General features: G+C 34.0%; 6 protein-coding genes and 2 long non-coding RNA genes across 11 annotated transcripts; 4 read left to right on the top strand and 4 right to left on the bottom strand.

Annotated features, from left to right (window-relative positions):
* Positions 1–74,401: 74,401 nt before the first annotated feature.
* Positions 74,402–75,571, top strand: LOC142225050 (uncharacterized). Its single transcript, XM_075294826.1, has one exon. It carries the CDS (start codon positions 74,402–74,404, stop codon positions 75,569–75,571), a length of 1,170 nt encoding a protein of 389 aa, XP_075150941.1.
* A 14,174-nt stretch (positions 75,572–89,745) lies between these two features.
* Positions 89,746–105,420, top strand: LOC142225049 (uncharacterized). The gene is made up of 3 exons (XM_075294825.1): positions 89,746–89,780; positions 100,153–101,053; positions 105,397–105,420. The coding sequence occupies exons 1-3, from the start codon at positions 89,746–89,748 to the stop codon at positions 105,418–105,420; spliced, it is 960 nt and encodes a 319-aa protein (XP_075150940.1).
* Positions 105,421–106,251: 831 nt separating this feature from the next.
* On the bottom strand, positions 106,252–110,080 carry LOC142226213 (putative nuclease HARBI1). The gene is made up of 3 exons (XM_075296106.1): positions 109,627–110,080; positions 106,530–107,205; positions 106,252–106,469 (listed from the first exon to the last, which is right to left on the bottom strand). The coding sequence occupies exons 1-3, from the start codon at positions 109,999–110,001 to the stop codon at positions 106,351–106,353; spliced, it is 1,170 nt and encodes a 389-aa protein (XP_075152221.1). The 5' UTR covers positions 110,002–110,080; the 3' UTR covers positions 106,252–106,350.
* Positions 110,081–111,741: 1,661 nt separating this feature from the next.
* Positions 111,742–121,885, top strand: LOC142226212 (protein piwi-like). Of its 3 annotated transcripts, none has more exons than XM_075296103.1 (9): positions 111,742–111,804; positions 111,963–112,180; positions 117,273–117,962; positions 118,018–118,338; positions 118,392–118,546; positions 118,617–118,820; positions 118,890–119,081; positions 120,303–120,413; positions 120,477–121,885. In XM_075296103.1, the coding sequence occupies exons 2-9, from the start codon at positions 112,070–112,072 to the stop codon at positions 121,363–121,365; spliced, it is 2,673 nt and encodes an 890-aa protein (XP_075152218.1). In that variant the 5' UTR covers positions 111,742–111,804; positions 111,963–112,069; the 3' UTR covers positions 121,366–121,885. The 3 variants fall into 3 exon arrangements, with proteins under 3 accessions (XP_075152218.1, XP_075152220.1, XP_075152219.1); XM_075296105.1 differs by having other exon boundaries at positions 111,765–111,804; positions 111,981–112,180; XM_075296104.1 differs by having other exon boundaries at positions 111,801–111,824.
* A 2,886-nt stretch (positions 121,886–124,771) lies between these two features.
* LOC142226211 (uncharacterized) lies at positions 124,772–125,352 on the top strand. The gene is made up of 2 exons (XR_012719630.1): positions 124,772–124,852; positions 124,913–125,352. It is a non-coding gene; the product is annotated as an uncharacterized LOC142226211 (long non-coding RNA).
* A 95-nt stretch (positions 125,353–125,447) lies between these two features.
* On the bottom strand, positions 125,448–128,723 carry Vta1 (vesicle trafficking 1). Its single transcript, XM_075296101.1, has 4 exons — positions 128,516–128,723; positions 128,390–128,451; positions 126,295–126,445; positions 125,448–126,226 (listed from the first exon to the last, which is right to left on the bottom strand). Exons 1-4 carry the CDS (start codon positions 128,623–128,625, stop codon positions 125,608–125,610), a joined length of 942 nt encoding a protein of 313 aa, XP_075152216.1. The 5' UTR covers positions 128,626–128,723; the 3' UTR covers positions 125,448–125,607.
* Positions 128,724–129,440: 717 nt separating this feature from the next.
* LOC142223962 (uncharacterized) lies at positions 129,441–130,328 on the bottom strand. Its single transcript, XR_012718982.1, has 4 exons — positions 130,282–130,328; positions 129,997–130,067; positions 129,822–129,932; positions 129,441–129,756 (listed from the first exon to the last, which is right to left on the bottom strand). It is a non-coding gene; the product is annotated as an uncharacterized LOC142223962 (long non-coding RNA).
* A 5,018-nt stretch (positions 130,329–135,346) lies between these two features.
* ATPsynG (ATP synthase, subunit G) lies at positions 135,347–136,141 on the bottom strand. 2 transcript variants are annotated; one of them, XM_075296100.1, is made up of 3 exons: positions 136,059–136,141; positions 135,919–135,988; positions 135,347–135,793 (listed from the first exon to the last, which is right to left on the bottom strand). In XM_075296100.1, the coding sequence occupies exons 2-3, from the start codon at positions 135,956–135,958 to the stop codon at positions 135,534–135,536; spliced, it is 300 nt and encodes a 99-aa protein (XP_075152215.1). In that variant the 5' UTR covers positions 135,959–135,988; positions 136,059–136,141; the 3' UTR covers positions 135,347–135,533. The 2 variants fall into 2 exon arrangements, with proteins under 2 accessions (XP_075152215.1, XP_075152214.1); XM_075296099.1 differs by having other exon boundaries at positions 135,919–136,060.
* Between the last annotated feature and the right edge of the window lie 8,038 nt (positions 136,142–144,179).

Genomic DNA, 144,179 nt, shown 5'->3' with positions numbered 1-144,179 from the left:
ACTATAACACCATATAGTATTATAGGTCTAACCACTGCCTTTTATAGCCAATGCACAATTTTCGGTTTTAGTCCCTACTTTCTTCCTATTGCCTTTTTACAAAGCTATCGCGGCTTTTCTCGCCCTTTCTTCAATACTAATCTTAAAGTTCAACTTCCTGTCTTAAATAACGGCCACTCACCAAAGGGATTTTCAATACCCCTAAGGATATGGGCTTATCCGTGGGAATTTTACGACCTTTGCAGTACATGACTAGTTCTGTCTTATAGGATTTACCCCAAGAACATTCACTTCCGCCCATTTCCCAGTCATCCGGATAGCACTTTGTTTAATATGTCTGATTGTGGATGGGAATTTTCCCCTGATTGCTAGAGCCACGTCATCTGCGAATGCCACCACTTGTATCTTTTATTTTTCTAGGGAAACCAGAAGGTTGTGTATAGCAACATTTCAAAGAAGAGATGGTAGAACTACTCCTTGTGGAGTGTCCATGTTCACATACCTTTGTAAGTGTTGCTGAACATTCAGAGTTGTCAATCCATTTAATATCGAGATCGGATGGACGTTGTGGAATGCCCCTTCGATGTCTACACAGAACAAAATTTCACAAAATTTTTTCCAATTAAAATCTTAATTGAGTTTTAAAAAATATTCAATTAAAAATTTAATTGTTTCAACAAATTTTTTAATTGAAATACAATCACACAAATTAATAGTATCAATTAAATATTTAATTGGATCAATTAATTTTTTAATTGACTGTCAATTAATTTTTTAATTGATACTATTATTTCTGTGATTGAAGACATTTCAATTAAAAAATTAATTGGATCAATTAATTTCGTGATTGAATCAGAAAAAAATTTTTTTGTGTGTAGAAAAGCCACAATTGTGCATTCATTGGCAGATAGTGAGATTTCAATAAAACTGACTAGTTCATGCAATGCGGGCTCAGTAGACCTGTCCTTCGAGTAAGCATGTTGTCGTTTCGAGAGCAATCTTCAATCGATGCTAGTTCTACGATAAATATCTGTCATCCTCCCAAGAGTCTTAAGACGGAATGAGGATAAGCTGATTGGTCGGAAATCCCCCCCCCCCCACTCGCGGGAGAATTTTTTCCCGCTTTGGGTATGAAAACTATTACGTATAGCCCCCATATAAACGGACCCCCAAATTTGGCTTGCGAGGCCTCTAAGAGAAGCAAATTTCATCCGATCCGGCTGAAATTTGGTGCATGGTGTTAGTATATGGTCTCTAACAACCATGCAAAAATTGGTCCACATAGGTCCATAATTATATATAGCCCCTATAAACCGATCCCCAGATTTGTCCTCCGGAGCCTCTTGGAGGAGCAAAATTCGTTCGATCCGGTTGAAATTTGGTACATGATGTTGGTATATGGTCTCGAATGACCATGCAAAAATTGGTCGATATCGGTCAATAATTATATATAGCCCCCATATAAACCGATCCCCAGATTTGACCTCCGGAGCCTCTTGGAAGACCAAACTTCATCTGATTCAGTTGAAATTTGGTACGTGATGTTAATATATGGCCTCAAACACTCATGCAAAAATTGGTCGATATCGGTCCATAATTATATATAGGCCCCATATAAACCGATCCCCAGATTTGACCTCCGGAGCACCTTCGAAGAGCAAAATTCTTCCCATTCGGTTAAAATTTGGTACGTGATGTTAGTATATGGTATCCAACAACCATGCAGGAATTGGTTCCTATCAGTCCATAATTATATATAGCTCCCATATAAACCGATCACCAGATTTGACCTCCGGTGCCTTTTGGAGAAGCAAAATTCATTCGATCTGGTTGAAATTTGGTACGTGGTGGTAGTATATTATATTTAACAACCATGCCAAAAGTGGTCCATATCAGTCCATAATCATTTATAGCCCCCATATAAACCGATCCCGAGATTTGGTTTTGGAGCCTCTTGGAGGAGCAAATTTCATCCGAGTTAGTTGAAATTTGTGGATGACAATCTTTCGTAGAAGTTTCTACGCAATCCATGGTGGAGGGTACATAAGATTCGACCTGTCCTAACTTACGGCCGTATATACTTGATTTCCCTCCATTTTCCTGGAATATGTGCAAAGTTGATACATCCTTTATATATCGCCGACAACCAAGTGATAATTCTGTCAGTCACTGCTTGTAACCCCGCCGGAGTAATTCCATCACGTCCGGGGGATTTGAATCGTCCAAAACTATTTAACGCCCTTTTTATTCTAGATTCCAATACAATTACCTCGATAAGAAATGACCGCAGAGCCTATGTTGCACCACCAAAACATGGTTCAACCGTCTGATTTCCAGGAAAATGTGTGTCCAAAAGTCCCTCCAACGTCTCCCCACTGGACGTTGACCAATTGCTCTCTGATGATATAAATGAAACCTGGAGCGGAGTTAGTGGATGCTATAGCCCCCATATAAACCGATCTCCATATTAGACCTACAGAGCCTCTTAGAGGAGCAAAGTTCATCCGATTATGCTAGCGACCCCATTTTTTCAATTCTTCCCTATATATACCGGTTAAGAACTGAATTATATACGTATTCAATCTGCTTTTTTTTTTCAATATATACCACGTATAGACTAACTTACAATTTAGAAGACTATGTTAAGAAGTTTTAAGATACCTTGCCATCGGCAAATGTTACCACAACCCAAGTAATTCGATTGTAGAAGTTTCTTCGCAATCCATGGTGGAAGGTACATAGATTCGCCCTGGCCGAACTTACGGCCGTATTTACTTGTTTATTTTTAAGAAATGCAGCTTAAATCGTCATCTTATTAGCATCCACAATTTCAACAATTTTCACATTTGTTTTCTCTCTAACCTCACAGAGAGTCTCTGGTGGTGTAAAACGGCTGACCAAGGTTAAATGAGATATTAAATAAGGAAAGCAAAAAACGATTTTGGCCCTAAATCTAGGACCAATAAAATTAAAATTGGGATATAAATCTCATTTATCGAATATTCATTCTTTTTTCGCGGCTATTCACGTACAAACAAAAGCCAGTTTAAAAATCCAAATTATAACGAATTCTAAAAAGTAAAAAATATTTTCTTAATTCCAAAAAACTTAAACCAAAATGCTAAATCCTCAAAATAAGTCTTATGGCGATTTCGATTGGGAAAAATGGTGCAACATTCTCGAAGTCGATTGCAAAATATGGAGGACACTGTTCTAGATTTTGGATCCTGTATCGCTCATAATGTTATAAATTAACAATAACTGTGGAATGGTACTATCACTTTGGTTAAAATACAGTGAGGGAAAAAGTAGTGCAACACCAAGGCAACATATTTTTTGCGAATCGAAATCGACCTTAGCTTATATTGGAAGCATTTTTATCTTAAATCTAAAGATTCAATATTTCAGTTAATTTAAGGACGATTTTTTAAATCATAAATGTGTTTTTTTTTTACTTTACGGAAAATTTGCCATATGGTTTTTACGAATTTAATAATTTTTATTTTATTTGAATTAAAATTTCATTAAATGTAAATTGCGCATCCTAAAATGTAGTTTGCTTAGTCTTTAATATCACGTAAATATTTTTTTCAGCGTAGGAACGAAAAGGGCGGAACTTGAACCGGTCATTTCTTTTGGTGAATCGTTCTGCAGACCCTTCCGACTTTAGCACATTCACACTTGTTCTAATACATCTTCGATAAAAGCAATTACAAGATACCATCCTGAAATATTTTTTTGTTAAAAACACCGACGATTTGCAACGGACTCAATGCAATGTCCGCTCATCTGCAAGTACTCACTTCTTGTATTTGCTATCGACTTAACACACAAGCTCTTAGGTAAATATTGTCTTGTCCTTTCGCTTTGGCAGTTTGAAGTTTTGTCTATTTAACGTAACCCAACTTTTCTAGCTTTTTTTAGTCTTTTAGTCAAATTCCTTAACACTTTCGAAAAGCAAAACTTGTACCACTTTCAAAAATTAAATTCGACTTTAAGTTTGAAACTATTGTCACACTCACACCATCTTCAAAGATTCTCAAGAAATAAAAAAAACGATGTAATGGAGGATGGAGGGCGAAGGTGGAATTCTTTCCACAGTTTTGCTCGTTTTGTGGCCCTGTTTTATGTTAAATGGCAAAATTACAAAGAGGTTTTTAAGCGTTTTTCACATCTTTTATTTCTTCCCACACATAGACACTTACGTGTTAATGTGTTTTGTAGCAGAGTTTATGGAGGTGCATGTGTTTGTGAACAAAATTTGTGTAAATATGCGTGAATTTGTTTTAATGGTGTATCTGTGAGGGGGAAACCCAGCATCCTTGTACAACACACAGGGAAGGGGGCTCTTTCCCACCCGATCCCCTTTGGCTCGATTATATTTTGGTTGTCATTGTATTTATGCCGCTTGCTTTTTTCTCTCAATTTTGCGCTTTGGCTGGTAAATGAAGCATCTGTTGAAATGTTACTTCCGTTTCCGTTGTTGCTACTGTTTTTTATCATTTACAGGCAAAAAAATGTTCTTGACGGTAGATGAAACATTAATGACTCTTCGAGAGGTGTTTGTGGGTTTGGTAAACGTTCAATTTTGCCGCAGGCATAAACTTAAACCATTAAACACGGGAACACACGAAGCACACTTACGGAAAATTATCTCGATTCAGATAAATCTCAAAGAGAAATTCTCGATCTCATTTCGCAAACTAGCACACGACCGAATGTCTAACAGATTTCGATTAAGGGAAAACTTAATGTGATATAAAATTATATGGTCGTGTGTGTATGTGTGTGTAAGACGTGATAGCCCTCTAGTTCGGGAAATTAGAAGTACTTACACTGAACAAAAATATAATATAAATATTTATACCCTTCACCACTACTGTGGTACGGGGTACAACTAAGTTTGTGCATTTGTATGTAACGCCAAGAAAGAAAAGGCTGAGACCCATCGATTAGTATACCAATCGTCTTAGAATTAAATTCTGAGTCGATTTAACAATGTCCGTCTGTCTGTCCGTCGTCTGTCTGTTCATGTATTTTTGTGCGCAAAGTACAGGTCGCAGTTTAAGTCCGATCGTCCTCAAATTGGAAAAAATCGGTTCAGATTTAGATATAGCTGCCATATATATTTATCCCCGATCGGGTCATAATTGGCGTGTTTATCAACCGATTTTCTTCAAATTCAGTACATCCAAATATTTTATGAGTCTCGAAAAACTTGAAAAATATCAGCCAAATCGGTCCAGATTTAGATATACCTCCCATATATACCTTTCGTCCGATTTAGACTCATATTACCACAGAGGCCAAAGTTTACTACCGATGTTCTTGAAATTTTGCACAGAGAGAAGAATTGACATTGTACCAATGCTTGATAAATTTCATTGAAATCGGTTCAGATTTAGATATAGCTCCCATATATATCTTTGGCCCGATTTGCACTTATATGGCCTCAACAGCCAGAGTTTTGCCGTGATTTGGTTCAAAATTTGTGTACCAAATTTGGTTGAAATCGGTTCAGATTTAGATATAGCTCCCATATATATCTTTCGCCCGATTTGCACTTAAAGGGTGATACGGTCAAAATTTGGTCAATATAAACTTGACGTATTTCTTTCAATTTTGCATTTAAAACACCTGAACACCCCTCATTTTGAAGGTGTGTGTGTGTGTAGAATGTTGCTCCTATTTTGATTTTGGAATTCACTCTTCAGTTGTCAAAATGCCGTCCAAGCAAGAAGAGCTGCGTATCAAAATTTTGCTCGCGCATCGCGAAAATCCGAGCTACTCGCACGCAAAGCTGGCAAAATCGCTAAAAGTTGCCAAATCAACCGTTATAAATGTAATTAAAGTGTTTGGGGAACGTTTGTCGACAGCCAGGAAGTCTGGATCGGGGGGAAATCGAAAACCGGAAGCCTCTGAGACGACAAAGAGAGTTGCCGGTAGTTTCAAGCGAAACCCTAACCTCTCTCTCCGAGATGCCGCAAATAAGCTGGGTGTATCGTCTACAACCGTGCATCGAGCCAAAAAACGAGCCGGACTATCGACTTACAAGAAGGTAGTGACTCCAAATCGCGATGATAAACAAAATACGACGGCCAAAGCGCGATCCCCGATGATGCTGACGAAGTTTGACTGCGTGGTAATGGACGACGAAACCTACGTCAAAGCCGACTACAAGCAGCTTCCGGGACAGGAGTTTTAAACGGCAAAAGGAAGGGGAAAGGTAGCAGATATTTTCAAGCACATAAAACTGTCAAAGTTCGCAAAGAAATATATGGTTTGGCAAGCCATCTGTACCTGTGGCTTGAAAAGCAGCATTTTCATAGCTTCCGGGACTGTCAACCAAGAAATTTACGTGAAAGAATGTTTGAATAAACGTCTGCTGCCTTTCCTGAAGAAACACGGCTGTTCCGTACTGTTTTGGCCGACATCTTGCCATTACGGTAAAAAGGCCATGGAGTGGTACGCCGTCAACAACGTGCAGGTGGTTCCCAAGGACAAGAACCCTCCCAACACGCCAGAGCTCCGCCCAATTGAGAAATACTGGGCTATTGTCAAGCGGAACCTAAAGAAGACCAAAAAAACTGCTAAGGACGAGCAGCAGTTCAAGGCAAACTGGCTTTCTGCGGCGAAGAAGGTGGACAAGGTGGCTGTACAAAATCTGATGGCAGGTGTCAAGCGTGAGGCCCGGCAATTCGGATTTGGAAAAGCGAAAGCCTAACTGAATATTTTTCCTGAATTTTATACTAATTGAACTTGAAAAATAAATTTAATTTGATTTTTTAAATAAACGATTTCACCGATTTACACGCGTTTTCCCTTGACCAAATTTTGACCGTATCACCCTTTATATGGCTTCAAAAGCCATGACTTGCATCAAGTTTTGCACAAGGAATACGTGTGCCAAATTTGGCAGAAATCGGTTCAGATTTAGATATAGCTCCCATATATATCATTCGCTTGATTTGCACTCAAATGACCACGGGGACCAGAGTTATACTCCAATTTACGTGAAATTTTGCAGAGACAGCAGAATTATTATTCTAACTATGCATGTCAGATTATATATAGCTCTCATATATATATATGTACACCGGAATTGGGAAAATAGGGTAGACTTTTTCATATTTTAGACCCATTTTTAATGGGTATTTCCTCCAATTGACTGGATAGTTTCCACAGAGAATATATTTAATATGATATTTAAGTGTGTCAAGTTTGATCTAATTTGGTTCAGATTTAGATAAAGCCTCCATATATTCGTTTTTCCGGTTTATACAAATATGGCCAAAATTCCCACACTTTACACAAAATTCTGTGAAGATTTCCCCATATCTTGGTCATATCCTACACACTGTAATGCCGAAATTTCCACAGAACGGTTGAGTTTTAAATAGGGCTCCAAGTCGCCCGACTTGACCAAATAATATATCACAACCCGCACTTGACCACATATATTGGCGAGAACTAACCAATATCCTTGTAAAATCGCCACTGATGAGTAGCAAAAATTGTAAATATTACTATAATTGTCTTATATCTCGAATACATTTGTATCGGGAGAATGGGCGTGACGTGTACTTTATGGCTAAAAGGTCCTGGGCAGGATTGTACAGTGGGACATTTTTTCTTATTCATCCAAGTTAGTATTTTTCCATAAAATTTTATAAAACACAGTTTTCTGGATTGGTTTCGAATAAAGCGACAATATAGACAGAAAGTATACGTTACGCTCTTTCTCCTGATACCAAAATATCCTGGGCAGTATTATACAGTGGCCCGATCTTATGAATATTAAGGATCCATTAGTGCGGTTTTATTTCTACAATATCTCAATCGTTGTTGTGTTTTTGATCAATGTGACCTTAATTTCTGAAATTGCGCCCCTGGATCTTTGTTATGGTATCAAATTTGTCGCTTAGTTAATTTTTTATTGGTCAAAAGTAGTCAAAATATATAACCATTTTTTGGTCGCCTTAGCATAACTCAATTAACCCATTCGGTGCGCCGCTAAATCTGGCTGGTTTGTATCTTAGCTATTTACAATTTATCTTCACGCACATTCATCTACAATCGAATTATAAGACAATTAGGTTTTTGGTCGGTTGATATAAAGGAATCTATAAATAATTATGAAACTATATGAACCAATTTTCGCACGGTAATTAAGAGACCAAATTTCAACCAGATGAAATTTGCACCTGCAGAAAGCGATGTGGACCTATATTTGCATGATTGTTGAAGGCCAGTGGTTGTTTTTACAATCGCACCGTCCGTGGTTGTTTTTAAAACCGCACCGTTGTTGTGGGTTACAACCTCATCGTTACCGTACTGATTGTATGTTACAACGTCGTCGTCACCTGAAGCAGTGTCCCTAGCGCCACAACGTCTCTATGATCTCGTCGAACCCATCATATCTGGATGTATTTATATATGTGTGTAAATGTGTATTAATATAGTGTTAAAATAGTGTTAAATTTATGAACGTACCAATAAAATTATAACGTTTGTTGGAAAAATTAGCCAAGCCTAGTCAGTGATCTTCTCTTTCAGTGTAAATAAAAATATTTTGGAACGACCCTGGACACCCTCAGTTTACCGCAGCTTCAAAGTGAAAACACGTCGTTACAACCGTAATGTAGAACGCCGCTCGGACTCGGCTATAAAAAGGAGATCCCTTGTCATTGCACACTCAAAAAAATCGCTTCTGTAACATAAACCCCAAACACATTTTGCTTCAAGCATATATATATATATATATATATATATATATATATATTCACCATTCACCACTATCACATATCACAATGGATTGAATAGTCTAAGTGAGACTGAAATAGCGGGCTGCCATTATACCTAACCTAACACCACGTAGCAAATTTCAACCGGATCAGATAAAGTTTGCAACCTCCAGAAAACGCAGGAAATCAAAACTGGAGATCGATTTATGTGGTGGCTATTATAATTATAGACAGAATTGGACTAATTTTTGCATGGTTTGCTGGGGGGTAATATATTAACACCACGTACCCAATTACAACCGAATCGGATGTAATTTGGTCCCCTTAGAAGATCCGCAAACCCAACCTGGGGATCGGTTTATATGGGGGTTATATATAATTACTACACTGAAAAAACAGTGAACCCACCAGGAAAGAAAATTTTAGTTAATTTTAGAAAAAAATTATTAATTTTGGAAAATTTTAACTAAACTGTATTATAAACGCAGATGGCACCCCGATTTCATAAAAATAAGTAAATAATTTTCGACAAATTCAAGAAAATTTATTAGACAAAATTATTATTTTTCACTTATTAAATAAAATTTCGTAGTTTGAAGGAAAAAATTGGAGTTCAAAATTACAAAAATGTCTTTAGTGTCATTTGTGTATAATTTTTTCCTCTGTTTTAGTTAAGTTAACTTACATACGCAAAATATTATTAAAGTCATGGAAACTCTCTTAAAACCTAATAATTCCATGAACTAAAATAGAATTAAATCGGCTTTAGTGAAATATAGGGTTGACTTTTTTTTAGTGTAGCCAAACTCGGCCCGCTTTGCTGTGCCTTCCTTTATTTTTAAAACTTAGAAACTATTTGACAAAAAATATCTCATTTTTAAAGAACAACCATATCCTCTGGCCATTTCGAAGGATAAGATAATAAAAAATTTAAAGGATTTGAAGTTATTTTCAAATTCACATGAATAGGGATTTGAGTTTATAAGTTGAATTGTTCACGACCTTTTTTATGTTAAGGAAGAAGTGAGCCACCGTGGTGCAATGGTTAGCATGCACGCCTTGCATACACAAGGGCGTGGGTTCGATTCCTGCTTCGACCGAACACCAAAAAGTTTTTCAGCGGTGGATTATCCCACCTCAGTAATGCTGGTGACATTTCTGAGGGTTTCAAAGCTTCTCTAAGTGGTTTCACTGCAATGTGGAACGCACATATCATGGAAATCGGTTCAGATTTAGCTATAGCTCCCATATATATGTACCGCCAGATTTTTCTAAATTTGGCCATAAGACCCTTATTTATCAACTGATCCTACTCAAATTTGGCTAAATGTAGACTTCTATAGCACTTACTATATGTGCAAAAAATCATCGAAATCGGTTCAGATTTAGCTATAGCTCCCATATATATGTATACCCCGATTTTCCCAAATTTGGCCATAGAACCCTTATTTATTAACCGATATTACTCAAAGTTGGCTAGATTCAGTCCTCTATAGTACTAACTATATGTGCAAAATTTCATCGAAATCGGTTCAGATTTAGATATAGCTCCCATATGTGCATCGCCCGATTTTGAAAAATTATAACCTTATGTTTGACCATACAGGCCTCATTTCTTAACTGATCTTACTCAAATCTTGCACAAGGTAACGTTTTGTGGTATTACTCAAACCCGCAAAATATTATGCAAATTGGTTCAGATTTAGATATGGCTTCCATATATATGCATTGCTCGAATTTCCCAAATTTGGCCATAGTACTCTTATTTATTAACCAATGTTACTCAAATTTTGATGTACTGGCCGATCGTATTTATACGTACTTGTAGCTCTTACATAACAATATTGCTCGATTTTTACAAATTTGGATTTATTACCCCCACTAATTGAACGATTTTCTCTTTTTTAATAATGGACTCAATATTTGTGGCATACTAACTCCGTAGGTGCAATATCAACTACAACCAGTGTTGCTAGAAGTAGGGGAAATTCCCTATGTATATTTTCACTTAACACAATTTGTAATAATTTTTACATTTTGGTGGCTCTAAAGGAGGAAATTAGAAGCCGGCAAGGCTTGATCTTTAACAACACTTACCACTCGTGCCAAAAAAAATCTAACAAAATTTGAAGATTACCACAAATCTACAAAATAAAAATTTCTATTGAAATCATGAAAATTCCATAGAAATAAAATTTTGAGAAAATTTTTTATAGAAATAATATTTTGAAAAAAAATGCTATAGAATTACAATTTTGACAAAATTTTCTATAGAAATAAAATTTTGACAAAATTTTCTATAGAAATAAAATTTTGGTAGATTATTTTTGGCTCTAGTGGCAACCATGATTATGAACCGATATGGACCAATTTTTGTGTGATTGGACCAATTTTGGTATGGTTGTTAGCGACCATATACTAACACCACGTTCCTAATTTGAACCGTATCGGATGAATTTTGCTCCTCCAAGAGGCTCCGGAGGTCAAATCTGGAGAACGTTTTATATGGGGCCTATATATAATTATGGACCGTTATGGACCAATTCTGGCACGGTTGTTAAAGATCATATACTAACACCATGTTCCAAATTACAACCGGATTGGATGAAATTTGCTTCTCTTGGAGACTTCGCAAGCCAAATCTGGGGATCGGTTTATATGGGGGCTATATATAATTATGAACCGATGTGGACCAATTTTTGCATGGTTGTTAGAGACCATATACCAATATCATGTACCAAATTTCAGCCGGATCGGATGCAATTTGCTTCTCTTTGAGGCTCCGCAAGCCAAATCTGGAGATCGGTTTATATGGGGTCTATATATAATTATGGACCGATGTGGACCAATTTTTGCATGGTTGTTAGAGACCATATACCAACATCATGTACCAAATTTCAGGCGGATCGGATGAAATTTTCTTCCCTTTGAAGCTCCGCAAGCCAAATCTGGGGATCGGTTTATATGGGGGCTATATATAATTATGTACCGATGTGGACCAATTTTTGCATGGTTATTAGAGATCATATACCAACACCATGTACAAAATTTCAGCCGGATCGGATGAAATTTGCTTCTCTTTTAGGCTCCGCAAGCCAAATCTGGGGATCGGTTTATATGGGGGATATATATGTGGACCAATTTTTGTATGGTTGTTGATGGAGGGTATAAAAATACTATTTTGGGTAGATTTCTACCAACTGTGGCAACAGTGGTGGTAATACAAATTTATATTCTAAGTTATATACGTTGCATATTCATGTTTTAAGATAATAAAGTACTTACAACCATTTTTGGTTTGTAAAATTTGTTTAAATTTAACGAAAACAAGTAAGGAAAGTCTAAAGTCGGGCGGGGCCGACTATATTATACCCTCCGTCAAATGTGTTGGGGGCTATATATAAAGGTTTGTCCCAAATACATACATTTAAATATCACTCGATCTGGAAGAATTTGATAGACTTCTACAAAATCTATAGACTCAAAATTTAAGTCGGCTAATGCACTAGGGTGGAACACAATGTTAATAAAAAATATGGGAAACATTGAAATCTGAAGCAATTTTAAGGAAACTTCGCAAAAGTTTATTTATGATTTATTGCTCGATATATATGTATTAGAAGTTTAGGAAAATTAGAGTCATTTTTACAACTTTTCGACTAAGCAGTGGCGATTTTATAAGGAAAATGTTGGTATTTTGAAAATTTTTGTCCAAATGAGAAAAAGATATATATGTGAGCTATATCTAAATCTGAACCGATTTCAACCTAATTTGACATGCATAGCAACAATGCTAATTCTACTCCATGTGCAAAATTTCAACTAAATCGGAGCAAAAAATTGGCCTCTGTGGTCATATGAGTGTAAATCGGACGAAAGCTTTATATGGGAGATATATCCAAATCTGAACCGATTTCAAGCAAATTTGGCACGCATAGTTACAACGCTAATTCTACTCCCTATGCAAAATTTCAACTAAATCGGAGCAAAAAATTGGCCTCTGTGGGCAAATGAGTGTAAATCGGGCGAAAGCTATATATGGGAGCTATATCGAAATCTGAACCGATTTTGCTGATATTTTGCAAGTTTTTCGAGACTCATAAAATATTCGGATGTACGGAATTTGAGGAAGATAGGTTGATATACACGCCAATTATGACCAGATCGGTGAAAAATATATATGGCAGCTATATCTAAATCTGAACCGATTTTTTCCAAAATCAATAGGGACCCTATACCAAATTTTAGGACAATCGGACTAAAACTGCGAGCTGTACTTTGCACACAAAAATACATCAACAGACAGACAGACAGACGGACAGACAGACAGACGGACATCGCTAAATCCACTCAGAATTTAATTCTAAGCCGATCCGTATACTAAAAGGTTGGTCTATGATTACTCCTTCTTGGCGTTACATACAAATGCACAAACTTATTATACCCTGTACCACAGTAGTGGTGAAGGGTATAAATATTGTAGGAAAAATTGTTTGGGAATGTATGGGAAAGTTGGGAACTTTTTTGTCGTTGTAGGGTAAACCGAACATTTTCAATGTATTTTGTTACCCCACAAATGCTGATGTTTACTAATTCAGCAAGTGTGGTTTAGGGTGTGATATAGTCGGCCCCGCCCGACTTTCTACTTTACTTACATTTTTTTTTTGTAATTGTTGGTTTCTTCTTATTTGTTCTAAATTAAATTCTGAGTCGTTCTAGCGATGTCCGTCCGTATGTTGAAATCAAGCTATCTGCGAAACAAAACAAGCTAACGACTTGAAATCTACTCCCAGATTTGGCTTCTGGAGTTTCTTCAAAAAGCAAATTTCATCCGATCCGGATGAAAATTGATGCGCTCTGAAAGTATATGCCTTCTTCCAATCATGCAAAAATTGGTCTATATCGCTCCATAATTATATACAGCTCAGTGACACTTCAATTAAAAAATTCAACCGTCAGTTCGACGGTTGTATGACTTTGTCTGCTCAATATAAATTATGGTTCATACCGACTTACCAATATTCATGCATTTACTCTTGACCAAGATGTTATGTCCTTCTTTCCGTCTAACACCAAAGAAGCTTCTTCCTAAACCTCAGCTATGAGCATTAAAGCATGCTCATTATCTTTATAGCTCACCTCCAGATTAGTATACAGGACCAATTCTATAAGCTGCGCTCCTCTCGTATTCATGACACTATTTCGCCAATATATAATGATGAGTATTAACATCACATTGTCATGGGCGTATTTGTTGTCCAAATCGATATTTCCATTTTTAGCTAAAATCCAATAAATTGCAATTGAGTCGTAAACTTTTGCTAATAAACAACAACAAAAACTGTAAACATTATTGTCCTCATTTTTCTGAGTGTTGTTGGGTGCTCAAAAGGCAAAAGGTATGCATGCAGTAAGAATGTGGGGCAATGTTAAATTGCGTTCCTACTCGAGATTTTTTGTTTTCCTACCAAAAATATGTTTTTCAATACCATGTCACACGGCATATGAACACGTTAACAAACAAACTCGCGCCTCCTTCAGCTGTCGCCCACACTACACAACACACATACGAAAAATTCCTTAGCCCTGCCCCCATGATTTTGGCTTAGCTTGGAGTTTATTTATGGGTTTGTGATGATTCGGCAGGGATTTTGTTTTGTAAATGAAAACATTGGTATATCCCAAATTCTGGTGTGTGTGTGTGTGTGTCCTTGCAATCGTGAAGGAGCCCTGGTTGTAAGCAGTACAGTAGCGGGCAAAATTATTCGCACTTCGGATTGAGCTTGCTGTAAGGAGAGAGAAATTCAAGGTGGTTGATAAAGTACATATGTACACGAATAGAAAAAATTACGTTCCAAAATCGTGAACGGACGGTAACAAAAGGGAAACGTTCACGAAAAATCAAATCGGAATGTTCACGGCTTTGTCCACGGGCGTTCACGATTTCATGAACGGCTTTCGCTTTTCTTTGGCAACGTAACTAGGGTTGCCAGATGATGTTAGCCGAAATCCGGGGCATTGCGGTCTACATTCCAGGATTTGCCGGGACAAGCACAAACTGTTACATTTTTCGAAAATAGTTGCCCATATTTTATCACTTGCTAAATTTGCATAAACGTTATTGTCTGCAGACTATGAAATTCCTAAATATCTGAAACTCTTTCCCAAGATGGCTGCGATGATTTTATAGCAAACGTAAACAGTTTGGGATTTTTTTTTACGGAAACCTAATCTCATATTTACTGACATATTACTTTCGGTTTTGACAAACAAACTTAAGATCTGAGATGACAATTGCTGCTTCTTTTGTAGTGCGTTTCGATACTGGGAATTTGAATATCGCCATGAACATGGATTTAGGTACATTCGCATGGTAGTTGGCGATTGTTATAGTGTCACAAGGGAGGAGTGATCTTACTTTGAAATTAATCTCATTCCAAAGGTGACGCAAGAATATATGAGAACGGCCAATCCTCACATACACGTCGATAGTCTGGTGGGCATCAATGGAAAGGAAGTGCAACATAGACATTTTATAATGGATCCTCTGCATAACTAGGGTAATGAAGACCACGTCAAGCAGAGCCTTGGAGACTACACTGGGCTTAAGACCTATTAAGGTTCAGATCAAACGCGTAGCTGCCTTGGCTACGATGAGATAGAGGATATTGGTAGAACGGACGGAAACACGAAACATGAGGAACCATGAAAGGATAATAGAGTAGATGGTGGGTGAAATGGCGGATGCCGCAACAATCCCTGCTCGTAAACTGAGGTGGCCATAGCTGCCAAATGTGACATTCAGGCGCAGATGATCATTAGAGAATGGGATTCCAGAACAGATACCAGAGGGAAATAATTGACACACCGATGGATCGAAGATGGGTGAGGGGACTGGACGTATACGAGTATGTGGAGAACCCAAACACTGAGATCCTATACCAGTTACCGGACCACAGCACAATCCTGCAGACAAAGGTGCGAACCATAACGGAAATGGTTAAATGGTTGGAAATAACCAGAAGCCACAAAACGTGAACATTTTCATTGATTGCGGGAGGGAAATAATAATAGCAGACTTTACGGTTCGATCGCGAACTTTATTGGAATGCAAAGCTGTGATAAACGAATACTCGGAATACGGCAGGATCCACAACGCTTTGGTGTCGGGACATGCCGGAATGAAAGGAAACATAAAAGCGAATGAACTGGCGATACGAGTTGGGACACAGAGGGAAGTAAACTTGGAGCACCCAAAGCCAATAGATCAACGCGAGTTGGATGAATGGGCACGGGAGACACATAAAGCGAAATGGATGAATGCAATAGTCGGAAGGGCGACGAAAATACTACAGAATGACCCAGATAAGAAAAAGACTGCAGAACTAATCAGTGGGAGTAGAAGGTCCGGACACCTAGAATTGAGAGCACATCTATGCCGAGTAGGAGCAGCAGAGGATGGTTCATGTAGGCGTGTTTTGAGGATGACGAGGCCTTGGAATACTACCTTTGTCACTGCCTTGCGTTTACTAGTCAAAAAGTTAACCATATCGGAGAAGAGGTGATACGGGACCTGGGACAGCTTGGAAGCAGGGACTAGAAACAAATTAGAGACACAGATCATCCGAATACTGGCTTAGGTGTACATCACCCGACATGAGGCAAGGCAACCTGAATCGTCTTTTCAACTTAACCTAATCTAATTTCAGGTTGCTATAATTTCTAAACTGCTCGTCTGATAGCTTAGAGTTTTATTTCAGTGACAGTTTATTTTATTGTTTATAAGGTTGCCAAAGCATTTTGACCTATTGCATTTATAACTAAAGTTATTCGTGATAGAATTCAAGGATGATAGGGTGATTTATACTAGCAGTGATGCATCGTGTCCAAAAAGTGGATGAATATATGGTAACACTTTTTGGTATTTCCTCCAAACTGTGATTGAACCTTGACCCTTTGTGAAGAGTGTGCTACCCTTACACTAATAGAAAAAGTTTCGTTATATTAACGAAATGTGTCGTTAAAAGTCAGCCAACGAAACAAATTCGTTAATACAACGAAATTTTTCGTTACTATAACGAATTTTCACAATGTTTTTATTCCTTAAAATAGATTATTAAAGAAAAGTAATCGTGAAAAAATGGAGATTTTAGCTGCTAAACTAGAACTTAATAGCCACCTTAAAGCTTAAGCGAATTTTAGGAGCATACATACCCTTAAAAAATCGCTTCTGTAACATATACCCCAAAACACATTTTGCTACAAGCATATATATTTTCAAGATTGGTCCAAACAAAATATTGTTTGTATTGTCCAAACATATTATGTTTCACCTTAGGCATACACTGGTAGAAAAAAATTAATAAAATTTTCTTTCGTTATTGTTGTTTTTTTTTTGTTATCTCAGCTTAAAGCCATGCATTGACTAAACTACAAGTGTAGCTTAACCAACAGAGGAAAAGTATGCTTGTCAAATTTATTTGGGCAAAGCCCTATAGACTGCAAGATGGTTGGATGTACAGCTGTTTCGGAATTACCACATTCCTCATCAGCATCCTCTACTTGCAGCAAAACTATCAACCAATTATCAGAATAAATTCGGGTAATTCACTCAACCCAAAGTGAACTACACTTGAACCTCCCGAAAAAGGGTTTGATAGTCGGCTACTGCCTAAACAAATTTGCCAGCATATCTCTTTTCCTTTGCCAAACTCAAATCATCGATTTGAATGTATTTGGAATTTTCTTTGTGTATATATGTTTTTAAGGCGCCAATTGGTTACTTCAATTCTTTTACTAGCAGCTTATTCTCTAGGTCTCTATGCCTAACCACATATATGTTTATAGGTTATTTCTAAATTAATATGTTTGCATACAAAGATATTATATTTACAAATATGTTATGTCCCAAACATAATATGTTCTATCATATTAACATATATGTCGCAAACAAGTTATGCTAGTTTATAAACATTATATGCTTAAAAATAATGTGTTCAAAAAAGAGTTCCAAACATATAATTTTTACACTCAAACACATGAAAAACAGACTTTTTCTACTCTGATTATCACCTACACCCTCACAATAAATCACCTGCTGCTTCAGTTATAAAGGGTGATACGGTCAAAATTTGGTCAATATAAACTTGACGTATTTCTTTCAATTTTGCATTTTAAAAACCTGAACACCCCTCATTTTGAAGGTGTGTGTGTGTGTGTAGAATGTTGCTCCTATTTTGATTTTGGAATTCACACTTCAGTTGTCAAAATGCCGTCCAAGCAAGAAGAGCAGCGTATCAAAATTTTGCTCGCGCATCGCGAAAATCCGAGCTACTCGCACGCAAAGCTGGCAAAATCGCTAAAAGTTGCCAAATCAACCGTTATAAATGTAATTAAAGTGTTTGGGGAACGTTTGTCGACAGCCAGGAAGTCTGGATCGGGGGGAAATCGAAAACCGGAAGCCGCTGAGACGACAAAGAGAGTTGCCGGTAGTTTCAAGCGAAACCCTAACCTCTCTCTCGGAGATGCCGCAAATAAGTTGGGTGTATCGTCTACAACCGTGCATCGAGCCAAAAAACGAGCCGGACTATCGACTTACAAGAAGGTAGTGACTCCAAATCGCGATGATAAACAAAATACGACGGCCAAAGCGCGATCCCGGAGGCTGTACACGACGATGCTGACGAAGTTTGACTGCGTGGTAATGGACGACGAAACCTACGTCAAAGCCGACTACAAGCAGCTTCCGGGACAGGAGTTTTATACGGCAAAAGGAAGGGGAAAGGTAGCAGATATTTTCAAGCACATAAAACTGTCAAAGTTCGCAAAGAAATATCTGGTTTGGCAAGCCATCTGTACCTGTGGCTTGAAAAGCAGCATTTTCACAGCTTCCGGGACTGTCAACCAAGAAATTTACGTGAAAGAGTGTTTGAATAAACGTCTGCTGCCCTTCCTGAAGAAACGCGCTTGTTCCGTACTGTTTTGGTCGGATTTGGCATCTTTCCATTACGGTAAAAAGGCCATGGAGTGGTACGCCGCCAACGACGTGCAGGTGGTTCCCAAGGACAAGAACCCTCCCAACACGCCAGAGCTCCGCCCAATTGAGAAATACTGCGCTATTGTCAAGCGGAACCTAAAGAAGACCAAAAAACTGCTAAGGACGAGCAGCTGTTCAAGGCAAACCGGCTTTCTGCGGCGAAGAAGGTGGACAAGGTGGCTGTACAAAATCTGATGGCAGGTGTCAAGCGTGAGGCCCGGCAATTCGGATTTGGAAAAGCGAAAGCCTAACTGAATATTTTTCCTGAATTTTATACTAATTGAACTTGAAAAAGAAATTTAATTTGATTTTTTAAATAAACGATTTCACCAATTTACACGCGTTTTCCCTTGACCAAATTTTGACCGTATCACCCTTTATACAGTGAAACCTCTCAAACTGACACTCTGAAAACCGGGTACCTACCAAAAATTGAAAAGTTATCTGAGGATGTGTGCTCAACCACTCATTACTGGACGCTTCCTAAATGTGGACAAAATTTAGGCGACCGTGGGAGTAGTGGACTCAGGGGATTCACTGTATATTCAGAATTTGTTCAATCAACAAATTATTTGTACTGTACAAACATGTTATGTTTCACATATATCATTGTGTAAGGTCGCAAATAGTTAATTCCAGTTTCTAAACATTTGTTTGCTTGCATCCGAAGATATAAAACGTCGCCTAAACAAGGGCCGAGTAGCTTTCACGTCCCTAAAGAAGACCAGTATAAAATCAGTAATACTGTATGGCAGTGAGACATGGAAATTCGCAAATAAAGAACTTCAGGCTATTCAAGTATTTATTAATCGACACCTAAGGAAAATAGTCCGAATATTTTGGCCAAACACTATCACTAACGAAGACCTGTGGCTTACCACCAAGCAGCAACCTGTATTATTGGAAATCCGAAGAAGAAAATGGATGTGGATCGGGATATACCATCAGGGAGCCGCACGATTACATAACAAGAACAGCACTCGACTGGAATCACAGGGAAGTCGCAGAAGAGGGAGACCAGCGAACACACGGAGAAGATTAGTAGATGCCGAAGAACACGATGCGGGATACACATGGCGAGAAATGGAATGATTTTGTTACGGCCCTATGTTCCTCCTTGAAGAAGTTTGAAAAAGGTACCAAATGTCTCACTTTGATTTAATCAAAATATACCAAAAGTACATTACCACAGAACAATTTTGTTTTTACCACATATGAAAGCAGGAACATCTGCAGTTACTGCAAAAATGGAACTAGAGCAAAATCCTTCAGCAAATTATTCTTCTATTTCAACAGACACTGTACGTTTGTGCATATCGTACCATCTCCATATTCACAATTCCATTTATTGGCATTCATGTTGACTGTGATTTATGTGGTCGTACATAAATTTCCCCCGACTTGAAGTCAATTGTATCGCTCTGGAAGTTGGCGTCGTTGTAGTTAAAGTCGACATTGTATTTGTGTGAATGTGTGTACCTATGAGTGTGGGGTTCAATTCCTTATGTTCCTGTTATAGACTTCTTGTAATACTTGACTTGTATTGACTTTACTCCATGCTGCTCCATTGATGCAGCACCGGATATTAGCTACAAAGACATGTGTTTTCATAACACCCTCAAGGATTTGTTATTTGTTGGAGAAAGAAAAAAAAAAACAAGAAAGAGAGATCAGACGGAAGTTAAACCGGCTGAATGTATGTTGGTAGTTGCCACTAGACTCACGTAAGTAGCATTGATTATTGAAATTTTTAAATTATTGCTCAAGTGTTTACACAAAGTCATAACTTCAGACGATTCGACACTTAACACATGTACCTTTTGGTACATGTGTTAGGTGTCTGTTTTGTTAAAATCTCATCTGTGTTGTTTAAATGGCCTTGGTTTAAATCAGTAAATCTAATCAGGGAAACTACATCAGAATTCTGAAAAAAATTAATAATTACTGCTGAAATCTAACCAGTAACTGACAGAATTATCCTAACATATGGTTGTCCGTTTTATATTTACATGAGCTCAAATTGTTAGATATTTCAGAAGAATGGCGGAAGTCCACTCACTCTCAAATAATTATTATTATTACAAAGCACGTAACATACGATCCCAAAATAAAGTCAGTCGTACCATCAATGTCTGCACAATGTATGTCTAACTTAGTGCACACCAGAAATCAGAACTTAAGGAATGAAGCACCCAAAAATTGAAAATTAAGATTATTCAGCATCGATTAGCCCAATAATAAAATAGGATAATAAGACGAATCATCGAAATATTGGTCTCAGGCCCCATCTGGGTCGTCGTCAAAATTCTGAGTCAATCTAGCGATGTCCGTCCGTCTGTTGAAATATCATATCAGACCATCATATCGTTTGGATATAGGCCCCCTCTTGGAGGAGCAAATTTAATCTGATAGGTTAAAATTTGGTATATGTCCTCTAATAACCATGCAAAATTTGGCCCATACCAGTCCATAAATAATATAGCCCCCATATAAACCAATACCCAGATTTGGCTTGCGGACCCTCGATCCAAATTTCATCCCATCAGGCACCAAAAAAAGTGAAACCACTATGAATGAAAATGTAGGTTTATTTTAAAAACTTTTTAACTAAAGGACCATCGATGCACTGTTGTTGAGTAAATTCACTTCGAAAGTTGTAAACAATAATTGAACGAAAATGTTCACGATTTCCATTCCATTTTTTGGGGCGAGACGAATCGTTTAAGTTGCTGCAAATAACACTTGAGTTGCCCAATTTCGCCAAATATGTGTTCTTCGTTTTAATAATTTTGTTTCTACAATAATAAATTCATGATTGTTTTGTTAGGTTAGGTGGCAGCCCGATGTATCAGGCTCAATTAGACTATTCAGTCCATTGTGATACCACATTGGTGAACTTCTCTCTTATCACTGAGTGCTGCCCGATTCCATATTAAGCTCAATGACAAGGGACCTCCTTTCTATAGCCGAGTCCGAACGGCGTTCCACATTGCAGTGAAACCACTTAGAGAAGCTCTGAAACCCTCAGAAATGTCACTAGCATTACTGAGGTGGGATAATCTACCGCTGAAAAACTTTTTGGTGTTCGGTCGAAGCAGGAATAGAACCCACGACCTTGTGTATGCAAAGCGGGCATGCTAACCATTGCACCACGGTGGCTCCCTATATTGGGGCAATATATGATTATAAACCGATAAGGAATAATTTCTGCATGCTTGTTTGCGACCATATACTAACACCACGTACCAAATTTCAACCGGATTGGATGGATTTTGTTCCTCCAAGATGCTCCGCAGATAAAATCTGGGGATCGGTTTATATGGGGGCTATATATAATTATGGACTGATATGGTCCAAATTTGTGCATGGTTGTTAGGGACCATATACTAACACCATGTACCAAAGTTCAACCGGATCGGATGAATATTGTTCCTCCAGGAGGCTCCGGATGCCAAATATGTTTATATGGGGGCTATATATAATTATGGACCGATATGGACCAATTTTTGCATGGTTGTTAGAGACCATATACTTATACCACGTACCAAATTTAAACCGGATTGGATGAATTTTGCTCCTCCAAGATGCTCCTGAGATCACATCTGGGGATCGGTTTATATGGGGGATATATATAATTATGGACTGATATGGTCCAAATTTGTGCATGGTTGTTAGGGACCATATACTAACACCCCATACCAAATTTCAAGAGGATCGGTTGAAATTTGCTTCTCTTAGAAGCTCCGCAAGCCAAAACTGGGGGTCGGTTTATATGGGGGCTATACGTAAAAGTGGTCCGATATGGCCCATTTGCAATACCATCCGACCTACATCAATAACAACTACTTGTGCCAAGTTTCAACTCGATACATTATATCGTTCGGAAGTTAGCGTGATTTCAACATACGGACATGCTTAGATCGACTCAGAATTTCACCATGACCCAGAATATATATACTTAATGGGGTCTTAGAGCAATATTTCGATGTGTTACAAACGAAATGGCAAAGTTAATATACCCCCGTCACCATTCTATGGTGGTGGGTATAAAAATGTTTAACGAAATTTATAAACTTTCTTCAATTAAATTTCTGTATTTTAAAGAATTATATCCTTTATTTTTAAGACATTAAATATTATTATAAATTTAGAGTCCTAAAATTTTGATTGAATAATGCATCGTATAAGATCAATATTTGATTCAGTATAGGCACCTCAGACATAGTTTTTTTTTTTTTTTGTTAGAATAGTGGAACTTCTGAGGACAAGGTAACAAAACCAAATGGATGATTCCTCAAGATACCACATGACTGTACAATAAATTTCTATTTGAACGCAAAAATCATTCTCATTTGCCTAATTTTATAATGATGTGAAAAACTATTTTATATATCTTCTTTGGACATGCCTACATTCATTCCAAATAGTTTAGCTTGTCTTGTACTATGAAATTTTATTGCACTTGCGGTTAAATTATTTCTAGAACGTAGTCATCCTGGGAGCTTTCCAAAAAAAAACTCTAGAGAACAAGTATAAATTATGTTTGGCACCGGTCTCTATTTTTCATTTCTCTTCGCACAATCAACAAAGATTAGTTTTTATGGATTGTTTTCCTGAATTTCCCTTGTTTATGGTGTATCATCCTGCTTTGGGGAGTTATGCCTTAGCCATTTTCCTAATCAACTCAAGCATAGCCCAAAACCAAAACACAATGTCCTTCTGTGGAAATATGTTAGACCACGAAAAATAACAAAAAACAATGTTAAACAAATTTATCTAAACACTTCCACATCCTGGTGACGAAAGTCTTATTCCTACACCCAAAAAAATCCCAGCAAAAAAAGCGTCGCCAAAAAAGTAGTGAAAATGTTCTTTTTGGATCCGGAAGTGGTGCAAAATTGACGCAGAAGCGATGAATTTAACATAGGCTTGTCATAAGACGGATGTCCACCATTTCAACAGCCGTTGTACTGAATTTGCATCATTTCTTAAGGTCTGGTCCGAATTCAATGTTTTGGATGTGAATTATAAAATTGTGTCATATTTTGCCAAATAAATAATTTTTATAATTTTTTATGATTTTAACGCTTGTCTAAAACGTTTGACCTCAAGTATTTTCAAAAATTTGCAATCTTTCTGGAATAGATTTAGATTTTTTCGACAAAATTTAAATAAATTGTACCATTTTAGTAATTCTTATTCTCTTTTTAACCTATTTGAAACAAAACAATTTAAAATTTCTTATTAAAACTATGAAAAAAGCGTGTTTTAAAAAATTTTATCAAAAGAACTTCCGGTGTAGTTCAAATAAAGAACATCTTTGGGAGGACATTTTTGGAAGTGCTTTTAAAGTTGTGCCTTTAGAAGAACTTCCAATTTTTTTGCTGGGATAGTAATAAAATGGTCGGCTCTGTCCGCAACGCACTGTGGTGCAAAATCGCTTTTTCTTGAATTTTTTTTGTGTGAATGAACACGCAGAGAGGGAATATGATCACCGCAAACATGTTTCAAGAACAAGATGTTAGTTTCGGACTGAGAACAAATGTGTTCGATGCTATATATAAAGGTTTTTGTTCCTATATACATATATTTAAATCTGACTCGATCTGGACAAAATTTGTTAGACTTGTAGAAAATCTATAGACTTAAAATTTAAGTCGGCTACTGTCCTAGGCTGGAACACAAAAAAATATGGGAAATATTTAAATCTGAAGCAATTTTTAGACAACTTCGCAAAAGTGTACTTATGATTTATCAAACTTTTTTCAAGTTTTCGACTTAATAGTGGCGATTTTTCAAGGAAAATGTTAGTACTTTGGCCTTTTTTTGCCGCAATCCGAAAAACATATATATGGAAGCTATATCTAAATCTGACCCGATTTCAACCAATTTTTGCATGCATACACTGTTAGAAAAATATGTTTTTCATATGTTCCGATATAAACAAAATGTGTTTCGGGCACAATTTTAAAACACAATATATTTAAGTGTAAACATGTAATGTTCCCAAACTAACACTAAATGTTTGGGACATCTATGTTAATATGTTAGAATATATTATGTTTGTGGCATGAATGTTTCATAAAAATCATATGTGTGAATGCAAACATATATAAATTTACAAATTTCGAGTAAACATACATATGTTGTGATATTTTATTCAAAGCGACGAGAGAGTATAGAGAAAGAAATAGAGATGGAAAACGGGAGAGTTGACGAAAGATATCAACATAACAACGAAAGAATCAAACGAGAACAATTTCTGTGAAACCGCTTGTATGTTGTTTCGGAAAATTGTTTTATGATAAGGCCAAAAATTATTTAATTTGAATAAAGAGAATAGACATTCGGAACCAAGAGAATAGACATTTGAAAAACAAACAGCATATGTTTTCGCCTTGAGAGCACCATTTTATGTATGTGTGGACATGTGTTTTGTTTATCATTTTGGCATTATGGGCACAATTTTTTTCTTGGTTCATTAAAAGAAATCAGGGGTCTTCATAAAAATAACGAAAGGGCACTATACTCTTTTTACAGTTGGGACAGTAAAATGAAATAAGGAGGAAATAGTGAAAAATTACACAGTAAAATGTATAAAAACAAAGTTTAGTTCCTCTTTATTAATACGTAGTCCACGAGGAGTTGACGGACACCTTCAAATATAAAAGCGGGCATTAAATTCGAGTTTTGCAGCTAAAACAATTTAAAAAGTTTATTTTCTTTAAAATGAATTATTAAAGAAAAATAAAAGGCATTTTAGAGCGACGGTGTTAAATGCTAGTAAAAAACTGTTCACGCCAAACTAAATTTATGTTTATATATTGTAAAATTATTTATGTATGTTTATACTTGACTCCACGTTCTTCTTTTGGTAGAGTTTTTGAATTCCTTCCAAATTTTAAAGTTTTGTACCAAAAACAGTTTTTTGTTACAAAATTGTTATTTTTGCAATAAAAAAATAATATTTTATCCAAAAATCAGTCAATTTCGTTTATATCAAGCACTGTTACTGACTATAAATCTTTAATAACCCACATTTCGAAGTTCCATTATAAAAATTTAATATAGTATAAATATAAATGTGTAAATTAAAAATAAAAAAGTGTTCGGTCGGAGCAGGGATTGAACCCACGACCCTTTGCATGCAAGGCAGACATGCTAACCACTGCTTCACGTAGCAAACAAATGTATGTTTCTGTTAAATAATGTTATGTTTGCATGGGCTCGTGGGCGCTGCAAACTATGCTATATAAATGTAATTTATAACGATAATTATCTCCTGGTGACTATAACAGCTACGTAATCCAGTGGATAGTGTGTTGGCTTACAAACTGTATGGTGCTCGGTTCGATTCTCCGTGCAGGCGAAAGGTAAAATTTAAAAAATGTATAAAAGTGAATAATTTCTTCAACATTATTTGTATTACAGAAAAAGGTGCCAAGAACTAAAATATTTCGTGGATGTGAAAATTACGAGTATGTTAGGCAATGAGCAGAATCGTCTTTGGGAAAAATTCTTCCAAGCATATAATATTTTTGGACTCAAAATGCTTCCAAACATATAATATGTTCACATAAAACAAACATATTTATGTCTCGGCAGCATCCAATAATATATCTGCTTCCTGCAAAATATGTTTGGAACATATGTTAAAGAAGCGATTTTTTTTGAGGGTGTAGTTACAATGTCAATTCTACTCCCCATGCAAAATTATAACATTGACCTCTGTGCTCATATTAGTGAAAATCGGGGGAAAGATATATGTGGCAGCTATATCCAAATCCGAATTTCACTGCGCAAAATTTCACGTAAATCAGATTACAACTTTGACCTTTATAATTATATGAGAGTAAATCGAACGAAAGATATATATGAGAGCTAAAGGGTGATACGGTCAAAACTTGGTCAAGGGAAAACGCGTGTAAATCGGTGAAATCGTTTATTTAAAAAATCAAATTAAATTTATTTTTCAAGTTCAATTAGTATAAAATTCAGGAAAAATATTCAGTTAGGCTTTCGCTTTTCCAAATCCGAATTGCCGGGCCTCACGCTTGACACCTGCCATCAGATTTTGTACAGCCACCTTGTCCACCTTCTTCGCCGCAGAAAGCCAGTTTGCCTTGAACTGCTGCTCGTCCTTAGCAGTTTTTTTGGTCTTCTTTAGGTTCCGCTTGACAATAGCGCAGTATTTCTCAATTGGGCGGAGCTCTGGCGTGTTGGGAGGGTTCTTGTCCTTGGGAACCACCTGCACGTTGTTGGTGGCGTACCACTCCATGGCCTTTTTACCGTAATGGCAAGATGCCAAATCCGGCCAAAACAGTACGGAACAACCGTGTTTCTTCAGGAAAGGCAGCAGGCGTTTATTCAAACACTCTTTCACGTAAATTTCTTGGTTGACAGTCCCGGAAGCTATGAAAATGCTGCTTTTCAAGCCACAGGTACAGATGGCTTGCCAAACCAGATATTTCTTTGCGAACTTTGACAGTTTTATGTGCTTGAAAATATCTGCTACCTTTCCCCTTCCTTTTGCCGTATAAAACTCCTGTCCCGGAAGCTGCTTGTAGTCGGCTTTGACGTAGGTTTCGTCGTCCATTACCACGCAGTCAAACTTCGTCAGCATCATCGGGGATCGCGCTTTGGCCGTCGTATTTTGTTTATCATCGCGATTTGGAGTCTCTACCTTCTTGTAAGTCGATAGTCCGGCTCGTTTTTTGGCTCGATGCACGGTTGTAGACGATACACCCAGCTTATTTGCGGCATCTCGGAGAGAGAGGTTAGGGTTTCGCTTGAAACTACCGGCAACTCTCTTTGTCGTCTCAGCGGCTTCCGGTTTTCAATTTCCCCCGATCCAGACTTCCTGGCTGTCGACAAACGTTCCCCAAATACCTTAATTACATTTGTAACGGTTGATTTGGCAACTTTTAGTGATTTTGCCAGCTTTGCGTGACAGTAGCTCGGATTTTCGCCATGCGCGAGCAACATTTTGATACGCTGCTCTTCTTGCTTGGACGGGATTTTGACAACTGAAGAGTGAATTCTAAAATCAAAATAGGAGCAACATTCTACACACACACCTTCAAAATGAGGGGTGTTCAGGTTTTTTAAATGCAAAATTGAAAGAAACACGTTTACTTTATAACCGATTTCAACCAAAATTGGCATGTATGTATATCGAGAACGTTAATTCTGCTCGCTGTACAAAATTTAAAGCAAATCAGGGTAAAACTTCTGGAGCCATATAAGAGCATATCGGGCGAAAGTTATATATGGGAGTTATATCAAAATCTACACCGATTTCAACCAAATTCGGCACACTTTACAATACTAAGAATTGCACGCCTTGTGTAAAATTTAAAGCAAATCAGTCTGAAATTCTGGCTTCTGGGGGCCATATTAGTAGAAATCGGGCAAAATATATATATGAGAGCTATATCTAAAACTGAACCGATTTCTTCCAAAATCAATAAGGTTCTATTCTGACCCAAAACACAAACTTGTGCTAAATTTGAAGTCGAGTGGACTAAAAATGCGACCTTGATTTTGATTACAAAAATGTGTCCACAGACAGACGGATATTGCTATATCGACCGGTCGTTGAGCAATATTGCCAAAGACACCATGTCTATCTCGTCTCCTTCTGGGTGTTGCAAATCTATGCACTAACTTAATAATACCCGGTTCCACAGTGTGGCGCCGGGTATAACAACAAATAAAGTAAAACTTTGGCTGTCAAATTCGTATCCTAAACATTACGATACGATCGCAAACCGTATTCGAATTCGAAAGCATGATCAATGAATACGACAGAATCCGCAACATATGGATGCCGGGACATGCCGGAATACGAGGAATCGCAAAGACAAACGAAGTGTCGATATGAGGCAAGACCCATGTGGGAGAGTATGGCAACAGTCAGGAGGGCCGTGGGAATAATGACGGGGACCTAGAGTTGAGAGCACATATGTTGCAAATAGGAACAGCAGAGGAGGTTGCATATGGGACGTATTTGGTGGATGATGAGATCTTGGAACACTACCTTTGTCACTGTCCTCCCTTTAGTAGGCAAAGAGTTAACCATATCGGTGATGAGGTAATTCGGGACCTGGCCCAGTTTGGAAACAGGAACTGGAAACAAATTTGAAAAATCGCTAAGAACACAGAGTTCCAGAAACACAAGAAGGGTACGATGGAAAGAAGAAGTTAGTGCGCACCACAAGCCAAAGGCAGGTTTAGGTGTATGTCAGCCGATATGAGACAGGGCAACCTGAATACTCTTTTTAACCTAACCTAACCTAGCGTATATTACTCGAACAAAATCTTAACACACATATAAATTTTACTTGAATGCCTTAAAAGTCCATACATGTCTGGTATGGGCTGTAAGAAAGTCAAGTAAATCATGGTCTTTTGGTTGGCATCTTCTTGTCGTGGTCATAAAAAAAGTTTAATTAAAAACTTCTTCTATTTTCCAAAGTACAATATTTTACATCTTCACGTTCACTTTTAGGATCCTGAATGGTAACATATTGAGTTCAATGTGGAAACATGGAGTTGCATATCTTGTTCTACAACACATACACACAAATGATGATGATGATAATGTAGATACTTCACACTGAAAAGATACAAACATCCAAACAAAATTTACACAATTTTTAATTGAATATTTAAATTATTTGTATAAGGATGAGAACCTAAAGCACATGTTGACCAAATGTCTGCATCTCTCTCTCCCACCTTTGGAGTTTGTCACTCATATTGCCAAAATATTGTAACCATATCCTGTGTGCCACACCACCTCCCTTTCGATTTAAATGTAGTCAAATTTAAAAGTTCTTTTCTGCAAAACTTTTTGAAGAGATTTAAATATTTTTCGTTATACAAAATAAAAAATTTCAAAAAGTCAAAAAGTTTAAAAAATATCCACATCAGTATTATGATATCGCGACATACCAACAATGGTCGTTCCATTGGTATTGAATCTCCACTTGTTCAGGATGAAATGTCCTCGACATATTTTTCATCGAGAATGCTACAGGAAAAATAACCAAATATCATTTGGTTTTTACTGTACAAATATTTATACATTTTGTTTTACTTTTTTCCCCCAATTTATGTTCACTGACCTCAACTCATGCCTCAGGGACAAGAGAATATTGATGGAGAAATTTCAAACAAATTGTTGTGCCAAATTAAGTGTAAAAATTAAATGCCATTGCAGAAATGCTCATCGATTCCCAGTGATTTAAATTATTTGCATATAGTTCATGTACCAATCGAATTTGCCGACATTTTGAACAGTGGGTTAGATTTTGCATAAAAATTCAGGAAATTTTATAAGATAAAAAATTCTAAAATCAAGTAAGGCCGAAAGTTCGGTCGAATCCTTTTTACCCTCCACCATGTATTGAGTACAAAGTTCTTGTCAATTGCAACGCACAAAAAATAATTTTTCTATCACGAAATTAATTGATCCAATTAATTTTTTAATTGAAATGCCTTCAATCACAAAAGTGATAGTATCATTTAAACAATTAATTGAAAGTCAATTAAAAAATTAATTGATCCAATTAAAAAATTAATTGATACTATATATTTTTGCGATAGATTTTTGTTTAAATTAAAAAATTTGTTGAATCAATTAAATTTTTAATTGAATATTTTTTAAAACTCAATTAAAAATTTAATTGGAAACATGTTCGTGAAATTTTTTTCTGTGACGGTATCTTAAAACCTCTGAACTTAATTCTAGAAAAATTGCGAATTTTTAAAAATATTTGAGTTCAAACGTTTCAGGCAAGCATTAGAATGCATCAAAAATTATTACTCATTTGGCAAAATAAAAAATTATTATTTATTTGGCAAAATATCGCAAAATTTCACATCCAAAACACTGAAATTGGATTACACCTTAAGAAGTGATGGAAATTCAGTGCAACGGGTGTTGAAATGGTGGACATCCGTCCTAAGACAAACCCATGTTAAATTTATCACTTCTGCGCCAATTCTGCACCACTTCCGTATCCAAAAAGAACTTTTTCACTACTTTTTTGGCGACGCATTTGCTAGGTAAATATGGACCGATATGGATAATGGGGTCTGAGATCAATATTTCGCTGTGTTGCAAATGCAATGACAAATTTATGGTCGAGGGTATAATAAATGAAAAATCCAAGAGAAGATATGTACAATTAGTAAAATTTAACAAAGAGTGTTTATTTTTTTGTGTTATGTAGGAAACAGGCGTTCAACCGTCAACCATCGAACTGAACGGAAGCGTTTTTTTTAATAGCGGACCAAGAATTAGGCCCAATTAGTCGACCTGTAGACGGGTCGACAGGTGGCTACACTTTGGCAAGTCGAACCTTTTCTAAGGTAACGACAAAAATACGAGGTAATCCCTCACAAAAGAGATTCAAAGAACGCAGAAATGCTTTGTTTATCCTAAAAAAAATAGGATCTGTCGACCCAAACACGTTGTCGGCTAAGCAAAGCGATTCCTTAAAATGGACTCAAGGAATTCTTGAAGCTGGAAAAAGGGAACGATCACCGTATGAACTGCCATCCTCTAAACGGGATCAAAGATCGTTTGCCTCAGTTGCAAAAGACAGCCTTGTGATGGCTATCATTAATAAAGGAGCATTGAATGGTATGGTTCCAAAGCAAAAATGGGGGGAAATTGAGAACGCGATGTCTGGTGTCTACACAGAGGTGCGAAAAAAGTTTCCCGGACCAAGTCCTCGACGGCAAGATGCTGGATGGTATCAAGGACGATATAAGTTAATCCAGAGGTCTATGGATTGCTTTAAAGCTGCTTTGATTCTAATTGGTGAAGTTTGGGAAGGGGCCGCTTTGGAGTTAGTCGATAAAAAAGACATACCGGCTAAACCTAGAGCACATGCATGGATACCTGCAAACCCTCCTGATCCTGAGTCGATACTAAACAGACTAAAAGAATGTAACCCAGATCTTCCAACCGCCGATTGGAAGCTTAGTCGTTTGGATGAGGTGTTTATACTGAACATTGAGTCGCTGCCACATCTAGCCCAGACCGAAGGACGTGTAAGTTATGGCTTTCATGATATCCATATAGAGGTATACAAAAGCGATCAGCCAAAGGATTCCGAAACGGACAAGCCTCCGGTAGAATCAGAAGTGAAAAAGTCTTGCGAAGCCGAAGGAGACATAAGAACTGCAGACATTGACGAACATCGTATGCGGGAAGTTCCTACAGGCTCAAACATCACCAAAGCTGAACCGCGGATTGTTGCGAGAGTCAACGAGATCTGTGAAGAAGAAGCCCTTGATGACTCAATTGAAGCGGCTGATGTGACGGTGGTTGAAAATTTGGATGGTTCTACGGTTCCTCCAGAAAAATCTTCACCATTGTAAGGCCGCTTGTGCTGCCTTAAAAGTTCTCCTGATGAAAGGAGACATAGATATAGTTCTTATTCAAGAACCATACATATATAAGAATAAGATCTGTGAATTAAGCACTCCGGGTCTCAAACTTTTGCATAATACCGGTAAAGATAAAAATCGAACATGTATAATTGCTAAGACAACTAAACTTGTTTCTGCTTCCTTCATTGAGCAATGCAGACACTGTCGTAGCCAGTCTAGAGATTTCCAAATGCACATACTGGGTATCTTCGGTCTACATGGGACATGATAGGGAGATGCCTCCATGTGCCGTTAAGACCTTAGTTGAGGAGTCACTGAAAACAAAGACAAAACTCATTATGGGATGCCATCCAAATGCACATCATAGTATTTGGGGAAGTAGTGATACTAATGCAAAGGTCTGGTGGCCGGCACGTGCTTGTGTATCTCAGGCGCATCATGTTACATCTATTGCCTTTAGACATTTTGGCCAAACAGTCAGCTGCAACAACGGCTGTGCGGTTGCGCGGTTGCGCGAGCTATCGCTGTGGTCGGAAAAAAGTTACGGTCACAGTTCGGTCCAAAATAATGCCAGATGTGCCTAACGTAGTGGATTACACTTTGGCGAGTCCACTTTCTCTAATCCCCAACAGTGAGGCGTGGTGCACACAGACCCCGGGGAATAAAGAATATATAGATTTCTACACTGATGGCTCCAAATTGGATGGACAATTGGGTTTCTGAGTATATTCTAATGATCTGGAACTTCGAATAGCGAAAAGATTGCCTAATCACTGTAGTGTATATTAGCAATAAGAGAGGTGGCGAATTGGCTGAGAAGTAATGTTCCAAACAATGTTGGCATTAATATATAATCAGACAGTCAACCTGCAATAAAATCCTTGGACTCTGTGTTCCTCAACTCGAAAACGGCCATCGACTGCCACAAATCTCTCAATGAAATGGCTGAGCAGCACAATATTCACCTAATATGGGTGCCTAGCCATAGGAACATACCGGTGAAATGCGAAGCAGATGAGCTAGCAAGGCTAGGGACTACCTTACATATTCCAGGGGAACTAGAATTTGTTGGTATGCCCCTAGCTACCTGCAAGCTCATGCTGCGTGAGAAGGCTGTTATGATGGCAAATGTTCGATGGGAGAATTGCAAGGGTTGTAACGACACCAAGCAAATATGGCCCCATTTCAACTTAAACCGCACACTAGATATGCTAATGTTCTCGAGACGTCAGATATCACTCCTGATATCTGCTATAACGGGTCGCTGCCTGATAGGCGATTTTGCAAAAACTATTGGCGCGAAGTATAATGACTATTGTATGAGCTGTCATGATGCGGAGGAAAAAGAATCAATTAAACACCTCTTGTGTGAGTGTCCTGCATTTTGTGTAAAGCGCAAGCAACTTTTAGGAGCATATAGCTTCAGATTACTGGCGGATCTGGAAAACGTTAACTTAAGCAGTCTGCTACTGTTTTTGGAACAATCTGGTTGGTTCAACAAAGAAAAATAATCAAGAAGGTTCAGCGGTTAAAACTAGAAGTGCCCATATGTAATAGGTACTTTTAGTTAAATGTGGTATCACAATGGACTGAATAGTCTAAGTGTGCCTGAAACTTAATCGGGCTGCCGCTTTAACCTAACCTAACCTAACAAGCGTGATAAAAATCACATTTTTATACCCTAAACCACATAGTGGTCAGGGTATAATAACTTAGATCTGCCAAAAAAATGTGTCTACCAGAAATATTGGTTTTCGACCTCATAAAATATATAACGATCAACTCAGAATCACCTCCTCAGTCGATCTAGTTCTTGGTGTCCGTCTGTATGTCCATGTATTTGTTGTTCACAGGATTCCGGTCGCAATTATTAACCGACTTTGATGAAATTTGGTACAAGGTGTTTTTTGGCCACAAGGCCGGATCAAATTTAGGTATAGCTCCCATATATATGTATCGCCCATTTTCGACAAATGGGGTAACGTTGCGCCTATTTACAAACAGATCGTTCACAAATTTTGCACAAAGTTATAGTTCTGCAAAATTTCATCGAAATCGGTTCAGATTTGGATATAGCTTTCATATATGTATCGCCCGATTTTGCCAAATTTGGCCTGAAACCCTTATTTATCAACCGATCTTACTCAAAGTTGGCTTTCTATAATTTTCTATAGTACTAACTAAATATATGTGTGAAAAATCTGAATCAGTTCAGATTTAGATATAGCTCCCATATATAGGTATCGCTCGATTTTGAAAAAATTCCCCTAATAACCCTATTTGTGATCATAGTAGCCTTATTTATTAACTGATCTTACTCAGATTTAGCACAATATAGATTTCTCTGGTATCAATAAAACCTGCTTAATATTATAGAAATTGGTTCAGATTTAGATGTAGCTCCCATATATATGCATCGCTATTTTTTCTCAAATTTGGCCATAATACTCTTATTTATTAACCAATGTTACTCAAATTTCAAATTAGATGTATTAGACGATCGTATTTAGACTTACATGTAGCTCTTACATAAATATATTGCCCTATTTTCACCAATTTGGATTTATCTCCCACACTAGTTAAGCGATTACCTCTTTGGGTCCCGGGTCGATCTAGCCATGTCCGTCCGTCTGTCTGTGAACATATTTTTGTGATAAAAGTCTATATTGCAGTATTAGTTCAATCGACTTCAAATTTTTGCACAGTATGTTTTTTGGGTCAGAATAGAAACCTATTGGTTTTGGAAAAAATCGGTTCAAATTTAGATATAGCTCACATATATATCTTTCGCCCGATATGCACTCAATGACCCCAGAAACTAGTACCCATATTCAAAACAATTTCCTGGCAGTTTATCGAAGGAATTCGTATGATAAATGTAGGCTTAATATTTACATCTTTTGAATATTATTATAGAGTTTTTCCATGATATGCTTTAAATCAAGAAATATAAATAACAATCTTACTGTGCATGCAAAATTTGGTTGACATCGGATTAGATTAATTTATAGCTTCCATATATGTATATCTTTCGGCCGATATACACCTATGTGGTTCAGTTCACTCCGATTTATGTGGTTAAGTTCACTCCGATTTACTTGAAATTTTGCACAGAGAGTAGAACTAACATTCTTACAAAACATGACAAATTTGGTTGAAATCGGTTCAGATTAAGGGCATTAGCCGACTTAAATTGTAAGTCTAGAGATTTTTAGTTCCCATATAACAGGTTGGCTGATAAGTCACCGGTATACAGTACCAACCTTCAAATGATTCGTGTCAAAATTTGACGTCTGTAAGTCAATTAGTTTGTGAGATAGAGCGTCTTTTGTGAAGCAACTTTTGTTATTGTGAAAAAAAATGGAAAAAGGAATTTCGTGTTTTGATAAAATACTGTTTTCTGAAGGAAAAAATACGGTGGAAGCAAAAACTTAGCTTGATAATGAGTTTCCGGACTCTGCCCCAGGGAAATCAACAATAATTGATTGGTATGCAAAATTCAAGCGTGGTGAAATGGGCACGGAGGACGGTGAACGTAGTGGACGCCCGAAAGAGGTGGTTACCGACGAAAACATCAAAAAAATCCACAAAATGATTTTGAATGACCGTAAAATGAAGTTGGTCATATCATTCATCAATATTTTGATATGAGGAAGCTCTGTGCAAAATGGGTGCCGCGCGAGCTCACATTTGACCAAAAAGAACAACGTGTTGATGATTCTGAGCGGTGTTTGCAGCTGCTAACTCGTAATACACCCGAGTTTTTCCGTCGATATGTGACAATGGATGAAACATGGCTCCATCACTACACTCCTGAGTCCAATCGACAGTCGGCTGAGTGGACAGCGACCGCTGAACCGTCTCCGAAGCGTGGAAAGACTCAAAAGTCCGCTGGCAAAATAATGGCCTCTGTTTTTTGGGATGCGCATGAAATAATTTTTATCGGTTATCTTGAGAAGGGAAAAATCCTCAACAGTGACTATTAAATGGCGTTATTGGAGCGTTTGAAGGTCGAAATCGCGGCAAAACGGCCCCATAAGAAGAAGAGAAAAGTGTTGTTCCACCAAAACAACGCACCGTGCCACAAGTCATTGAGAACGATGGCAAAAATTCATGAATTGGGCTTCGAATTGCTTCCCCACCCACCGTATTCTCCAGATCTGGCCCCAGCGACTTTTTCTTGTTCTCAGACCTCAAAAGGATGCTCGCTGGGAAAAAATTTGGCTGCAATGAAGAGGTGATCGCCGAAACTGAGGCCTATTTTGAGGCAAAACCGAAGGAGTACTACCAAAATGGTATCAAGAAATTGGAAGCTCGTTATAATCGTTGTATCGCTCTTGAAGGGACTACGTTGAATAATAAAAACGAATTTTCACAAAAAAATGTGTTTTTCTTTGTTAGACCGGGGACTTATCAGCCAGCCTGTTATGTGCCGCATATTGTCTGGCTTCTTCAAAAGACGTTTCTTTGGCCCTTTTAGTAAGGGCCAAAATCGAAAATCGTTTTTTGTAAAAAAAAAATTGTAAATTGTTTAAAAATTGTAATTTACTTTAGTTAGTAATCAAAATCGACTAATCGATTTTTAATGATGTAATCTAAAAGTCGCCTGTGGTATTGATATTGCCTTGCTTCCATGCTAATCGCAAAAATGGATGGTCTACTTTTCAAAAATTGTGTAAAGTTGGCACAAATTCGAAAAATCAACACACGCAACAGATGACTTTTTAAAATTTTTGTAATTTTCGAAAATCCGATTAATTTTTAATCCCTAACTAAGATTTACAAAGTTCGTACGTAAACCATTCCAAGTTGTGAAAAAACTGAAAGCAGACCTTTGAAAAATGGAAATAGTTTTTTTTTTGATAATTTGAAAAATACAAAAAGTTGCCGTTTTGATGCTGAGATGATTAGAAAAAGATTTTTTAATCGGATTTTAAGCCCTAACTATGACCAACAGATGTTGTAACACAGCTTTTGTTATGAAGCCAAAAGCCAACTTTTTTAAAATCGAGGACTTTCAATGATCTTTAAATTCGATAAATCGATAAACGATGTTTTACATCGTATTATCATAATGTCGTGAGACCAAATATTTCATGTCCTTAAAATACGATTGCGAATTTTTCTTATAGGCCGGTATACACCTCTTGCGAAAAATTTCCTTCCCATAAGAAATGCATTGCTATTTCTGCTAACGAAATTATCGGTAGCGTTCAATTTCGTAAGCTGGTACGCACCTCCAATGAAAATTTTTGTTCATAACAGGGTTGTCAAAAGCATATTTTGGAGAGATGATGACAGCTCATGACAGCAAAAATTTTATTTATTACAGTCATTGCGTGTGTAAAAGTTTTAAGAGATCTGAGGAATATTTGGAACAGAATTAATAATTTATAAAAGCGATTAGGTGGTTTAGAATTTCTCTGCGTTATGTTTCTCTACACTCTATACACAAACCGTTGTTTGTTGTAGACTTAAAATTTATTTAAGTCTACAACAAAACAGGTTGGTGTATAGATTTTAGTGAAACAGAATGCAAACAAATTTTAAACCAGCTAAAAAATTTTTAATATTTGTTCCAAATATTCCTCAAATGAATTGTTTATTATTTACAGGCCTCATAAAACTTGTACACCCACAATGATTGTAATAAATTAAATGTTTGCTGCCATGAGTTGTAAACATTCCTCCAAAATATGCTTTTGACAACCCTGTTATGAACAAAATTTTCATTAGAGGTGCGTACCAGCTTACGAAATTGAACGCTACCGAAATTTTCGTTAGCATAATTGGCAATGCATTTCTTATGGGAATGAAATTTTTCGCAAGAGGTGCGTACCGGCCTTTATCATAGACGACGCATTTCTCTGATGTAAAGTTTTTTTTCTTTGTCCAAAATTCGATAAACTTTTCAAATAAGGTATTTTTTCCTTATAGTTAGATGATTCGAAATATAAATGGACCACTAAACGTGCATGAAAAATTTGTTTGAGATGGATCAATGTGGTTTTAATAATTCTGAAAAATTCTCCAAAATTAAGAAAATCGTCTTTAAATTTCTTAGCTTTTTGCGACTTGACTGCAAAGCAAAAACTTTTTTTGAAATTTTGTAACATATTTTCAAACTGATATCTTACGTTTCGAATACAAAAAAGAAAAACAGACTTTTTTCTAATCGACGACTTTTCATGATCTTTAAAGTCGCTTTATCGATATGTGATAATTTTCATAATCGACTTTTAAAATAAGCCCAATATAATCGGAGTTTTGTGTTGACAATTTTTTGTAGTTTAACGGCAACAAAATTGAAAACTCATAAAACTTTCTACTAGGCAAATTTTGAGAAATTTAAAAAGTTCGAATGCCATCTCTTCTAAGTTGTGAAAAAAAACTGAAAGCAAACCTTCGAAGTGGAAAAATTTAAAAAAGAAGAAAAATGGTTCGATGACTACTTGGCCTCACATGCCTGAGTATCCCGCAAGAAATATGTTACTAGTCCATTCTCGTAAATGGCTATTGTCGTAATTTCTGGATAGACGATCGATTTATCGGATTTTGAGATTTCTCTTTCCGATATTGCTACACTATCTGTCTATGTCACCATATTTATCATTTCTTCTTCAAAATATTGCCTCATGGGGAGTTCATTATCTAGAATGGCAAAAATGTGTCCCCTGCTATGATAAAGATTTAATATTGACTATTAAAGTCGACTGAAAGCAAACTCCACTGATAGAAATGTTGATCAAAATATGCAACCTCTGTATGCATCATCAACACAAAAATCAATTTGAAATCCTTTTCAGCTATTCCTAAAATATTTGCTTTACAATCTTCATTGGATAACAGAAGGATTAAAATGACTCATACCTTATGTTCGCTTCAACACTTGCATACATACAAGCACATTTGTTGGCATTGAATTTACTTGCATCTACACATCAGTTCGGAAAATGAAACTCCAACATTTCCAATAAAACTTTTTAATTTTTATTTATTTGTGAAGCACAAATAAAAATGAAAAACCAACAAATACTGAGAATACATCTGGAATAACGAGTGGATAAAATCAAATGAGAAAATACTCAGACATACCTACTAAGAAATGTAATGCTTCTTCAGTGACGGACTTTGGACAAAATATTTGGTACAGTATCCTTGCCAATGATTTGTGGAAAGAAACAAGACGAACTAAAATTTCTATCATTAGTAGATTTTCCAATATCACATTTTTTCACAAATATATAGACCTGTTCATTCATATACCTTCACCGAAAATAGCTACTGAGTTAGTTCGTCTGCCAGACTATATTTTTGTATGCCCTAACATACAACTCTAATAGGAATGGATTGAATTTGCAGAAGGTTCATATTGGTCATATTGCTTTGGGACCCATCCTCAAATGGACAACACACTTTTCGTTCCAAAAACGTTGACTGCCGCACTACGAGATAACTCGTAGTGGCCAGTTTTCTGAAAATGACCTTGGCAGTCAACGTGTTAATTAAATCAGTAAACTTCTGTGGTCAAAACAAAAAAAGACAGCTTCGTAATATTTGTTTTATTGATAGCTCATTATCTTGTTTATAAGCCACCAAAAGTATTTTCATTCTGAGTTTGCTTATAAATAAAATTATGTGTGAGGTGGTTCAATGGCAATAGTAAATGTGAACGACAAAATATGCGTTTTCCCACTCAATTTTTTAATACATTTATTTTATTATTTTTAAGTGCAAGCATATAATCTCCATAATCTATTTGGTAAATATATGTTAATATATTAGAACATATGTTTGGGACATCAAATTATCTTCAATATAATATGCGTGGATTAAAGATAAACCAGTAAAGTCTAAAGTCGGGTGGGACCGACTATATTATACCCCGCACCACTTTGTAGATCTAAAGTTTCGATATTATATTGTTGTTTTTGATCTCAGCTTAAAGCCATGCATTGACTAAACTACAAGTGTAGCTTAACCAACAGAGGAAAAGTATGCTTGTCAAATTTATTTGGGCAAAGCCCTATAGACTGCAAGATGGTTGGATGTACAGCTGTTTCGGAATTACCACATTCCTAATCAGCATTCTCTACTTGCAGCAAAACTATCAACCAATTATCAGAATAAATCCGGGTAATTCACTCAACCCAAAGTGAACTGCATCTGAACCTTCCGAAAAAAGGTCTGATAGTCGGCTACTGCCTAAACAAATATCTCTTTTCCTTTGCCAAACTCAAATCATCGATTTGAATGTAGTTGGCTGGGTTTGTTTTTGAGCGTGCTTCCTCTATCTTCATTCGTTTTGTTTGTTATTGTTGGCTTCTCTTCAATCGTTATTGTTGTTTTTGATCTCAGCTTAAAGCCATGCATTGACTAAACTACAAGTGTAGCTTAACCAACAGAGGAAAGTATTTCGATATTATGTCAAATCCTTCAAATTTGTTGGGTGCTATACAAAGGTTCCCATATACAAATATTTAAATCTGTTCAGATTTGGACAAAATGTTTAACACTTCTATAAAATCTCTAGACTTAAACTTTAAATCAAAGACTTAAATTTATAAAAACAAGTATACACTGCCGTAAGTTCGGCCAGGCCGAATCTTATGTACCCTCCACCATGGATTACGTAGAAACTTCTACGAAAGACTGTCATCCACAATTGATTTACTTGGGTTGTGGTATCTTAAAACTTCTTAACACGGTTTTCTAAATTGTGAGTCAGTCCATACGTGGTATATATTAGACAAAAAAGTTATGTATAGGTAAGACTACAAATAAATACGAATCGATATGGACTTTGTACGGAACGTAGAGAGCCAGAATTAAATATGGGGGTCGCTTATATGGGGGCTATATACAATTATGAACTTGATATGGACCAATTTTTGTGTGATTGGGGATCGATTTATTTGAGGGCTATAACATATATAACTATAGACCGATATGAACCTAGTTAGGTATGGTTGTTAACGGCCATATACTAGCACACGTACCAAATTTCAACCGACTCGGATGAAATTTGCTCCTCCAAGTGGCTCCAAAACTACATCTCGGGATCGGTTTATATGGGGGCTATATATGGTTATGGACTGATATGGACCACTTTTAGCATGGTTGTTAAATATCATATACTACCGCCACGTACCAAATTTCTACTAGATGGGATGAATTTGGCTTTTCCAAAAGGCACCGGAGGTCAAATCTGGGGATCGGTTTATATGGGGGCTATATATAATTATGGACTGATATGAACCAATTCCTGCATGGTTGTTGGATACCATATACTAACATCACGTACCAAATTTCAACCGAATCGGATGAATTTTGCTCTTCCAAGGGGCTCCGGAGTTCAAATCTGGGGATCGGTTTATATGGGGCTATTTATAATTATGGACCGATTTCGACCAATTTTTGCATGGGTATTTGAGGCCATATATTAACACCACGTACCAAATTTCAACTGAATCAGATGAATTCTGGTCTTCCAAGAGGCTCCGGACCGATGTGGATAAATTCTGGCATGGTCATTAGAGACCATATACTAACACCATGTACCAAATTTCAGCCAGATCGGACGGACGGACGAACGGAAGGACATGCTCAGATCGACTCAGAATTTCACCACGACCCACTATATATAAACTTTATGGGGTCTTAAAGCAATATTTCGATGTGTTACAAACGGAATGACAAAGTTAATATACCCCCATCCTATGGTGGAGTGTATACACGCAATATACACGCAGAGAAGAAACATGATTGTCACAATCACATTCGAAGAGCAAAATAATATGATATTTAGGAGCTATTTTTGCGGCGACCATGTAACATTTTAACCTGCAACCATGTTGGCTCAGTGAATATGGTTCTAAGAACAATATAATTGTCCTCATCTAAAATGTTATTATATTGATAAAAAGAATTTTGTTTGAATGAAAAGGCAATGGTCACGATTTAAAATGTTATGGTATTCATTAAAAATGCTTTTCTCCTAGTTAAAAGAACATGGTCACAACCTAAAATGTTTTGATCTTTATGAAAAAACTTTTTTAATCGTCGAAAAAAGGACGCCACTTGAGAAAAGAAAACACAAAATTAACTTTATTTGTTTGTTTTTGTTTATTTATAAACTAATTCATTGTTTATTTGTATTTATAATGTCGTTCAAGCAGACTTCATATATTTTTATACACTCTATTTTATTTCAATTTCAACAATAAGTAATTATTCCATATTTACATCGTGCTCATCAAATGTACAAACGCAGACATCATGTAACTGCAAATAAAAATAAATGATACGATATAGCAAAATACAGAACAAAAAACAGGTACATTTTTTCAAGTACGCTTTCCTTTTTTTGTGGTCACATAAAACCACGTGCCTCTTCTGAATAAATAAATTAACACAAAACACAAAAAATCCGTATTCTCCGTCCATTCCAAGAAACAATCAACACACGACTGACGCGCAAAATGAAAATCGTGTGTACCTGGTCAATGTTTTTATAAAATTCTTTTCGCTGCAAAAAAGTTAAAAAATGTAAATGGTCTTTATGGCCATGTAATGGTTCTAGACATGTCTATACTCAACCTATAAAAATACATTTTTCCCTGTAAAAAAGTAAAAAAATGGAATGGTCAGGAACACGATTTTCCCGACCATTTAATGGTTTCAAATTCTATCATTTTAATGATAAAATATTTTTGCGGCATTTGAGAACCATTTAAATGCTTATTGCCAACATATATTTTTCTCCGTTCGAAAACTATTTTTACAAAGACAAAATACATGGTTTTCGCGGCAACCATGTCCAAACATGGTTTTTCTGTGCGTGTATAGGAAACAATTAAATCTAAAGCCATTTTTATGCAATTCCACAAATGAGCCTTTATGATTTATCAGTCGATAGACTTGTATTAGAAATGTAGGAAAATTTGAATCATTTTTACAAATTTTCGACTTTTTTACAAGGAAAATGGCCGTAGTTTGGACATATTTGTCCAAATAAAAAGATTTGTCTTTGTCTGAATTTGAGCCGTTTTTGATCAAATTTTGCACAAAATGTTAATTGTTCTCTCTGTGCAAAATGCTTGAAGTGAACAATTAGCCTCCGAGGTCATTTGAATCTAAATCCGGCGAGAGATGTACATGAGAGCTATATCTAAATCTAAATCGATTTTGACCAAATTTGGTATACATAGCTAGAATGGTAATGCTACTCTCTGTGCAAAATTTCAAGTAAATTGGGGAAACTTTGACCACATAAATGTATTTGCAGACGGACATTGCTAGATTGACTCGGGTGCTGGCCCTGAGCATTATTGCCAAAGTGTGTCTATCTCGCCTCATTCTGGGTGTTTGGAACATATGCACTAACTTAAAATACCCTTTTCCACGAAGGGTATAAAAAGCTTCCAACATAAAGGCCGGTACTCTGTTTGTTGGTTCGAAAAAAGTTCCACTCAATCATTATTTCGCGTTGAAAAATGATAGTGTTGGCAATATATTTTGAAGAAAAAAAAAACATTTTGGAACTTTTTCGCGTTTATTTCATCGAAATGTATTGACAACATCGCAAAATGTCACGAAATGATTACATATACGTAGGCTACTAGTGGCTCGATTTACACACACACGCATACATAATAATTAAATTGAAAAATAAGAAGCGGAAGTTATTTTACAAATAACTTTGGATTTAAAAAATCTAATTTTACAATGCTGCATTTTATTTTTTGGAACATATCAATTAATTCTTGTGATTCCATTCATTGCTACCCCGGAACATGTATAGGTTGATTGAAGTGCTAATGCTTGTTTTGCAACATCAATTGCTGTGCTCCTTTTGTTAACATTTTTTTTGTGTTTATTATCCCGATGCCCTGTACAAATGAAACGATTGTTAAATATAATTCACCAAATAAAGCTTTTATTTTGTTAACATTTTTTATACATTATTTATGTTCTACAATATAGTAGCGAGCGGCTAGATGTTGGTTGCTAGTTTATTACGGAAATACAACTCCATGTTATACATTGTTTTATCAATCGATCAGATTAAATTTTTAAATAATAATCCGATCCACTTTTGCATTATAAATTCACAAAAAATCAGTTTAATAAATAAACTATTTCTCAATTCACATTGCAAATGGCGCCATGTTATGAAAATACTGACTGATCGATTTACGTAAGTTTTTCAACTCGAAAAAAAAACAAAATATCACAAATGGAAAAAAATTCGCTAGTTTTTCGCATTTTTTGGTTTTGTATGGAGTTTCAACGCGAAAACCGAACAGAGTACCGGCCCTAAGATAAGATATATTTTGAGGATATGAAGTCTTGGGATAAAACGATTTTTCACATTGACTAGATTTAAATTTGGGTTGCTTTCTTAAATACCCGTGAAAAAATTGGATGATACTGATAGAATTCGATATAGGAAAACGCATTGCCAGATCTTATATTAGATCTTATATTAAATCTGTTTATATTTGACCTATCTACCCAGCAAAAACTCCTATTACCAGGTATGAGTACAAGTATGCCTGCGCCAAATTGGTAACAACTTCCTCGTACATATATCAGTAGTACTACTTTTACACGGGCATGACATTGGAGGAAAGTACTTCCGTGCAAGCATACCAGCAGTCGAAAAATAAGTACTTCTTCGCAAGCATACCAGCTCTCCAAAAATAATATCTTTACCATAAATATACCCAAAAAGTGCGAACTCACACCTGTTGTTTTGTTATCCAACACACTATACGCTTCACGACATGGATCTTCTCAATGATGTTATTTTGTAATATACATTATGTACTATACAACTTTGGAAAACAAAAGTATATTTTATTGGCATTTTTTTTTTTTTGAAATGTAATTTGGCATTACTTGTCGCTACTATTAACGGTGCCCACTGTAGAGCCGAACCCGGACCTCAAAATATGATTTTGATTACCGGTATTAATAGAAAGAATCCCTTTTTACCTACACAGGAAGTTATTATTTTTAAATCCCATGTAATACTGCAAGTAGTAACTTTTTGATTACCGGTATTACTGAAAGAATCACTAGTGCTTACTCAGTTTTTGCTGGGTAGCGCCATGCTTATACACATTCTTTCACATCTCCTCAGATTTGATGTCTAGAATTTGAAATTGAATTGTATCAAATATTTACTCGGGTATATCTTTATATTAAATATGTCGCGGTTTTGGTCATTTTAGGGAGCCACCGTGGTGCAATGGTTAGCATGCCCGCCTTGCATACACAAGATCAAGTTCAATGCCTGCTTCGACCGAACACCAAAAGTTTTTCAGCGGTGGATTATCCTACCTCAGTAATGCTGGTGACATTTCTGAGCGTTACAAAGTGGTTTCACTGTAATGTGGAACGCCGTTCGGACTCGGCTATAAAAAGGAGGTCCCTTGAGCTTAACATAGAATCGGGCAGCACTCAGTGATAAGAGAGAAGTTCACCAATGTGGTATCACAATGGACTGAATAGTCTAAGTGAGCCTGCTACATCGAGCTGCCACCTAACCTAATCTAACCTTGGTCATTTTAGACGGCACTTGTTGATTGATAAAAATCTAACCTCAAAAATTCATAAAAAATCTTAGAAGAGGTCTATAGGATTTTTGCTTATAAGATTGATACCCTGCTACTTTGTACATTGAAGGGCCTTTATTAGGGCGTAAAGTACCTATTTTGTGATCCTTTCTAAGCATACCTGAAGTTTGAAAAATTATTTAAATTAATTGCATGACATTAGGGTCACTACATTATTTATTGTACGTTTTTATTTAATTTGTATTTGTAAAGTATCACCGATTAGGATGAAGTTCAGTTGCATTAATGATACAATGATCCGGTTTAGATTAATTTTGTTTTATCCTAGAGGAAAACAATAAAATAGTACACACAAATGATTCAAATTTGTTAATTTTTTGTCCTATTTTACTAAATAAGAAAACTATAAATCGTCCTATTCAGCTGATTTATCTGAAATTTGGAAACTGAAATTTATTGGGAACCATCACGAGATATGCCAAATATATACTCAAAAAATTTTTACTTGGATCCAAAAATTTTAACCTTCACTTACACTCAAACCCGTATCCACACCAGGAAGGAAATTTTGGTTAATTTTAGAAAACTGTATAACAAACGCAGATGTCACACCGATTCCACAGAAATAAGTAAATATTTTTCGACAAATTCAAAATTACAAAAGTGTCTTTAGTGCTATATGAAGTTCAAGATGGGCGCATTATTGGTAAAATTTACAAATACTGAAAGATATTCTGAACCACGAATTTAGTAAAACTTTATGCTTCATTTGTGTATTTTTCCCATTTTTAGTTCATTTAACTGATGTACGCAAAAAGTTTTAAACGTCAAGAAAACTTTCTTAAAACATAATAATTCCATGAACTAAAATAGAGTTAAATTGGTTTTAGTAACATATAGGGTTTAGTAACATATAGGTCACGTCCTAGGACCTACATAAACTAATTCAAATATCGCTTTAAAACATGTTTGGGATATATATAAAAAGAAGACCTATACCGACCATGTTCAGCGCATCAGATTCCAAATTTCAACTTTATTGAAAAACGATTTTGAAAAAATATTGATTAACGAAGCATTCACAATTTTTGGTGCATTTTAAATTGATGACCCTACTTTTGCTGTGCAACTATGTTAATTTTCCAGTCTGGAGAGGAAAGTAATATTATTGGTGTAAATTGCAGTAGTTTGATCATATAAAATTACTTTTTAAAATGTTACCAAAATTATGTCCCTTATATAACCAAATCTTGACCATTGCCTAATTGCGTTCTAATACAAAATCTCTTGTTTTGATTTTTTAGGATGAGCTTTTAGTTTTTTTCTTCGACAAAAAATATACATAAATAATTTTCAAATAACAAAATTGACAATCAAAACTATATATTTCGTTACATTATTAGAATTTTCATTATTATAACCGATTGCCAACCAATCTCTTTTCTGTGTGTAGCAGGTTGGCTGATAAGTCCCCGGTCTGACACATAGATGGCGTCGCTAGTATTAAATGCAATTAGTTTGTGAGATAGAGCGTCTTTTGTGAAGCAACTTTTGTTATTGTGAAAAAAAGGGAAAAAAAGGAATTTCGTGTTTTGATAAAATACTGTTTTCTGAAGGGAAAAAATACGGTGGAAGCAAAAACTTGGCTTGATAATGAGTTTCCGGACTTTGCCCCAGGGAAATCAACAATAATTGATTGGTATGCAAAATTCAAGCGTGGTGAAATTAGCACGGAGGACGGTGAACGCAGTGGACGCCCGAAAGAGGTGGTTACCGACGAAAACATCAAAAAAAAAACACAAAATGATTTTGAATGACCGTAAAATGAAGTTGATCGAGATAGCAGAGGCCTTAAAGATATCAAAGGAACGTGTTGGTCATATCATTCATCAATATTTTGATATGCGGAAGCTCTGTGCAAAATGGGTGCCGCGCGAGCTCACATTTGACCAAAAACAACAACGTGTTGATGATTCTGAGCGGTGTTTGCAGCTATTAACTCGTAATACACCCGAGTTTTTCGTCGATATGTGACAAGGGATGAAACATGGCTCCATCACTACACTCCTGAGACCAATCGACAGTCGGCTGAGTGGACAGCGACCGGTGAACCATCTCCGAAGCGTGGAAAGACTCAAAAGTCCGCTGGCAAAATAATGGCCTCTGTTTTTTGGGATGCGCATGGAATAATTTTTATCGATCATCTTGAGAAGGGAAAAATCATCAACAGTGACTATTATATGGCGTTATTGGAGCGTTTGAAGGTCGAAATCGCGGCAAAATGGCCCCATATGAAGAAGAAAAAAGTGTTGTTCCACCAAGACAACGCACCGTGCCACAAGTCATTGAGAACGATGGCAAAAATTCATGAATTGGGCTTCGAATTGCTTCCCCACCCACCGTATTCTCCAGATCTGGCCCCCAGCGACTTTTTCTTGTTGTCAGACCTCAAAAGGATGCTCGCTGGGAAAAAATTTGGCTGCAATGAAGAGGTGATCGCCGAAACTGAGGCCTATTTTGAGGCAAAATCGAAGGAGTACTACCAAAATGGTATCAAAAAATTGGAAGGTCGTTATAATCGTTGTATCGCTCTTGAAGGGAACTATGTTGAATAATAAAAACGAATTAAAAAAAAAAAAAGTGTGTTTTTCTTTGTTAGACCGAGGATTTATCAGCCAACCTGTTATATGACACCAAAGCCAGATTAATTCTAATATGATTGGAGAAAGTTTTCTTGACTTTATTATTTTTATACCCACCACCATAGAATGGTGACGGGGGTATAATAAGTTTGTCATTCCGTTTGTAACACATCGAAATATCGATTTCTGACTATATAAAGTATATATATTCTTGATCAGGGAGAAATTCTAAGACGATATAGCCATGTCCGTCTGTCTGTCTGGATGTCTGTCTGTCTGTCCGTTCGTTTGTAATCACGCTACAATCTTCAATAATAAAGCAATCGTGCTGAAATTTCGCACAAACTCGCCTTTTGTCTGCAGGCAGGTCAAGTTCGAAGATGGGCTATATCGGTCCAGGTTTTGATATAGTCCTTATTTTGATATAGGCTTATAAAAACCTTAGTTTCTATCCAATTTGTCTGAAATTGGAAATCTAGAGGTATTTTCTGACCACAAAGAAGTATGCCAAAAATGGGGAGTATCGGCTCATGTTTTGATATTGCCCCCATATAGACCGATCTCCCGATTATATTTCTAGGGCTTCTAGAATCGATAGTTTCTATCCAATTCGCCTGAAATTGGAAAGCTAGAGATATTTTAGCACCATAAAGAGGTGTGCCAAAAATGGTGACTATCGGTTGATGTTTAGGTATAGCCCCCATATTGACCGATTTCCCGATTTTACTTCTTGGGCTTCTAGAATCCGTAGTTATTATCCAATTTGGTTGAAATATGAAATCTAGAGGTATTTTAGGACCATAAAGAGGTGTGCTAAAAATGGTGAGTATCGGTCCAGGTTTTGGTATATCCCCCATATAGACCGATCTCCCGATTTGGGGTCTTGGGATTATAGAATCCGTAGTTTTTATCCAATTTGCCTGAAATTGGAAATCTAGAGGTATTTTAGAACAATAAAGAGGTGTGCCGAAAATGGTGAGTATCGGACCATGTTTTTATATAGCCCCCATATAGACCGATCTCCAGATTTTATTCTTGGGCTTATAGAAACCGTAGTTTTTATCCAACTTGCCTCAAATTTGAAATCTACAGGTATTTTAGGACCATAAAAAGGTATGCCGAAAATTGTGAGTACACGCACAGAAAAAACATGTTTGGACATGGTTGCCGCATCCATTTAATGCTTATTTAGAGTATGTAATTGTCCCGAAACCCATGTATTTTGTCTTTGTAAAAATAATTTTCGAGCGGAGAAAAATATATGTTGGCAATAAGCATTTACATGGTTCTCAAATGCCGCAAACATGTTCTATTATTTAAATGATAGAATTTGAGACCATTATATGGTCAGGAAAATCATGTACCTGACCATTCAATTTTTTTTTACTTTTTTGCAGAGAAAAAGTATTTTTATAGTTTACGTATAGACATGTCTACAACCATTACATGGCCATAAAGACCATGTACATTGTTTTCGTGACCATTTAATTTTTTAATTTTTTTGCAGCGACAAGAATTTTATAAAAACATTGAGCAGGTACACACGATTTTCATTTTGCGCATCAGTCGTGTGCTGATTGTTTCTTGGAATGGGCGGAGAATACGGAATTATTGTGTTTTGTGTTAATTTATTTATTCAGAAATGGCACGTGGTATAAAACCACGTGCCATTACACGGAAAGTGTAATTGAAAAAAATGTACCTGGTTTTTGTTCTGCATTTTGATATATGGTATAATTTATTTTTATTTGCAGTTACATGATGTCTGCGTTTGTACATTTGATGGGCACGAAGTAAATATGGAATGATTACTTATTGTTGAAATTGAACCAAACTAGAGTGTGTAAAAATATGTGATGTTTGTGTGCACGACATTATAAATACAAATAAACAATGAATTAGTTTATAAATATATAAAAACAAATAAACAAAGTTGATTTTGTGTTTTCTTTTCTCAAGTGGCGTCCTTTTTTCGACGACGAAAAAAGTTTTTTCATAAAAATCAAAATATTTTAGGTTGTGACCATGTTATTTTAACTAGAAGAAAAACATTTTTGACGAATAACATAACATTTTAGATCGTGACCATTGTCTTTTAATGGAAACAAAATTCTTTTTATCAATATAATAACATTTTAGATGAGGACAATAGTATTTTTCTTAGAACCATGTTCACTGAGCCAACATGGTTGCAGGTTAAAATGTTACATGGTCGCCGCAAAAATAGCTGCTATCATATTATTTTGCTCTTCGAATATGATTGTGACAATCATGTTTCTTCTCTGCGTGTATAGGTCCATGTTTTGATATAGCCATCAGATAGACCGATCTCCCGATATTACTTTTTGGGCTTCTAGAAACCGTAATTGTTGTCCACTTTGCCTGAAATCGAAAATCTGGAGGTTTTTAGGAATACAAATAGGTGTGCAAGAAATGATTTTATTTGTTAGGCTTCTAGAATCCGTAGTTTTTATCCAATTTGCCTGAAATGAGAAATCTACAGGTATTTTAGGACCTTAAATATGAGAGCAGAAAATTGCGTGTATTGGTGCATGTTTTGGTTTATCTCCCAAATAGACCCATCTCCCGATTTTACTTCTTGGGCTTTTAAAACCCATAGTTTTTATCAAATTTGCATGAAATTTTAAATCTAGAAGTATTTTAGGAACATAAAGGGGTATGCCGAAAATGGTGAATATCGGTACATGTGCACTAATAATGAAAATTGCTTAAAACTGAATTATAGTTTCCAGATTTTACTTCTGGTAATCATTTAAATAATGGGGGTAAAAATCTACAGATGTTAGATTTTAAATCAATGCGTTATTTCATTTTCATTTCATTTTCTTGCACACGATGTTTATGATTCCTCTAAAACTCAAACAAATATGGTTCTTATAAATCCAGAATCTGATCTAGTCTTCATAGGTAAAATCTTTGAATTTATCTTCGGGAAGTGTACTGGTTGAACTGATCTGCTTGTCACCAAATCCCTCAGAAATTTTCACAGGAAACTATAATATTTGATTCATGGTGGTGGGTATTTAAGATTCGGCCCGGCCGAACTTACTGCTTTATACACTTGTTTTGAGTACGTTAGTTAAAAGAACTAAAAAAGTGGGGAAAATTATACACAAATGAAGCAAAAAATTTAATAAATTTGCATTTTTTGTGAAATCCGCGTAACATCTGCATTTGTAATACTAAACTGTAACATTTTCTAAAATTAAAATAAATTTTCTAAAATTAACCAAAAATACCTTCCTGATGGGTTCACTGTTTGAGTATACACTGAAAAAACATGCACCAGGAAGGAAAATTTTAGTTAATTTTAGAAAAATTTGATCCATTTTAGACCACAATGTAGTAAAAACGCAGATATCACGCCGATTTCACAAACATAAGTAAATAATATTCGACAAATTAAAGAAAATTTATTAGACAAAATTGTTATTTTTCTCTTAAGGTGGGTATTAAGTTCGAGTTTAGCCGCTAAAATCGTCATTTTTTACGATTACTTTTCTTTAATAATCCTTTTTAAGGAATACAAACTTTGTGAGAAGTTGCTTTGGGCTTTTCCCCATCAAGTTATAAAAAAATTTGCAACAAATATGTATACTTTTATGTCTTTTTCTTACTGATTTAGTTTTCACTTTAGCGATTTTAGCGGCTTAACTCGAACTTAGTATCCACCTTTATTAAAGAAAATTTCGAAGTTTGAAGGAAAAAATTGGAGTTCAAAAATGCAAAAATGTCTTAAGTGCCATACGAAGTTCAAGATGGCCGTATTACTAGTATAATTTACAAATTATAAAATATTCAGAACTATTTTGTGGGAGACACGAATGATTTAGGTACAATTATTTCTTAATTGTTAGTTCATTTAACTAACTAACGTAAAAACATTCTTAAAGTCATGGAAACTTTCTTAAACCGTAATAATTCCGTGGACTAAAATCAAATTGAAATATAGGACTCATTTTTTTTTTTGAGTGTAGATTCATTTACTGAATTTTCAATCTCTTTTTGCGATATATTATCGAAGCTATTCACATTCATATAAATGTTAGTTTAAAAATGTAATTTATAATAGATACTTCACTCAAAAAAAAGTTTACTTGGATCCAAAGATTTTGACCTTCCTTTAAGGATTTTGGTATTGATTCCGAGCCAAAGATGCGGGTTCATTAAAATAAGGAAATTCTTTGCGACCTATCTGGCTTTAAATCTAGGATCTATAAAATTAAAATTAGGATACAGATCTCATTTATCGAATTTTCATTCCATTGCAAATATCTTCTCTCCGGTTAACTTTAAGTGAAATTTTTTCGTCAGTTAAGTTCCTAACTGGCCTATGGAATATAAAGGCAGGATGACAGCTTCGTCTATAATACGGTTTAAAAGTTGGTTAGTTAACGGAACACTAACGGAGCTTTATGAAAATGGGGGTTAGTCTATATTTGATGCGCTTTTATTTTAAATCTAAAGATTTAATATTTCAGTTAATTTAAGGACTTCTTCTTTAAACCAAAAATGTGTTTCTTTACTTTAAGAAAAATCTTTGGATCCAAATAAACTTTTTTTGCTATGGACATATCTATCATCTTACCTATATATTCCATATGCCAGTTAGGAACATAATTGGTGAAACGTTGCAATTTACTTTCTGATAACTGACAGTTAAAGTCTAACGGAGCTACATGAAAATGGCAGTTAGTCCATATTTGAGACTTTTTTATTTTTAATCCAAATATTTAATATTTCAATTATTACATTAAATCTAAAATGGGTTTCTTTAAGTTAAGGAAAATTTACTTTACTTCAAAGATATACGTCTTTAAATGAGAGACACACACTTTAAGGATTCGTGTCCTAAATTATATTAATAAAATTATTTTAAAGTAATGGCTATGGATGTTCCTTTAATTATTTTGTTTATTTTTAAGACATTTGTGTGAATTACGAGTCCTAAAATGGAGGTTTCATCTTTGGTCAATATTTTTTCAGTGTTATATGTTATATTGATTCATGTTTGATAACATTGAGAAACCGGTCATACACTGAAAAAAGCATACACGGTTCCAAAGATTTTGTCTTTACTTTAACAATTTTGGTATTGATTCCGAGCCAAAGAAGCGGAGAATACAAGTAATGATACTTTTAAGACACAATTCGCTTTTAAATTTGGGTTTTGTGGACTTGTTTCTAGGAAGCAAATTTTGATTTTTCGTTTTTCCAGATTTTTTTTTCATATGCTATCAAAGTCCTTTAAAACCGAGTTAACGACAACTTTATTTTCCAAATTCAGACTCGACATCCAGTAGAAATTATGATATGTTTCAAGTAAAAAACATCTTTAAAATAAAGTGTTGAAAAACATATCCTACTTTTTAACGATTTTTTACTTTGTAGTCAAGATGCAAAAAGACAACAAATTTAAAGACAATTTCATTAATTTTAAAGAATTTTTCTGAATTATTAAAGTCAACAATTTTTTCTTTCATGTTATGAGGCCCATTTTTAAATCAAATCACTTAATTATAAGGACAATACGACTTCATTGAAAAGTTTATCGGCTTTTGGACAAGGAAAAAAAAATTTTATATTAGAGAAATGTGTCTTCTATGAATCATAAAGATTTACTAAATTTATTAGTTTATTATTTCTTTAAATCTTTAAATTCTACTACAAATGCGCCCATCTTGAACTTCGTATAACACTAAAGACCTTCTTGCAATTTTGAACTCCAAATTTGTACTTCAAACTATAAAATTTTCTTTAACAAGTTAAAAAAAATAAATTATGTATAATAACTTTCCTTGAATTTTTCGACAAATATTTAACTATATTTGTGATATCGGCGTAATGTCAGCGTTTGTAATACGGTTGAGTTAAAATTTTCTATAAATAATTTAAATTTTCTAAAATTAACCAAAATTTTTCTTCCTTCACTGTTTTCACTGTAGACTAATTTCAAGGTAAATTTGATTCTAATACTATAACAATGGATTGCGTACACGCAGAGAAGGAATATGATCACCTCAAACATGTTTCCAGAGCAAAATGTTATTTTTGTATGGTGACCATGTAACATGCTTGTCACCAAAATGTTGTTTTCTCGTCAAATATAACCTGCTTTGATCACCTCAAACATGTTTCCAGAGCAAAATGTTATTTTTGAATGGTGACCATATAAACTGTTTGTCACTAAAATGTTATTTTCTCGTCAAATATAATACGTGATTTCCGAGAAAATAAAATGGTTGCGAAAACCATGTTACATGGCCACCACCCAAAAATAACATTTTGCTCTTAAAACATGTTTAAAGTGATCATATTCCTTCTCTGGGTGTAGAAACTTCTACTGAAGACTGTCATCCACAATCGAATTACTTGGGTTGCGGTATCACTTGCCGATGGCAAGGTATCTTAAAACTTCCTAACACCGTCTTCTAAATTGCAAGGTAGTCCATATGTGGTATATATTAAACTAAAAAAGGCCGATATACGTATTTAATATAATAAAGTTTGACAAAATTTTCTATTTTCTATGGAAGTAAAATATTCTATTTTCTATGGAAGTAAAATTTTGAGAAAATTTTCTATAGAAATAAAATGTTATCAAAATTTTCTATAGAAATAAAATTTTGACAAAATTTTCTATAGAAATAACATTTTGGCAAAATTTTCTATAGAAATAACATTTTGACAAAATTTTCTATAGAGATAAAATTTTGACAAAATTTTCAATAGAATTAAAATTTTGACAACATTCTCTGTAGAATTACAATTTTGACAACATTTTCTATATCAATAAAATTTTGCCAAAATTTTCTATAAAAATAAAATTTTGACAAAATTTTCTATAGAAATGAAATCTTGGTAGATTATTTTTGGCTCTAGTGGCAACCATGATTATGGACCAATTTTGGCATGGTTATTAGCGGCCATATACTAACACCAGGTTGCAAATTTCAACCGGATCGGATGAATTTTGCTTCTCCATGAGATTCCGGAGATCAAATCTGGGGAACGGTTTATATGGGGCTATATATAATTATGGACCGATATGGACCAATTTTTGCATGGTTGTTAGAGACTATATACTTACACCACGTACCAAATTTCAATCGGATCAGAAGAATTTTGATCATCTAAGAGGCTCCGGAGGTCAAATCTGGGGATCGGTTTATATGGGGGCTATATATAATTATGGACCGATATGGACCAATTTTTGCATGGTTGTTAGAGACCATATACTTACACCACTTACCAAATTTCAATCGGATCAGATGAATTTTGCTCCTCTAAAAGGCTCCGGAGGTCAAATCTGGGGATCGGTTTATATGGGGGCTATATATAATTATGGACCGATATAAACCAATTTTTGCATGGTTATTAGAGACCATATAAAGGGTGATTCTTTTGAGGTTAGGATTTTCATGCATTAGTATTTGGCAGATCACGTGGGATTTCAGACATGGTGTCAAAGAGAAAGATGCTCAGTATGCTTTGACATTTCATCATGAATAGACTTACTAACGAGCAACGCTTGCAAATCATTGAATTTTATTACCAAAATCAGTGGCAGAAAATCCGCTTTTTTATCGACAAATTTTGTTCAGCGATGAGGCTTATTTCTGGTTGAATGGCTACGTAAATAAGCAAAATTGCCGCATTTGGAGTGAAGAGCAACCAGAAGCCGTTCAAGAACTGCCCATGCATCCCGAAAAATGCACTGTTTGGTGTGGTTTGTACGCTGGTGGAATCATTGGACCGTATTTTTTCAAAGATGCTGTTGGACGCAACGTTACGGTGAATGGCGATCGCTATCGTTCGATGCTAACAAACTTTTTGTTGCCAAAAATGGAAGAACTGAACTTGGTTGACATGTGGTTTCAACAAGATGGCGCTACATGCCACACAGCTCGCGATTCTATGGCCATTTTGAGGGAAAACTTCGGAGAACAATTCATCTCAAGAAATGGACCGGTAAGTTGGCCACCAAGATCATGCGATTTGACGCCTTTAGACTATTTTTTGTGGGGCTACGTCAAGTCTAAAGTCTACAGAAATAAGCCAGCAACTATTCCAGCTTTGGAAGACAACATTTCCGAAGAAATTCGGGCTATTCCGGCCGAAATGCTCGAAAAAGTTGCCCAAAATTGGACTTTCCGAATGGACCACCTAAGACGCAGCCGCGGTCAACATTTAAATGAAATTATCTTCAAAAGGTAAATGTCATGGACCAATCTAGGTTAGGTTAGGTTAGGTTATGTGGCCGCCCGATGTATCAGGCTCACTTAGACTATTCAGTCCATTGTGATACCACAGTGGTGAACTTCTCTCTTATCACTGAGTGCTGTCCGATTCCATGTTAAGCTCAGTGACAAGGGACCTCCTTTTTATAGCCGAGTCCGAACGGCGTTCCACATTCCAGTGAAACCACTTAGAGAAGCTTTGAAACCCTCAGAAATGTCACCAGCATTACTGAGGTGGGATAATCCACCGCTGAAAAACTTTTTGGTGTTCGGTCGTAGCAGGAATCGAACCTACGACCTTGTGTATGCAAGGCGGGCATGCTAACCATTGCACCACGGTGGCTCCCAATCTAACGTTTCAAATAAAGAACCGATGAGATTTTGCAAATTTTATGCGTTTTTTTTTTTTAAAAGTTATCAAGCTCTTAACAAATCACCCTTTACTTACACCATGTACCAAATTTCAGCCAGATCGGATGAAATATGCTACACTTATAGGCTCCGCAAGCCAAATCTGGGGATCCGTTTATATGGGGGCTTACGTGAAAGTGGTCCGATATGGCCCATTTGCAATACCATCCGACCTACATCAATAACAACTACTTGTGCCAAGTTTCAAGTCGATAGCTTGTTTCGTTCGGAGGTTAGCGTGATTTCAACAGACGGACGGACGGACGGCCATGCTTAGATCGACTCAGAATTTCATCCCGACCCAGAATATATATACTTTATGGCGTCTCAGAGCAATATGTGTCTTACAAACGGAATGACAAAGTTAATATACCCCCCATCCTATGGTGGAGGGTATAAATCTTTGAGAAACAACAAAAAGCGAATACCCTAATAAATTTGAATGAACATTCTTTGTGAATCTGTGGCATACAGGAATTAAATAAACTTTTCGATTTCGACAATTAAGGATGGAAATATACAAAAAAAAACAGCAATGGAGGACAGTCACATCAAAAACTAACAAAACCAGTGAAAAACTAAAACAAATTTCAGAAAAAGAGACATTGTAATTTGTGACCATGGGATAATTTGGATATATAGAAGAGCTCAGAACATATTGTCCAAGTTGTTGTGTAGATTAGGTTTGTATGGAAGTCACCCGTTTTGATATATGGACATAAATAACTTAAGTTAAGCAAGTCAACTTTACTCAACATCAATCAAAGTTTAAAACCAGCATATGTGTACATGGAGTCGTATACATTCACTCGTCATCCAGGCGAGATGCCCAGGTCCAGCGTTTATAGCAAATCAAGTGACGTCATCTGTCCAACGATTTGAAGGTACAGTAGGTAACGGATATAAGCACATCTCATATAAGAAAATTATGCATATAAGAAAGTCATTAAAAACACAATGCCCTATTTTTCTTTTGAAAAATAATTGCCTATAAGAAAAAAACGCATATAAGAAAAAAAAATTGTGTATTTTACTGAGTTTCTTATTTCCGTTATCCACTGTATTTGCAACATCGATGGTGCTGCACCCAGAAAAAAGTGACCCCTTCTTTAAGTTAAAATGAACTCATTGTGAAGAAAGTTGAACTTCGTATAGCGCCAAAGACATTTTTATTTGTTTGAACGATGTGAGTTTCGTAGAAATTAGAAATAATGCTTTCCATATATTAGTTAACATTTTCCTATATTTATATACCACTATACTACAAAATGAAAAAATTTAACTAAGTTGAATTCATATGTGGAATGATTTTATTGAAATTTTTTCATTCGTTTCGACAAATCTTACACATTTGTGGTAAAACTTTTACTTCATAATTAGAACTGCTTACCTTCGTTTTTAAATACAATTTTATTTATTTCTATAAGCAATTTTATCTTCAATAAAAGACATGTTTTATTAATATATTGAATATATTTATTAAGAATCAACAGCATCGAATCTCTTTGAAATATTAGTTTATTATTCCACTATTTCCAATTTCCGTGTGATATTATCAACTGTAAAAAGCACTTTTTCTTCTTCTTGTACTTTCCACTTTTAATAAGTTGCTGCCTAACGCTTTTGTCCTCCTTTTACAATTTCAATACCTACAAATATAAAAAATCATAAAACATTTTTGTTGCAAAAGGTTAGCGTCACTGAATATTACCTGATAATTGAAGATTCCAAAATGAAGACAAATGAAAGGGTTGTTATTCTGCTGGTGTTTTCTTTCTTTATACACTATCACGAACATTGATAGATTTATTTAAAAAAAAACGAAAATTTTTCTCACTAATTTAAAATAACAAATATTTTATATATTTTATTTGTTATTTATTATATTATTTTACCATATTATTTTTTAACAATCTCTCCGTATACCAAAACAACGCGATTCCAACTAAAAAAACAACCGACGCGCAAATATATCGATTACACCCACGCGCAAACACATCGATTACGATGGCAGGTATCGATTACAGGTAGACAATAGAAATTTAGGAAAATTTCCTATATTCTAAGAAGTGTGTTTCCTTAAGTTTTGAAAGGATTGCATACTTCTTAGTACGAATGAACTAAAATATTTTTCTATGCCAAGTGTTGTTCGTATGTATGAAAAACTTTCTATTATAAAGGAAGTCGCAATTATCATTTTATAAGAAATTTTACTAATTTTGAAGAAACTTGGTTTTAGTTCGGTTTTTGTTTATTTTTACGAATGCTTTGTTATCGGTGAATAAAATTTTCTTTTTCAGTAGTAAATTCTTATACCCAGCGAAGAAAATAGTATGAGTAAAATTCCATGCCTTATTCTAGTTAATGAACTATTCCTAACTGCTTACAGTTTAGGATTTTTTTACTGAAACGAGTAAATTTTATTATTTTTCACAAAAATTTACCTTAATGGAAATAAAATGGATAAACTATATTGATGAAAATTTTTTCCTTTAGTTTCGAAGGCACTTTTTTCTGGGTGTGGAACTACCAAAGTGCCCAGTAAATAAAGTGGAAGTTTTTATTTTATTTGCGTTATGTTACGGTACCCGTGATCAAGCCCCGGTCGAAGCGCAAACGTTTTTTAAATTGTAAATTAGTAAAATAAAAATGTAGTAAAAATATAAAGTAAAATGTACGAACAAATTTTTTTAAAGATTTTTAAATTCCTTCGTCTTTTAAAGCAATGCAAAGTTCTTCAGTCCTATGCCAAGCCCAAGTAGAAGTCATTAGAAATGATCCAAATTGTAACTACTTTTTGGAGGCTTGTTTTTCTGGGTGGTAGATTGCGACTCAAAAGCATTTCACTTGTCATGGGGTAGTGCAAACCTAACCATGGTTAGGTTAGGTTTGGTGGCAGCCCGATGTATCAGGCTCACTTAGACTATTCAGTCCTTTGTGATACCACAGTGGTGAACTTCTCTCTAATCACTGAGTGTTGCCCGATTCCATGTTAAGCTCAATGACAAGGGACCTCCTTTTTATAGCTGAGTCCGAACGGCTTTCCACACTAGAGTGAAACCACTTAGAGAAGTTTTGAAAAACTCATAAATGTCACCAGCATTACTGAGGTGGGATAATACACCGCTGAAAAACTTTTTGGTGTTCAGTCGAAGCAGGAATCGAACCCACGCCCTTGTGTATGTAAAGCGGGCATGCTAACTATTGAACCACGGTGGCTTCTAGACCTAACCATATCAGGGCTGGCTAGACCATTTGTGAATACACTGATAGAAAAAATGAGTAATATTAACGAAATTGTTCATTAAAACAGAGAAAACGAAGTAATTTCATTAATATAATGAAGCATTTTGTTGTTGTTGTTGTAATATTTCTATTAAATAACATTTTCATTTTAACAATGAAAAGATTTCGTTATATCAAAGACCTTCGCTCAATTTTAATGAAATTTTCTTTCAGTGAGATAAGCAGTGTTGGATATAAGGACAATTTCAGGAAATGAATGGGAACAAATCATTGCAAGGTGAAAATGTGGTGAATCTCAGTCTAAGCAGCTTGGTACTCTCTTAATTAGCAATTAAGAGAAATTGGTATTACAGACTAGCAATTTTAAAAATAAATTAAATCTAAGATATTAATAAATTTACGTACACTCAAAAAAAAGTTTACTTGGATCCAAAGATTTCGACCTTCCCTTATGGTATTGATTCCGAGCCAAAGATGCGGCTTCTTTAAAATAAAGAAATTTGTTAGCGGCTTTAAATCTAGCACCAACAAAATTAAAATTAGGATACAGATCTCATTTATCAAATTTTCATTTTCTTTTCGCGGCTTATTAATAAAGATACTCACGTCCAAACAAATACCAGTTTAAAAATCCAAATTATAACGGATACTTCAAATTAAAAAATTCCAAAAAACTTTAAACCAATAACGCAAAATCTTCAAAAAAAAAGTCTTAGCCTATATTTGAAGCGTTTTTATCTAAAACCTAAAGTTTCAATATTTCAGTTATTTGAGGACCATTTCTTTAGATCAAAAATGTGTTTCTTTACTTCTTTACAAATTTACAAAATTTTAGTCCTAAATTTAATGAAAAAAAAATTTGAAGCAAAGATTATAAACTTTTAATTAAAATTTCATTATTTTAAAGAAATTTGTCCTTAATATTTTGTAAATTTCGCATCCTAAAATTTAGGTTACGTAATCTTTAATATCACGTAAATATTTTTAAAAAGCCTAAATTAAAGTTATTATTCAATTTACTGTCGCACGCAGATTGGATTCTTACTCACTGCCACCGACATTTGTGGTTAAGTTTGCAATACGAAACAAAAATATTTGGGCTTAAGTTCGCAGATTAATTCAGGTGGTGGTCCGATATAGACCATTTGCAATACCGTCCGACCCACATCAATAACAAATGCTTGTGCCAAGTTTCAAGTCGATAGCTTGTTTCGTTCGGTAGTTTCAACAGACAGACGGAAATCGTTAGATCGACTCAGAATTTCACCACGACCCAGAACCTATATACTTTATGTGGTCTTAGACCAATATTTCGATGTGTTACAAACGGAATGACAAAATTAATATAACCCCCGTTCTATGGTGGAGGGTATAAAAAAGTCACCGTTGCAGTTATCTGATTCGCAAGCACCTAAATGAAACACATCTGAAATACAAGGCTGTCGCAACCTGTCAGCCAGTGTATGATGAATGTAGTCTTTACATGGTTAAGATAGTTTTTTCCGGTGTAGTTTTCGGTAGAACACTATTAATATAGTGAGTTTTTTTGTAGCATTAAAAAATGTTTGGAAATGAAAGAAACTTATTTCAATTTCACCATATACATATGATTGGTGGATATTCCCAAAAGGTTAACATTATCATCTACACGCAAAAAAATAATTCTTTCCTCCCAAACGAAATTTTAGACAAACAAAGTTCGTTTCTCATTTGCTTTAAGAAAGTTTATTTGGAAGATCGACTCAAAATTTCACCACGACCCAGAACCTATATACTTTATGTGGTCTTAGACCAATATTTCGATGTGTTACAAACGGAATGACAAAATTAATATAACCCCCATTTTATGGTGGAGGGTATAAAACAGTCACCGTTGCAGTTCTCTGATTCGCAAGCACCCAAATGAAACACATCTGAAATACAAGGCTGTCGCAACCTGTCAACCAGTGTATGATAAATGTAGTCTTTACATGGTTAAGATAGTTTTTTTCCGGTGTAGTTTTCGGTAGAACACTATTAATATAGTGAGTTTTTTGTAGAATTAAAAAATGTTTGGAAATGAAAGAAACTTATTTCGATTTCACCATATGCATATGATTGGTGGATATTCCCAAAAGGAAAACATTATCATCTACACGCAAAAAAATAATTCTTTCCTCCCAAACGAAATTTTAGACAAACAAAGTTCGTTTCTCATTTGCTTTAAGGAAGTTTATTTGGAAGAAAAATATATACTTTTTGTGATAAACGTTTATTCTTTTCCAGGATGTAAAAACAATTTCATAAAGACTAACTAAATACTAACAAAAAAAAAATAATTTCTGCCTAATTGCATTTTCCCTCACATCTTTCTCACTTCCACGACGTTTTTTAGTTCTTAGCACCTTTTTCTGTAATACAAATAATGTAATAGAAATTATTCGATTTTATAAATTTTTTAAATTTTACCTTTCGACTGAACGGAGAATCGAACCGAGGACCATGCAATTTGTAAGCCAATACACTATCCACTGGGCTATGTATCTGCTATTGTCATCAATAGACAATTATCGTTATAAGTTATATTTATATAGCATAGTTTTCCGCGCCCACGACTTATCAGATTCTGGATTTATAAGAACCATTTTTGTTTGAGTTTTAGAGGAATCATTAACATCTCTTGTAAGTGCTCAAGAAAATTATAAAATAACGTCTTGATTTGAAATCTTAAATCTGTAGAAGTAAAATCTGGAAATTTTACATTGAGTTTCAAGCAATTTTCATGATCAGTGCGCCTTCTACACCCTCAAGAAGTGAAGTCGGTCTATATGGAGGCATTACCAAATGGACCGATAAAAACTTAATCCGATACACGTTTTTGTGAGCCTAAAATACAAGAATATTTACAATATCAGGCAAATCAGATAAAAACTACGGTTTCTAGAAACCCAAGGAGTTAAATGGGGAGATGGTTCTTATGGGGGCTATACTAAAATATGGACCGATACTCACCGTTTTCGGCACACCTCTTTATGACCCGAAAATACCTCTAGATCTCCAATTTCAGGCAAATAGGATAAAAACTTCGGATTCTAGAAGCCCAAGAAGTAAAATCGGGAAATCGGTCTATATGGGGGCTATACCAAAATATGGACCGATACTCACCTCTTTATGGTCCTAAAATACCTCTAGATTTCCAATTTCAGATAAATTGGATAAAAACTACGGTTTCTATAAGCCCAAGACCCCAAATCAGGAGGTCGTTTTATATGGGGACCATACCAAAACATGGACCGATACTCACAATTTTTGGCACACGTATTTGTGGTCATACAATACCTCTAGATTTCCAATTTCAGGTAAATTGAATAAAAACTCCGGTTTCTATAAGCCCAAGAAGTAAAATCGGGAGATCGGTCTATATGGGGGCTATACCAAAATATGGACCGATACTGACAATATAATGCATTTGGACGTCAATTGCCTGTTTCGGTATCAGGCTAACATGTAATATAATAAGCAACGATGAGCCCGTCGTAAAACTAGGAAAAACACGACTAATGTACGCGTTAGAATTGTTGTTGTATCCTGGAAACCAGTTTCTGTTAATTGTCATATGTTGTAGTTGACTGTAGAAACAATAAGCATTGTTCGACTGTTCACCACTTAGGTGAATTCCAACAAATTAGCTTTCTAAAAATAAATTTCGTGTTGTTGCATTACTATGTAACAAAACGAAATAAAAATAAGATTAAGGGACTCGTAAGTTATATGAAAAGATGATGTACAGTGGGAGAAAAGATGTTTCAATTTGTAAGAGGAAATTTCCCAAATGTTTTCTCCATAAGGAGTTAGCATAAAGGGCCCAAAATTGAGTTATCTCTCCCAGCCAGATCTATACTAAAGGCTGTGGAAAGGTTCATTCGCCCGAACCGAAACATGTACAGTCCAGGCGTGTATAGATTGGTATCTGGCGTTTTCTTTTCAATGGCTCTATTAACCATGTTCCTTAATCTATGTCTGTCCATAAAGCTCGAAAAATAATTGTATAATTAGATTTTGGCACACGTATTTGTGGTCCTACAATACCTCTAGATTTCCAATTTCAGGTAAATTGAATAAAAACTGCGGTTTCTATAAGCCCAAGAAATAAAATCGGGAGATCGGTCTATATGGTGGCTATACCAAAACATGGACCGATACTCACCATTTTTGGCACACAACAGACAGACAGACGGACATCGTTATATCGTCTTAGAATTTCTCCCTGATCAAGAATATATATAGTTTATATAGTCGGAAATCGATATTTCGATTTGTTACAAACGGAATGACAAACTTATTATACCCCCGTCACCATTCTATGGTGGTGGGTATAAAAATACTGCGTCACGTGAAACGGTACCCTTTTGTGACGTCATCCGCCTTAAAAAAAAACAATATCAACTTGATCTGGATACATCAACAATACAGTATATGCTCCTGAAGAATGATTTAAAGGCAAGAAATCCACGTAAAGTGCCCCTTCTATGAAAGCGCAACATAAAACAACGACTAGAATTTGCAAACGAACGTAAATTGGCCTCTATCTAAATGGCGCAATATTTTGTGGCCGGATAAGACCAAAATTAATCTATTCAGTTCAGATCGAAGTTGTCTTTATTTTTGGGTCTTCGAACTTGAAAACAACAAGTTCGATCTGAATTGAATAGATTCATTTTGGTCTTATCCGGCCACAAAATATTGCGCCGAAATAAACGAAATGGACTGTGTTGTTGGTTCAAAAATTTTTTTATTTTTTTATTGAAGAAATAAAAATTTTGTAACAAACGATTTTTTTTTGTGAAAAAAAATACAATTTTCGAAGAAATTCATACAAAAATATTATTTTCAATAAAATCTCCGTAAGCGAATAGACACATGGCGATAAGAACAAGAGCCGAGAGATGATACATTACTATATAACAAATCGTGCTTTCATGTAAATCACTAACCTATAAGAATCCATTGGCAAATTTCTCAAAAATTTCCCATTTGTTCCGCAGTGCAATTTTGATCATAATAAAATAATTTTGTTCACCTCCAACGTTATGTTGCATTGATTGTTATCATCGTTTTTAGCAAAGTCAAATTATAACTTGCCGCTTTAGTAGCGTTAAGAAATGCATAACCCTAAAACAAACATTAAAATTTCTTTTATGTTTCATGCACCACATAATGCAGTAGGCGCGTGCAAGTTTCTTTTCACCGCTTACCATGAGTCTAATAGCTTTACTCTTGGATGACTGCTTTTCTTTTATTGAAGTGTTAGTGGGCGTATCTTTTGACTATGATTGTCAGTTAATTAACAGAAATAAATTGCAAGCTCTTCATGTTTCTTGCCATTTCTCATTGTAATACATTTTCTTATCCCTTTTCCTTAAGCGGAGACACAAATCATTGTCTCTTAGACGATTCGTACAAGGTAGCGGGTTCATTACATCAAATCGACCCGATTGATCTAGCGTATCAGCTAGAGGTTTCCTTCATGTGTTAGATGTTTTTTTTTCAGACAAGATGAAATGCGTAAGATTGACATTTGACAAAAAGCGAATTGGAGATAAATGGATGAAATTAAATTTAAGGGTAACCGAATTTGGGCAATAACACAAGGTAAAGTACTATCTTTGACCATATTGAAATGTTATAGAGCTAATAACCCCAGCAAAAAATTTTAAGAAATCTAGAAGCAGTAAAAAATTTCCTTAAATACTGTATGCGCTAATATTCAGCGCATACTTTTTTGCTTACAAAAGAAGGAAGAAAAAATCGTCGATATTTAATTCATGCTGATTCGGAAACAAGAAAGTAAAGGACATACGATTTAATGCATAAGTAGTATAAGAGAAGGGCTACCGCCCCCATTAAAAATATCATATTACAAAGAGCGTTAATTTGTTAATGGAGTGTTTAATTATGTGTGAAAAAGTGTCCTAAAGAGGGTGTGAGGTTACATTTAATAGGGTGTTAAGTGATGTGGGTCGGTATGACTATGCGCCTGTGCACTTGAATCCCTATGGGGTAGTGTTAAAATATGTGCACCTGTGCATAGAAATGTGCGTGTGTGAAGTGATATGGGTCGGTATGACTATGCGCCTGTACACTTGAATCCCTATGGGGTGGTTTTAAACTATGTGCGCCTGTGCATAGAAATGTGTGGGTCGGTAGGACTATGCGTCTGTCCACAATACACTTGAATTATTTTTTTGTATTTCTAAATATATGGGTCTCTGCTATATTAAAAAATATGTGTGCATGTGTGGTCTATAGGATAATATATGTATATGCCTTGAAAACGCTAGGTGTTATGTGATGAGGATATAAACGAGCATGCGTCTGTGTAATGGATTAATTTGTTGGTCTTTGGAAATGTATGTGTCTATGCTGCCTTAAAAATATGTGCGCCTGTAATTTAGTCAGAACTCTTCTGTGAAGGTTAACGATTATGGGAAAATGTGCATTTTAACATATGTGGATGCGTTAAATTTCGAAAATTTAATGTAAAACTAGTATTTATCGATTGAAACTCTTCTGTGAAGGTTAACGATTATGGGAAAATGTGCATTTTAACATATGTGGATGCGTTAAATTTGGAAAATTTAATGTAAAACTAGTATTTATCGATTGAAACTCTTCTGTGAAGGTCAACGCACAAGGGAAACTATAAATATTTTGATGCATGCGTGTGCAGGAAAATTTTGAAGTGGTTTATTTCGTATCCATGTGTGTAAACCTTTTATCAAGGTCAACGCACAAGGGAAACTATAAATATTTTGATGCATGCGTGTGCAGGAAAATTTTGAAGTGGTTTATTTCGTATCCATGTGTGTAAACCTTTTATCAAGGTCAACGCACAAGGGAAACTATAAATATTTTGATGCATGCGTGTGCAGGAAAATTTTGAAGTGGTTTATTTCGTATCCATGTGTGTAAACCGAGATTGAAAATCTCACACTTTCAAGAATTTGTTTATTTTTTCTTTGTTATGTCATATAGTGGAGACCAACACGTGTGGTCTAAACTGCAAGACACTGCATGTCTATGAATTCCGTATGCGGTTAATCTTAAGTGAGAAAAAAACTATATTTGATACTAAAAAATTCTCTTTTCTCTCTAAATATACAAATTTCTCTTCTCTCAAATTATTTGAGAATCGTCTTTTTTCAAATACGTTTTTTAAACATTTGTCTGGAAACTATTTTTTAGTCTTCTTTCAACTTTCCCTAAAACGGTTCGTGTTTTCCTTAAGTCGTGTTTTTAAAAATTGGTTAAAAACTAAAATTATATTTTATTCTCCACAAAGAAAAAAATTCGTCTACATTTTTTTACAATGGCAGTACATAACATTGATTCCCTATTCCAACGGATTACAAGCAACAAAGCTGGACTCATTTGTACTTTCAACTCGCTGAGTAATAAGAAAATTTTACATCTCAAAGATATGGAGCTGGATAAAATATATAATATTGAAGGGGCTTATAGAACCTGTACAAAGTATGGTGACTCTATTCTACTTATTCTGGAAAATCACGTCATATATTTGCCCAAAAGATACAATTCTCTGTCTAATGAAATGATTGATCGCATATCTGGTGGATCCTTTGCTATTTCTAAGAAGGCTTCTGTGGATAAGGATGGTAATTCTGATTTTAATCTAGAGCTGAAAGAAGTCATCAATTCACCAACACGTTTTTCTAATTTCTATAAGTAACATAAATGTGAATTTGAAAATAAAATGAAAATAAATAAAATAATGAAAATCAAAAATTTTTTCTTCTATTTTGAAAATATGTGGTGTGTTATGAAATACATTGAAAAAGGGTATTAGTCGTTTTTAGAGTCCTCAATTGTAAAGATGTATTCAGTGCAACCAGAATATAAGAAATTGGAAAGAGAAGACGAACGTTTGAAAACGTTTCAAAATTGGCCATTAAAAATTATAGATTGTAAAATGTTGGCCATGTTAGGCATGTTTTACATGGGAGATCTGGATAAAGCAAAATGCTATTTTTGTGGAATTGAAATCTATGGGTGGTTACCTGATGACTGTCCATTAAGGGAACATTTGCGATGGTCACCAAGCTGTTTATTGTTAAGACGATATCCAACATCAAATATATCCTTAAATCCTGAAATATTAAATTCTTTGCTCCCCCCCACCTTCTTTTGATGTATGTGGTAAATGGAAACAATTTTAAAAATATTGTAACCTATAGAAAATTAATAAATATAAAAAATAAATAAAAAATATATATATGTTTTTGTTTTTTTTTGTTTAATTTTATTTTTCTTCCAATAAATCTTTGATACAGGGAATGTTGTGTTCTATAAAGTCAACAATTTTAAACAAGTTATTGAGTGAACATTTATATCTTACACCACTGTGATTAGTGCAAGTGGTGAAATAATTTTTAATTTTTTTTAAATTTATTATATTTCCTAAATCTATGATGGTTGTGTTGATATAACGTTCCAAAAAATCTTTCTTTGCACGTCCCACAAGAAAAATACATTTGTATTTGTTGAGAGGGGCTAGAACGTCACCAATACTGCAATAATCTAAAGAGCCATCTCGCCAATCCAATCCATTGATAAATTTTTTACAATAAATATTCTTTTTATACCCATCTTTTTTTAGCTCTCTACTATCAAAAGGGGGTCGAAACAAAAAGTTATTTGGTGTTGAAGAAGATCCACACATAAACGATAACTCCTTCATATATATACATTTATCATTTCCGTGGCAGTATTGGAAGTCTACAACCGCAATATCTTCTCTTTTGAAAGTTGACATTTTTAATAATTGATACCAGTAAAACACAATGTTCAAGGAGGTGGTTTATATTTCTTTAGAAGCAGATACTTCAAGCATAAATGACCACAATTGAATGTATTAAATTTTTGAGTTCTATTATAATTATATGTTAAGTTGTTCCCAAGATATTTTACAACTTCAAGCGGTGGTTGAAGATTCCCGAAACTATCATAGTATTCGACTTCTTTATAATTTTTACTGTAAGCTACCCAGTGTGTACCGGAACCATTTTGAGTATCCAAGTTAATAATACCACATTCTCTGTTATGGGTTGTTTTTGGTAATTTATCGCGCATGTAAACTCCTCTAAAAAAGGGTATGAATTTTTTACCAAAACAATTCAAATCAAAATTTGTGAGTGCTCGTTTGGGCAGCTTTTCTAAAAGTTTTTTGGAGCATTATTTGTATAGATTCCAAATCCAGTTTTATAAGGTTTGAGGAAAAGTCCTTTTCCAACTGCTATTGCTTCCATGGTTTTATTGTGTCTAACACTCTCTTCGAGTTCTTTTTTTGCATTTTTTGTAGCAATTATAGCTTTTGCTATGGCAGAGCCTCCAGACGATAGTGCTCCCAATGCTCCAAGACCTGTCAGAATGGGTACCAGTGGAAGGAATCCACCAATTTTTGGGACGTTTATAACTCGTGGTACTAGAGCTTTTGATTTTTTCCCATGAAGTGATTTTTGAAAAACTTTTCTGGCTATTTTGATAGCGCTATTAATATCTAATGGTTTTTCGTTCTTCAAAACAATAGTTGCGTTTTTAATTGCTTTATGAAATAATCTTTCACCACATTTAGTATTTTTTTTTTTTTTGGTTTCAATCCCTAAACCAAATTTTGCTTTTGCTTTCATTATGTTAGTTACGACGTAGGCGCTAATTTTTTCCCCTATAGAACTATTTTCAGCTTTGACTCTATTCCAAGCTCTTTCCGCAAGTTCTCTATCAGCCTGATTCCGATGATTTAAATTGTCGCTTTTTGAATATTCAATATCATGTACTCGACAAGCCTCATCCAATGGGTTTATACCTTTATCTCCTCTTTCCAAACGGGTCTTTAATTTTGTACCTGGTCCACAGAATTGGTAACCAGGAAGGTGAAGCTCAATGGGTAGTTTATTTATAATTGTATTCAGAAGACCTCTTCCATGAACGTACCGTTTTGAAATAGGTTTCTTCCCTTTATATACAATCATTTTATACTAAATTTTATCCTAAATGTATGAAAAATAATTTTATATAAAGATTAAAATCATCTATAAAAGGTTTAGTAATGAAAATGCATCTTGTTAAGCAACAATCAAATATCGTGGTGAGAAATTTGGATTTCACAGAATCACACAAAAAAAGACATAGTGAACTTCTGCCAAATTCGATTAGAGCTCTGATAGTAGGTCCCTCTAATTGTGGCAAGACCAATGTTATGATAAGTCTAATAGAGAGCGCAAACGGATTAAAATTCAGAAATTTATATATTTATTCAAAATCTTTATATCAACCAAAATATGAATACTTACAGAAACTTATTACTTCTGTGAAAGGAATGGGTTATTTTACATTTTCAGACAATGCTGATGTTATTCAACCAGATAATATAAAACCAAATTCCATAATAATATTTGATGATGTAGCATGTGAAAAACAAAACAGCATTAGATCATACTTTTGTATGGGTCGACATAAAAATGTAGACTCTTTTTATTTATGTCAAACCTATACAAGAATTCCGAAACATCTAATTCGCGATAATGCAAACATGATTATCATGTTCAAACAGGATGATCGGAATCTGAGAAATATATATAACGATCACGTTGGGAGTGACATGAATCTGGAAAAATTTGTGGATATTTGTCGTGAATGCTGGAAGGATAAATATGGCTTTCTTGTAATTAGTAAAGATGATGAATTCCATAATGGACGATATAGAAAAGGCTTTGATATTTTTATACAACTTTAGTTATAATTACACTCTTATATATAGAGGACGTTAAGGTTTTGCTTATAGAAGATTACATCTAGTAATACAAACTAAGTTAAAATGGAAGAATCAATTTTGAAACAATTAGTAAAATCACGAAACATTTTGAAGAAAAAGTTCCAAAGCCTAAAAATGGGTGAGGAAGAGACAATTAAAGGGTTACAAAATACATTTAAACCCTTAACTGAACCTCTTAACAAACTTGTAACATTAACAAACGAAAATGTTCACAATAATTCCTTAATAAAACCTGAACAAAATACGGAGATAAAAAATATATATGCAAAACGTCTTATTACTAGCACACCACATAAAACGAAAAACCAAGAGAGTGTTGGTAGAAATATTATTAAAAGCGAAAAATCTAATATGGATAGTACAATTTATCCTAATAATGATGAAATGAACTCACAAGGAATTTCGGAACAAGGAGATGATGAAACATTTTATTCACAGGATGAAAGTAGTATGACTTTATCCTTTATGAAGAAAAATAATAAGTTGGATACAGTGTTTGGACCTAATATAGATAAAAATGGAGAATGGAAGTTTGGTAACCAAGATCTACATGTAAATAATGAAAAAATTATTATTGGAACTCAACGGTGGCATTTTACACCAGGATTATTTGACTTGCTCTTCTCAAAACATCCTAAAAACTATGATTCTACAGAACTGGATATTTATAAAACTATATTAAAAAACACAAATGCTCACAGAGTAAATTTTGATCCGAATGGTAGGATAAAATCAAACAAAGGGTACAAGTACAAAAATATTATAAAAAAGATAATTGATACACACATTGGTAAAGGATTAATGACATTAAATTTGCAAAAACCCTGCTATATATACTGGGATGATCCTAACGAGTTAGTAGATCGTTTGAAGCTCTTGTTAGCATCACAACAAGCTGGTAATAATAATCATTCCAATGAAATTGTATCAATTATTGAGGAATTGCGCGAAGCAAATATAATAAAGTAAAAAAGAAAACAAAATATTAATAAATTTTTAAAACCTATGACCGTTGACAAATTTGGACATTATCAGCAACGTTACCGGGATAAACAACGGCAAAATGTTTCGCAATTTTTGGGGATCACTCTGGACTCACATAACAACCTTAATGTCCAAAATAAAAAAATTAAAAACCTTGCTCCCCCAACAGGACCCACAGACGCAGTCAACCAAACATATTTATATTCACAAATGCAGTACATACGAGAAGATTTCCAGAGAGATTTAAATAATGAAATAACAAAACTTCGGGAAGAAATATCTCAAATTGAACACAGCATTTTAGATTTGTTTGAATTCTTAAGACTTGGGGATAACTCAGCTCACATATAATTTAGTTTAATATCGTATGATTGTATACAATGATGGAGAAAAGGAATGTAGTAAATGAACTACATACACAAGCTCGTAGAAATTTTAAAAAACGCAGGGTTATAATGAAAGGAATTGATGACCTATGGCAGGCTGATTTAGTGGAAATGGGTGCTTATTCGAACCAAAATAATGGATATAGATTTCTGCTCACTGTTATCGACACATTTTCAAAGTTTGCATGGGCTGAAGCCATTAAATCAAAAAAATCTATTGATGTGTGTGAAGCATTTCGAAAAGTATTGGAGTGTGGAAGAAAACCTAAAAACTTACAAACTGATGATGGAAAAGAATTTTTTAATAAAGAATTTGATGTATTAATGAAAAACTACTCAATAAATCACTACTCAACGTACAGCGTAATGAAAGCTTCGATTGTAGAACGATTCAATAGAACTTTAAAAGGTATGATGTGGAAGGAGTTTAGTTACAATGGAACATACAAATGGTTACACATTTACAAAAATTTGGTTAAGCAGTATAATGAGAAAAAACATCGCACCATAAACATGATTCCTGCCAATGTTAACTCTTCAAACGAAAAATATTTGCTAAACACAGTGTATAATCATTTGAAAATTTTTAAACCATCACGATTTCATATTGGAGATCACGTTCGCATTAGCAAGTATAAGCATATATTTGAAAAAGGATATACACCCAACTGGACCACTGAGATTTTTAAAATACGCTCTATTCAAAATACAAATCCAACTACATATCTCTTGGAAGACTATAAGGGAAATCCAATAAAAGGTGGATTCTATAAAGAAGAACTTTTGAAAACAAAGTATCCTGATATATATCTTGTAGAAAAAATATTAAAAAGTAAGGATAATAACGTCTTTGTGAAATGGTTGGGTTTTCCCAAAGAACATAATTCCTGGATAAATAAAAATAATATACTCTAAATTTACTATATAAACAATAAAATTTATTAAAAAATTAAGTACCTTTTGTGTTTTATTTATTCGTATTCCAAACTTCATTATGTTAAGAACACTAACTTTGAGCGGAAAAACTTCAACTTTGCATTCAGTTTATTCCCCTTCTATAGACTTATCAGATAATGAGTATGAATGTTGTCTAATTGATTTCCAGTCATATAATTCGATTCCAAACGTGGACAATGATAATAATCTCTTCCATATCGGAGATGATACCATAGAAGTTCCGATTGGATCTTATGAACTACAAGATGTAGTTAACTTTTTAAAAAAAGAGTACAAGGATAAAAACCCAAATAAAACTATACAAATAGAAGCAAATAATAATACTCTACAAATTGAGATATTATCCTCGCATGACTCTGTATTTTTAAACCGAAAGCGGTCAATTGGTAAACTTTTTGGTTTTAACGAAAACATATTAGAACCCGCCAAGAAATATGTTTCGAACTTACCAGTAAATATTTTAAAAGTAAATGCAATACAACTACATTGTAACATTGTAACGGGATCCTACATGAATAATCATCCTTCACATATTATTCATGAATTTTCACCAGATGTACCTCCCGGCTATAAAATAGTTGAAAGACCTAAAAATCTCATTTATTTACCAGTAAACGCCAAAGAAATAAGTTCTCTTGAAATTCGAGTTGTAGATCAGGAAGGTAGATTAATAAATTTTAGAGGAGAAGAAATTACACTGCGAATTCACTTGCGTCCAAAACGAAAATGATAATTTATAATAAATATAAATATAAACCTGATAATTTAAACAACGTCATTAAACCACACAATAAATATAAAAATAAACGAAATATTTCCCACACTATTACTCAAACTGTCAAGCGGGAAACACCACGCTTAACCAAGGAAAATAAAGCATTCTTAAAAGAAATCAATCTACAGGTGAATCAACATGTCTGAAATTTTAAATATAACTGAAAAACCATTTTCCGATGAGGATATTATAAAAAGAGACTATCACAGCTATGTTCCTTACATACAATCCTTTAAAAACAATGATGAAATACGAATTACTATTCAAAACCAAGACTTATATATTTTACCATCGGAAAGTTATATTTATATTGAAGGAAGCTTAAAAAATTCAAGTGGAATAGATGTTGCCAGCGCCAGATTGAGAAACAATTGTGTGGCATACATGTTTGATGAAATTCGATACGAAATTAATGGAATTGAAATTGATCGCACCCGATATCTTGGAACTACGACAAAAATAAAAAATTTTATTTCACTAAATTCATTTGATAATAATATGATGACTAATGCTGGATGGAACATAGATGATGATTTTACTCAAAATTCTTTTAACTTTTGTATTCCTCTTAACCGATTACTAGGGTTTGCTGAGGACTATAATAAAGTAATTTGTAATGCGAAACATGATTTAATACTATTGCGTAGTTCGAATGATAATAGCGTCTGTTACTCAATAGATGATAAAGAAGACATTCGCTTAACGATAACCAATATTGTGTGGAAAGTTCAACATATACAATTATCTGACTATAAAAAGCTTAGTTTTTTGAAAACAATTAAGGATGGGAAATCACTACCAATTGCATTCCGAAGTTGGGATTGTTATTTTAACCCCACATTTCCAGGTGGAACCAAACACAGCTGGAATGTAAAACTTTCAGCAAATAGAGAAAGACCCAGGTTTATTGCATTTACATTTGAGAAAGATAATAAGTTTGTACACTGCAATCTTACAAATATTAAAGTGCACTTAAATTCAGATACTTATCCTTATGATGATTTAAATTTGAAATTCAATCAAAACCGTTATGCTATACTATATGATATGTATGCAAAGTTCCAACAAAGTTTTTATATGAAAGAACCTCAACCTCTGTTATCATTCAGTGAATTTAAGGAGAATCCCATAGCTGTTGTAGATATAAGCAATCAAAACGAAGCAACCAAAAGTGGCCCTATTGATTTGAAAATACAATTAGAAACCAGTACTGTAATCCCAGCAAATACTGTCGCATATTGTCTTATTATACACGATCGTTTAATAGAATATATACCCCTAAGTGGAACTGTTAGAAAAATTTTATAAAATATATTAGAATGCATTATACTTACCAAATCATTTTGATTTTTTTAAAATAATAAAAACATAAATATTTCAAATAAATGTTTGTTTATTTATATTTATATTATATTTTCCTAGGTTTGTTACACTATATACATTTAGTCTTATTCTATGTAATTTCATTAGATTCCTTTTCTAATGTATCTATATCTTCTAATAACCTATCTAATTCATACTCTGAATTATTATCTTCTTGTTCTAACGTATCTATATCTTCTAATAATCTATCCAATTCATATTCTGGATTATTGCCTTCTAAAATATAATGATGCCAAGCAAGAGTATTTATTCCATCATTTTGGATATATCTTTTATCATCAGTACTACTTAAAATTACTTTATTTAATTTTGTAGTATATATTTGATGTAATTTTGACTTAAATGTATACATATTATCATAAAATTTAATTTTGTTAAATAAACAATCTTTATATTTATTAATATTGTATTTATTTATAATACACGACTTCACTCCTTTCGCTTTTTTGGTTTCATCACCATCTTGTATAGAATATGAATACATCTTTGACCGCAAACCCACAAATTCTTTCATTATTTGTCCACAATTTTCATCTTTCATAAATCCCATAACTTTCTTATTTACTGAGGGAAATTTGTAAGGGTTATCTGCAGGATAATCGGAAGTGTCAAAATATTTTTCTAAATGTGGTCTAAGATCTTCATAAACATCTTCCGTTTCTAAAGTATATATGAAGGAGTCGGTATCCATATAATTTAGTTTGAAATTATTTGGAAAAATTTCCTTCATTATGCTATAATGGAAATTATACATTTTCCATTTAGAAATTTCTAAAATACAAAAACCTAAATATATAGGTTTATTGTAAACCACCTTTACCCGTTTAAGTTGTATCGCAACCATATCTTCAGAAAATATCGAAATGCTATGAAAATTAGGCTTAGATATCCAATCACTTGCCCCCAAATGGTTACGATTCGTACGTTGCCAATTGGTTACAATTCTGACATCCTTCCTTTTATCGACATTTTCCATGGTTTTTCCATATACCGCATTATTCATTAATTTAAAGAAATTTTTTTCGAAACTATTTTTAGCTAGTTTTCTTAGGTCGGTATTAATATCAATATATTTTTTCATCCATGGTGATTGGTTGTATTTTATAATACGATGAACCTTCTTTAAAATCAATCCATTTTCCAAACATTGAATTAAATTTCTATAGTCGATTACATATTCAGTTTTTGGAGCAAAATCAGTAATAAGTTTTTTACATTTAGACTGACCTACCTGTTTGTTTTCAGCACAAAAAGGTAGGTCATTATGTTCATCATGTTTATGGTATGGACATACGAGGTCTACTTCAAATGTATATCCAACTTTACCATCAAAATCTAGTTTTTTTATTATTTCAGGATTAGATAAGAATTCGAATTCTTCACCTTCAACCCAAATAAAACCACCACATGGTAGAGATTGTGACATTGCACAACCATACAAATTATTAAAATCGAAATACATGGTATATGAAGAAGGTTTTGACACATCGTAATCCCTTAAATATTTATTATTAGATTTACAATATCTGGTAACACATTGTACTATCCCACCGCGTATTCCCTTTTTAAAGAAATTGTACATATCTACATCTGTTAAAAGCTGTAATGCTATGTTCGAACTTTTTAGCATTGCGTCCCACGCCAAGCCTGGAGTTGTATAATAGTGACTGGCGTCAAGTTTATACACTCTTTTGCATAAACTTCTAAATTGTTGGAAAACATCTGTTAGCAGTAAGACGTCAACTTTTAAATATAGTTCCAGATACTCTTTCATGGTTTCACATTTAAAGGTATTCCAAACATTTAGAGCGTGATTATAATTTTCCAAGCTACATTCTTTATTATTTAGAGTACTATAGAAAGTCTCTCTTGGTGGTAACTGTTTTTCATTTAAAACTTCAAATGAATTTAAATATTCATAGGGAAAAACACCTTTCCTTTTGAGGAGATTGAAATGCTCTTGACATTCAAAATGATATTTAATGGAATGTAGCTGGTCATTATCAAGATTATTTGCCAATGAGTCTAAACTTGCTGGCATAAATCTGAGTGTATCTAAGAAGCGTAGTTCCATTGTATCACCATTTTTCATTTTAGAGAAATGGGATAATGAAATGTAAACTTCTTTATTAAGAGGGAGCACTTTTATCTTACTAGATAATTGTCCTAATTCCTTAATAAACAAATGCGAATCATAAGAGGAATAATTGTGGAAATAAATTGGTATGAATTTCGGTACTTGATATTTAAGATTGCACAAATTGTGTGCAGGACCCCTATATTTTCCCGAAAGATGGCAATGATCGCGAACTTTATCATTGTTTAGTCGTCTATTACAAATATAACAATATTTGGCTTTTCGGAAAGCATCTTTTTCTTCTGTTGTTAAATTTTCCATTTTTCTTTTACTTTTTAGATGTGTATTGTGTATATTTTCTACATCTTGAACTAGTAATTCTAAAAATTTTTTGGGAGCATCTTCCCCTACATGTGATTTTAGAATATTTAAATTACTATCGTAAGAACATACAATGTTATATGAAAATGCACATGGTATATGCTTTTGAACATTGCTGCTTTTTGAATTCAAGTCTACATCCATACCTTGTAAAATACATTCAAAATCCGCGTATATGGCAAATGGTACATCCATTTGCCGTTCGTGGTGAGTAAACTCCAACACAGCTTTATCCTCCATAGGCATAATAGTTACAACTCCTCCGCACTCTGATTTATGTTTTTTTAAGGTGTTGAGGCTTGATGTATATTGTAGACATGAGTTGCAAAAAAATCTCTTATTTTTTGATTTCGTAGTTTGATTTTTCAAAAGTCTGTAAGAAAGAAATTTAAGGATGGTATTTAAAAGTGAAAATATACAAATAATTGAAATTTTTTTTTATTTTTGTTTCATAACTTACCTGGAAATATCTTTAATCAAAATGTAATGGAAACCTTCTATTCCTTCCAGTAATATCAGATTTATGTGTTGTTGTTTTTCGTTTTTTGTTAAATAATATGGTCCCACTACCTCAATGATGTCTTCATCGAATCCAAATACATTAACGCTCACATCATTTTGTTCTTCAAACTGTTTTATGTCCCGCAGTTGTGTTGGGAAACTCATATTTTTAAAGCTGACATTAACACCAGTTTGGAGTGTTATTATGTCATGGCTTATGTCATTAATATTATAAGTTCCACACCTTTCAGGATGCATATAGTTTTTAACCGAAGTATCCATAGCTGATATAATTGCCCATTTAAAACAATATTCATCGCTATTTTCGACATTTAAACACGCCAGCTTCTTTTGGAGACCTTCTGGTGTACTTATCCACCGAGATCCTTTTACTAGAGCAGATTTATTTATATTTAATTCTGCTCTAACTATTTTTATTAAAGACCATCCAGAGTCTCTCTCCTGAAACTCAGACATCTTTGTCATAATTTCTATTACTTGGTTTTTTATACGATCCTCAACGTTATCAGCTTTTGTGAGCAAGCTCATTTTCGCTCTGTGAGCCATTAAACTGAATTCACATTCATCGTCACCACCAAGTTTAATATATTCACCAATTATGGTGATACTGAATTTTATAATAACATGCTCTTCAAGTTTTTTTAGAAGCAAATTCATAATTACGTTTTTTATCTCCACGAAGAAGTGTTCAAACATTAAATCATCTTTTTTGTTTGGTATACCATATGTAATAATACGGTCTTTAAAAGCACGCTCTATTATATTATAATCATCATTTTCATCATTATTTTCCAGGCTATTTTCATTTTGTTCTCCTTCATTTGGATTTTTATTTAATTCTAAAACGGGTTCAGAATTTAAATCCATGGGTATAGGAGAATATGACTCCAGACCTCTACCTTCAATAAAGTTATTAACATCATCAGAAATGTGTTGACTGCATAATTCCATATTTTCTTCACCAGAACTTTGTTGGCTACATATATCCATGTCAATAGGAGAATTATAAATGTGTTCTTCTTCTTCTTGAATGTAATCATTCCTATTTTCAAATTGTGGTACTCCATACACAAATTCATTGGAATTTACAAACATTTGTTGTTGAGGATAGTGAGACCATTGTTGTTGAGGCTGCATGGGTATTTGGAAATATTGTGGATAGGTGGGATATTGTGGGTATATATATTGTGGATAGTGTGCATACAACATATTATTAAAAAGTTCGTAAGAACCGGGATATATTGCTTGTTGTATATATTGTGGCATCATAAACGTAGGAGTAATATAATTTATTCTCTCACCATCTTGACCAAATACAGCTTGCTCTTGTTGTTGGATAATGAAATTATTTATTTGATGAGGATCCATTTTTATAAACTTTGATTTCTTTTATTGAGTTACTTGAAGTTTTTTTATTACTTTGTTAAGTTCTAATTTGCACTTTAAAAGTTTAAAATAACTTTAATTTCTTCTTTCTTAGTTTTAAACACAGTAAATATGTATATATTTATATTTTTTTATTGTTTGGTGTGTGTGTTTTTTTTTATTATTTTGTTAATTTTTTTATTTGCACTTGTAAAGTTTAGTATAACTTTATTTTCTTTTTTTAATTTAAACACAGTAAATATGTATATATTTATATTTTTATTACTTTGTGTGTGTTTTTTATTATTTTGTTAAGTTTTAATTTGCACTTTAAAAGTTTAGTATAACTTTATTTTCTTTTTTTAATTTAAACACAGTAAATATGTATATATTTATATTTTTATTGCTTTGTGTTGTTTTTTAATTATTTTGTTATGTTCTAATTTACACATATATAATTTCAAATAACTTTAATATCTTCTTGTTTTAGTTTTAAACACAGTAAATATGTATATATTTATATTTTTATTGCTTGGTGTTGTTTTTTTTTTTTATTATTTTGTTATGTTCTAATTTACACATATATAATTTAATATAACTTTATTATCTTCTTGTTTTAGTTTTAAACACAGTAAATATGTCTATATTTATATTTTATTGCTTTGTGTGTGTTTTTTATTATTTTGTTAAGTTTTTATTTGCACATATATAATTTCAAAATATAATTAATAAATTCACTTTAATTTAATAATTAGACACAGTTTGAATACGATTTTGTAAACGAACGATCTTTGGTAGACTCGAGAGAGGACTAAAACAGATTTTAGAAAAATGTTTAAATGCCGATTTCCACACAAAAAAGCATATTCTTGAAAGTGTGAGATTTTCAATCTCGGTTTACACACATGGATACGAAATAAACCACTTCAAAATTTTCCTGCACACGCATGCATCAAAATATTTATAGTTTCCCTTGTGCGTTGACCTTGATAAAAGGTTTACACACATGGATACGAAATAAACCACTTCAAAATTTTCCTGCACACGCATGCATCAAAATATTTATAGTTTCCCTTGTGCGTTCACCTTGATAAAAGGTTTACACACATGGATACGAAATAAACCACTTCAAAATTTTCCTGCACACGCATGCATCAAAATATTTATAGTTTCCCTTGTGCGTTGACCTTGATAAAAGAGTTTCAATCGATAAATACTAGTTTTACATTAAATTTTCCAAATTTAACGCATCCACATATGTTAAAATGCACATTTTCCCATAATCGTTAACCTTCACAGAAGAGTTTCAATCGATAAATACTAGTTTTACATTAAATTTTCCAAATTTAACGCATCCACATATGTTAAAATGCACATTTTCCCATAATCGTTAACCTTCACAGAAGAGTTTCAATCGATAAATACTAGTTTTACATTAAATTTAACGCATCCACATATGTTAAAATGCACATTTTCCCATAATCGTTAACCTTCACAGAAGAGTTCTGACTAAATTACAGGCGCACATATTTTTAAGGCAGCATAGACACATACATTTCCAAAGACCAACAAATTAATCCATTACACAGACGCATGCTCGTTTATATCCTCATCACATAACACCTAGCGTTTTCAAGGCATATACATATATTATCCTATAGACCACACATGCACACATATTTTTTAATATAGCAGAGACCCATATATTTAGAAATACAAAAAAATAATTCAAGTGTATTGTGGACAGACGCATAGTCCTACCGACCCACACATTTCTATGCACAGGCGCACATAGTTTAAAACCACCCCATAGGGATTCAAGTGTACAGGCGCATAGTCATACCGACCCATATCACTTCACACACGCACATTTCTATGCACAGGTGCACATATTTTAACACTACCCCATAGGGATTCAAGTGCACAGGCGCATAGTCATACCGACCCACATCACTTAACACCCTATTAAATGTAACCTCACACCCTCTTTAGGACACTTTTTCACACATAATTAAACACTCCATTAACAAATTAACGCTCTTTGTAATATGATATTTTTAATGGGGGCGGTAGCCCTTCTCTTATACTACTTGCATACTATGTCGTTTACAAAACAGCACAAAAGTATGTTAGTTTCAAACTCGTTGTAAAACTTTGTCGAATTTAAAGCACTTGGGTATGCGAGATCTCATTTGGTGCATCCTATCTCGTATACTTTGATGCACTAAAGTATGCAAGCTTTAACTTAGTTTTTAAACTGTGCAGAATATGAAGCACGTTAGTAAGCGAGTTGGATGATTAATGCATCCATCCTCGTATACAAAAATGCTGTAAAGTATGTAAGTTTTAATCTCTGTTTCATACGATCGCTCACGATGAAAACCGTAATCTTGTATGCGTCGTAGAAAAAATTGAGTATGGTCATCAGTTTGTATTTGAAAGTTGTGCCAAGAGGACGTGTTCTCGCGTGTGCGTTTTTTGTTTTGTTAGAGTTATTTGTTTTTGTTTTGAGCTCTGATAGCATAAAGCTTTGGTAAGTAAACCCCACTGTTTTTGTTTTTTTACTTATTTTATTTGTAATGCCGTTTGTAGTACCGTTCGAAATGCCAAAATTAAAAAAGACTATTTAGCAATGAATGATATTATAAATATATATTTATTTTAATATTTAATTTTTATTTTTTATCCGTTTTAACAGGTTGCCACAATCAAACATATTTTAGGAAAGAGAGATTTACAAAAATCTATTAGAGAAGTAGCAACAGCAATGCGGAAGAAGCGTAATTTTTTTATTTCTATCATATTTTTTATTTTTCTATTCTATTTTGTATTTCTATCATATAAGTATTTTTTTTCTTTGAAAAAATAATTTTATTTTTTGTTGATGTGGTGTGAGTTCCTGGAGAAATCATATTTCTCAAGACTGAATATAAATTTTAAGTTCCTTATCTTTAAAAGCCCTTATATAACACCAAGTATTATAATTACTTAAAGTTAATTAATTAAATGTTAATAAAACAACAACAAATGAAAAAGAAAACAATAAATGGATGATATTTTCCCTCAATATTAAACAAATAAATAGTCATTATTTCATCACATTAAATAGGCGAGGAAAAAGCGCTTCACACAGAGATATTTTTTCATGTACGACTTTCGGCAATTATGGATGAGCTGACATCCAGCGCTTTTGTAAAGTGTCACAAACTGCGCTTGTTTATGGGCTTCTAAGTAAGCATAAAGTAAGCGCATTTTCGCGAGACATTTCTTTATAAATTCACCAATGAATTCCTCGCTTTGGCAAGCGCTGCCTCTGACAATTCTCCTTTACAATTGCGATGAAAATTCATCAAGTTTTTTGCTGGGAACGATTACATCAGCAAACTAAACGCAAAAAATAACTCATTCCTTCCAAACGAAATTTTGGATAAACAAATATCGTTTCCCATTTACTTTTCGTTGCAAGGAAGTTTGTTTGTATGAAAAGCATATATTTTTGCGATAAACGTTGAATATTTTACAGGATGTAAAAAATTTAAATTAAAAAAAAAACTTTAATTTAATTTCAAATATTGTTTTTTTTTCTGGCTCATTGGATCTTTCTTCACATCTTTCTCACTTCCACGAATTTATTTAGTTCTTATCACCTTTTTCTATAATACAAACAATGTAGAATAAATTATTTGATGTTATAAATTTTACCTTTCGCCTGGACGGAGAATCTAACCGCGGACCATACAGTTTGTAAGCCAACACACTATCCACTGGACTACATAGCTGTTATCAGACAATTATCGCTATAGCAATGAACGTATACGGTCAAACACTTATATTTATAGAGCATAGTTTTTGTCGAGTCGATGTAAAGAAACTTTGCTTACAAGAACATACCCTTAGTTGGCAACTTTCTTAAAACTACAACTGTTGGCAACGTAAATAATGTGATTTTACATGTATTCCAAAATGTTCGCCAAATTTCCAAAAGGTGTCTGGCATTACAAGTAATATATTAAATTTTTACTTTTTTGTACTGAAACTTCAATATGTGTGTTATTAAAGATTTAAAACCGGAAAAGAACAGAGCTTGATATAAACGAAATGGACTTTGGAAGAAATTTTTTTTAATGTAATAATAAAAAATTTTTTAAATTATTTTGTTTTTTTTTTTTAATTTTTTCTGGAAAAGTTTGTAAATTTACTCGTTTGCGAATAAGTTCATTGTTTTTTACTTCTAAAAAAATTCCCAGAAGACGAACATCGTAGATGTTTCGAAATATTGGATAATTTTAAATAATAATACAACTCAAAAAAAAATATCTGTTTTTAAGCACATGACCTCAAGCCGAACTAAATAAATATAATTAAAAGTTTGGAATTTTAGAAGAATTTGCAAAAACTCCAACAAATGAACAACGTTTTCGATACACGTTTTCCAAACTGCAGAGATTCTATTTATGTCATATTGCACCTATTGCATGTTGGAATAACGTTATTATGAGCTACATGAACATGCAATGTTTCCGAAAAGGAGCACGGACCCAGTGCGGTTTATATATTAATCAAGAACTCATAGGAATTACGGCTCTAAGTAATGTCAAATAAATACAAAACTACCATTCACAATTGCCACTCAAGCCAAAATATTCTACCAAAATTTAAAAAAAAATTTAACAAATATTGTTTTGCAGTGTTTGATCAAATTTTTGGAGTTATTTAAAAAAATGTTTCTTCAAAAGAAATGTGTTATTATTTTATTATTATTATATAATTGCGTGTATAAATTATCCCTTGAATTTTATACCCTGTACCATAAGATGGGGGTATATTAACTTTGTCATTCCGTTTGTAACACATCGAAATATTGCTCTAAGACCCCATAAAGTATATATATTCTGGGTCGTGGTGAAATTCTGAGTCGATCTTAGCATGTCCGTCTGTCCGTCTGTTGAATTCACGCTAACTTCCGAACGCTATCGACTTGAAACTTGGCACAAGTAGTTGTTATTGATGTAGATCAGATGGTATTGCAAATGGGTCACTTTTACGTATAGCCCCCATATAAACGGACCCTCAGATTTGGCTTGCGAAGCCTCTAAGAGAAGCAAATTTCATCCGATCCGGTTGAAATTTCGTACATGGTGTTGGTATATGGTCTCTAACAACCATGCAAAAATTGGTCCACATCGGTCCATAATTATATATAGCCCCCATACAAACCGATCCCCAGATTTAGCTTGCGGAGCCTCTAAGAGAAGCAAATTTCATCCGATCCGGTTGAAATTTGGAACATGGTGTTAGTATGTGGTTTCTAAAAACCGTGCCAGAACTGGTCCATATCGGTCCATAATTATATATAGCTCCCATATAAACCGTTCTCCTGATTTGACCTCCGGAGCCTCTTGGAGGAGAAAAAATCATCCGATCCGGTTCAAATTTTGAACGTGGTGTTAGTATATGACCGCTAACAACCATACTTAAATTGGTCCATATCGGTCTATAGTTATATATAGCCGATCTCCAATCACAAAAAATTGGTCCACATCGGTTTATAATCATGGTTGCCACTCGAGCCGAAAATAATCTATCTAAATTTTATTTCTATAGAAAATGTTGTCAAAATTTTCTTTGTATAGAAAATTTTGTTAAAATTTTATTTCTATAGAAAATTTTGTTAAAATTTCATTTCTATAGAAAATTTTGTCAAAACTTTATTTCTATAAAAAACTTTGTCAACATTTTGTTTCTATAGAAAATTTTGTGAAAATTTAATTTCTATAGAAAATTTTGTTAAAATTTTATTTCTATAGAAAATTTTGTTATAATTTTATTTCTATAGAAAATTTTGTCAAACTGAATTATAGACGTATTTAATCGGTCTTTTCTGATTTAATATATACCACGTATGGACTTACATACAATTTAGAAGACGGTGTTAGGAGGTTTTAAGATACTTTGCCATCGGCAAGCGGTACCGCAACTCAAGTAATTCGATTGTGGATGGCAGTGTTTAGAAGAAGTTTCTACACAGAAAAAAATTTCACGAAAATTTTTCCAATTAAAATCTTAATTGAGTTTTAAAAAATATTCAATTAAAAATTTAATTGAATCAACAAATTTTTTAATTGAAATAAAAATCAATCACACAAATTAATAGTATCAATTAATTTTTTAATTGGATCAATTAATTTTTTAATTGACTGTCAATTAATTTTTTAATTGATACTATCATTTCGGTGATTGAAGACATTTCAATTAAAAAATTAATTGGATCAATTAATTTCGTGATTGATTCAGAAAAAAATTTTTTGTGTGTACGCAATCCATGGTGGAGGGTACATAAGCTTCGGCCTGACCGAACTTACGGCCCTATATACTTGTTTGTGTTCACATAAAACCACGTGCCATTTCTGAATAAATAAATTAACACAAAACACAGTAATTCCGTATTCTCCGTTCATTCAAAGAAACAATCAATACACGAGTGACGCGCAAAATGAAAATCGTGTGTACCTGCTCAACGTTTTTATAAAACTATTTTCGCTGCAAAAAAATTAAAAAAAGTAAATGGCCACGAAAACAACGTCTTTCTGGTCATGTAATGGTTCTAGACATGACTATACGTAACCTATAAAAATACTTTTTTCCCTCCAACCATGTCCAAACATGGTTTTCTCTGCGTGTATGTAATGTCGAACATCTTTTCGGCATTTTTGGAATATATGTAAAAATAAATGTGGTGTTCGGTCGGAGCAACGAAATTCCAGCAAAAAAAAAGTTTCCAAAAAGTAGTTTGGATCCTGATCTGGGATCCGGAAGTAGTGCAAACTTGGATCAAAAGCTATTTTTTTTTCAACCAATTTCACTTTTTTTCATCCATATGTTTTATTACACTATTATTTTCCTATTATCTAATTTTTACAAATTGAAAAACATTTTCGCTCCGACCAGGGGTTGAACCTGGGTTTGCTGGCACCATAACAGAACGCCTTAGCACACTCAGCCACAAACGCCATTGAACATAAAGCGTCGAAAAGTCAATTCAAATGTTTGTGATATGATCGTAATACGACACCAAGGAATAATATTCTAATTGCTTCTCGAGATGTCCTTTATTAGTATGAACGAAAAAATAAGAAACGCAGGTTCAAATCTCACCATCGGCAATTTTTTATCAAATATTTTTCTAAAAAATTATTTTTTTTTATGTTATGCATTGTTTTTATACCCACCACCATAGGATGGGGGTATATTAACTTTATCATTCCGTTTGTAACACATCGAAATATTGCTCTAAGACCCCATAAAGTATATATATTCTGGGTCGTGGTGAAATTCTGAGTCGATCTGAGCACGTCCGTCCGTCTGTTGAAATCACGCTAACTTCCGAACGAAACAAGCTATCGACTTGAAACTTGGCACAAGTAGTTGTTATTGATGTAGTCGGATGGTGTTGAAAATGGGCCATATCGGTCCACTTTTACGTATAGCCCCCATATAAACGGACCCCCTAATTTGGCTTGCGATTGCTCTAAGAGAAGCAAATTTCATCCGATCCGGCTGAAATTTGGTACATGATGTTAGTATATGGTCTCTAACAACCATGCAAAAATTGGTCCATATCGGTCCACTTTTACGTATAGCCCCCATATAAACGGACCCCCAAATTTGGCTTGCGATTGCTCTAAGAGAAGCAAATTTCATCCGATCCGGCTGAAATTTGATACATGGTGTTAGTATATGGTTTCTAACAACCGTGCAAAAATTGGTCCACATCAGTTCATAATTATATATAGCCCCCATATAAACCGATCCCCCGATTTTGCTTGCGGAGCCTCAAAGAGAAGCAAATTTCATCCAATCCGGCGGAAATTTGGTAAATGGTGATGGTATACGTTCTCTAATGACCATGCAAAAATTGGTCCACATCGGCCCATAATTATATATAGCCCCCATATAAACCGATCCCCAGATTTGACCTCCGGAGCCTCTTAGAGGAGCAAAAGTCATCCGATCCGATTGAAATTTGGTCCGTGGTGTTAGTATGTTGTCTCTAACAACCATGCCAAAATTGGTCCATATCGGTCCATAATTATATATAGCCCCCATATAAGCCGATCCCCAGATTTGACCTCCGGAGCCTCTTAGAGGAGCAAAATTCATCCGATCCGGTTGAAATTGGGTACGTGGTGTTAGTATATGGTCTCTAACAACCATGTAAGAATTGGTCCATATCGGTCCATAATTATATATAGCCCCCATATAAATCGATCCCCAGATTTTCGGTCTATAGTTATATATAGGCGATCCCCAATCACACAAAAAGTGCTCCTTATCGGTTCATAATCATGGTTGCCACTCGAGCCAAAAATAATCTACCAAAATTTTATTTTTATAGAAAACATTGTCAAAATATTATTTCTATAGAAAATTTTGTCAAAATTTTATTTCTATAGAACATTTTGTCAAAATTTTATTTCTATAGAAAATGTTGTCAAAATTTTATTTCTATAGAACATTTTGTCAGAATTTTATTTCTATAGAAACTTTAAACTTAATTATATACGTATTTAATTGGCCTTTTTTAGTTTAATATATACCACGTATGGACTATGTGGTATATATTACGGTGTTAGGAAGTTTTAAGATACCTTGCCATCGGCAAGTGTTACCGCAACCCAAGTAATTCGATTGTGGATGACAGTCTTCAGTAGAAGTTGCTACGCAATCCATGGTGGAGGGTACATAAGCTTCGGCCTGGCCGAACTTACGGCCGTATATACTTGCTATTTTTTATTTTCGGCATATATTTTCGTATACATATATATTTTTTCCATTAAAAATCAACAAAAAAAAATTAAAAATTCTCGTAATTTGCAAAACGGCACATCCCAGCGGGGATGAAATTTATTTTTTATTATTTTTTTTTTTACTTTATTATTAATTTTCTATTTTTTATTAGTTTCCTATTTTTTTGTAAAATTTAATTGTCTAAAAAATGCACCTACAAGGACTGCATCGGAAGTGGAAAAAAATCATTGGGGGATCCCAAGATGCGCTTTAGAAGAAATGTTTGTGCACTTGTCGAAAAGGACTGCATCGGAAGTGGAAAAAAACCATTGGGGGGTTCCCACGATGCGCTTTAGAAGAAATGTTTATGGACTTGTCCAAAAAGACTGCATCGGAAGTTGAAAAAACTCGATGGGGGATTCTGGGATGGGCTTTAAAAGAAATGTTTGTGGAACAACCTCCATTTTTTTTTGCTGGGATATTGAGGCTTGTCTTCAAAATTTTATATCTATAGATTTTTTTTTTCAAAATTGTATTTCTATAGAAATTTTTCTTAAAATTTTATTTCTATAGAAAATTTTGTCAACATTTTATTTCTAGAGGCAATTTATGAAGTAAGTACCTCCTAGTTGAGGAGGAATATTTTACAAAATCTACCAAAACATCAAAAATTCTGCCAATCTACCAAACAGTCAAAAACCTACTATTTTTGGTAGAATTCTATCAACTGTGGCAACCGTGGTTCCATTGTGTCTATCATACGTAATACGATTGTGTAGTTGAAAGAGACTGACAAGTGCAAGCTGCTACCACAACTTCAAGTAACTTGCCACAAAATAAAGAACAATAAGTAATCATGGAAATCATTCATCTGGAAGACTGATCTGCTGCCTGCCATCACTTTACGCCTTGAAATGCATATGCTGTCAGTACCGCACAACTGTAGTTAGTGGCGCTATTTATGATAATGCACACGATGGAATACAGTACCAAAGGCAATAAGTAATAACTAAACGAAAAGAAACATGAACATCATCATATTTCCCTTTCCAACATGAGGGGAAAATGCTGCTAATAAAAAACTTTGGCACTTTATATTGCATATACTCGTATAAGTAATCAACTATGCGTTGTCAATGCTATATTGCACTCAAGCAGAAAGAAAACGTTATTATCATTATCATATTCGAAAATCGAAATAAAGGTTTTCCAATAAGAGGTGATATTTTGAATCCCTTGTATTTCGGTAGCTGTCGTAGTGGAAATCCACGAACGATTCAGGCTTCCACAATGGAGTGAAATATTTAAAATGCATTTCAAAAAAGGTGAAAGTCTTGCTGACTGAAAAAAAGCTCGCCCGGTTCGATTACTTTGAACCAATCTTCCCTTAAGGATTTTGGTATTGATTGCGAGCCAAAGATATCCAGTTTTAAATCTAGGATAAATAAAATTAAAATTAGGATAGAAATCTCATTTATCGAATTTCCGTTACGTACACTCAAAAAAAGTTTACTTCGATCCAAAGATTTTGATCTTCCCTTAAGAATTTTGGTATTGATTCCGAGCCAAAGATGCGATGCGGCTTCTTTAAAATAAAGAAATTTTTTAGCGACCTATCTGGCTTTAAATATAGGACCAATAGAATTAAAATTAGGATACAAATCTCAGTTATCAAATTTTCATTCTCTTTTCGCTGTTTATTAATAAAGGTACTGACGTACAAACAAATGCCAGTTTAAAAATCGAAATTATAACAGTTACTTCAAAGTAAAAAATGTTTTCTTAATTCCAAAACAAACTTTAAACCAAAGACGCTAAATCCTCAAAATAAGTCTTGGCCTATATTTGAAGCGTTTTTATCTTAAGGCCGGTACTATGTTCATTCTTGCGAACAAATTTTAAGGAAACCATTATTTCGCACATAGAAAGCGGCGTTTTTTTAGGTAGCTTGGAGCGCTATTTTACAGGGAGCGATATTGGATTAAGTTGGTGGTGTTGCTTGTTTTTACAAAATAACATTTTATTTTTCCTTGGGCAATTGATCTGCTATTCCTTTGATCCTTTGTATAGTTTCGGAACAAAAATATGGTCCGTGTTTGATTTATAAACCCGCACAAATAGTTTTTAATAAATAAATTATTTCTTAATTCACATTGCAAATGGCGCCGTGCTATAAACGTCAGTTTTTCAACACGAAAAAAACAAAGTATAACAAATGGAAAAAAATTCGCAAATTTTTCGCATTTTTTGGTTTTGTATGGAGTTTCAACGCGAAAACCGAACAGAGTACCGGCCTTTAAATATAAAGTTTCAAAATTTCAGTTAATTTAAAGCCAATTTCTTTAAATCAAAAATCTGTTTCTTTACTTTAAGGAAAATTAGCCTTAGTTCAAAGGCATGCGACTTTAACGGAGGGATGAAAATTTACAAAATTTGTGTCCTAAATTTAATGAAAAACAAGTAAGTAAAGTCCAAAGTCGGGCGGGGCCGACTATATTATACCCTTCACCACTATGTAGACCAAAAATTTGTGTTACCATTTCAAATCTTTAAATTTGTTGGGAGTTATTATGAAGGCTTTTATTAGAAATATGTATATAATTTATATACAATATGGAGACAATTTTTTGTACTTCTATAAAATCTCTAGTATTAAAATTTAAATCGGCTGATACCCTGGGATGAAACACAATGTTAGTTACAAAATATGGGAAATATAAAGCTAGAGCAATTTTAATGCAATTGTACGAAATAATATTTACGATTTATCGAGCGAGAAATACGTATTCGAGATAAAGGAAAATTTAAGTAATATTTAAAATTTTTGCTACAGTGGCGCTTTTACAAGGATATTGGTTAAATCTCGGCATTATATGTGGTCAATTGTGGATTGTGATATATTATTCGGCCTAGTTTATTTTAAACTCGACCGTTTTGTGGAAAGTGTGGTATTACAGTGTGAAATATGACTACGAAATCTGAACCAATTAGATCAAAAAGCATATTAAATATATTCTCTGTGGAAACTATCGAGTCAACTGAAGGAAACTCCCATTGAAAATGGGTCTAAAATATGAAATATTCTACTCAACTCTGGCGTACATATACAAAATTTGAAGCAAATCAGGCTTCAACTCTGGCTTTTGTGCAAATCGGACGAAATATATATATGGGAGCTACATCTATATCTGAACCGAGTTCAAACAAATTTGGCACAGTTAACCATACTATTAAACGCACTCCTTTTGGAAAATTTGAAGCAAATCAGGGTAAAATTCTGGCTTTAGAGGGCATATAAGGGCAAATCGGACCAAAGGTATATATGGGAGCTATATCTAAATCTTAACCGATTTCAACCAAATTTGGCAAAGTTAACCATATTATTAAACCTACACTTTGTGCAAATTTTGAATCAAATCAGGGCAAAATTCTGGCTTTTGAAGCCATATAAGAGCAAATCGGACGAAAGATATATATGGGAGCTATATCTAAATCTGAACCGATTTTAACCAAATTTGGCACAGTTAACAATATTATTAAACGTACTCATTGTGCTAAATTTGAAGCAAATTAGGGTAAAATTCTGGCTTTTGAGGCCATATAAGTCCAAATCGGACGAAAGGTATATATGGGAGCTATATCTAAATCTGAACCGATTTCAACCAAATTTGGCACAGTTAACCATATTATAAAACGTACACTTTGTGAAAATTTTGAATCAAATCAGGGCAAAATTCTGGTTTTTGAAACCATATAAGTCCAAATCGGACGAAAGATATATATGGGAGCTATATCTAAATCTGAACCGATTTTAACCGAATTTGGCACAGTTAACAATATTAATAAACGTACTCCTTGTGCTAAATTTGAAGCAAATCAGGGTAAAATTCTGGCTTTTGAAGCCATATAAGTGCAAATCGGACAAAATATATATATGGGAGCTATATCTAAATCTGAACCGATTTAGCTGATGTTTTGCAGATTTTATGTGACCGACAAAACATTGAGATGTACAAAATTTGAAGAAGATCGGTTCATAAATACGTGAATTATGATCAAATCGGTGATAAATATATATGGCAGCTATATCTAAATCTGAACCGATTTTTTCCAAAACCAATAGCGATTTTCTCTGTCCCAAGAAACGGCCCTATGCCAAATTTGAGGACGATCGGACTTAAATTGCGAGCTGTACTTTGTGCACAAAATTACATATACAGACAGACGGACAGACAGACGGACAGACAGACGGACATCGCTAAATCGACTCAGAATTTAATTCTAAGCCGATCGGTATACTAAAAGATGGGTCTATGACTATTATTTCTTGGCGTTACATACAAATGCACAAACTTATTATACCCTGTACCACAGTAGTGGTGAAGGGTATAAAAATGTTGAAGCGAAGATTATAAACTTTATTTTAATTAAAATTTCATTATTTAAAAAAAATTGTCCTTAATATTTTGTAAATTTCGCATCCTAAAATTTAGGTTGCGTAATCTTTAATATCACGTAAATATTTTTTTCAGTGTACAATCAAATGCCAGTTTAAACGGCACAAATATAACAAATACTTCGAAATAAAAAATGTTTTCTTAATAAAAAACAAAAAAACTTTCAACCAAAGATGCTAAATCATCAAAATAAGTCTTAGCCTATATAATAAGAGATTTTATCTTAAATCTAAAGGTTCAATATATCAGCTAATTTAAAGAAGATTTTTTCGCGGTATATGTTAATTATAAAGCTATTCACGTACAAACAAATTCAAGTTTACAAATCCAAATTATAACGGATACTTCAAAGTGCAAAATGTTTTATTAATTCCAAAATAACCTTAAACCAAAGGTGATAAATCCTCAAAATAATTCTTAACCTATAGTTGAAGCGTTCTTTACTTAAATCTAAAGATTCAATATTTCAGTTCATTTAAGGACGATTTCTTTAATGTTTCTTTACTTTAAGAAAAATGTACCTTAGTTCAAAGACATGCGACTGTAATGAAGGGACGCAAATTTCTAAAATTTGTGTCCTAAATTTAAAAAAAAAATTGTTTTGAACCAAAGATTATAATCTTAATTTTAATTAAAATTTCCTTATTTGACAGAAATTTGTCCTTAATGTTTTGCAAATTGCGCATACTAAAAATTAGGATGCGTAATCTTTAATATCACGTAAATATTGTTTTCGGTGCAGGAATAAACAAATACTATTTTAATGAATTAAAGCAATAAAATTAGTATGTATGTATTAGGGCTGTCATTCGGGATCGATTCTTATAAATCCCGAAATTCGGGATTTCAAAGTATAGAATAATTCGAGATCCCAAAATTTCGCGATTCTTTAAATATTCTGAGTAATAACAATCTACAGCATCAAAAAATTGTATTACATCAAGCAAATTTGGTTTAATTCAATTTTATTAACAAACAAGGTAACAACAGAACAGGGTAAATTAAATAGCAATTTCACATTGCAACTTAAACAAAAATATGAACACAAAAAGAAATATTTTAAGGATTTTCTTTTATGCCCTCCACCATGGATTGCGTAGAAACTTCTACGAAAGACTGTAATTCACAATCGAATTACTTGGGTTGTGGTATCTTAAAACTTCTTAACATCGTTTTCTAAATTGTGAGTTAGTCCATACGTGGTATATATTAGACAAAAAAGTTATGTATAGGTAAGTCTACAAATAATTACGAATCGATATGGACTTTTTGCACGATACGTAGAGAGCCAGAATTGAAATATGGGGGTCCCTTATGTGGAGGCTATATGCAATTATGCACTTGATATGGATCAATTTTTGTGTGATTGGGGATCGATTTATCTGAGGGCTATATAACTATAGACCGATATGGACCTAGCTAAGCATGGTTGTTAACGGCTATATACTAGCACAATGTACCAAATTTCAACTGACTCGGATGAAATTTGCTCCTCCAAGAGGCTCCAAAACTAAATCTCTGGATCGGTTTATATGGGGGCTATATATGATTATGGACTGATATGGACCACTTTTGGCATGGTTGTTAAATATCATATACTACCATCACGTACCAAATTTCAACCAGATCGGATGAATTTTGCTTCTCCATAAGGCACCGGAGGTCAAATCTGGGGATCGGTTTATATAGAAGCTAAATATAATTATGGACTGCTATGAACCAATTCCTGCATGGTTGTTGGATACAAATACTAACATCATGTACCAAATTTCAACCGAATCGGATGAATTTTGCTCTTCCGGAGGTCAAATCTGGGGATCGGTTTATATGGGACCTATATAAATTTATGGACCGATTTCGACCAAATCTGGGGATCGGTTTATATGGAAGCTATATATAATTATGGACTGCTATGAACCAATTCCTGCATGGTTGTTGGATACAATATACTAACATCATGTACCAAATTTCAACCGAATCGGATGAATTTTGCTCTTCCGGAGGTCAAATCTGGGGATCGGTTTATATGGGACCTATATAAATTTATGGACCGATTTCGACCAATTTTTGCATGTGTGTTTGAGGCCATATATTAACACCACGTACCAAATTCGAACTGAATCAGATGAATTTTGGTCTTCCAAGAGGCTCCGGAGGTCAAATCTAGTGATCGGTTTATATGGCGGCTATATATAATTATGGACCGATGTTGACCAATTTTTGCATTGTCATTAGAGACCATATACTTACACCATGTACCAAATTTCAGCCGGATCGGAAGAAAATTTGCTACTCTTAGAGGCTCCGCAAGCCAAATAGGGGGATCGGTTTATATGGGGGCTGTATATAATTATGGACCGATGTGGACAAATTTTTGCATGGTCATTAGAGACCATATACTTACACCATGTACCAAATTTCAGCCGGATCGGATGAAATTTGCTTCTTTTAGAGGCTCCGCAAACCAAATCTGGTGATCGGTTTATATGGGGGCTATATATACCCAGCAAAAAAAAAGCGTCGCCAAAAAAGTAATGAAAATGTTCTTTTTGGATCCGGAAGTGGTGCAAAATTGACGCAGAAGCGATGCATTTAACATGGGCTTGTCATAGGACGGAAATCCTTAATTTCAACAGCCGGTGCCCTGAATTTGCATTACTTTTTTAGCTGTAATCCGAATTCAATGTTTTGGATGTAAATTACAAAATTCTGTGATACTTTGTCAAATAAATAATTTTTATAATTTATTATAATTTTTAATGGATTCTAACGCCTGTCTGAAACGTTTGACTTCAAATATTTTAAAAAAATCATAATTTTTTTTGATTGGATTTAGCATTTTTTTTCGACAAAATTTAAACAATTCGTAACATTTTAATAATTCTTAAACTGTTTTTAACCAATTTGAAACATAAAAGTTAAAATTACCCATTAAAAATATGAAAAAAGCATGTTATAAAAAATTGAATGAAAAGAACTTCCTGTGTAGTTAAGATAGAGAACATCATTGAGAGTACATCTTCTGGGATTGCTTTTAAAGTTGTGCCTTTGGAAGAACTTCCAAAATTTTTTGCTGGGATCGATGTGGACCAATTTTTGCATGGTTGTTAGGGACCATATACTAACACCATGTACCAAATTTCAGCCGGATCGGATGAAATTTGCTTCTCTTAGAGGATTCGCAAGCCAAATTTGGGGGTCCGTTTATATGGGGGCTATACGTAAAAGTGGACCGATATGGCCCATTTGCAATACCATCCGACCGACATCAATAACAACTACATATTTGTGCCAAGTTTCAAGTCGATAGCTTGTTCCGTTCGGAAGTTAGCGTGATTTCAACAGACGGACGGACGGACAGACATGCTCAGATCGACTCAGAATTTCACCACGACACAGAATATATATACTTTATGAGGTCTTAGAGCAATATTTCGATGTGTTACAAACAGAATGACAAAGTTAATATACCCCCATCCTATGGTGAAGGGTATAATAAAAAAAATACTAAAAAGATGCAAATTAAAAAAATTTAGATTATTATTTGGGGATCCCGAAAAAATCCCGGGATTCGGGATAAATCCCATCCCGAATATCCCGGGATTTCGGGACAATTTATTTAACACCAAATGCGAAAAAATTATGACATTTTATTCACCTTTAAGGCCAGTATTAAGTTGGCATTATAGGTGAGTACTTAGTTCGAGTTTGGCCGCTAAAGTGAAAACTAAATCAGTAAAGAAAGGCATCAAATTATACATCTTTGTTGCAAATTTTATTATAACTTGATGGGGAATATCCCAAAGCAAATTTTCACAAAGTTTGTATTCCATAAAATGGATTATTAAAGAAAAGTAATCGTGAAAAATTGCGAATTTAGCGCTAAACTCGAACTTAATACTCACATTATCGCGCTAAATTGGTCATTTTTTCACGGTTACTTTTCTTTAATAATTCATTTCACCGAAAAAAAAACATTTTTAATTTTTGCATTGGATCATTCCCCATCGAGTTATAATAACATTTTCAACAATTTTCTTTTTTTTTGAGGGGGGGATTTAGTTTTGATTTTAGCGGCTAAACTCGAACTTAATACTCACCCTTAAACAGCAATAATTTTCAGTAAAATGCATGCTAGAAAAATGTGTTGCTGTTGCATTAAAAAAACCGTTGAAATTGGATTAATTTGTCTATTGCACAACTTTATTAACAGAGTTTTTTCTATGAGTCTATGAAAAATATACATTGAACAAACCTTATTAAATAAATATTTTGTCAGTGTAAATTCCACATACACTCATAGAAAAAAGTCTGCTAAAAACAGCAGTCGACGTCTGCTGTTATATTTTTGTACTTCAGGGCCTAATGAACAACAATTTATAAAATTTTTAGGTTATAAATTTTTCCCCAAAGCATATTTAAGAACCAAAAGTAGTTTTTGGTATATTTTTGCACTGTAATATACTTACAAGCTCCTAAATACGATCAGCAAACATTTTGTTTGCTGTTATGTCTCAATTCGATAAATATTCAGATTTTTGGTCAAATACTACAGATGTTGATAAAATATTGTTTTAATTATGTTAGGATAGCTCCTAAGTTGACATTTTGCATTGTTTTAGCCAAAATAAAACATGTTTTAGTGTAATCGAGCTTAAAAAATAGCAGGAAATGTTAGCTATTTCAGCAAACAGAGACTGCTGTCCCTTTTTCAGCAGACTTTCTGCTGTTTTAGCAGACTTTTCTGCTGTCCCTACTAACAAATTTCTTTGGGTGTAAGATAAACAAAACATGTTTAAATAAAACCAATTTGAATGCTAATAGGATTACAAATAAAATACACAACTAAAGCCACAGACCACAAGGACAATGGTTAAATTCACGCTAAGAACTCTTTTGCAAACAATTGAAGCGTCATGAGAACCCCCCATGTTGGCCAAATAGCTTTCTGAGTATAAAACGCTAAAAACGACTTCAACAATTGTAAAATAGACATCCTCCAAAAAGGAAAAGTTCAAAGAGGATTAAAAATTTTTACCAGTCACAAGTGAGAACAAAATTTAATAACAATCCCCTTGTGATTTAAATGCAAAATACTGCGTACTTTGGAGATGGGACATATGAAACCAGCCATCGAATTTAAAAATTTATAGGTGGGTATTAAGTTCGAGTTGAAGGTGAGTACTAAGTTAGAGTTTAGCCGCTAAAGTGAAAACTAAATCAGTAAAAAATGGCATAATTATACATATTTGTTGCATATTAAGTTCGAGTTTAGCCGCTAAAATCGTAATTTTTTCACGATTACTTCTCTCTAAAAATCCATTATGAAGAATATAAACATTATGAAAAGTCACTTTGGGGTTTTAATAAAATTTGCATCAAAGAGGTCTGACATTACTTAGGGATACACACTCGCCTAGAAAAAATGCTGATATGTAATAGCAAACACCAAATGTGCACTGAAAACAATATTTATGTGATATTAAAGATTACGCAACCTCAATTTTTGGGATGCGCAATTTACACACAATTAAGGAAAAATTTCTTTAACATCCGAACGAAATAAGCTATCGACTTGAAACTTGGCACAAGTAGTTGTTATTGATGTAGGTCGGATGGTATTGCAAATGGGCCATATCGGTCCACTTTTACGTATAGCCCCCATATAAACGGACCCTCAAATTTGGCATGCGATTGCTCTAAGAGAATCAAATTTCATCCGATCCGGCTGAAATTTGGTACATGGTGTTAGTATATGGTCTCTAACAACCATGCAAAAATTGGTCCATATCGGTCCACTTTTACGTATAGCCCCCATATAAACGGACCCCCAAATTTGGCTTGCAATCGCTCTAAGAGAAGCAAATTTCATCCGATCCGGCTGGAATTTGGTACATGGTGTTAGTATGTGGTCTCCAACAACCGTGCACAAATTGGTCCATATCGGTTCATAATTACATATAGCCCCCATATGAACCGATCCCCCGATTTGGCTTGCGAGGCCTCTAAGAGAAGCAAATTTCATCCGATCCGGCGGAAATTTGGTACATGGTGTTAGTATATGGTCTCTAACAACCATGCAAAAATTGGTCCACATCGGTCCATAATTATATATAGCCCCCATATAAACCGATCCCCCGATTTGGCTTACGGAGCCTCTAAGAGAAGCAAATCTCATCCGATCCGGCTGAAATTTGGTACATGGTATTGGTATATGTTCTCTAATGACCACGCAAAAATTGGTCCACATCGGTCCATAATTATATATAGCCCCCATATAAACCGATCCCCCGATTTGGCTTGCGGAGCCTCTAAGAAACGAAAATTTCATCCGATCCTGCTGAAATTTGGTACATGGTGTTGGTATATGTTCTCTAATGACCATGCAAAAATTGGTCCATATCGGTCCATAATTATATATAGCCCCCATATAAATCGATTCCCAGATTTGTCCTCCGGAGCCTCTTGGAGGAGCAAAATTCATCCGATCCGGTAGAAATTTGGAACATGGTGTTAGAATGTGGTCTCTAACAAACACGCAAGAATTGGTCCATATCGGTCCATAATTATATATAGCCCCCATATAAACCGTTCCCCAGATTTGATCTCCGGAGCCTCTTGGAGGAGCAAAATTCATCCGATTCGGTTGAAATTTGCAACGTGGTGTTAGTATAAGGCCGCTAATATCCATGCCAAAATTGGTCCATATCGGTCTATAGTATATATAGCCACTCGAGCCAAAAATAATCTACCAAAATTTTATTTTTATGGAAAACATTGTCAAAATGTTATTTCTATAGAAAATTTTGTCAAAATAACGACTGGTTTGTGAATAAGACAGAGAAAGACATACCGAGAGAAGTGCAATGGATTCTCTCACTGGGTCCAAAACATGCTCTCCCGCATAACAATAAAAGTTTTCCACTATTACAAGTTATCGCCGAAGGAGAAGATTGTGTACAGACAATTGAGAGCAGAGAGGAACAAGAGATGGCGAGAACAAAATTGACAACATTGATAAACGATCATTTACGAAGATCACAAATGAGCTTAAGAGATAAATACATATCAAGCACAGTGGTACAGACACGACAATATTTAAAGGAAAATGATGACATTCTAATTCTTAGTGCTGACAAAAGGGGAAAAACGGTTGCAATGAATAAAATTGACTATGATCTAAAGATGAAAGAATTATTACACGATATGTGTACGTACAAACGAATAAAAATTGATCCCACCTCTAGACTCCAAACGAAGAACAACAAATTAGTGGAAAAACTTTACAATCTCAATATTATTACCGAACAAGAGAAAAACAAGTTGACAAGCAGGACCGCAGTAGCTACAAGGATTTACGGACTTCCAAAAATACATAAGGAGGGCACACCATTAAGACCTATTTGTTCTTCGATAGACTCGCCATCGTACAATTTATGTAAATACATAGTAGGTATATTAAGAAATATAACACTTGACTCTAAATATAATGTTAAGGACTCTGCGGATTTTAAGACAAGATTGGAAAATATGACGATTGAAGATGATGAAGTTTTAATATCCTTTGACGTGGTGTCATTATTTCCAAGCATTCCGGTAAAGCTAGCAATTCAGACGATTGAAAGAAAATGGACCATAATTGAGCAGTATACGAACATGACGAAGGATTTATTCATAGATTTAATTACATTTTGTATCAAGGACACCAGATATTTTAAATTTGAGGACAAGATTTATGAGCAATTAAAAGGTATGCCAATGGGTTCCCCTGCTTCACCAATTGTAGCAGACATTATTATGGAGGAACTTTTAGACGAAGTATTTAAAAATATTATATATTGGTACGACAATGACAAAATTAAAAACAAGATTGTCTTCACATAAATCGGATATAAAAACAACAGACAAACCAATGGAACAAAAACCAGCACTTGCGGCCCACTGTACATTGACTGGTCACAAACCTAACTTTAATAACGTAGAAATCCTATGCAAGGAAAACAACTACAGACGAAGATTTACTCTGGAAATGTTACACATAATTAACACTCCCACTAACGAGAGAATAAACTATAAAAAAGATATTGAGAACTGCGCGAGAATATATCGACATACGATACAAAAACACAGGAGAAAGTGATCACCAGTAGAAAACCAGACAGCGAAGTAACAAGACATCGGATAAAATGTAAATGACAATAGTTTAACTTTAATTTGTGAATTTTGTAATTAACTTTTGTTTAATTTTGTAAATTGTAGCCTTGAAAACGGTCTGACGAAGTCAACCGAAATATCGGAAAATAAAAAACTAGAAACCAACAATTTCGAGTTTAATTTATAGACATACAGCCGAGATTATGAGATAAAAATCATACAACTTTTATTTCTATAGAAAATTTTGTCAAAATTTTATTTCTATAGAAAATTTTGTAAACATTTTATTTCTATAGAAAATTTTGTCAAAATTTTATTTCTATAGAAAATTTTGTCAAAATTTTATTTCTATAGAAAATTTTGTCAAAATTTTATTTCTATAGAAAATTTTTTCCAAATTTTACTTCTATAGAAAATGTTGTCAAAATTTTATTTCTATAGAAACTTTAAACTTAATTAGATACGTATTTAATCGGTTTTTTTAGTTTCATATATATCACGTATGGACTACCTTGTAATTTAGAAGACGGTGTTAGGAAGTTTTAAGATACCTTACCATCGGCAAGTGTTACCGCAACCCAAGTAATTCGATTGTGGATGACAGTCTTCAGTAGAAGTTTCTACTCAATCCATGGTGGAGGGTACATAAGCTTCGGCCTGGCCGAACTTACGGCCGTATATACTTGTTTTAATTAAATTTAGGACACGCATTTTGAAAATTTGCGTCCCTTTGTTAAAGTTGCATGTCTTTAAACTAAGGCAACTTTTGTTTAAAGTAAAGAAACACATTTTTGATTTAAAGAAATCGTCCTTAACCCTTTCACTACCGAAAAAAAACCTAGTCTAAAAAGCTTTAATTTTTCTTCTTTGTTTACTTGTACTAACAGCATGTAGAACAAAAATTGTAATTTTAAGGACCTACCCCAATTAGTTCGAAAGCTATATGAGTTTATTCCGATAACGTGATTCTTGAATTGTGACCAAACGGCTTTACGCACATAAACAGTGTTTGGCTATAATATCTACCGAAGTCTGAGATAAAATACAAAAAAGAATCCGAAATAATATCAGCTACGGTTTTTGTATGAATGCCCATTTACTAGAGACTTACAGTAGAAAAATGGTCTCAAAATGTCGTATTTTTTATTTATTGTTAAAGAATTTTATAAAAATGCATTTTAATGCTCACCAATATGGAACATATTTATAACTTACTTACATTAAAACCTCTATTTTAAAATACTATCGAAAAACAAATCGAAACAAAGTGAGGAACTATAGTTTGGTGTCGTTTTCGAATGTCCGTCCAAGTGGACATCGGTAGTGAAAGGGTTAAATTAACTGAAATATTGAATCTTTAGATTTAAGTTAAAAACGCTTCAAATATAGGCTAAGACTTATTTTGAGAATTTAGCATCTTTGGTTTAAAGTTTGTTTGAATTAAGAAAATATTTTTTACTTCGAAGAATCCGTCATAATTTGGATTTTTAAGCCGGCATTTGTTTGGACGTGAATAGCTTTATTAATATACCGGAAAAATAGTATGAAAATTCGATAAATGAGATCTGTATCCTAATTTTAATTTTATACATCCTAGATTTAAAGCCAGATAGATCGCAAAAAATCCTTATTTTAAAAAACCCGCATCTTTGGCTCGGAATCAATACCAAAATCCTTAAAGGTAGGTCAAAATCTTTGGATCCATGTAAACTTTTTTTTGAATGTACGAGGGCGGTTCGGAAACTTCTTAGCCTATCAATGAAAGAGAATAGTTAGTTTTTCAAAAATATTTTTATTTTTCAATATAATCTCCTGAAACTTCAATACACTTAGTCCAACGCTTTTCTAGCAATTCTATCCCTTTGATTAAAATAGTTTTCCTCAAGGTCTTCAAAATAGTAGTTTACAACTGTAATTGCATCTTCATTTGAAGTAAAACGCTTGCCAGCAAGGAATTTTTTTTAAATTTGGGAACAAGTAAAAGTCACTGGGAGCTAAATCAGGAGAATAAGGTGCGTGGTCAAGCAACTCGCCCTTTAATTCGTTGATTTTAGCCATTGTTAAAACACTCTTGTGCGCTGGTGCGTTGTCTTGATGAAAAATTGTTTTTTTTTTGTGTTGTAAGCCACGACGTTTTTCTCGAATTTGTACATTTAATTGATCCAAAAGGTTGCAATAGTACTCTGAATTTATTGTTTTACCCTTTTGCAGTCAATCAATAAAATACCTTTGAAGTCCCAAAAAAATCTTGCCATAACCTTACCAGCCGATTGAATTTTTTTTGCCTTCTTTGGGGCACTTCCTCCAGCTTCAGTCCATTGTTTGGATTGTTCTTTTGTCTCAGGAGTATAGTGGTGGATCCATGTCTCATCAACAGTTATGAAACGACGCTTAAAATCCATTTTATTTCGCTTAAAACGATCCAAACAAGCATGAGAAATATTCATTCTTATGCGTTTTTGATCGACTGTTAACAAATGCGGCACCCATCTTGCAGAAAGCTTTTTCATCTGTAGTTCTTCATGCAAAATTAAATGGACTCGATCATTTGAGATGCCCATCATATAAGCAATTTCACGCACCTTTATTCGTCGATTATTTAATACCATATCATGCACTTTGGCTACAATTTCTGTTATTGTTGCTACTTTTTTGGACGTCCACTACGTGGTTCATCTTCAATGCTTGTACGACTACGTTTAAATTCAGTGAAGGAGCACTTTCACCTAACACATTCACCATATCATTATGAATTACTTTCGAACTGCCCTCGTAATATTTCAGCAGAGGAATTTTCCAAAAACTCTGCAGTTTGCTATTTCAAGCTAAATGAAATGTGGATAATTCATCAATATTCGAATAACTGGAACAACATAGTAATAATGGCAAGGCAACATAGTAATTTAATGCGTTAAATTACTTCATCGAACATTTTAACGAGTTTTAGCAAACTAAAGTGTTTCCTAGATATTTTAAACAACATTTTGTTGATCGGATTGGGGAGGTTTTAAGAATATTATAGAAATATACAAATATATTTTTGAAAATAATTTGTGTAACATTTTGGAACCTAAAAAATTAAATGAATTGTTGTCTGTTAGACCACCAAAATACAACACATACTGCAATTTTAGCTGATTTTTTTCTACACTCATAGAAAATAGTCTGCTAAAAACAGCAGTCGATGTCTGCTGTTATATTTTTGTACTTCAGGGCGTAAATTATAAAATTTTTAGGTTATACAATTTTCCCCAAAGCCTATTTAAGAACCAAAAGTAGTTTTTGGTATATTTTTGCACTGTAATATACTTACAAGCTCCTAAATACGATCAGCAAACATTTTGTTTGCTGTTATGCTTCAATTCGATAAATATTCAGATTTTTGGTCAAATACTATAGATATTCATAAAATATTGTGTTAATTATGTTAGGATAGCTCCTAAGTTGACATTTTTATTTGTTTTAGCCTAAATAAAACATGTTTTAGTGTAATCGAGCTTCAAAAATAGCAGGAAATGTTTGCTATTTCAGCAAACAATGACTGCTGTCCCTTTTTCAGCAGACTTTCTGCTGTTTTAGCAGACTTTTCTGCTGTACCTACTAACAAATTTGTTTGGGTGTATGAGTTTAAAATTAAGGCCTATGTTGCAAACTTTTACTAAAAATTAGAAAAATATTTTTATTCACCAGTTAAGTTTGCTGACTAATAAGTTTTTCCGAAAAACTGCTGAAAATCATATCACATACAGTCATAGAATAACTCTGCTAATAAATAATACCGATTGCTGTGTTTCAACAGACGAATTTAAAATTTTTGTTTTTCCTCATCTGCAATTGAGGATAATAAGAATGTCCAGATCGAGGATCTGGAGGCGGCAATTTTTATTCCGCTCCCTCTATATTTTAAATAAAACAAATTAGATAGGGATAATGGGGAGACTACACTCATAGAAAAAAGTCTGCTAAAAACAGCATTCGATGTCTGCTGTTATATTTTTGTATTTCAGGGCCTAACGAACAACAATTTATAAAATGTTTATGTTATAAAATTTTCCCCAAAGCCTATTTAAGAACCAAAAGTATTTTTGCACTGTAATATACTTACAAGCTCCTAAATACGATCAGCAAACATTTTGTTTGCTGTTATGCCTCAATTCGATAAATATTCAGATTTTTGGTCAAATACTATAGATATTCATAAAATATTGTTTTAATTGTGTTAGGATAGCTCCTAAGTTGATATTTTTATTTGTTTCAGCCAAACTAAAACATGTTTTAGTGTAATCGGGCTTACAAAATAGCAGACAATGTTTGATATTTCAGCAAACAGTGACTGCTGTCCCTTTTACAGCAGACTTTCTGCTGTTTTAGCAGACTTTTCTGCTTTCCATACTAACAAATTTCTTTGGGTGATGGAGCGTTTACATAACCTTTGTATTTTTTTGCCGCACATCCCCATAGTTAGTCGATTAGAGATGATTTTCAAATATATCAAATGATTTTCAAATATATCAAAAATCGGACATTTTTGTTTAGTGAAAAAGGAGCGATATAATTTGTTTAGTGAAAAAGGAGCGAAAAACTAAAAATAACGGGATATCTCAAAAACTGTTCCATAAAAAAATTAAAAAATTTTTGGAATTCAGCAGATCAAAATACATAAGAAAAGTCGCATCTCATCAAATGTACATGAAAAAAAATTATTTTGTAAACTAGTGTAATTAGAGGGCGGCATTTCAACCTTCCACATATTCTGACGATATCAAAATGCTTTTTAAGTTAAATTTGGTTGTATAACGTTATTGCGAACCATGCTAAATATTTATTCTTACTTGTTTTCAATAATAAATGTCTATAATGGATGAGATTTACTTAGTTACTTTTTTATTATTTTGATTTATATATGTAATACTGAATTTATTTGATGGTTACGACAACGAAGCCATATAAAATAGAATACATTACTTTAAATAATTTGTAAAATGATTTTTAATAAATTCTGCTCGACTACGTTCATCAGAGCTCCTAAAGGATTCGTAACTATTGGAAGTTTCGAAATCATCTGCTGTAGATTTTTTATCTAGAATCAAGAAATAGATGAGATTATTATTTTCAACAATAGAATATGGAATTTACTCACCTAGAGCCTTATCTTCCCACTCAATGGCCATATTGTGTAACAAAACCAAAGCAATTATTATATGTCGCACCATTGCTGGTGAGCCAGAGAATTCACAATTTAAAATTCCAAAACGCTCTTGCCACAATTTGAGACATCTTCGAGCTGGTTCATAAGTTATCCTCAAAGAACTATTAAATGCTTGCTCGGCAAGTGTAGTTGCTTGAGTTAGTGGAGTATAGAGATAGGAAGAGCATTTTAAAACCGAGTCACCCAATAAAAGACGACCACGAAATTCATTTTGTTCGAAACGTTCCTTGATACGGCTCTGGGCGAAAATATCGGCTGGGGATTTTATATTTCCAGCTGATTTTACTGTATGACAATCCAAGTCGCGTATTTTCAATGTGGAATCTGTAACAATTTGTACGTAGAATATATCATCGGGTTTTTGTTCATTGGCAGTAGTAGTCCATGGACGTTTGCATCGTATATTCAGATGATTTACAGCTCCTATAACTTGAGGCATATGGGCCAAGTCATAAAATGCCTTTGTGACCTTTTCTTTTTCTGCCAATAAGCAAGGCATACGAATATAACGAGAAGCTTTATAGGACAAAGCCTCTGCAACACGTTTGCTAATTTTCGACAAAGTTGCAACGGTTATACCATGTATTTGGGCTGTAGTTTCAGGGTGCTGAAATAGATTCGAAATAAAGTTATAAGAATATATGTTATTACGTTCTGGGAAAAAATAAAATTAAAAGTTTGTCTAATGGAGTTTAAAATCTACTAAATTTTATAAGACCCATACGGAGTGGTTCGATAAGCAATTTTCTATCATTAATTTACTACCAGTAGACTGAAAAGGCAACTGCATACGCAGATCGACAATGGCTTGTTTGTTGCCGCATACGAAGCAGGAGATTCTACGAACAAGAATTGGAGTATTGGTGCTTTTGGATGCTCTATGTATATGCTAGTGATTGCTATCGTCAAAATTTTGTTTACGAGTGGTTTTTATGTAATTTGCCCCAATCCATCGATAGATTTTCTTCTCATCTGAAAGCCCATACGTGCTTTTTCCTACAAAATTCTTGAATATGGCTCTGCCTTATGGGATCCGCAGTGTGAATTATATTTCGTTATAGATCAATATTGGTTAGGTTACGTTATTTTGGGCACAATGATTATCTATAAGTTTAGTATACGAGTATATGATTGGTAATAACGTTCCCTGTAAGCCATTTAAAAATTATCGTTTCCTCTTCAATGAATTTCGACTTTTCAATTAGGCGTTGTTTGAACCCACCCGAAGAATTTGTGCTGATTTTAATTCACTTTATCAACGTTATCGATACTACCATTAGAATGAGGTGATTGAGCCTAGAAGTAAAGACTTAAGTATTAATTTTTGTAGTCTATAGAAACGGTTGATCAATACCTTTCTTTGTAACTGGGTATGCAAGGGGGTCTTTTCAGACGAGTTGAAAATATGGGCCAAATTGAAAGGGGTCTAGTTTGCTTTTCGCATTATTTTAGTTACATTAATTAAAACATTTCGAAGAATTATGTGGCTCTATAAATTAAACTTACAGTGCTTTTCAAAACATTTGCAACCACATTCCCTGTTGAATACAAACCGTAATTATAATGAAAATAAAAATAATAAACCACAAATTTTCATGCAATGTTGTTGCTTATTATGTCAATTTTAAAGATACAAGGAAATAACGGAACTAACGATAAAGGTTTTCTGATAATTTATACATTAAAAAAAATGAGTTTTTTGCCTGTTCAAAACATTTGCAACTAATATTAAGCGTCACATATATTTAAAAATAATTAAAGTATTTGTAACTTTTAACGATAAATGTTAATAGTTAATACTATAGCCTTGCCGCTTGATTACTTCTGCGCAACTTTTTGCCATTGGTTAGGATTAAACGGTCAATGATATCCTATGGTTCAGGTTCAAATAGATTTCGTAAGCCTTTTGCAAAAATTTCGTACAAATTTTTCATTTTACAGCTTTCCAAAGCTTGACTTTTACTTTAGCCGACTGAACAGGCTAGTCATCGGAAATCCATTGTTTTACCACGTTACACGTGTCCTAGAGGTCATGATCGCGCTGAATAATCCATGCAGACGACATTTTCCGGAATGCTTACGGCAATATCACATTAGACAAACTGTTTTTGTAGACTCGACTCTATAAATCGGGTCAATAACTTGTCCAGAAAAATACCCCCAGACCATAATATTGGTCCCGCCATGATGACGTTTCTTTTTTGGATTTCTTGGATTAAGGCTTTCCTTGCACCCTTCGTACTAAATTTCTACCATCCGGTCCATGCAAGTTAAATTTTGAGTCGTAGGAAAATATATCACATATCCACTGCTCCATTTAAGGTATTTTTGTGAAAATTGAAGGCGCTCTAACCTAGTTTTCTGATCGTTATGTTTAAAATACCCAATTTGAATTTAATTTTTGACTTCTTTGGATGATTTTTGATTGAATTGTTGCATAGTTCTTTTGATTATATGATCTTCTTTTGGCGTAGTCTTAGTTTTGGTGCATCCACTGTTTATAACTCGAGACGTTGGTTTTTGCATATTGTACTCTTCCGAAATTCGTTTTTGTGATACCCCAACTTTAAAATCTTCGATAATTTCTTTTTTATTATGTTGATTATGCTTATTGCCGGTAATTTTGTCGAATTATTCAAAAAATAGGACGAAATTATGACTAAATTAGGCAATGAACTTAACGATATTCCTGCAATTCCCTTTTTATACATTTAATCCATCTTCTTATAGGTCCTTATAACTATTTCAGGTAAAAAAAATAATAATGCCCTTAAAGAAGAAAATAGTACAGGGTGCTAGGTAGTTGCAAATGTTTTGAAAAGGTCAAATCATACGATTCTTTACCTTTCGGTAAATATCAATTTTTAATAACAGACCATTCATTTTCCCAATTAGAATATGGAAATACCACTCCATAACGATTATTTTTTTAAGTGGAAGCGAAACAAAGGAATTATTATTATGGGAGATGTTCAGGGTAGGGCTAGTTGCAAATGTTTTGAACATCACTGTATACTAAAACACATACCTCCGTCCTACCCCAGTAACGAACTGCTGCCATTATTTGTTTCTCCACGGGAACCTGACTATCCTTTTTCGTTGTGCCACCACTTTGATACTGCTCTACATCCAAATCATCCTTTATCATATCTAACAGACGTTTCATACTGTCCTTGGTAAAGCGGTAGCTATGTTGAAATTCCTCTTCCGTTAAATCTTGTAAAGGATTAAAACGTCGACGTTTATGATTCTTTAAACTTTTCTTTCCTTTGAGCACACCAAGATTCACGAAACGTTTACTGCAATTCACATTCCGAATCAAATTATCCACGGTTAGAAAGTCTCTAAAGACTTCCATATCGTTTAGATCATTTTGAAAATGTTCCAACAATTCCAAATCCATTTTTTTCAAAAAAATTCAACAGAAAACTATGTTCCCAATAAATTTGTTGTTTTCTTTATTGGTGTTGCTTTAATTGACAAAGTAACCGAATTGGCGAAGCTTTAATTAATAACATCAAATGTCGATTAGTGGCGACGTATAAACGTAATATTTTGTGATATCGACCCTACAGTGAAGCTGTTACCCGGGATAAAACCCGGGATTTTCGGGAAGGGATTAATCCCGAATCCCGGGATTTTTTATTCGGAATCCCGGGATTTTTCGGGATCCCGAAAAATATTTCCAATTTGTTAAATTTGTGGCTTTTTAGCATTATTTATTAATAAATTGGAGTCTTCATTCAGCGCAAATGGCCCTTAGATTTCATAGAACATGAGTTCATGTGAAATGGAATTCGTGCAACATAAAATAAAAAGTAATGATAAAACGACGATATGCCAAGATCGCGTTTATCTGATAAAAAAAAATTGTACGAAAATATACCTAATATCCCTGCCAACATTTTTTGAATTTGGGGCGCTTCTGAGAATCCCCACTACGTCGAAAACAATCATATACGACATCAAAAACTCGTCCGAAAAGCGCCGTCACTATAGAGAAGTTGTACCACGCCAAGTTACTACGAAAAAGTTTCTCATCAGTGCAAGTATTAGGTGCCTATTTAGATCAATTTCGAAGGACGCCAATAAGAACCCCTGCAAACTATCAGAAAAAGTGCATTTAAGGAAATTGTAGAAGAATCATTGTGGTCAAGTAAAACACGATTTTGTAGTTGTTTATTGATTTGATTAAACATTTATAATATCTTATAAATATAACATTTTTCGGTTTATCTCATCACATTTAACATAATTTTTTGTATTAATAAAAGAATGATGTTGAGTTTTAAGTAGCAAGTTATATATTGCAGCGTCTATCAGCCAGTTTGTTTATTTTCGATGGAGACAGCGTGCCTGGAAAAATATTTGAAAAATGATCACTTTATTCTATTTGGAAAGTCGAAAATTGTTCACCATATACCTTCCACAATTTTAAGCGTAATATCTATGTTTTCAGAACTTTATTTTCGTTTTTATTTAAATAAAATATACAAGCTGGTTGCGCTTGGCGTTTCACAAAAAATAAAATGGCTCTTCTAACAGTAGTGATGGCAAAATACTTTCATGTACATTTTGTACTTTTTGATATGCTTCCCCCATTACAGTTCGCGATGGTTGTGGTGACATTTACGAGTCTGTGGTAGCGATGAGGATGAAATAGAACTTTGAAATGCTGGCAGGGGTATAATCAAAATCCTTAAAATGTTTTGTTGAGTAAAACTGAATACTATGTTCAGTTTTCAAGCTAAAAACCAGCTTTACTTTTCTTAATTAATTAATTTAGAAATATAAAATGAGTATCAATCAAATCATTTTACAACCAAGCTTGACTTTCAGTTCGATAAGTTTGGTTGACAAATATTTGCAATACCGTTAATGTTAATGTTTAGTTTGTTTCACATTGAAAACTGTTTGAGAAATTTTTGAGTGGCGAGGAATATCCATTACATTCGAGAAACTAATGGAATTTTACTGTTGAGTGTAACATAAATATTCCCTAATTGTTTGAAAAACTGTTGAATTTTAGCATTTTTCAAACGTTTGTTTTTATACGAATTGTATTCATTTAATTGTAACGAATACCCAAAAATAGTCAGTAACGAGTACTTGTAATAAAATACTCGTTACTTTCCCAACACTAGCGTCTTTTCCTAAAAACAGCTCGCAGTTTTATACGAGCTCCTATATTTTCATCAAAAATAAGGTAAATTCGAACAAAATAAAGTGGGTAGCATTTTGAAGAGTTTTGTTACAATTTATATGACATTGTTTGTAATCAGGGCAAGCATTTCCGTGCACTAATAATGAAAGTGACTACGTACAAGTTAAAGTGCAGTTCCTAATACATACATACACATTTAGTTTCATTTTATATCGCAGTGCCGGAATAAGTCCTCGAAAGATTTGGTTTGGTGTACTAGCTACCTCATAGAATACAAAATCGGTTAATTTCGAGAAAAATAAGAAATATGTCTGACGATCAGAGTCGTGGACGACGCCGTCCATCCCGGGAGCACCATGCAGAAGAACCCGGTAGCTCCCGTCGTCCCCGGGAACGATCCATATCAACAGAAGAACCGGTAAGTTTTTATGCTATAATTTCTTATACCGTTATATGGAAAAACATGAATATGTATTTACTGCATTATAGTAAGGTCATTATTATTAGTCAGCATTTTGCAATTGGGTTTCAAGTTACCGGCATTATAGAACGAAAATTACAAAAATCCAATTTATGTTATATTTCAAATTAATCTGCTTTCTCAGAGGGGGTGAAGTCGCCATTGGAACTAAACCGAAATCGAAAAATAAAATAGAACCTATGTGAGAAGATGATGCTCAGTGTTGGAGAAAAAATGGTTCAATTTGGGAGAAATAATCCTCGAATGTAATTTTACCAAGACTTTTTTTTTAAATTTTATGTTTACTTATTTGCTCAATTGTTTTTAAATTCTTATAGATTTTTTATTATTTATTATTATGTAACTATTTTATCATTGCAAAAATCTGTAATATATATGTGTTAACTGGGCCTCGTTTGGCGTTGTATATATTACTTTGGAGAATAATAAATGAAATGAAATTAACATATAAGACTCAAATGTAATCATCTCATCGGCCAGATCTTACTATGAAATTGTATTAGCCAACACTGACGCATATGTATAGTAAGGCTTGTGAGATTGGTATCTGGCATTTCCTTTTCAATAGCCTGATAATACCAATACCTTAAGCTTCATGTCCAATAAGCTCGTATTAGAATTGTAATGATTTGTAAAGTAATTGAATTGGACGAATAACCAGCCTGCGTTGATATCAGGCTAACATAAAAATAAGTAAATAAATCAATTTTGACATGTGGCCACCTCGTTAATAAAAATATGCGAACGTTTGACGAAAACCCGCTTTTATATTCAAGCTTTATTTTTCAAATTTATTTGTGAGCAACGTTTTACTCCAGCTATACATTAAAAATTTCTTTTCGTTGCAACAACCGTGTTCTATATTCGTGTATTAACATGAAAACCGACTTTATTTCACGGATATATTGCTTACTTACATTCTTGTGTTTGCAATTAACGGCAATTTTTGTACTTTGTAACTTTGTCCAAAGTATTGGTATTATTTATTTATTTAACTCATTTTACAACCAAGCCGAAATGGCCATATACGGTTACAGGGATACTCAAAATAAAGAATTACATTAAATTTACTTAAAAAAAATTATTAAAATATTAGGACTACAATCAAGGACTGCAAAACTTGACATTATTACACCTTATTACTAAGTATATATCTTACTACTATATGTAGACTACGTTACAAAAACAATTTGATATATAAATATAAAAATTTAGGAATTGATTACTACTCTCAAATATTATTATAAAAAATTTAATAATATTATAAAATTTCATCTAGGGCCTTTTTATTTATAAGTTTTTAATTAAATGATTTCATTTTTTTTTTCAAATACCTAATGAATTAAACCACTATGTAGTCATGAAGTAATGACCTAGTTTAGATTTTTTTGTTTGCCTAAGTGAAAAGGTTTGTATGGAGGTGTTATTAGAAGCCAGATGATTTGTATTATGATGGTTATCTTAACAGAGCCTTATTAAAAAATGTCATACCCAACATCTGGAAAATTGATAAAATTATTCCACTACTGAAGTCAAGCAAAGATATATGTAAGAATGGATCTTAAGCGGCCAAACCGTGGCACTTGATCTACCTAAGAGCCTTTATTTTATGCAATTATTATTTTATGCTCACCATAATTCCGTTCAAAACTTTAAGTTATACGCTCCCTAATATTTGTATGATTCACCTTCCCGGCATTGTGATAATGTTCAAGCATTGTACTTTACCCTAACGATTATTGCAAACTCTATCAGAGAACAACGAGAATATTACTCGGCCACGGGCCATCATAATAGCCTTCCACGAAAGAATTGCGACATTATATGTTCGTATAATGCAAATATGCCGGTTAGAATAAAGCAAACCTATTGCTAGAGAAATTTACTATAGTTAAATACATTATACAGCTACGGAAATTATTTATTTATTGAATCATATAGTAATATAAAGCCTTGGAAGCCAATAAAATATTACTCTTAGCATGTACCTGAGCATTAAATAATTCTGTATTACTTAAATTTTCTGGGAGATTATTATTATTTTTTGTGTAAATATTTATCAAGTCATAAGAGAAATCCTAGATGGCTCATAATTTTACATCAACAAATGTTTTTTTATTCACATTAATATTTCAGAATGTTAAGCAAACGTACGTTTTATTCATTAGTCAATGTAAATTTTTTTCTCACTCCTTGATATCAATTCCGTTGAGATAAATATTCGTTCATTCACCACATGACCTGTTTGATAATGATGCAAACGTATACAAATTATACAAAACTAGCAATTTTTCTATTCCCCTTCATCTCTCTGTGTAACCTGACTCTACCACCTATATTTATTTTTGAGTTTGGTTGGTCAGCAAAAAATATTGCGAAAGCCAAGGAATGTTATATGCTTGGTTCGTTAAACTAAAGAAAATCGGACTTGATAACAACAATATGGACAGGGTCCTCTTAGTTTCTTTATTTACTTATTTTTTAAGATTTTTTGCTTGAACCATACGCTCTAGTAGGCAATAGTAATCTATGATATCAAAAATTAGTTTGTTTTAAAGAATATTTATTACTCTATAAAAAATGAGACCATGTCAGAAATATTGATTTTGGTCGGCTCATCATCTACGTATATTGAGGTTTCCCGTCCATCTGAACTTTTTTGCAAATACGTTTTTTTAATCCGCGACACTTCTTTTGAAAACTGAATACCCGTGTAAAAATTGGTGGATCTGACCAGATATTATTAGATCTGCCGCCATATCTGATTAGATACGGTAGTATATCTAGGCAGATATGGTCAGATCCGAAAAATGGTAATATCTGATCAGATCTAATTCTAAAGGAGTTAGATCTGACCAGATCTCAAATTTGGCCCACATCTAATTATATCTAATCTGATATAATTAGATGTTAATATATCTAATTATATATAATTTTATCTACAAATTGTAACACTTCCCCGTTACATATAATATTACCCTATTTAATAAAACGAATTATATAATATACTATAGTAATAATGGTAAAACTGTATTATTTACATTACTATTGAGATCGTACATTTTATGTATGTTAAGTAACTTAAGTTTTAGAATTCATTAAAAACAAAAAACAAAAAACGAAAAAGTTAAACAATAGTGGTCTATTTACTACTTTTGTCGTTTGATCTCGCCAAGACGTTGGGACATTGCCCTCTCGACGTTTTTTTTTTCGATTGTGGCTCCCAATTCCGCTCTTTCGCAACCCGGAATCAAAAATCTAAAGACAGAAAAAGATTTATCAGTTAATTTGAAATTTATAGATTTGGTATAAGGGGATGCTTACCAACAATAGCTTCTCTGGCCCTGTAATTTAGGGCAAAAACGGGTTCTAACTGTCTCTCAAAACCCTGTGCCCTTGGGGGTTGTCCAGTGAGGGTGGCTTTCTTAAGTACATTTCGTTTGAATACGCCTTCCAGCAACTTGCGAGCCACATGCGAAGCCTTGTGGGACGTCCCCAATGCCATGTTGTGAATGATGGCACGACAATATATGTTGTTCCCAAAATATATCATCTGTAACGAAACAAAAATAAAATTACTTAATTATTCATGGTTATGTTGAAATCATTTTATTCATTATTCCACAAAACATTTATATTTCTATCAAATCTTATCAACCTATGGATGGAAAGCATCCAGAGCATTGCAAAATATATAATTTTGTCTAAATTCATTGTTCCAAAAAAAGTAAAAGTAGGTCCAACAAAACACTTTTGACAACTATTAGATTTGTTCTTGATACTTACCTTTTCATCAAAATTGCTGCCAAGAAACTCTCCTCATCATCACTACATTGGACAGATTGCTCTACCGTAATTTCTGGTAAAGCCTGGCTTTGTTTTAGAGCTTCTAGTTGATCCTCCGTCTCCCTTATTTTCTTTTGCAGAAACTCAATTTCATTTTCCTGAAAGAAAAACCATTTATTTTTATATTTATATATAGATAATAACAAAACACAAAACTTACCTCGTCACTGGACGTAGTTATACGTCTTTTTATGGTTTTTTTATTTGCATTTCATCAATATATAAAAATAGCAACAAAACAATAAACTTACTTTATCACAGCTTCTCTTGCTCTTTTATCTTCCTCGAAAAATGAGAAGACATTAGATTTTTATATGAAATAAAAATATCAAACTCGCATTATCAAATATTTGGTATATATTTTTTTTTTCAAATTTAATAACACAGCCGTTGCTAATGGTGATAGTTATGGGGTGACATTTTTGAAAACAAAAAGACAGTTGTGTCTGAAAGTTAAACATTTTATGAAGACACTTTAAAATGATATTTAAAAGGGTTTCATGAAACTGTCGCAACCTATAAAGATTGTTTGGTTATGTTCACCACTTGTTTTGATGTGCGACCAAACATACGTGCTTGTAACCAAGTATATCACGTTAATATTCTCGTAACAAACACATTATTTTTAAACACAAACATATACGAATATTTTTTTATCCGTGTTACAGAACTGGTTCATGATTTAATGCGATATATATAATTAGATATGGTGACATATATAGTATATATAATTAGATATGATGTCATATATGAAGATATACAATTAGATCTTACCAGATATGACTGATATAAATAGATATAACAACATATATAATTAGATCTTGAATCAGATCTAATCATATATAACACTATACATAACATATCTCCGTAGATCTATTTATATCTACAACCATATCTGAGCAGATATAATTATATATACTTTGATATTATTAGACATGATTAGATCTCTCAATTTTTACACGGGTACGGGAAATATTCGCTGGTACCCGATATGGAGAATACTATAGATGATAAATCAATTCAAGGCTCCATTCATTGATTATAGCTGAATGTGACTTTATTAAGGTGATTTAAAATTTGGTTTCAATAGCAAGGTCTGTAAAAACATGTAACCCCATATATATTAACAATATTTACATATGTTGTCTTTCACTGGTTTTAATTCTCTATTTATTTTTTTTAGCAACCCAAAATAATTAAAACTGAGCCAGGATCACCCGATCGTCATTCCAGGGCATCGTCTATTGCAACCAGTGTTAAGAGAGAGCCACATTCACCGGAACGACGAAGTCCTTCCGTTGCATCAAATATATCAATAAAGAAGGAAGATCCGGAGCGGAGCGAAGATCGCGTTAAACGGGAACCGCCAGAGAGACCCCGTGGCGAAGCATCGACATCTCGAAGTGCCAGAGATCGTAACAATCGTTACGAAGTGTCTTTGGTTTATACTAAACCCTCTGATGTGATTAGTAAAACTGGTTCCCTCGGCAAAGAAATCACATTGCAAACCAACTACTTCCGTTTAATCAAAACGCCAACTTGGAAAATACATCAGTATCATGTCAGTTTTGCACCCGATATTGAGCTGAGACGTCTAAAAAGTGGAATACTTTCAGAACACCGGGAAATGTTAGGAGGCTATTTGTATGATGGTACTAAGCTATTCACTACTACAAAATTGAATGAGGAGAAAACAATACTTCATACAAAATCGAAGCAAGGAGAGAACTATGTTATCACCATTAAGTATGTTGGTGTCATATCAATGACTGAGTGGCAGTCTTTGCAAATTCTTAATTTAATATTACGTCGTTCAATGGAGGGTCTGAAACTTCAACTTGTCGGTCGTAACTTCTATGATCCTGTGGCTAAGGTAAGCATTGCCTAAGGGGGTATTAATTAAGTTTTTAATGTCATCGTATTTCCAGATTGATTTACGTGAATATCGTATGCAATTGTGGCCAGGATATCAAACCTCTATACGGCAGCATGAAAAGGATATCTTATTGTGTGCCGAAATTGCTCACAAAGTGATGCGTACAGAGACTGTATATGATATCTTCAGACGCTGTCAGGAGAATGCTCGCGATTTCAGAGAAGACTTCAAACGTCACATAATCGGACTCACTGTACTAACAGATTACAATAATAAAACCTATCGAATCAACGACATTGACTTTCAGAAAACTCCTAAGGAGACTTTCAGTATGAAAGGCGAAAAGATAACATTTATGGATTATTATTACAAGGTAGGTGTTTTTTAATGCCACACCATGGATTAAGGTTAAATTATCGTTCTTAGAAATATAATATTCGTATACGAGATCCCCAACAACCATTGTTGCTATCCAAGGCAAAGGAACGTTCATTGAGGGGTGGGGAAAAGGAAGTAGTTATTCTAATACCTGAACTTTGTCGTGCAACCGGTCTTAATGATAGTATGCGTAACAATTTCCAGTAAGTATTCTAAATGAAAGTATGCTAGTTTAAAGACTCTGTTTAACTTATTTTTATTTTTGTTTTTAAGACTTATGCGAGCTATGGCAGATCACACCCGCATGAATCCCGATAGACGTATTGATCGTTTGCGAACATTTAACGAACGCTTGCAACAAACCGAAGATAGCGTTCGAATTTTAACCGATTGGAATATGAAATTGGATACACGCTTAGTTGAAGTTAAGGGTCGCATATTGGATCAACAGAAAATTGTCTTTAGAGATCACAGAAAGTATGGAATTAATAATATGTTTTCAAAATGTCATACAATCTCATTTAACGTGATTTTTCCACTTTATAGAGAACCTTCTGGTGAGCAAGCCGATTGGACAAGACATTGTCGTAGTATGGGAATGTTTACTACTCCCTCTCGTGGTTTAGAACGTTGGGCTGTTATTGCAACGAATCGAAATTCACGAGATTTGCGCAACTTTGTAGAATCTCTTATGCGAGCTGCAAATGGCATGAGTATGCGTATTGAAAGACCCAGAGAGTAAGTATAGTCCCCAGGAAAGAACTTATTTATTTATAGAGAAGTTCGAGTGTTGAAAGATATACCAGTGAACATGGTTATTGTAACTGTTAAAGTTATAATGCTTAAATTATTTTCTCCGTTTTAAATCTAGCCAATTATTCTGGGAACCTATTTTGCCCCCATCACACTTTGTGAATTTTAACAGTAGCTGTAGAGGTATGAGAGAATGGGTATTATTTGAGTTTTGTCAAAATTCTCCCGTAAATATGTCGCTGTATTATTTATGTATGGCGTTTTTGTTGGTGTTAGTATTGTATAGCTTAGTACATAGCTCTTTTAGTCTTGTTGTATTTATAGAATGGAAGTACGACCGATTGTAAATATAAATATAGCCTTTCCCGGATTTTTTCCATTCTCTGAAAAGCGATATTTTTACGAATTTCCTTCGATATGGCAAACAAGGAACAAATTAGAAATAGCCTAAGGCTAGGTTTCTAAAACGTAACTGTAAACCTAACAATCTATTTTATTTTAACATCTTACATCAATGAAAACTTATACCAAAAAATGTTTTCTTATACAAAAATGTTAGCGAGAGTCTTATCCGAACACCATATTTAAAATGGTATTTTTTGTACCATTTTAACCAAATGGTACCAATAAAAAATCGATCTACATTTAAAATTAAATTAAATAATAGCTGTCGTTGTAAAGGCTGTCATTTTCATAAAGGTTTACTTATTCTACTAATCCATCGAAAGTTTATATATCTATATCGTAATTTAGGAATATAATAATACTATTTCGGAAGTAATAGAAAACTATTAGTTAAATTATTTTATTCCATAGCTTCTTTTATTTAAAGGTGTGTACTAGGTTCGAGTTTAGCCGCTAAAATTAAATCTGTAAAAGCAGAATAAAAACATCATTTTTGGTTTCTATTTTTTACGTTAACTTCTTGTACGGGAATGATTCAAATCAACAATTAAAAAAAGTAATCCCGAATAATAACTGTTTTAGCACCATAATTCGGGAATTTCCACACTTAATACCCGGGAAAGCAGAGCGAAAATATGCCAAAACCCCGGGGATAAAACACCTAATTGTAAATGTTTCAGCAGACACTCGAACAAGTGATAAACTAAATTCTCGACCCAAATTTATTTTTCCAGTGACACCACGGCCGGTAATGGAATAGAATTAATACAAACTATTTTTTTTTTTGTATATATTTTCTAGAGTTATGATTTATGATGACCGTAATCATAGTTTCATACAAGCCATGGAAGACTGTTGCCGTCAAGATCCCCAGTTAATTTTGTGTTTGGTACCAAATAATAATGCCGAGAGGTAATTTCTTTATATATGGAGATGAGAACTTTAATATAATGTACCAAATAAAATTTCACACAGATACGCATCGATCAAAAAGAAAGGTTGCCTTGAACGATCTGTACCCACACAAGTGATAACACAAAAATCAGCTAGCAATCAACGCGGACTTATGAGTATTTGCACCAAAGTGGCAATACAAATCAACTGCAAATTAGGCTATACACCCTGGATGATTGATGTTCCTCTATCGGGCCTTATGACCATTGGTTACGATGTGGCCAAGAGTGCACGTGATAAATCGAAAGCTTATGGTGCTTTAGTCGCTACTATGGATTTAAAGGTTAATGCCACATTTTACAGTACGGTGGCCGAGTGTAGCTCTCACGATGTCCTGGCCAACAGTCTGTGGCCCATGATGACGAAGGCATTGCGCCAATACAAAAAAGAACATGACAAACTACCCAATCGGATTTTGTTCTATCGTGATGGCGTCGGTGAAGGTTCCTTGAAACAAGTTTACGAGCATGAAGTCAAAGACATTGTAGAGAAGCTGGACCAAGAATATAAACGTGCCCGAATGGAAAAACCGCCAATGTTTGCCTATGTCGTTGTCACAAAATCAATAAATACCCGTGTATTTGCCCGTGGTCGCAATCCTCCACCTGGAACAGTGGTAGACGATGTTGTCACTTTGCCCGAACGTTATGATTTCTATTTGGTTTCGCAGTCGGTGCGCCAGGGTACAGTTGCTCCCACCAGCTACAATGTTGTCTACAGTAATATTCGCCTTACACCTGATCAAATGCAATTACTTACATATAAAATGACACATTTGTATTATAATTGGTCGGGAACTACGCGAGTACCGGCCGTCTGTCAATATGCCAAAAAATTGGCCTCATTGGTTGCATCCAGTTTGTATCAGCCTCCGCAGAATGCTTTAGAGAAGAAACTCTATTATTTGTAAGAAGTTCCAATTTTGTGTTTCATTTCGCTCATACTTATTATTTTATGCGCAATGATTTCTTCAGTAATTTTTTTATAAACTGTATTCAAACAGTTTTATCTCTCGTTAAAATTTTACAATCGAAACGTACATTTTGCCTACTATATTTAAAATATCAATATGTATGTTTTACGTTTAAAAACAAAATTAAAGTTTTGTTTCACGTCTTTAATATTTCTCGTATATACATTAAGAATTTCATCATTGAACACACAAATATATATGTAAAATTATTAAGTTAAGTTGTAGACATTTAAAACACAAAACGATCGCATTGTATTTGGCGATATTATCAGCATTTATATCGGTGAAGATTTTTCATCAGAAGATTATTTTTTGAATTCACTTTAAAGTTTTCGAATTTACAAATGAAAACAAACGTGCATATTGTAAAATCGTTTTGATGTCTTTCAAATTATTTTTGTAATGTATAATTTTATCTGAATTTTCATAATAAAAAATTGAAACAAATACAAAAAAAGTACAATGAGATATTATTGTGAATATCGCCCTGAAGTTGAAATAAAGGAGATTGTATGATAGAATCGGGGAAATACTGTGTGAGTTGAAGGTAGATAGGGAAGTTATAATTAGAGTCTGGTCGTCAATCTTAATAGAGTATAGAAAAAATGCAAATCGGATATCACAACGTCTAATTTCCAAAAATTAAATGCGAATTTTATCTATAAACTATCAATCAAAAATATCCCAATATTATAAAAAAGCGGCTCATAGATATTCAGGTAGACAAAAACCTTCTTGGAATGACAAATTTTAGTACGAATTTCCATTGCTAAGTTATTTAAATATTATCCTGACCGACACTAGAGCTCGACCGAAGCGGGTTTTTTTTACCATGTTCGGCAAAAAAGCAATAATCGGCCGAAGCAGAACATTTTCCTAAATTTGTAATTTTTGTTTTAATTACACTGGGTCTTTTAACTGGGACAATTCAATAGGAAATTAATTATAAAAAGTTTCGGCATCGGTTAATCGGTCCGTTGAATCCGACTGCCGAAGCCGATTCTTCGGTCGACCTCTACTATACACCCAAAGAAATTTGTTAGACAATAAAAAGTGTGCTGAAAAATGAAAACCACTGTTTCATAAATAGCAAACATTGTTCACTAAAAGCCATATTGGAATTACAAATTTCCATTGCTAAACAACGCTATGCCTGAGTAGTTGTGTGGATATTTCGCAGCTGATCGTTCGCTAATTTATTTGCTTTAATTTGTAAATAATTTTATTACAAAATCTTAACATTCGCTGTACTTCCTGAATACCATCTTACTTGGATCCATTGAAATATCTTACATTTTTGTGGAATTAGTTTTGAATTGCTGCAAAGATCAGTTCAACAAAAGTTAAGTACCAATTGCGTAACTTTGCTGTATTCCCTGCATTTTTATTGCCGGTTCTCTTTTGGCGTATAACCGTTGCTGCTGCTTTTGTTGTTGCTACTATTGTGGGTTTATCATGGCACCTAAACCTGTCGCTTGCCAAACTTGTAATGAGTCTATCACTAAAACTCAAGGTAGCATTGAATGTATAATCTGTGCCAACTGGACACATGCATCCTTTGCTCGGCTAACAGATAAGGATTTATGTGCCCTGAAATCCATGAAGTCCTGCGTTTTTATTTGTGTTGAGTGTGAACCGAACATCAACAGCAATCGCAGTGGAGGAGATGGCATAATGGAAGAGGTAAGAGCACTTAACCTCAAATTTGATGCATTTATTGCTGAAAACAAATCTGAACTTACATCTATTAGAACAACGTTAGAAGTAATGGATAGTCGATTTGCCGAAACGAAGAAAGATATTGCAAAGCTGGATGAGCGTATTTCAAAAATCGAAAATTGGACAACTTCAAAAATTACATCCTTGGAAGTTGTAAATAATTCGTTGCATCGCAGACTGAATCGTGCTGACTTACTTATAAGTGGATTACCAGATGGCTTAGATGATCTCGTGACTCCTGTTGTTGCTGTTGGAGCAGTTTTTTCAGTTGATGTTACTAAGCAAGATATTCACTATGCTACCTACATTAATAATGGCAAGCAAATTCTTGTCAAATTTAACAGCGTACCAATTCGAGATGCTATCATGAAGGCTTACTTCAAAACTCGAAAACTTCGTGTTTGTGATCTGCTAAATGGTGAAGGTAATGATGTGGTCAGTAGAGTGTACCTAAACGACCATTTTACTCCAGCTGCCAGTTACCTTAACAGCATTTGTACGAAACTACGTAGAAATAACATCATTATGAAGTACAAAATTTTGAACGGAGATAATGTAAGGGCGAAGCTCTTTTTTCCTGATGGTAGTGAAGCTGTACAAGATACCCAAAAATGCGTTGTCCTTCTTAAAGGGCCGAATGAAGTCAATCATACATAAGTATTTTCTTGGTATTATTTATGCGTCCTTCTCATAGCTTTTATTTTTCTTTATAACTTTTTCTTATAATTGGTACAGTATTATTTGCCCTTGTTCTATACTTGTTTGAAGTTTTGCATTTAGTATAATTTAATGGAATTGAATATACTATTGATCTCATTTTTATGTTACGATTAGCTGTGTAATCAAATGAAATTTTAAAAGTGAATTATTTTAATGAATTTCAGATGCGATATGATTTATGAATTAATTTTAGCATTCTATTTTTGGTTCCCCGCCATGATTTGAATTTGATGTCTGTTAATGGTAATCTTGGTCCCATCATATACGGTAGCTCCTATTTTAAATCGGTATTATTGCCATTTAATGATCGGTTGAATATTGCTCATTTGAATTGTAGAAGTATAAAGGTGCCGTTGAAGCTTGACGAACTTAGAGGGTTTCTTAGGGATGGAACGTTTGGTCTATTTGCAGTTTCGGAATCGTGGCTTTCTAGTGATATCTCAAGTAATGATATCTCTATTCATGGCTATAGGATCAGTAGAAATGACCGCCAATTCGGAAGTAGAGGAGGTGGGGTATGTATTTACATTGCTAACCGTTTACCGTTTCGGGTTGTTTTTAAGGTATCTGAACCCTATTGTGAAACAAATCGGCAGTCCGGTGATCGTCTTCGAGAAATAAAAATGGGAGTTCGATCACCATGTGTTGTGGAACGACTAACTATTTCGTCCTGAAAATATATTTTGTCTTTACGTTTGAATAATTAAGTTAGGTTAGGTGGCAGCCCGATGTATCAGGCTCACTTAGACTATTCAGTCCATTGTGATACCACATTGGTGAACTTCTCTCTTATCACTGAGTGCTGCCCGATTCCATGTTACGCTCAATGACAATAACGTTTGAATAATTACTTGTGTCGCCTATTGTGATTGATCATATTTTTTGTCGTTTGGTTATCCGTAGTTTTGTTTCTCCTTTGATCCTCCTGTTTGTTATCGAATCATTCTCATTTGGAATCACAAGGGGAAGGAGGTGCAAAACTGCGGTGAGTATTTTGTATTAGTTTTATATGTATTTTATTTTACCGTTATTTTACATTTTATAGAAATAAACACTCTCCAATTGTTTGTAATCACATTCATACCTAAAATTTGTTTGTGTTTTCAAACTGTTAAATTGGCAAAACCTCCGGACTCAATTGCGGCCAGCAACACCATGTATTTATGAAAATTGTGTGGTAGATCAATATCCTCGGATCATCTTCATCATTTCTGTATTTATCGCAAATGTTTTAGCACTTGCTACAAGAATAAGGATTTTTACATATTTTTAAGCTCAATCCAAACACTAACAATAATTACCACCCATGATAAAACAAACGAGAAGTGGTTGCGAATTTGCAACGATTTTAATTCTTTCCTGTTCTCTTCTCCAAACGTCATATATAAAAAACAATGTTGTCGTTGTGGAATGAATTAATTCCCAAAATATCTCAACAATTTTGTTTGATCAGACAAATTCAATAAATCTTTCAAGTACATAATATTCGAAAATTTCTATTCATACAGTATTTTTTCCACAAGTAACAGGTATAGGAACACTGGAGTATATTGAAACTTTTGAGTAAAAACAACAAGAGATATTTTAAACCTTCAATCAAGAATACGGTGAATTTATTGCGTAAGTGCAGTTTTAAAAGCTTAATTAGCATGTCACCTAATAGATATAGCTTAGTACAACAATTATTAAAATAACAAGACATAATACATAGTTATATGAGATACTTTTTCCAACATTTTCTTAATCATCTTGTCCCGTGGTGAGTAATTTCAATGCTTTCTGCAAATTTTCTATTGCAGTTTTTACATCGTCGTAGTTAAGGGCGCTGCCAGCATATTTGCAATACTTTTGAGCTGTTATCATTTGTTCCGGAGTAATTTGTATATTAGCCACAGGAGTAATTGGGGTGTATACAGGATGTGGTGTTGTTGGTGGGACAAATGGTTCAAAACCGCCAGGTTTTTCCTCTTCCACCGGTGGACTTGGTAATATATCTGGATTATTTAGTATAACCTCGGCATTTGGAGGTTCACTTTCCTCAGTTTCCGGGTTTTCATTTGAGTCATCACCTGCAGCCGCCTCATTTGAATCGTCTCCTCCAGTCGCCTCATTTGAATCATTCGATGGTTCTTCTTGTGGAGACATTGTTGGTGTTTCATTGTTTTCATTTTCGCCATCTTCGTTTTCCTCTTTCATTGGACCCGATACAGGAGTCTCTCCATTTTTCAAGCAATTGTGAATGTAGGCAGCCTTCCATTTGGCATATTTGCGATTGTGTAGGGCTTCTTCACTTAGTTCACCGAATGTTTGGAGGACATCATATATCACTCCACTGGAATAGAAAGCCTTGACAACATTTCTAAAACAATTATATATATAAATTAATGAGCAATATTGTAAACACAGCCGATATTTTCATATACGTACTTTCCAAAGTTACCTTCACGATCCTGTTTATCGGCGTATAAGAATAATTTCAATGCATAATTTTCCATATGAGCTTGAGCACACACTTCATTTGTAATAGATTCATTGTCAGAATGATCCTTTTTCATAGACTCTAACCAATCCATAATAGCTGTAGATTATTTAAGCGTAAAATAATTGATTATTAATGATATAAATGTATTAAATTAAAAAAATAACAATACTAATAGCCTTGGCTTCAACTTCAACTGAAAAACAGGCTCTAGGTAAAGCCCTTACGACTCCAAAAGTTCTTACAACAAAGCAAAAACATGTCTCCCTACATCGCGTTCTCAGGCGAAAAAAAAACCAATTCTCAAATAATCGTGTTTCCAATTCGCCAAATGCCTATACAATGGATTTTTGTACTGGCTATATTTAAAAAAATTATGTACATTTTTCATAAATAATCAAATTAGTTTTTGTTAATTTGTCAATATCAAAATGTTATATCTCTTTTTCATCATAAATAGTTTGAACTTTTAATTTAAAGTTTTGATAGAAAACCAGAAAATAGTTCCCACCTTTACGACACACAGTGGTTCCAAATCGCTTTTTTTTTTAAATAAGTCTGTAACTTTTGAACGGATAAAGATATCAATATAATTTTCAGTGTGTGAAGGCTGAAGTGTTTTCCTCTAAGTTTGCCAACTTTTTTATCTAAAGCACATGGGTACACATTTTTTGTTCTTCTAGGATTCGTAGACTTTTGTAGGAGAAAAATTACGAATCCACTTAAAACACAACTTCTATGTTCCAAATACTGACCCCACAAACGGTAAAAGATAATTGCACATGCAGGCTTGTATAACTTTACAAGTTCTTCCTAGCAAAGAAAAAATCATCGAAATCGGTTCAAAATTGCGGAGTTTACAACTAAAACAAAAGTTCATACTCCCGAGGGGACCAACTTTCAACGCCTACAGGTCAGCTCGTGGACCTACTAGGGACCCACAAATTGGCAAACATTTAGAGGAAAACACTTCAGTTTTCACACACAGAAAAAAATTATGTTGCTATCTTTATTCGTTCAAAAGTTACAGAATTATTTCCAAAAAAGCGATTTGGAACCACTGTGCGACAGTCGACTGTCATCTGCAGATAATAGACCCACTACCATGTAGAGCTCTACAGAAAAATCGACTTAGGCATTAGGCCAAAAATCGATAATCGGCGGCAAGAGACCGGTTAACCCAAGCTGAACCTGTTTTAATAATTTATTTAGTTAACTATTCGTTTATTGTACCAAAAAGGATATTACAATGCTTGGACTGAATTAGCTTTTATTGTTTTTATGACTTTGTTCAATAAAATATGGTAATATTGAAGTAAAATACCCAAACTTCTTTAATAACATCCATTAAGAAAATATTCGGCTTCGGCCGATTATTGTCGAACATCGGCTTCGACAAAAACAACGGCTTCGATCAAGCTCTACTACATATCGGCAATAACGGTTTTATGCGCCTGATTTTACTATTATGTCCTGCTATATGCATGCGACCAACAGATGAATACCAAACCGACTTGTCAATTCATGTTATATATCACGATATAGTACCTACTTGATGTATTTTAACTGAAGGCCATAGAAAACAATGCTTTCACTTCTGTGAAAAGTTCTTGCATCAGTGTTACACTACTTCCCCCATTTTTCTTCCACCCAAATAATAGTGTTATGATTATTACTAATTGAAAGGGCTTAGATCCAAATGTTCAAACATAGGATTTTGTAGTGAAATTGACAGACAATTTGAAAAAAGTAATTTCGAAGTCAGCACCAGCAATTTTAACTACCATGTATGGATGTATGGATATTCACAATCTAAAGTGTTTATTATATTAAGGGACAAAGAAGTGTTAGTTCTCATTTGGAAAGATATTTCTTGTTTTTGAAGAGTGTGCGAAAAATTCCGATATTCGAAAGTAATTTTTTTAATGGGATTTAACCCCTTTTTTATTTACGCCATTGTTGTGATATACAAACGATGACTCAGACAGACTCGTCAATTTGCTTATAATTTTTCGCATTAAATTTTATTTTCCCCTGACTTACCTAGCAATAGTTTTGTTTCCTCGGGTTGTTGAGTTGTCAATTTAAGACCTACTTGCAGGGCACTATAAATAAATCAGACCATCAAATGAGCCCATATCCGCATAGATTTTGGAGCATTTAACTTACTATAACCTGGACCAGTAGGCCACAACAATATCCCTTGTATCATGTTCCTGAGCTATTTTCAAGAAATGTTGTATTTGCTTTAGTGATGGCGGACAAGGAGGAAACTCCATTGTATATTTTCTTTTGCGTTAGATTAATTTAATTTTCCTACTCCCAAAAAAATTGTTTATTTATCGGCTAGCAAACGATGAAATCATAAAATCAGATGTTTTAGAAATAATGGTCAGTGATAACACAGTAGCATATGGTACCAAAGGTAAAATTTTGTACTTTTAATAGGATAGAAGTATAAAAAAGCTTGAAAAATGTTGGAATTTACAGTAGAGAAGTATTTTGAATATAAAATATATTAAAAGTGGATTTGAAATCCCTCCCAATAAACACAAACGTTTGAAAAATGCTAATTTTCAACAATTTTTCAAACATTTTTTCAAAGGATTAGGGTAATATTCAAGTTGAGAAATTGTTGAGAAAATCGCGTTCTCAACAAAAAACAGACATTACCCTCAACAGTGAAATTCAACACATTAGCAATAATATCTCAAGTGTTATCCTCAAATTGAAATGCATCGCTACTCAAAAATTTGTCAAACAATTTTCGATGCGAGTCAAATTCAAAATTAACATCGTTGCAAATACTTTTCAACCTAAATTTGTATGAATGATATCCCCACTTCAAATTGAAAGTCAAAGCCAAAATTCTATGAATTTTCTATAATTTATTCATTTTCATCAAAATAAAATATATAATAATACACTACACTACATAATACACTACAATACAAATTGATAAATAAAAATCTTATTAAACATTTCAACAAATAAGAACAAAAAAAAACAAACAACAAAACTTTAAATATCTTAAACATTATTAGTAAACACTTTTGCATTGATAATTCGATTTCCTTCCTTTTGGTGTTATAAAACAGCATTAATATTTATTAACATGCGGGCAATTTGAAATTAGGAACGTACTGGACCGCGTGTTAGAATTGATTTCCAGCAGAAGGAATTCACAAAATATCCATTTTTAACTGATAATAGCATATGAATTAAACTGACGATGTGATGCACATTTTCATCCAGAAGTTGTTGATTTCAACAATTTGTCGTTTTTAACAACTTTAATTGGTTGCACTTGTAATGTTTCTGGAAACTTTTTCTTGTCGATAAGCCACTCATTTTTCATTGGTCAGCTTCTTAATGTTTGCAAGAATGTAGCATCCAAAGATTTTAGTTTACTGCAAAGAGATTCAAATTTAGTGTCTTCTCTAAAGTGTTGATTTAATTTTTCATATTGACGTACCAATTATTATAAACTATTTGAAGCATTTCCAGTTAATTATCCACCATTTTTTCATCGGTCAGCTTAATGCTTTAATGTTTTCAAGAACGTAGAATCCATAATTTTAGTTTTCTGCAAAGAGATATACATTTAGTGACTTCCTTAAAGTTTTATTTCATTTTTTATTTTCACTTACCTATTTTTATAAACTATTTGGTTATTTGTCCAAAATTTTCCATTTTTTAATTTCTTGCAATTGACCACGAACTTCATTGCACAAATAAGTATTGAAAACAACATGGTTTTTTCGTTGCATTTTAGGGTAGTGTTTTGTCAAAGTTTTCTCATATTATCTTCAACACCTTTTCAAAGATTTCGTCAACATTTTGGCAAATTGGAAGTAATTCGCAAACAATTTGAAGATGTATTGAAGATGAGCTATTTCAAGTCAAGTTGAATTTATGTTGAAAATTATATTTACCCTCAAACTGAAAAGTTGTTGCATTTGAAAAACGCTCATCCTGTGTTTATTGGGAGACCAAGAAAATATAGAGACATGCTTTGGTAATTCACCATGGTTTTGTTTGTTTTCAGTCATAGACCAAGAAAATATAGAGACATACCTTGATAATTCACCATGGTTTTTTTTATTTGCAGTGCGCAGTCATTCCACTCAATTGCGCAGTCAAGTGGCTCAATTTCTTTTTGGAAAACGAGAATAACCGTATAAATTAGTCAATTTGCATTACAAAAAAGGTGTGGATGAATACTATTTTATAAACTTTCACAATATTTGGTGTTTCAACGAGAGAACAAAGGAAAGAAAAAAAATTAAAGCCAAATTAAAAAATCACTCAAATGCAGACGAAAAAGAGCCATCTACGGTGTGCAGACAAACTACAGCGCTGCAAAGTCAATTGAGATGTCTTTATAAATTAATTGGTCTATGGTTTTCAGTGCGCAGTCAAGTGACTCAATTTCTTTTTGGAAAACGAGAATAACCGTACAAATCAGTCAATTTGCATTACAAAAAATGTGTAGATGTATTGAATTTTATATATTTTTTCAATATTTGGTGTTTCACCAAGAAAACAAAGGAAAGAAAACAAAAATAAAGCCAAATTAAAAAATCACACAATTGCAGACGAAAAAGAGCCCTCTACGGTGTGCAGACAAATTACAGCGCTGTGAATTCACTTGAGATGTCTATACTTTAATTGGTCTATGATTAGGCTCGAAATCATCTGAAATCCATTTTTATAAGCCAAATGACAGTTGAAATCTAGGTAAAGTGGATTTTGGAAGTGTAATGTGGATTAGGAACTAGTTTTGGCTCAACTGCAGTTTATGGGCACCTCACCGAATTGCTTAAAATTAATATATGTTGTGTCATTCGGTGAGCTGATTCCAACCAAGTGACCCATACCCGGGGGAAGTACCCGGGTCTTGAGATATAGCCCTCCAAAGGGTCAATAAAAACTTGATATATCTCTTTTTTTGTCCAATCTAGACAAACTAGGTATCATATGAAAGCTTATTCAATGCACTTTTATACGAAAAAAATATTTTAGTTTAATTTTGGAGATATAAATAAAAAAGAACATTTTTACCCAAATTTTTTGTTATTTTCGTTATATCTCAAAAAGTCTTCTATTATACTATTCGATTGATGTACAACATGTCTTTATAAGTCCACTTTTAGCAAAGTTGTGGAGTTTTTATTCTGAGTAGAAAAAAATGTATTATTACTGAAATATTTTCTCCCCTTGTGTTTGCGTTAGCCCACTTTGGACTCTGTTCATAGGAGAAAGTCTTAAACCCCGGCCGAAGGCCGGCTACTCTCCCCCCTTGGGTCCACGTTAGCCCACTTTGGGCTCTGTCCGGCCGGCCACTTTCCCCCCTTGGGTTAATACTTACAACATACAAAAATTATTTCAGTAATAAAACAAATTTATTTTCTACTCAGAATAAAAGCTCAATAACTAAAAAAATCACTAAATTAAATATTAAAAAAATATTTTTGACGTATAAAAGTGCATTGAAGAAGCTTCCATATGATACCAAGTTTGTCTAGATTGGACAAAAAACAAAAGAGATAGTATATCAAGTTTTTATTGACCCTTTGGAGGGCTATATCTCAAGACCCGGGTACTTCCCCCGGGTATGAGTCACTCTTTTGGAATCAGCTCACCGAATGACACAACATATATTAATTTTAAGTAATTCGGTGAGGGGCCCATAAACTGCAGTTGCTCCCAATAAATAAATGTCATAAATAATTGCACTAGCCAATATTTCTTACTATTTGTACAAATTTTGTTCTGGATAACGAGTACTGTGTTTTCTTCTAGTCCCTCACGGCTTGGTTATCCAGTACAAAAATAAAGCAAGCTATTATTACGCGTTTTCAAAATATTTGTAAATGAATTGAAAAAGGATCTGAAATACTCATTTCAATCATAATTTTCTGGAGCACTGGCAACCAGACTCTGGAACTCCTTACCACAGGATATAAACAATCTTCACATAGTAATTGGCAATTTCTGCCTCACATTTTCCTTTTTTCAGAAATGTGCATTGAGGTTTTCGTTAGATTTCTTTTGTGGGAAGCTGACCACTGAGTTAAAACAATAGAGTGAATAGTAAGTGAGCCTACATTATTGGGTCACTAAGGGTTTTTTATAGTTTTATAATTATAAATTTTTTAGTATCTTAGTAATTATTGATATATAGAATTTATAATAGTAATCATAACATTGTTCAATTATGTACATTTATCAACATATGGCCCATAAAGGTGGGTATTAAGTTCGAGTTTAGCCGCTAAAATCGTAATTTTTCACGATTACTTAATAATCCAATTTGAGGAATACAGACTGTGAACATTTGCTTTGGGCAATTCCCCATCAAGTTATAATAAAATTTGCAACAAATATGTATAATTGTATGCCTTTTTTACTGATCTAGTTTTCATTTTAGCGGCTAAACTCGAACTTTATACCTTTCTTAGGGGCTAAATAAATAAATAGTTTGTATGGTCATCTTTCATGCTAATTGAAGGAAACAAAAATTTCAGAGATTTTTGTTTGCTGGAGCAACGGTTAATATGGCCCCATTAAGGCTAGTACAAAGTTTGCGTATCACGAGTAGACATCAAAACTATAATTTAATTATAAAATTACAGAGCGTTGACCTTCACGTATTGGTCCCCATTAACGAATACTTCTGAATCAGTCAAAAATTGGACAAAGCTTCCACACATATGTTTATAGATCGTAACTTGTTTCCAATATGATTGGATTGAATTATTCTGGAAAAAATAATTTATATCGTACAAACATAAACCACTTTGTGTTTAGGGAATTCTAATTTCGTAACGCTCAGATAGAAATAAAATATAGCCCATCCTGCATATAAAAGTGTGATGGGTTCATTCCCAGTTTCGACTGAACATCAAAGTTTTTCATCGGTGGATTATCCCCTCTCAGTAATGCTGATAACATATATTAGTGTTTCAAAGCTTCTCTAAGAGGTTTCACGGCAATGTGAAATGCCGTTCTGACTGCAAAAAGGATGTCCCTTGTCATTGAGTTGAACATAGATCCGGGTAGCTCTCATTGGTAAGAGAGAAGTTCACTACTTTGGAAGAACTAATAGACGAATGATTATTCCTATGCGACATCAACTTCTGGTCTCTGAGTGGCAATTTTTCCTCAACACATCCCGTCTATGGAACTCTCTTCCTGCAGAAATACAAAATCTAAGCAACGCAATTCAGTTCACAACTGCCCTTATTAAGCATTGTTTAAAAGCCGAATAACGCAATTAATTTTCTTATTCTATTTGTTCATTATATTTTATTATGTTTAAATTTTTTTCTATTTATCGCAATTTTTATTGTTAATTTTCGCTTTCAGTTTGTAAAGGGTGATTTGTTAAGACTTGATAACTTTTTTTAAAAAAAAAACGCATAAAATTTGCAAAATCTCATCGGTTCTTTATTTGAAACGTTAGATTGGTCCATGACATTTACTTTTTGAAGATAATTTCATTTAAATGTTGACCGCGGCTGCGTCTTAGGTGGTCCATTCGGAAAGTCCAATTTTGGGCAACTTTTTCAAGCATTTCGGCCGGAATAACCCGAATTTCTTCGGAAATGTTGTCTTCCAAAGCTGGAATAGTTGCTGGCTTATTTCTGTAGACTTTAGACTTGACGTAGCCCCACAAAAAATAGTCTAAAGGCGTCAAATCGCATGATCTTGGTGGCCAACTTACCGGTCCATTTCTTGAGATGAATTGTTCTCCGAAGTTTTCCCTCAAAATGGCCATAGAATCGCGAGCTGTGTGGCATGTAGCGCCATCTTGTTGAAACCACATGTCAACCAAGTTCAGTTCTTCCATTTTTGGCAACAAAAAGTTTGTTAGCATCGAACGATAGCGATCGCCATTCACCGTAACGTTGCGTCCAATAGCATCTTTGAAAAAATACGGTCCAATGATTCCACCAGCGTACAAACCACACCAAACAGTGCATTTTTCGGGATGCATGGGCAGTTCTTGAACGGCTTCTGGTTGCTCTTCACTCCAAATGCGGCAATTTTGCTTATTTACGTAGCCATTCAACCAGAAATGAGCCTCATCGCTGAACAAAATTTGTCGATAAAAAAGCGGATTTTCTGCCAACTTTTCTAGGGCCCATTCACTGAAAATTCGACGTTGTGGCTCGTTAGTAAGTCTATTCATGATGAAATGTCAAAGCATACTGAGCATCTTTCTCTTTGACACCATGTCTGAAATCCCACGGGATCTGTCAAATACTAATGCATGAAAATCCTAACATCAAAAGAATCACCCTTTATTATGTTTTTCTTTTTATATCTAATTAATGTTATTAATCCTTTTTTCGTTTTATGATATACTAAATATTTTGTTTAATCATCTTGAATCACATAATGTATATATGAGATTGTTGTTTTTTGTATGTGAAACTATAAATAAACAAACTTGAAACTTCTGGTGTCACAATGTACCTAAACTAACCTACATCACACCTTTTAACTGTTGTTTTAAGATGCTACATCTATACTCCAATTTCTTATAAAAATTTCCGAAGGCGACCACCAGTCATATTGCATTGACCTGTGTTTAAATTTGGATTATTGTCCGAAAAGCAAGGTGGGTACCGGCAGTCTATAGCCGATTACCCGTTTTTAATATAAGAATCTGATGTTGATTTAGACCTATGCTGTGTTATTTCGAACTATATTTTTATATTTTCTCTATTTCATTATTATTAAAGTTCGCAAACTGATACACTGAAGGGCGCAATGAAGGTGTTTGTGTTATGCCCGTTGCGAAATTTCCACCACTCTTGTTTTATAACACCTCATAATTTTTTTGGCAACTACCACTAATTCAGTAGGTTGTGTATGGTATCATATAGCCCGGGTTCCATTCGATTTAACTCTTTATTAATGGCTACGAAATTTTTAATTTTTTAAGGTACACTAGTGGTCTTTATTTGGCTGGAATAAATAGAATTTGCATTAGTTGAATTTCATTTTTATTATGGAATTTTATTCAATCACTGCTTAAAGATGAAATTTAATTCAATGTGCATCATACTCAGTTCTAGGCTTTTGTTAAATATCGACAAACCAAGAATGGTGCATAAGAAATTTGTTTTAGTAATCTAAACATAGAAAACGAGAACTATATTCCAAACGTCTGCACTTAGACATCATAACCAACAATGTGACGTTTGCCAATACATTCGCCGATATAGAACCAGAAAACTACTTCCATGGTGACCAAGGTATTGAGCCAGGCTTCACGAACTGTCAAGTTCTTGTAAGCACCAGTGCGGGCTCCAGTAATCAAGCGACCAAGTCCTTGGCGGATAGCGGGAATATCTCCTGGGGTTGGTGGGGTCAACTCAACTTTGGCGTATCTCAAGAAGGTATCCAATTGAGGACGGGCTTGTACGAGCAATCCTAAAACAAAAGGAAAATTGTTAAAAACATTGTATTTAACAATACAAAAAATTACATAATGAAATGTAAGGTTATACTGCAATCAAAATTAAATTCACCCAAAAAGTGTTGTGAACAATACTTACTGCTCACTAATGATGAACCCTTAGTAGCGACACCGGCCATGTTTTCTTATGTTTATTCGTGGACAAATGTCTGCAAATTATCAAAAAAAAAAAAGAATAATTAATTCTCGTAACAAACTAACCCTGTCACTTTTTCTCACCGTCGATGAAATACACAGTTGCAAACGTGAGATCCAATCACAATAGCACGTCAACGTTGATTTTCTGTGTAGTACAAACAGCGTTGCCAATGCTAAATCGTATTTGCGATAACCATGAAGTAATCGATAAAATGAAAAGGGTTATATGTTCACTAGGGCTGTCACCCGGGATCTTTTTATTTTAAATCCCGTGATTCCGAAAAACTAATTCAAATGTGTGGCTTTTTAGCATTATTTATTAATAAATTGGAGTCTTCATTCACTGCAAACGGACCTTAGATTTCATACCCGACAAATTGAGCTAATAAACATTTACCTGGAATAAGTATTTATTATTCATGAGTTATACTATAAAAAGCACAATTTCATAAAAAATCGAAGTAAACGAAAAGCAATAATAAAAGGTCCGTGACAAGATCGCGTATATCTGCTAAAAATTTAGATGCCTTGTTATTTTTAAGATGTTACTTAAAACCATGAAATACAAATTGATTAACACAAGTGTATGAAATTATACTTAATCTAACAAAATCATTAAAATGTATTGCTGAATAAGATAGCGATATGAAATAGCTTTTCTTGTCATAATTTTTGTGCTTCATTTCTTGTTGAGTTAGACTAGGTGTTCATTAAGTATTATAGCAATTTTAAATTGCTTTTTAATTTACTCTTATGTTCTTTTGTTAATAAAATTGAATTAAACTAAATTAGTTTAATGTAAAAAATCCCGAGAACTCGCGGTTCTATATTTTCAAATCTCGAATCCCGGGATTTATAAAAATCGATCCCGAATGACAGTCTTAATGTTCACACTATACATACACTATCTACTATTATAAATTAAAACAAGATGCTACTCGTTTAACGAAATAAAAGCTTTTGAAAGAAGTGTTTGGAAGTGAAATTGCAAGCCTATAAAAGAAATAGTAATTATTTCTACTGATTACATTTATTACGCCTACGGATACATATATTGTGTAAAATCCTAATGTTGATCTTGTTGCGATTCAAGTTGCAGTTTTGAGTATATATTCAATACACTCAGAATTAGTAAAAGTATTTTTCCGCGGTTACTTTTTTCAATAATTCATTTGAAAGAAACTACATTATTTAAATTGTTGCTTTGGATCCTTTTCCATACAAGTTTTAATAACACATGTAGGGGAATGAAGATGGACGAACAGTTATGTGTGAAGCCATTTTTTAATAAAAAAAAATGGAAGAAACAATAAAAATTCCAAGCAGAATCATCATTAATTTGATTGCAGAAATACTTGTTTTAATTATGAAAATAAATAAATATTATGAAAATATATAATATGCCTGCCTATTTTTCGTGCGAAAAATCCAGGGTTGTAGAAATGTGTTTGAAAATGCTCAAAACAAAAATTGGGCATTTATTTCGCGCTAATGCTTAGTACTAAGTTCGTTTATGCGAAACACGAATATCTTCGTATATCTCCGTAAATAGGGTCCCAAAACCAGATATGTTAACTTATTTATGCGAAATAATATACCTGGCTATTTTTTCGTGCGAAAATCCAGGATTGTATAAATATGTTCTTTAAAATGATCAAAACAAAGATTTCGCATTTATTCCGCGCTAACTTTTTTTATATGAAGCCTAGTACTAAGATCAAGTTTTCGCACGAAAAACTGTTATACTCCATATAAAAAACGTTAGCGCGGAATAAATGCGAAATCTTTGTTTTGAGCATATTCCAACAAATATTTATACGACCCTGGATTTTTCGCACGAAAAAATAGGCAGGCATATTTTTCGCATAAATAAGATAACATCCCTGGGTTTGAGACCCTATTTACGGCGATAGATGAAGATATTCGGTTTTCGCAAAAACGAACTTAGTACTAAGCATGAAGTAAGCGAATAAGTAGTGTCTGCGAAACAGATGATTCTATGTTAATTTTTTATTGTTCTCTTCTCCAAACGTCATACAAAAAACCAAATAATGTTGTCGTTGCGGAATGAAAACAATTTTGACCGAATTTGGTATACATAGTAAGAATGACAATTCTACTGTCTATGCAACATTTCACGCAAATCGGAGTAAAACTTTGGTCTCTGTGTTTATAAGAGAGTAAATCGAAGCTATATCTTAAATTCATGAAAATAAGAGTAAAACTATGGCCTCTGTGGTCATAGGAGTGCACTCATTTACATGTAAATCGGTGGAAAGATATATATGGAAGCTATATCTAAATTTCTACCGAAGCTATATCTAAACATTACCACACTATCAATTGTACCTTGTGCAACATTTATAGCAGAGCAAACGAAATAAAAAGAAAATATCATCGCATTTGATTAAAAGTACTATTTGTTTTTCGGAGCGGAGTGGATTTTCTTTTGGAAAACGCTCCGCTTCGGGTTTAAAAATAACGCTCCCGCTCCGGCCAAAAAAGGGTTCGCTCCACTCCGAATCCCTGATTTGAAACGGTCTATATTATATGGGTTCCCATTAATAAAATACTGCTAGTAAATCCTTCCAATTTGGTGGACGATAGAATAGTATGATGTAGTGTTGCATGATATGATGATCTCAGCGTATTAAAAAGTTCCCCCATCCATATGGTGGTCAAACTTTTGTTAGACTGTCACCTTAACACTTGTTAAAATGTTGGACATGGAGAACATCCCTTTCCCGAACATATACCGGAAAATGATGCACTCTCTACGTTGGTTGTCAATTTCATGTAAATTTAAGTTCTTTACTAAAAAGAAGTCTGGCAGAAGCCTCGGCAAAAATCATAAAATTATATACCGAGTTCCCAATTACGGACAACCCTCTACTTTCAATTAAAAAAAAAAAAAATAAAAAAAAAACGGACAAAAGGGAACCATCTCACCACCTTCGCTCCACTCCGACCTGATATCGGACTATCACGTTCCCTATATTAATTTCAATTTATTCACCTCCTCCCACGTTCCCTGTAAATTTCAAGTAGATCGGAGAAGTTTGATTGTTTTAAAGGGACGTCACTTTCCCCGATACAATATCGATAAACACCGAAGTGAATAGCACCCTTAACCTTTCCTAAAAATTCTTTATAACCTTCCCCTTTTTATTTCTTCCGTCCAAATATCACAAAATCAAATATCAAATATTAATATCGTAACCTCTCCCCAGTCCTCTGTAAATTTCAAGTAGCTTCGTAAAGTTTAATTGTTTCTCTGTATTTACTTAAGAGAAGAGAATGTCACCCTATGCCCTTTTATTTTTCCCCGACCAAATATAAAAAAATCATGAACCTGATCTAAATTTCATAACCTTACCCATTTTTCCGTAAAATTTCTGACGGGGGAATTTAGTTTTGTTTTCACTGTACTTTAAAAAGTCGGGTAAACGGGAGGTCCCCCTCCACGACCAAATATTGAAAAATAATGTAGCGGCTCTTTGTCCAGATGCCAACCCCAACCTTCAATGAAAATTTTAAGCAAATCGCATAATTTTGTTGCAAGTTTCAAAAAGTAGGGAGTCCTCATATGAACCCATCAGGTACCCCATATTAATTTCATAACCTCACCGCATGTTCTCTGTAAATCTCAGATAATTTAGAGAATTTTAGTTTTTTACTGTACTTTAAAAAAGTCGAAAAAAGGTGATGTCCCCTTCGCCACCAAATATCAAAATATAAAGTAGCGAATCTTTGTCTAGATGCCAACCCCAACCTTCAATGAAAATTTCAAGCAAATCAGTCAACTTTGGTCCAATTTGCAAAAAGTCGGACAAAGAGGAGGTCCCCCTCCGCGATGAGCGCCCCCTACGATCTCTGAAATTTTAAAGTAAATCGGTTCAGCCGTTTCCGAGCCTACCCGGAACATACAAACAAACAAATAATAGCGCTCCCAGTTACCTAAATAAACACTGCTTTCTATGTGCGAAGTAATGATTTCTATACAATTTTTTCGCAAGAATGAACATAGTACCGGCCTTTTGTATGGAGTTTGAACGGGAAAACCGAACAGAGTACCGGCCTTTATTTAAAAATCATTATTTTGGCTGGCATCTTTCCTACCTATTACGAATTTCTAGTTGAGTATTCCCTTTTGTTTGCCCTTTGGCCGCTTGAAACTAATACTGGTAATAATGGACATTTGGTGTTCTTGACAGATTGATATGAACTCGTCACATCTATTATGTTTTCTGTAGAAATTTGTAGTACACAAATGGTAAAGATGATCACAGAAATGTAAAATCGCTATAAAAGCTAGAATTTAACAGGGTCCTAGTTGGGATGGTTTCTATTCTGGAAAGGTATTGTTTAAATGAACTTTTTCATAATTCATTTTCAGAAAACAACATTACAAAAATTATTATACATATGTAGCAAGTATCAACCAAATCGTAATCAGATCAGATCTTCAAAGTCAGCGCTTGGAAAAACGAGATTTTATTAATCAGAATTCGTTGAGTTCACTGTCAGCGTAATAGGAACCTACTAAAATGCTTCTCTGGAATATTCGCTACATTTTCCATTTCTTTTGGCGATGTGGCGCGTTTATTTGCAAAGCTTCGGGTATTGCTTTTGTGCCTAGATTGTTCGGCCAGGCCATCATATGTACCATTTTCCATTTCTTTTGGCGATGTGGCGCGTTTATTTGCAAAGCTTCGGGTATTGCTTTTGTGCCTAGATTGTTCGGCCAGGCCATCATATGTAACCTCACAATGGATTGCGTACAAAACTCTATTAAAAATATTGGTATTCTTAATAGGAATTTACATGGATATTGTATGAATATACATGTGCGAATTGTGTTAAAGGGGTGGAATGTTGTCACGCGAAGGTTAGGTTAGGTTAGGTTAAAGTGGCAGCCCGATTAAATTTCAGGCTCACTTAGACTATTCAGTCCATGGTGATACCACATTTAACTAAAAGTACCTATTACATATGGGCACTTCTAGTCTTAACCACTGAACCTTCTCTATTATTTACTTTTGTGGAACCAACCAGATTGCTCCAAAAACATCAACAAACTGCTTAAGTTAACGTTTTCCAGGTCAGCCAGTAATCTAAAGCTATATGCTCCTAAAATTCGCTTACGCCTTACACAAAAAGCAGGACACTCACACGCGAATGACATGGATAAAATGTTCGACTTTGTTATTGACACTTTTCAGGCGGAGGGATTGTTATTATTTCCGAGAGATCTTAACTTGCAAAATGGTTCTCCAAGGCATCTTGATTAAATCTTCCCTGAGAAATATATACAAGACTTTCGTCATTGGAGAACATTTCGCCAGATATTGTTTTTGTTACCTTTAATATTTCCAATATAGTTACCTAACCAAACTCCAAAATCTTTTCCATCATTTTATTTGTTCGTGTTATTGGTATTCCATATATCATCCGTTGCGTACACATTTAAACATATGGGGCACATCGAAAAATAAGTATATTTTATGGCCATCAAACATAAAAAATTGTTCATCATTTAAAGGTGGGTATTAAGTTCGAGTTCAGCCGCTAAAATCGTAATTTTTTCTGCTAAAGTCAATACTAAATCAGTAAAAAAGGCATAAAATTATACATATTTTTTTCAGATGTCATTATAACTTGATGGGGAATAGCCCAAAGCAAATTTTCACAAAGTTTGTATTCCTTAAAATGGGTTATCCATAGACAGTAGAAAATATAGATTACCCGTCACTCTCACGGATGAATCACGGATAAATTTATTCGAGAAGCAACGAATAATTTTTGTGACGTTTGCTCTAGTTTCATCCGTAAGAGAAATTAAGAGAATTTTTGAAATTCACAGTAGAGAATAGAATTTTTGAAATTCACAGTAGAGGCAATATGTCAATTCTGTGAATGAATTACAGAATTTCAGAGAGAAAGCCGAACTGTGAAGACGCAATCACATTTGTTATAAAATTGGTAAGTAATTTGTTTTTACTGTTTTTCTTTTTAGGTTTTGTACATTTTTTTATATATTTTTTCATCATTTTGCTTTTTTCTTTCCAGGATTTTACTTTTTCTTTTCATTATTGTAATATATCTTTGCAGGTTTTCTTCTCTTTTTGTCTTCAGGTTTTTGGTTATGTTGCAGATTTCGTTCCAAGTACCATGTTTATGAAATAAGAATTAATCAATTTTTTTCTTTCAGAATTTCTGCCAATATAAAATGTTTGCATCGTGGTATCTGCGGCTAAATGTGTCAAACCACCACAATTATTCCAGGTTTCCATGTTGCAAACTTTTTATTTTTCTGTTGAGAAATTGAGGAGACCTGGGATGGGAGAAGTATATCCCTCCATTAGCAGACATCCCTCTCTCTGCAACGTTGGACTGAGAATAGGGGTGGGAGATGATAATCCCTCACAGGCATGACCCCCCTTTCTCCATCATGGCAATATGAGGAAGTGGCTTTTTTCCATTCCTCCAACATGGGATAATATAATTAAAAATATTTAAAAAAGTGGTTTTCGAGGCCTCCACAGCAAAAGGCTTCAACACTGCAAAGTTTCATGCAAAAAAGATTTGCGTGGGACTTGTGCGAAAAGGTGGTTTTAAGGCGCCCACAGGGTCAAAAATGCCTCACCTCTGCGAAGCTCCACGCAAATTTTTTTCATGGGACTTTGTTTTATTTCATGTGAACTTCCGCGCAAAGTTATTTTGAGCTTCGGTTTTTTTTCAGGTTTAATGTGCAATCCAACGTTTGGATTGCTACCCATGCGGAGTTCCGCGCAAACTTTTTATTTTGCGTGGAGCTTCAGTTTCTATTTCAGGTTTAATGTGCTGCTCATGCGGAGTTCCGAGCAAACTTATTTTGCGTGGATCTTCGGTTTCTTTTTCAGGTTTAATATGCAATCCAACGTTTTGTTGGATTGCTGCTCATGCGGAGTTCCGCGTAAACTTATTTTGCGTGCAGCTTCGATTTCTTTTTCTGATTTAATGTGCAATTTTATGTAAACATTCAATTTTTTCAAATTTAAATTGAGTTAAAAAAATGAGGGAAGAAAAAGAGGGGATCTTTTGATGAAATTTAAATTTTTTAGAGAGAAAAATCTTTGTAGGCGGATTTCTCAGTTTTTCTGCAAAGAAACTCAAATTAAATTTTAGCGCCAAATGAAAGTTCCATATTTTATAAAAGAGAGCGTAATTGTTTTTGTTTTTTTTAAGTTTTCTGTAAAATTAAATTTTGGCGCAATTTTTTTTAAAAAAAGAGAGTGACTTATTTTTTCTGCAAAGAATTTGAGAAACAGAATCTTTTTTTTTTTAAGAGTAACCGAATTTAATTTATTTCTTAACGACTTTTTAAGACATTTCATTTATTTTTGTGGCTTTATCATGTCAATACTTTAAAAGTCCAATTTAACGAATTAAAATGTGATGATTGTTCTCAAAATCTAAAACATTAATAATTCTAAATAATATTACAATCTTATATGAAAATATAAACCTAAATTAACGTTATTATAAATACTATTAATTTACAAAAAAAAAATCATGTACATTTGATGAAAACCGACTTTTCTTATCTATTTTGAGCTGCTGAATTCGAAAATAAATTAAAATAATTAAAAAATAATTTTGACATATCCCGTTTTTTTTTTAATTTTCGCTCTTTTTTCGCTAAACACAATATATCTCGAGTTAGATATGTCCGATTATTGATACTTAAATGAAAGGTTATAAGATAACACATGAAATGAAAGGTTATAAGATAATAATCGTGTCCAATTGGATTTGTGATAAGTTAAGTGGTTCAAAAAATACCAATTCGAAAAATGACAAAGTGATAAAAACAGAGTACATTTTGAGTGTAAACTAGTGTTATTATATGTTCACATGTTTGAAATTTGATAATATTGGATCCCATTAATATTATTTTATTATTATTCGGGCAAGTTTTAATATATTCTCAATAAATTGATCTCTTGTAAACATTACATAATAATAGAAATTAAATTTCAGATATTTTTCATTACATTACATTACAATATTAATATAAAAGAGTTTTGTATATATTGTAGTATGTGAATGAATAAATAAAATAATGATAATATGTGGCCTTTTGGGATTTAACACTGAATGAAATAACAATATAATACTCTTTTGGCTAATCATTAATTAATATTAAACAATAAATAACGA

The sequence above is a fragment of the Haematobia irritans genome, chromosome 2 (assembly GCF_050003625.1).
Source record: "Haematobia irritans isolate KBUSLIRL chromosome 2, ASM5000362v1, whole genome shotgun sequence".
In the NCBI taxonomy this organism is placed as follows: Eukaryota; Metazoa; Arthropoda; class Insecta; order Diptera; family Muscidae; genus Haematobia; species Haematobia irritans.
Note: the sequence above shows the minus strand (reverse complement) of the source record. Positions and strands in the feature narration are given on the sequence as shown.

Bases quoted from the DNA above. Each gene is read 5' to 3' on its own strand.
- LOC142226212 (XM_075296103.1), top strand. From the start codon at position 112,070: ATGTCTGACGATCAGAGTCGTGGACGACGCCGTCCATCCCGGGAGCAC. The intron at 117,963-118,017 runs GTAAGCATTGCC...TCGTATTTCCAG, and splicing joins TCTATGATCCTGTGGCTAAG to ATTGATTTACGTGAATATCG. The intron at 118,547-118,616 runs GTAAGTATTCTA...TTTGTTTTTAAG, and splicing joins AGTATGCGTAACAATTTCCA to ACTTATGCGAGCTATGGCAG.
- LOC142225050 (XM_075294826.1), top strand. From the start codon at position 74,402: ATGTCTGAAATTTTAAATATAACTGAAAAACCATTTTCCGATGAGGAT.
- LOC142226213 (XM_075296106.1), bottom strand. From the start codon at position 110,001: ATGGATTTGGAATTGTTGGAACATTTTCAAAATGATCTAAACGATATG. The intron at 107,206-109,626 runs GTATGTGTTTTA...AATCTATTTCAG, and splicing joins GTTACTGGGGTAGGACGGAG to CACCCTGAAACTACAGCCCA. The intron at 106,470-106,529 runs GTGAGTAAATTC...TCTTGATTCTAG, and splicing joins GTGGGAAGATAAGGCTCTAG to ATAAAAAATCTACAGCAGAT.
- Vta1 (XM_075296101.1), bottom strand. From the start codon at position 128,625: ATGGAGTTTCCTCCTTGTCCGCCATCACTAAAGCAAATACAACATTTC. The intron at 126,446-128,389 runs GTAAGTCAGGGG...AATAATCTACAG, and splicing joins GGAAACAAAACTATTGCTAG to CTATTATGGATTGGTTAGAG. The intron at 126,227-126,294 runs GTACGTATATGA...TAATTGTTTTAG, and splicing joins CGTGAAGGTAACTTTGGAAA to AAATGTTGTCAAGGCTTTCT.
- ATPsynG (XM_075296100.1), bottom strand. From the start codon at position 135,958: ATGGCCGGTGTCGCTACTAAGGGTTCATCATTAGTGAGCA. The intron at 135,794-135,918 runs GTAAGTATTGTT...CTTTTGTTTTAG, and splicing joins GGGTTCATCATTAGTGAGCA to GATTGCTCGTACAAGCCCGT.
- LOC142225049 (XM_075294825.1), top strand. From the start codon at position 89,746: ATGCACACGATGGAATACAGTACCAAAGGCAATAA. The intron at 89,781-100,152 runs GTAATAACTAAA...TAACAATAAAAG, and splicing joins TACAGTACCAAAGGCAATAA to TTTTCCACTATTACAAGTTA. The intron at 101,054-105,396 runs GTATTTAAAAAT...TTTGTATTTCAG, and splicing joins TGGAGGAACTTTTAGACGAA to GGCCTAACGAACAACAATTT.